Source organism: Petaurus breviceps, unplaced genomic scaffold, assembly GCF_028583685.1.
Source record: "Petaurus breviceps papuanus isolate PSGF00001 unplaced genomic scaffold, PetGlider_PUasm1.0 90775, whole genome shotgun sequence".
In the NCBI taxonomy this organism is placed as follows: domain Eukaryota; kingdom Metazoa; phylum Chordata; class Mammalia; order Diprotodontia; family Petauridae; genus Petaurus; species Petaurus breviceps.
The window spans coordinates 8,614,720-8,758,898 of record NW_027187342.1 but is presented as its reverse complement, the minus strand read 5'-3'; the positions used below and the strand labels follow the sequence as shown (position 1 = coordinate 8,758,898).

Sequence of the window (144,179 nt, the reverse complement as noted above, 5' to 3'; positions counted from 1 at the left end):
ACTCTAATGAGGTAATGTATGTAAATGCACTTCAAAAAACTCCAAACATTTTTATACATGTAACATATAGTTGTAAAATAATGAGAAAAAAGGAAGATTCTTTGTAACTCATTACAAATTAATGAAATAGATTTCTGTAAGTTTCCATGAAAGCAACAGCCTTTGCAAATGCACCAGGGGAATTCAGATCATAGAGATGAGTTGAATCTCTTAGGGCTGGCAGAAAAATTCATTCAGTCACCCAACATACAGTTCATTTAACATACATTTATGGAGGACCTTCTCTATTTCCCAGGCACAATGCTAGGTTCTGAGGGAATCAAGTGAAAAAGGCAGTTCTCTGCCCTTAGCGAGCTTACTCAGTTAGTGGGCTTCCAAACCTCAAGCTCTATTATAAAGCAGCAGTCATCAAAACTATCTGAATTTGGTTAAAAACTAGAGAGGTAGGGGCAGCTAGGTGGCGCAGTGAGTAAAGCACCACCCCGAAGTCAGCAGAACCTGAGTTTGGTTCTGGCTTCAGACACTTAACACACACACACAAAAAATAGCCGTGTAACCCTGGGCAAGTTACTTAACCCAATTGCTCTCCAAAAGGAAAAAAAAAAAACTAGAGGTAGATCAATGGAACTAGCCAAGGGAGAATCAGAAACAATGGAACTCAATACGCAGCATTTGATAAACTGGAAAGCATAAATTACTTAGGAAAGAAGTCCCTATCTAATAAAAACTACTAGGAAAACTGGAAAGCAATCTGGCAGAAAATAGGCTTAGACCAGTATATTATATAATATTCCAAAATATATCACCCTAAGATTAAAAAATCATACTGCAAAAAACTTCTAATAGAGGCATATCATATACTTCTCACAGGTATGGTAGGAGATATATTCTTAACTAAACAAGGGATAGAGGCAATTACAGGAAATGAATTAGATTATTTTGATTATATGAAACTGAAAAGCTGTGCAAACAAAATTAATACACCTAGGATAAAAATGGAAATGGTCAAATGAGAAAAAAAATCTCTGTATCAAATTTCTCTAATAAGGATTTAATATCTAAGATACATAAACAATTAACAATCCTATATACATGAACTGTTAGTATGGATCTGGAGACAAATTTGAACACAAGTCTTCCTGACTTCAGGCCCAGAACTCTATCCCCTGTAATACCACTTAGATGCTACTAATACATATTATCTCATTTCATCCTCACAATATTTCTGTGTGGTTAGAAACCATGTTATTCTTACCCCAATGTTCCAGATGAGGAAAGTAATGCTTAGAGAACATTAGTTAGGCAATCTACACATTGTCATACAACTAGAATATGTCAGAGGTAGAATTTGATATAAAGTTTCTCCTGATTCGAAATGTAGCCTAAACACAGTAACTATAACAACATAAATGGAAAGAACACACACACACACACACACACACACCCCTAAAACCAAGAGTGAATGTAACAAAATTACAAAGTTCAAGTAGGACTTAAATAAAAATGAGAAGATCCTCCCAAGCCACCTCTCTGTGAAGGTGGGAGGGACACAGATGTTATACATTGCATACGTTTTCCAACTTCTTCAAGGTATCGATCAGTTATGCTGATTTATTTTCCTCTCCAAAAAATTCTCTTTATAATGGTTCTCTGGGAGAGGGATGAACTATGATGATGTAAGAAACAAAAAACGTTAATAAAAATTTATTTAAAAAAAATAAATCTAATTTAAACATTCAAAGTAATGAATAAAACCTTAAATACGCCTTACATTTTAATAAAGTTGAACAAAAGAAATTTTTTAAAACATGCAAACTTTAAAAATATGAATAGCAAGAAGATGAACCAGAAATCCTAGTGTGAGGAGGCAAATTTGACTTCCCAGGTATCTCCAGACTCAAGACTGGAGAACAGCTTTTAAAGGGTATGTTGTATTTAGAGAAAAAAGAACAGAATGGGTCAAAGGGGACACAGAGTAGTCTTACCTATTAAAAGTTGCTATAGCCATTGCAGAAATTGTTTTGCATGAGTTTACATATTTGGAATAGGTTTTGTTTTTCTTGCTTTCTCATTGGGTATGGGAGGGGGAGAATTTGGAACTTAAAAAAAAAGAATAAAAACCTGTGCTTAAAAAAAATTAATTAAAATTTTTTTAAGAGGTTATGCTCATTTTTTGAGGAAATCCAAGAGTCAGAAGGGGTTGTAGGGTGGGGACCATATGTACGAAGATCAAAAGAGACAGAGACAGAAGCAATCTTGTCAGCAGAATGTACTACAGACCATATGGACAGAAAGAGGAAATGGATGAAAAAAGAAGGAAACAGATCATAAGTCTTGCACTAACGCATGATACAACAGTAATGGGGTATTTTGAGTATCCAGACAGCAGCCAAAATTCTTGCAATGTCAAAACAAATGCCGCTCATGGGTTCTCAACTTGTTTTAATGATCATTCCATCCTCCAAAATGTGGAGAAACCAATCAAGGGAGATCCTGTTTGGAGGCATGACCTATACTTGATGGAACCATGCTGGTTCTTTGTGATCACTGCTTCTTCTTCTAGAAAGTAACAAAAAAGTTTGCTGTTGTTAGGAGTAAAAGTCAAACTTGCTACCCTATAATTTATAGGTTCTATCGTCTTCTCTCTTTGAAAGTCAGCATGAGGCTTGGCTCCTCTTTAATCCTGTAGCCCCTCTATCATTCTCAACCATCTTTCAATGATCCCTGACTGGTTCAGCAATCCCATCAGTTGGCTCATCCCAAGGTGGGAAATCTGGAATTCATCAAAGGGAGCTAGGTGGTTTTTAAAAATTATCTTTATTTGCTCTCTTCTTATGATTAGTTTCACCTTCCTATTGGTCAATATTGTCTTTTCCTTTCAAGTCCAAAGATTATTCTTCTTAATGAGGAGAATAGCAATAAAGTGAGTTAAGAAGTTCTGCCTTCTACTCTTGGGTCATTATTATCCATTATCGCATTCAGAAATGGTTCTATTACTCCTTTGGTCCTCCTAATTTTTCCAACAGAGCTTTTTTTTTTTTAAAATACCCTATCTGTTGCTTGTCAGTCAGCAAGTGTTTATTACATTTATACTGTGTGCCAAGCGTTGTGCTGGGTGTACAAAGAAAGGTAAAAACTCTGTCCCTCAAAGAGCTTACAGTCTATCAAGAGTGAAAATATAAATAACTTAATACCTACAAGAAAACATGCTGAATAGATAGAAGGTGATCCCAGAAGGGAGAAACTAGCAGAGGAGAGTGATGAGACCAAGAAAGGCTTCTTGTAGAAGGTAGGATTTGGATCCTGGACTTCCTCACATGGGACTTGGTTGAGGTTTTAATGACTTAAAATTCAACATGAGTCAATGGTGCAATGTCAAACAATCAATTGACAAGCATTGATTAAGCACCTACTATTTGTCAGTCATTGTGATAGGCACTAAGGCTACAAAAAGAAGTAATTTCTACCCACAAGGCACTTAACTTTATTTCGGTGACAGTGATAACAGGTGAGTCCATTTCACCAAAATAAAATTAATGCGACCCTAGGCTTCATTAAAAGAGGCATAATACCCTGGATGAAGGTGCTAATGATCCGTTAAGGCAAGAACCAAGCCTTCAAGCCAAATCACTCTGGCTCTCACTGATTGGTCAACAAAAAGTACAAAGACAAGCCCCACTTGGTCATTGTTTGGACCCTGACTGGCTTAGAATGAATGTAAATAGCAATTGTTTCTGTTTTGGATAGAAACTCTGAGGGTCTTCCCCTCCCAGACTGATTTTTTTTTAACTAAGTAAAAGAGGTCATCCTCTGCCAAATTTCTTACCTAGCCTTAATCACTGAATGGGCATTGCCTTAGACAAACTGAAACCTGTTAAAGACTTTAGCTTAAAAAAGACCAAGGTCTCCTACTGCATCTGGGGCCATCTCCAGTCATCCTGACCTATGTCATGCCTCTTAACTCTCTGAAGGAGAGAGTGAGGCTGGTGACTTTGCACAACCCTCCCTCACTTAAATCCTATTCACCTACAAGTCATGGTATCAGCCTCCCTGATGTCCTGATCCTCTTTGAGAAGGAAGGATGAACCACAACAACAGCTAGTGGATGGACTATGCTGGACTCTGCTCTGTTCAGACTTCCCAGACAGTTATATTCAGTTCTAGGCACCCCATTTTATAAACACAGCCAAGCTAAAGAGCATCTAGAGGAGCAGGAACTGGATGATGAAGGCCCCAGAATTGGGGGTGTATAGCCCAGAAGAGACTCAAAGGGGACCGTTACAAGGAAGGAACATTATCCCTCTTCTGTGTGACTCCCAAAGGCCAAACTAGGAAGATAGAAGCTGCAAAAAGGCTTATTGTTTCCAGAGAGCTTCCATATGCAAAGCAATGGGCCACTCAGAGCCTGAGAGCTTAGATAATAAATGTACTAAAAACACACTTTTTGACCCCCCCAGGTAAAAGCCCACTGGGATGTTCTGAGGGGCCCTATGAGCTTCCAGCTCAAAGCACAGTTGCCCTTTATATAATTTCTTGACCAATTGCAAAGTTAACACAGAATGTGACCTAAGTCTCTTTCCCAGTGCTCCCATTCTGTCTCAGTGTCCTGGCTCATAACAGCCCTGAGGGTGGGGTATTAACTCAAACTGTCCTGGGATCTGTATCCGCATCCTGGCCCAACAGTTTGATATAAAGAAAAGCTTCCTAAAAATTATAGTTATTTAAAGTTGGACTGTATTGCTTTGGAATATAGCAAGCTCCCCCTTACTTTGGTCTTCTGACCAAAATTGGGAGGATCTCTTGTTAGATATGCTATAGAGGGGATTCCTTTTCAGGTATAAGTAAGAATAGGCAGCATCTGAGATACTTTCAAAACCCTGAGATTCTAGTCTAGTAAGTGTCTGAGGCCAGATTTGAACTCATGAAGATAAGTCTTCCTGATTCCCAATTGCCCTGGGTGAAGTTTACCCTTCTGGATACTAGTCACACAGTCACCATTTTACAAAGTTTCAATGATACCTGTGAAATCAAATTTCCTTCTGCACTAGGATATCTAGTTTATCTTGCTTGATACCTGTGCTTTGTACATTTGTCTAAAGATTGTAGGATTTAGATTTTATTGCCAGTTCCTTTTTTGGATATTGTGTCCTGTGAATTTCTGGGCATCTCTGCTGCTAGGAGAGGCAACACGGAGTGCAGAAACACTTGGGTTCAAATCATATCTTAGGCACTTACTAGCTGTGTGACCCTAGTCAAATCATTTAACCCCACTGTGCCTCAGTTTCCTCTTCTGAAAAATGAGCAGGTTGGATCTGACAGCTTCTAAGGTCCCTTCCAGCACTAATTCTATGATACTAATTTTCTTCTGATATTAAAACTACTATCTGTAGTATCTAGGTTAATAGAAACACCTAGGCAATTTTCTCCTTTCCCCTTCTTTTTCAGTTTAAAGCCCTTTCAATTAGATTTAAAAGACTAGAGGAAAATATATTGTTACCAGCTCTATTGTTAAGTATACTCTATTGCTATCCAATAGCTTGTCATTCCTGTATTTTAGAATGTGGTCCAAAAATCCAGATGTTCCCTTCTTAACCATCAGTTCACTTACCAAATCTGAAGTCCTTGCTTTCAACAAGCAGAAGTACTAAAAAAAAAAAAACACCACCTGTGTTTTCCAGGCCTTCAGTTTCTTGTTTAAGACATCAAAATTCTTGACAATGCTTTTATATTCCTTCTGGCAGTGTTATTTGTGCCTCTGAGACTCACCAGAAGCCAGCAGTAACCATCAAGTTGGATAGGTCTGGGGACGTTCTCCAACATGGCCTGAATACTTATTAATCTCACCAACATTGGTGTGACTCAGCAAGAAGTCACCAATGACCATCATTCAGCTCTTCTTCTTACCTTTGCTCAATAATCTCTCACTTAATGGCATTTGTGGGACCTACATCATCATTCTTGGTGCATAAGCAGTTTTGTATGAGTAGATCTCTGTGGATCCAACCCCCCACTCTGTGAGAAAAGCTTCATATCTATAACTTAGTCCCAAGTGTTCAATGGTCCTCTTTCCCTTTCTCCTCAGTCACTTTCTTTCATCCTCCAATCTCCTGGTTCAGGACAAAGACTCTTTGAGTCTTTTTTTTCCCCCTACATCTTTGTGTACCAACTAACTGCCACCCAAAGAACAGGCAAGACAGTCTGGCTGAAGCAGCTGGGCACCTCTTCTGCATGTGCCAGACAAGTCAAACCACTACCATTTTCACCACCATTTCACTCAGGACCCCAGTGCAGTCAGTCTAAGACTCTGAACCTAAGAATCTTTGGAAATATCGATGTTTCCAGCTCAGTGCTCACAGCCATCATTCCAGGAAACAACACCTATGAAGAAGCAACCTGCCCCTGTAGGTTCTACAGACACTGGAAACCAGAAAATTCTTGTCACTTGGTACTGATTCAAAATTTAAAAACTGATATGGTTTTATCAATGGAGATGACATGAAAGAAGAGTCATCATCAACTGCTTTGTTTCCATACCCTGAGGACCAAGGGACCTTTCCATTTGACTTGTACCTGAAACCTTCCATAGGGGTTACCTCCACCATTAGAAGGGGAGCTCCCTGAGAGCTTTTTTTTTTTGTATTCCCAGCATTCAGTACAGGGGTTTGCACATAGTAAGCACTTAAAAGCTTCATTCATTCATTCACTCATTTATGTAGCAAATGACCATTTTCTGCTACTGTTCCCTGGAGTTAACCCTCAGCTCATGATGAAAATCCAGCTAAATCCACTTAAGTTCCTCTTCTGCCATAATTTAAACCCATTTCCTCTTACTGGGTCCACAGTGAAGAGAGAACACAGCTGGTTGCCCTCTTTGCTGTAATAATCTTTCATTTACATGACAATTATTATTAATGCTTATCAAAGTCATAATGTTGTTCTGATTTGAGGAAACTAAAGCTGTACTTCTAATGGACTGAAATAGAAATTCCTTGTCTAACCAGCACCAGATTTCCTTTTTCCTTGAAGGGTAGAGTAAGAGAATTCATCGTGCTGGACTAATAGTGATTGAGATACCTGTTTCCAGGAAATGTATTTTCTATCCAAATACCGGAAAAATGGAATCACTTGAGTTATTGCCCATGATGTAAGATTTCAAGCATATATTTATTCCTTAAGAAAAAAGTGAATTCACGCAGCCAGCAAAAGTGCCAATTTGAGCAATAAACACTTTGTCGCATTAATTGTAGCTCATCTCATTAGCAGTTTTACTCATTGTAGAGAAGAAATATATGTGAACTAAAAATACTCTGTAGTGAAAGCCTATGCTTTCATTTCTTTTTTTTTAAAGCAATCAGGGTTAAGTAACTTGCTCAAGGTTACACGGCCAGGTGTTTCTGGGTGGGTGCTAAGTGTCTGAGCCCGGGATTCGATCTCCAGGTCATCCTGACACTGGAGCCGGTGCTCTTACTCACTGTGCTACCTGGCTGCCCCTTTTTTTATGCTTTCATTTCTAAAGTAATAAAATTTACATTTTCAAAAGACATCATCCTTTTCTCTTAAAAGGTTTTATCACAAGCATTTCTTGACAAATGCCAGTCCCTACCATTGAGCCTTCCCTTATAACAAAAACAACTAAGCAAAGCCAACAGAGTACCCACATATTCAACTTGCAGTACCTGTAGCTCCCCAAAAGGAGGGATGTGCCTTTTATTACATGTTCTTCAGGGCTAAGATTTACCTTACTGTAGTCATAGTATTTAGTGTCATCTTGGTTCAGCTTACTTTCCTCTGTATTAGTTCACACAATTTTTTCCATGTTTCTCTGAATTCTTTGTGTTTATCATTTCTTGTTGTTATTTAGTCATTTTCAGTCATGTCTGACTTTTTATGATGCCTTTTGGGGTTTTCTTGGCAAAGATACTAGAATATCTTCCATTTCCTTCTCTAACCTATTTTACAGATGAGGAAACTGAGGCAAATAGGGTTAAATGACTTACCTAGGGTCACACAGCTAGTAAGTGCCTGGTGCCAGATTTGAATCCAGGTCTTCCTGACCCCAGGCCCAGCCTGTTGTCCACTGCACCACCTAGCTGCTCCAGTAACACATATAGCTGTCAATAAATGGTTCAATGGCTTGCTTCAGTTTATGCCAAAGACCCAGAACTGAAGATGCAGAATTGAAGTAGTTCAAAAGAAATATGAAAGTTTAGGGACATTTCCACCCCATATGTTCATATGAACTATTTGTGCCCAACCCATGTATAGGTTTCTGAGCTTGTATTGGTCTGATCTGCCACAGTTGGACACACTGTATATTGACCTCCTCTCGCTGCACTTTGAACTGAAAAGGAGGTTTGGAATGCCATTAAGCTCCTGTCTTGTGGCAAAGCTCCTGGTGCTGAGTCCATTCTAGCAGAAATCTACAAGGCAGAGGATACACTGATCATACAAAAGATGACAAATCTTCTGGAGTATATGACAAGAAGAGGCTATCCCCCAAAAGATCAAGGATGCCTCCATTGTCCATCTCTATAAAGGAAAAGGAAATAGATTGTCCTGTGATAATCACCGTGAGAATTCTTTCTTAGTCAATGCCAGCAAGATTCTTGCCAGAGACCTACTAAATAAGCTTATCTTTCACCTGGAAGATGGCAAGAGCTGGTGTGACTTCAGAAAGGGTCAAGGAACAGTCAAGATCGTGTTTGTTGCATGTCAGTTCTTTTCTTTTTTTGGAGGGGGGGCGTAGTTCAACCATGAACTCCATTTATTGACTCTTAGTACAAGGTTTATAGAGCAAATGAGACAAAGGAATAGGACTCAAGTATTCTTATCATTACCTTAGTCTGTTATATCCTGAAAGTAGCACAGAATAGATAATTTGATAAAGCTTTGATATCTAGATGCCAAAAAGTCTTAGGAAAAGTCAGTTAACTCCTTTCATATGCAGTCACATTACAAAGGATGCTCTCGAGAGCAAGCTTCAAGGCCAAAGCCAAAGCCAAGATCATCATGGACATTTGCATAGGAGCCAACCACCAAAGAAACAAATATTTTGGCTAAAGTCTTGGGGTAGCGCCTATTGGTCTCAGAACTCAAACAACATCCTTTTAAGTGTAACCCATATCAAAAGACCCAAGGAACCAGAAAAAAGCCACATCGTGAAGGGCCTTCTAGAGAGTACATTGTGAGATTTTTGTCTAAGTCCTGGATCAGGCTTCCTTGGCTCCCCATTTAGGACCTGGCTCTAGCCTCATTACACTTTACTCCCCTTTATGCCCTCTACCAAGTTAGTCTGCCTGCTGTTCCACTGAACACACTGCATGTTCTCATCTTGCTGCTTCTACACAGACTATCCCCTACTCCCCCCAACCCTGCCATGCTTAGAATTCTCTCTCTTCACCTCCACATCCTAGAATCTCTAGCTTCCTTCAAAGAGCTTAAACACCACCTCCCATGGGAGGCCTGCCTGTTCCCTCTAATGACAGGTGCCTCTCCTCAAAAATGACCTCCACTTCATTTTGCATATATAGAGTGTCTCAAAAGTCTTAGTGTGTTAAAAAAAAAAAGTATTAAAGCTAAGACTTTTGGGGGCACGTTGTGTTTTATATATAATATATAGCAGCTAGGTGATGCAGTGGATAGAGAGCACTGGAATCAGGAATAAGGTCTTCCTGAGTTCAAATCTGGCCCCAGACACTCAATAAATAGCTGTGTGACCCTGGGCAAGTCACTTCAACCTGTTTGCTTCGGTTTCCTCATCTGTAAAATGGGGTGGAGAAGCAAATGGCAAACCATTCCAGTATCTTTGCCAAGAAAACCCCACATTGGGTCCAGAAGAGTAGGACATGACTGAAATGATAGAACAACCACAAAATGTCCCTGTCTCCCCCTATAGAATGTAAGGTTTTTTGTTTTGTTTTTTTGGCAGGGGGGAAGGCAGGGCAATTGGGGTTAAGTGACTTGTCCAAGGTCACATGGCTAGTAAATGTTAAGCATCTGAGGCTGGACCTGAACCCAGGTCCTCCTGATTCCAGGGTCAGTGCTCCATTCACTTCACCACCTAGTGCCCCCAGAATGTAAGATCTTTGAGAACAGGGACTTTTGTCTTTGTTTCCCTAGAACCTGGTATATGCTATACACTTAATAAATGCTTATTCCTTGAGTTCAATTCAATTCAGTAAGTTTTTTTTAAGTACCTACAATGTACCAAGTCTTATGCTAAGGGTCGGGGATACAAAGCAAAAAAAGAGAAAGAGCCCCTGCCCTCAAAGAGCTTACATTCTGCTGAAGAGAGACATGTGCATAGAGAAATAAATACAATCTGCAAAAAGAGTACAGGGTCATTTCAAGAGGGAGAAATAGGTTACAGGTGGGCCAGAGGATCAAAACACATTAATTAAGCACCTACTGTGTTCCAGGCACTGTGTTCATTGCTGAGGATATGAAAAGAGGAAAAAGACAGTCCCTGCCCCTGATAAGCTCGGGAGCTAAAGGCAAAGCATTCCAGGAATGAGAGCCTATCTACTGTGTGCCAGGCCTTGTGAAGAAGGAAGAAGGAAGAGGGATTGGGGAGGGGGGAGGGAAGAGGAGAGGATGTGGCAAAAGAGGTAATAAGGACCTGTTTGTCCTTCATTCTGGAAGAGGACCATGACATCAGGAAGGCAACACCATGACTTGCAAGTAAACTGGATTTAAGTGAGTCAGGGCTGTGCAAGATCACCAGCCTCACTTTCTCCTCCGGAGGCATCTGAGTCCAGTGGCCAGATATCAATCAAGAGCTCATAGTCCAGCTGGGGAGGAGACAAGGCCACAGAGTGACCTTACAGGCTGAATCTCTGACTCCTTCTGAATCTTCTGTGAAGTTTGGACTGGAAATCCTTCTCCAGGTCCCTGATGCAGTTGTCACTCGTCTCATAGACATCAGTTGGACAAAATACGTGTCTGCATAATTTGGGGTCTGTTAGCCCTGTGTCTACAGAAAGATGAGACTTTAATGGCATGGGGGCAAAGGGGAAACAAGCATTTATTAAGCCAGGCACTGTACTAAGAACTTTATAAATACTGTTTTGTTTCATCCTCACAATAGCCCTGTGAGGTAGGTGACATTATCCTCATTTTTGGTTGAGAAAAGTAAGGCAGAGGTTAATTAACTTGCCCAAAGTCACATAGCTAGTAAGTATCTGAGGGCTGGATTTGAACTCATGCTGAACTCATGGTGCCTGGTCCAGCATTCTTTCTGCATTTGACAACCTATTTATCTCTAGATGGAAGGAAATAGTCCAGATACCCAGAGGCTTAGAATTTCCTATTAGGGTGTCTGGGGCTCAGCAGAAGGTGCTGGTCTTTTGTCTGCTTTTTGCTTCCATTTTTCCTTTATGCACATATATGGGATCAGACAAGAGAATGAGAGTCTGAATGCTTTAAGGCATCGGAGTGAGGAATCATCGTGGCTAGGGACAGGGACAGGCAGGAAAGGCTCCCTCTTGAAGCACGACTTGAAAGACTGGCAGTGTTTAGCTAGACAGAGGGGCAGAGAAGAGGGACCTCTGGCCCTCCCTGCTGAGTCTTTATGGAGAGAGTTGGCGGGATTTGTGAGATAAGGGGTCCTCCCTGATTCGTGTGTCAGGAATAACAGTCGATACAACACCTCTGTCTCCCTTTGTGTACCCACGATGGGATAGTGGTGTGCATGCTCTGCTTCCCTAAGCACAGCTGGTACTGGGACAGCGTGACCAAGATCTGTGTGTGCATCATTGCATTTGTGGTGCCCATCCTGGTCACCACCGTGTGCTATGGCCTGATGATTCTGCACCTGCGGACCGTGCGCCTGCTCTCCAGATCCAAGGAGAAGGACCAAAACCTGCGGCGCATCACCCGCATGGTGCTGGTGGTGGTGGCCGCCTTCATCGTCTGCTGGGCCCCCATCCACGTCTTAGTCATCATCTGGACCCTCATGGACATTGACAAGTGGAACCCACTGGTGGTGGCCTGCCTGCACCTGTGCATTGCCCTGGACTACACCAACAGCAGCCTCAACCCCATGCTTTACGCCTTCTTGGATGAGAACTTCAAGCGCTTCTTCCAAGCGTTCTGCCTGCCCTTCCACAGGGGCCCAAACTGGCGAGCCCAGCAGCTTCAGTCGGGCCCAGGAGGCCACCATCCACAAGCGTGTTTCCACCTGCTCTCCCTCAGACAGCCTGAGTAGGCCAGCCTGACTGGAGCTGGGCTCGGCCTCCCGGACAGCCCCAGGGACCGAGCTCCACTCCGTGCATGTCAGTTCTAAAAGAAATGCCAGGAGCAGGACAGAGGTCCATTTATAATTCATTCTTCAATCTGACCACTGGTGATGGTCGGGGATGCAGAGGCTGACCTTGGATGTCTGACCAATCTCTAAGTACTCCACAGCACCTGCTTTTGTCAATGGCCCATTGAAACAAATTATTCACATCAGCCTATTCTACCCCATAAGTCTTCACATGCTTGGGGTAGAACTCACCAGTGGGTCCCATTGGTTAATCTCAAGCTTGTTTAGCCTATCTGCTGAACCAGTTTTTTACTAGGGTGTGACCACTATGCATACTACTGTTTCTTAGGGTGAGAGTTGGGTGGCGGACACCAAAGGTGGATGATCAGTCCTGAAAAGGGCTTGACAGCCCTAACACCAGAGATACTAGCTCTCCCTGAACACCCCATACATCCTTATGATATATGATATGGATCTCAGTGATAAATATATAGCATACTCCATTATATAACATGTAATACGTATCCTATTATGTAATATATCCTTATGTATATCATATGTCCCTGTGATATAACATAACATATATCCATACATAAAACATATAATACATAATATATATCCTATTATGCAGGATATATAATAATCATTATTTATTTATAATTAATAAACAAATTATTTATAATAATTAATTATTATTAGATATAATAATATCCTATTATTCCAAATATAAAGGATGTTCCAAAAGTCAATGCAGTTTAAACTATTAAAGCATAAAACTACACTAAGACTTTTGTGACTGTAATAGTAATAGAATTTAAAGATCCACTTGTATTGGCTTGGTTTTCAGGTTGAGTATTAAAACCCAGAGCTTGTGAATCCCACTTGTGGGATGGACTTGTTGATGTGAAAAGAGAGGGCTGAACTGGGAGGAGCTGGTGCCATGGATTTACAGAGGTACAAGCAGAGGAAGAGAGGCAGAAGAATTTTTGGAAGCAGTATCTTGGAGGCAGAGAGAGAGAGAGGATTGCTGAGGGCTAGTTCGAGCTGCCCAGGACTTTTGAGAGCTGCCACCCAGAGCTGCCAAGGACTGAGGAGGCATGGCTGGGATGCCAGTATTTTGTGTGTCTGCTTTGATGTTGTTTTGCCAGATTTGTCCTCTGGTGAAGGACAGTGCTGTTGTTGCAGAGGTTCTGGAACCTTGCTGTTGGTTCAGAAGCCCAGAAGAAGGATTTTCTTGTATGTTTACAGAAATCCTGGAAGAGGGTCTTGCTGATGTTTTCAGGGGTCCTAGGACTGTTCTGCAGACAGAGAATGAATTAATGAGGATACTGGCAATGTATCTTGTGGCCTTGTTAAGCTTTGTCTCCCCAGGAACAGAGATTGCTGAGAACTTGCCTTGGGTCAAGATGAAGAAAAGACCTCTCTTTGGGTATTAAATGCTGTGATGATATCTTAACCTTGCTGTAACTCAGGGGTAGATGGCCTTTGTGCTCTCTACTGCCCCTTTTGAGAAGGTGCTTGGCATTAACTGATGATAATTGTCATTCAGTTGTGATCCAGGGGTAGGAAACTTTTGACATTTTCGTGCTCTGTGACTGACCAAATGAATGTACTTTGTTTATGATTGGAAACTAATCTCCATTTGGAAGAGGGACTTTGTGATTGACTAAATGAATGTACTTTCCAGGGGTGGAGTAGTACTTGGAAATTATTGAATTACACTTGGTGAATGCTGAATTTTGAATTATGCTGTATTTTGATTTTCTCTGTTCTTAATTTATCACTGAATAAAATGGAGAGTTGCTATGCTGGTATTTTGAATCTTGGAAGTTGCCTTTGCTTGGCATTACAGTGACATCCTCTATATCAGGGCTTCTTACACTTTTTCCATTCAACCCCTTTTTGTATTTCGGCAGCATCGGCTGGCATAGCACTGACATGATGGCATATGCAGTGCAAAGTGTGCATGCTTTGTGTTCAGAACCAAGGTCAGTGAAGTTGTGCAATGCAACACAGACTAATGCTGCCAGAAACACCTCAGATTCATTACACATTTTATTTTTAATTAATTTTTGGTCATTACACGTTCAGAAACCTTTTACTGTTGTAAAATTTTTCACAGGTTGAAACCCACTGTTTAAGAAGCACTACTATACCATGCTTTAAAATTTACAGTTTTTTACATAAATATCAGCATCTCACTTGCAATATAGCTCTATAAGGCAGACACTATGCAATTCTTATCCTGATTTTATAGTCAAGGGACCTGAAGCTCAGAGAGGTCAGGTCACTTGCTCCTAGTATAACAAACAAACAAACAAACCCTGAAATGCATTGCGTGCCAGTCCACTGTCAGAGCATTCCTCCTAAGAGGAGATGCTTCTCAAAAAGCATTTGCCAGACTTGAGCTCCCACATCCATCTTCTGTAGCCTAACTTATGGCTAAACTTATGACTAAAGTCATTGAGGTCTAGCTATTCAATGACTATTATGCTAAGAAAACTTAATTGCCTAGAATAAAAAGAACATTTGATTGGAATGAAAATGGAAACAAAGAAATAACACCTCAATGAAAATGCTGCATAATCTGGGGAAGAATCCTCTATCCTTCTACAGTTCCTGTCTCTAAATGAGGAAAGCAGGACAAATTGCCATAGGTCTAGAGTACTTCTAAATAAAGGGTTTTTTTCTGTATGAGTCATGATCGAGTCAATCTACTCTTCCCACTTGTTCCTACCCAGTATTGACAGCTTTCCTCCACTGCACAGGTCCAGAGCTCCTGGGTATTACTTTGTTCCCAACTATGGTGGTTCTCTGCAGTTTCTACACAGGCATATCATGGTAGCTTCCCCACTTCTACTCACCCACATTCTCCTTGTAACTCAGCCAGCAGCCTGCTCATCTTGACCCATTGGGTTTCTCCTGCTGTCTAGGACTGTGACTTAAGACTTGCTACCACCTCCAGGATGTGACTTGTCATCTTCCTTCTTCCTTTGCCTCCAGGAATCCATGAAAATCCCCTCTACTGAAGAAACATAGTCACATGGAGACCAAAGGGTAACTTTGTTTTGTTTGACTATATATTCTTTTTTTCTTTTTTTGGAGGACAGTTGGGGTTAAGTGACTTGCCCAAGGTCACATGTCTAGTAAGTGTTAAGTATCTGAGGTCAGATTTGAATTCAGGTCCTCCTGACTTCAGGGCCGGTGCTCTGTTCACTGTGCCACCTAACCACCCCGTTTGACTATGTATTCTTGTTACAAGGATTTTATATTTTTTTTTTCCTTATTTGGGGTCAAGAGAACTGAGAGGGAGAAGGAAACTGGGGATAGAATTGACTCAAAAAAGGAGGAGGAGGAGGAAGGAAAAGAAGAAGAAGAAGAAGAAGAAGAAGAAGAAGAAGAAGAAGAAGAAGAAGAAGAAGAAGAAGAAGAAGAAGAAGAAGAGAAGAAGAAGAAGAAGAGGAAGGGAGGGAGGAAGGAAGGAAGGAATGGAGGAAGGAAGGGAGGGAGGGAAGAAGGGAGGGAGGGAGAGAGAGAAAGAAAGAAAGAAAGAAAGAAAGAAAGGAAGAAAGAAAGAAAGAAAGAAAGAAAGAAAGAAAGAAAGAAAGAAAGAAAGAAAGAAAGAAAGAAAGGAAGGAAGGAAGGAAGGAAGGAAGGAAGGAAGGAAGGAAGGAAGGAAGGAAGGAAGGAAGGAAGGAAGGAAGAAAGGAAGAAAGAAAAAAGAGAAGAAAGGAAAGAAAGAAAGGAAAGTCATTGAAGTATTTTTTAACACGCAAAGGAGAACAGAAGGAATCACAAACAGGATAGCTTTAAAAGTTGCATGTTGAATATATTAGACATGAAAAAGAAAAACAAGTTCTAGATAATAGACATTAATAGTCATATGTTCTAGATAATAGACATTAATAGAGTCATAAGTTCTAGATAATAGACATTAATAGAGTCAATCCTTTTATATTCTACTAAATATATAGAAATACTCACTTTGGCATTTGTTAAGTTTGGAATAAAAATTAAATATCTACATAGATATAGAAGATATAGATGTTTCAACCTACCTACAAGTTTGCCCCTTTCTTCAGTTCTGAGGGTTTGTGGGAAATGTGCAGTACACAGTGTGAGCTTCCCCTCATTCAGCCCCTGCTACCTCCTTCTCCTGGTAATAAGTAAATAATACTAAGTATTATAATCAACTTCTATCAGTTTACATATAGTAAAGTCACATGCAAATTACTTCTGATACATAAGTCATGCAAGTCATCTAAGAATATATGCAGCATTATGTAGCAGTTGGATATAGAAAAATCAAATAGAGATCATACACAAACGTATAGCTCATAGTAGCACACATTACCTTTACGTGCAAAGTATCACATGCAACACAGACTGGCTAAACTCAGTTCTTATGAGCATGCATGGCTGATGCTATCCTCATGTGAACATCACAGAATGCTCAGATCTCTAATGTAGTTAAAGAAAAGGACTCCTTAATCAGATATTGAGTTGGAAATGAGGTTCATTCAAAAGGCACAGACTGGCCCAAATGAGCCTCTTTCTCTTTCCTGCCTGGCTGTGTTTGAGGGAGGAGGCAAGGGCTACTATAAGTCTTCAGTGGGGAGGGGGCCTTGGACCTTTATCTCCTCCCTGGAACTGCTACCCTGAAGGTGTAGAGGTTGACTGTTGCTTTCATCGCTGTTGGATCTATTCTTCTAACTGTTACATAACAGAGCAATGGAGATGGCTATGACCTTGTGAATTATAAAAGAGAAGTATAGTGAGCCCCAGAAATCTGGGAGTTGAAGTCCATGCCAGGATCTGTGGAAGGCAGAACACTGCTTAGGTGGCAGCTGAGGGCCTGCAGAGAGACCTGCTAGGTGGCGCAGTGGATTGAGCACTGGGCTTGGAATCGTCCTCATTTCAAATATGGCCTCAGACACTTACTAACTGTGACTTCGGCCAAGTTACTTCACCCTGTTTGCCTGTTTCCTCATCTGCAAAGAGATGGAGAAGGAAATGGCAAACCGCTCTAGTATCTTTGCCAAGAAAACCCCAAATGGGGTCACAAAGAGTTGGACATGACTGAACAACAAGCAACCAGCAGTAGCAAAGATGAGGATTCATCCTTCAATTATGTGACATTTGCAAATGAACTCAGTGGGACAAATGCTTTTTAGAAATTGCTTTTATGTTTAAGCCCACTTTCCCCATGGACCAAGATAGTATAGATAGGGGAGAGTTTGCCCTTAGGTGAGGAAAATGATTCCATTTCTCTCCTTGTTACATCTTCTCAGTAAATATCCCTCTGAAAGAGCTAATTGGGCAGAGTCAAGATGGCGGAGTAGAAACAGGACTTCCATGCGGCTCCTGCTTCTACCTCCTCCAATGTATGTAAAAAATTACTCTAGGGGCGGCCAGGTAGCACAGCAAGTAAGAGCACCGGCTCCAGTGTTGAGAAAACCTGGAGATCGAATCCCAGGCTCAGACACTTAGCACCCACCCAGAAACACCTGGCCGTGTAACCTTGAGCAAGTTACTTAACCCCAATTGCTTAGGGGCGGCCAGGTGGCTCAGCGAGTAAGAGTACCGGCTCCAGTGTTGGGACGACCTGGAGATCGAATCCCGGGCTCAGACACTCAGCACCACACCCAGAAATAACTGGCCGTGTAACCTTGAGCAAGTTACTTAACCCCAATTGCTTAAAAAAAAAAAAATTACTCTAAACAAACTTTGGAGCTACAGAACCCACAAAATGACAGAGAGAAGCTAACTTCCCGCTGAAGACAGCCCAGCAGTCCAGCAGGAAGGGTCCATCACAGCATGCTGGGAGTCAAGCCCAGCCCCCAGTGAGTCTGTGGTTTTAGCTCCAGGGCCGCCCAACCAGCCTCAGCTAGAGGAACATTGGGAGAGTGGATCACGAGTAGCTGTGGCAGTTTCCAGAATTATCAACCCATAGACGCTAAGGACAAAGTGAGAGGTCAGTGGACTTTGGGAACAGGGAGTCCGGGAGTGTGGTCTGGCCTCTGCTCCCCTGAGGGAGAAGCGCCTGAGGTGCCGCAGCTGTGCAGCTACCACCACGTGGCTGCTTCAGAGCTCCTTGCCTGCAGATTGTGGAGGGATGAAGCGACCAGTCTGAGGGGTAATTGCTCTTGCTTTAATCTGCTTGTATCTAGATTGCTGTCTAGGGTGGAGGTCCTGGGGTGCGTGACCAGTGAGCCAGAGCCAGTGGAGGCTTCAGAGAGGACAGCCAGCTAATAGCTCCTGCAGCTGAGAAAACCCCAGCGATTTGGGACAAAGCTCTTCTCTCTGGTAGCAGAGTTCTACTGAGGCAAAATGCTCAAAAGTTAAGTAATTGAGTGGCAACATGAGCAAGCAAAGGAAACAAAACAAGCACAGCAATCCGACTTTGGACTCCTATTTGGGGGACAAACAGTATCAAAGTATGGAACAGAAGAAAGACAATAAAGTCAGAACTCCTGCACCAAAAGCTTCCAAGAAAAATATGAGCTGGTTATAGGCCATAGAGGAGCTTAAGAAGGATTTTGAAAACCAAATAAGAGAAGTGGAGAAAAAATTGGGAAGAGAAATGAAAATGATGCAAGAAAATTATAAAAAGAGAGTCAACAACCAGACTGAAGAAAATAACACCTTAAAAAATAGACTAACTCAAATGGCAAAAGAGGCTCAAAAAGCCAATGAGGAGAAGAATGCCTTAAAAAGCCAAATTTGTCAGAAGGAAAAAGAATCTCAAAGGTTCATTGAAGAGAATCATTCCTTCAGAATTAGATTGGAGCAAATGGAAGCTAGTAACTTTATGAGAAATAAAGATGCTATTAAACAGATCTAAACAAATGAAAAAATAGAAGGCAATGTGAAATATCTCATTGGAAAAACCACTCACCTGGGAAGTAGATCCAGGAGAGAGAATTTTAAAATTATTGTACTACCTGAAAGCCATGATCAAAAGAAGAACCTAGAAATCATCCTCCAAGAAATTCTCAAGGAAAATTGCTCTCATGTTTTAGAACCAGAGGGCATAATAGAGGTTGAAAGAATCCACTGATCACCTCTTGAAAAAGATCCCAAAAAGAAAACTCCTAGGAATATTATAGCTAGGTTCTGGAGTTCCCAAATCAAGGAGAAAATATTACAAGCAGCCAGGAAGAAACAATTTGAATACTGTGGAAACATAATCAGGATAACACAGAATCTGGCAGCTTCTACAATGAGGGATCAAAGGGCTGGGAATATGATATTCTAGAGATCAAAGGAGCTGGGATTAAAACCAAGAATCACCTACTCAGCAAAACTGAATATCATGTTTCAGGAGAAAATATGGTCATTCAATGGAATAAAGGACTTTCAAGCATTCATGATGAAAAAACTAGAGTTGAATAGAAAATTTGACATTCAGATACAAGAAGCAAGAGAAGCATGAGAAGGTAAACAGGGAAAAGAAATCATAAGGAACTTATCAAAGTTGAACTATTTACATTCCTACATGGAAAAATTATAATTGTAACTTATGGAACTTTTCTCAGTATGAGAATAGTTGAAGGGAATAGAAATGTGTGTATACATATATATATGTATGTGTGTGTATAATGTATATATGTATAAATATATATCCATATGTATACATACATATATGTCTATATAGGAGGGTATAGGGACATATGAATACATATGTGAGTGTGTGTGTAGATATGTGCACAGGTATACATAGACAGAGGGCACAGGACCAATTTAATAGGAAGGGAAGATACTTAAAAGGTGAAATTGAGAGGTGAGAGAGGAATATAATGAGATAAGATGGGGGGAGACAGAATGGAGTAAATTATCTCCTATAAAAGAGACAAGGGAAAACTGTTACAATGGAGGGGAAGAACAAGAAGGCAAAAGGGAATGAGTCAACCTTACTCTTATTGAATTTGGCTTAGGGAGGGAATGACATACACACTAAATAGGGTATCTCACCCTACAGGAGAGTTGGGGGAAAGGGGATGAGAGGAGGGATAATGGAAGGGAGGGCAGGTTGGGGGGAGGAGGAAAGCTGGAAGCACACACTTCTGAAAAGGGACAAGGTCAAAGTAGAGAACAGTGGGGGTGGGATAGGATGGAGGGAAATATAGTCAGTCTTTCATAATATATCCACTATGGAAAAGTTTTGCATAGCTACACATGTACAACCTATATTTAATTGCTTATCTTCCCAGTAAGGGTGGATGGTGATGGAGGAAGGGAAAGAATCTGGAATTCAAAGTTTTAAAATCAAATGTTTAAATATATTATTATTATTTTATATGCAACTGGGAAATAAGATATACAGGCACTGGGGCATAGAGATCCATCTTGCCCTACTGGAAAGTTGGAGGGGGGATGGGGGAAGATATAGGAGAGAGCAGATTGGGGGAGGGGGTACTCAGTGGGATCACTCTTTGGGGTGATGGGTAGGGGAAAGATGGGGAGAAAATTTGTAACTTAAAATCTTGTGGAAATGAATGATATAAACTAAAAACAAACAAAATTCAATTCAAAATAATTAATAATTAATTTAAAAAAGAAAGAGCTAATTGATATAAATTGGTTAAATGTTAATGGGGTGATAATTGCTGTAGATTTATATTGGGGAAAAGACACCAGAATGGGGGCTCAAGCCAATAATATTAGAGAAAACACCTCCAATCCTTCAGGGGGTACCCTAGAACTCTGAGAAGAGAGATGTAGGAGAGTGAGTTTCCTACACATACATTCAGAGTCTTACTACATATACATTCAGTTGGTACATTTGCAGTTTTTTTGATCATCATCTTGCAAGCATCCTATGCCTGACCACCAGCTAGTCTGTAAACCCTGTGAGAGCAGGGGGTTTCTTGCTTGTTGGTTTGCTTGCTTTTGTATTTCCAATTCCTGGCACACAGTAGACACTTAATAAACGCTTGTTGATTGATTGATTTTAGCAATCTTGTTCTATATCCTTGGCAACCTCAGATCAATCCTGGACTGCAGTTCCATTCCTTGACCTGTAGATGTTGCAGGATGACTGGTACTGTCTCTAATTCCTAGTGAGCCAAATTCTATAAATAGCCCTAATTCCTTTGGGATTCCACAGCTAGATTATTAGGCAGGAAGGGGGTAGCCCCTGAATCAGCCCTTCTGCATTGTCTCAATAGAGCTTACTCTTAGCCCAGGACAGTCTCTATAGGCTTACCTATACTCCCTGAGAGAGTACCAACATGCATCTTCATCTTCTAGATCTAGACTGAGATTCTTCATCTGCTGTCATCTGTTCATTGGCAATAAGTAGATGGTCCCTCTAAGAGAGTGTCTTCTCATTTTTCAATCATTTCTGTCCTGTTTTATTTGCCAGAAAGCAAGACTAACTTTCCTATGGGGAATAAGTTGTTGTGGCATATCATCTCCATAGATTGTCCAAGGCTATTTCATTGACTGGCACATCACCCAAGCTGCCAATTAGTTTACTGTTCATTGTTCACTTAAGGTTTTTCTTAGACACCAAATTTACATAGCAGAATTTTGCCCAGTGTTTCTGACAGTGAACTTCAATTTTTTTTCCTTTCCACGTTCTCCTAACGTGATAACATTGCTAAGTAGTGAAGCTCCCTCAATAAAACCTTTCAGATAAGTGATTGCCATCTGTGAGTCTCTACATTTTGTCTGTTGTCTGAGATCCCAAGGCATATTATAGAGATCAACAGGTTGACTTAGCTCCTGTCCAAAGATCAGGAGATATTGAATATAATTAAAACACGCTGGTAGAGTGGTTCTCTATAAGAATGGGATAGAGTATGAACAGGTTATGTTTGTAAATGAACATGAGGGAATACTATTGTGTTATAAGAAATGGTGAAGGGGGAGATAGTTTCAGAGAGACCTGGGAAGACCTGTTTGAGTAAACTAAACAGAATCAAAACAACTTATACAACAACAACATTGTAAAGACAAACAACTTTTAAATACTTAGGAACTCTGATCAATGCAATGACTAACCACAAATCCAGAGGTTTCCTAATGAAATATGCTACCCCCACCTCAAAATAGAGGTGATCAGTTCAGAGTGTGTATGGAGGTATATTTTTAAGACAACATGGCCTGTGAAGGAATTTGTTTTACTTCACTATACACATTCATAATGGATTTTTACCCCTTTCTAAGTGGGGGGAGGGGAGATGGGTAAGAGAGAATTCAGAATAGAAAATGAAATAAAATTAAATTTTAAAAAAGACAATAAGGAGTAGTTCTAAACTTTCTGATTCCTGACAAGTCTATCTTCTTCTTAAGAATGCTGCTCTCACAATCATAACCTTAATCAGAATAGATACTGTTAGGAAAGCCATACACTAAAAATATTTCTTCTAAAACACACATAGAAGCCTTCAAGCTCCTGGTTGAACAGGTGTAGGTATACAGGTTGAGGTAGTCAGTCTGTCAGCGAGGCTATTAACACCTACTATGTTCTAGGCATTGTGCTAAGTGCTAAGGATATATTGTTTGTTGTTCAGTCATTTCAGATGTGGACAACTCTTTAGGACACCTTTTGGCATTTTCTTGGCAAAGATACTAAAGTGGTTTGCTATTTCCTTCTCCAGCTTATTTTACAAATGAGGAATTAAAGCAAAAAGGGTGTAGTGACTTGCCCAGGGTCACACAGTAAGTATTTGAGGCCAGATGAGTTTTCCTGACTCTAGGCACAGAACTCTAACCACTTTGTTACCTATTTGGGCAGCTGAGGCTATAAAGAAAGGCAAAAACAATCTCTACTCTCAAGGAACTCACAGCCTAATGGGGAAGACAACATGTAAACAACTATATACAAACAAAATATACACAAGTTAAATTTGCCTATGTTCTTCCTATCCCTTCCAGTGCTAGGAAGCCTCTTCACAGCAACTCCAAAGACTTTTGGCTTATACTTCCCAGGAAAGCTACTCATTTGGGCCCAATATTCCTCTGAGCATAGTGAGCAGCAGGACTTGCATTTCTTTCACATATCTGCTGCCATCTTAGATCAGTAGAAGCCGTTTTACTCCGGTTCTGGAATCTTTTATTGGCCCAAGGAGCCAAAATCATGACAGGGCACTTCCTTATATGGGTAGACCTTGGATAGTACCAGCTGCCTTTTGGTAACTTATATAGCTTAGATTATTGCCCAGTACAGTATCATATAATATAGTTCTAACATCTGCTGCTTCCAAACCAGTAGGATGCTCTCTGGGACACTAAGCTTGACTCCTTCAGGGTCAAACCTCTTTATCTTGTTCTATATCACTTCTCCTTGACAATCATCCTGCAGCTGCAGCTGTTTCCAGTCATCCATGGACAGTTAAGGCAGAGAGGAATGATTCAGTGCTAAAGAATTTGATTTTTACCAGGGCCATACTCTCTGGAGGACATTCCAGCCTCCCAGCTTTCTTGTGTGAGCAACTCAGTTCCCTAGGTATCATTGATGTGGGTTGTTGGTTAAATCAGGCCCCTTTTTAAATTCCACCTTCTGCAGGGGACCTTTCCAGGTTTTCTCCCTGCCTTAGCACTCTACTCTAGCCCTCTTGTTGCCTTCCGTTAGGGTTGACCTCTCACACTGCATATTTTTTATGTGTACACAGTTGTTTGCATGCTGTCTCCCCCAGTCAAATATCAATTCCTTGTGGGCAGGGTTTGTGGTTTTGTGTTTCTTTGTATCCCTAGTACTCCTTAGCATAATGTCTGGCCTATAATAAGTGCTTACTAAATGATTATTGACTATCTGAGTTTCACCAACAGAAGGACAGATGTGCAGCTAGAGATAGCTAAAATGACTCATGAAATGTCATTGGTTACAACTCCTAACTCCAAAGGAACTATGTCATCATTCAAATTTAGTTCTTTCTGACTTACTCAATACAGACACGTGGAAGAAGTTCTATTCCTGTCTGTTTATAAAAATCAATAAGTATTTATTAAGAGTCTACTATGTGCCAGGTCCTGTACAACTCCTAGGCCTGTGGGTCTTCCAGTAGTTGGGCTTTTATTGTTGGATGGAACAGAACTCAAAGAGGTTGTATGCAGCAACCTCCTATGAGCTGGACCAAAGACATTCATACCTTATTATGTGAGTCAGTGTATCTATCCACATGGTTGCTGGATTATTCACTAAAACCTAAAGTCAAAGATCACTTTTACCTCTTCCATGGTGACCAACAAAGTTTCTGATACATATAGCCTACAGGACAGGGGGCATGCATCTATGTTGGTTTTTTTTCAAGAGTACTTGAAAGTGCTCCATTTCACTGAATGACCATATTTTCCCCTGAAGCGTTATACTCAGTTTTGCTGGGTAGGTGATTCTTGGTTTTAATCCTAGCTCCTTTGACCTCTGGAATATCATAGTCCAAGCCCTTTGATCCCTTAGTGTAGAAGCTGCTAGGTCTTGTGTTATCCTGATTGTGTTTCCACAATACTCAAATTGTTTCTTACTGACAGCTTATAATATTTTCTCCTTGATCTGGGAACTCTGGAATTTGACTATGACATTCCTAGGAGTTTTCATTTTGGAATCTTCTTCAAAAGGTGATCAGCGAATTCTTTCAATTTCTATTTTGCCCTCCTGTTCTAGAATATCAGGGTAATTTTCCTTGAGAAATTCTTGAATGATTTCTAGGCTCTTTTTTTGATCGTGGCTTTCAGGTAGTCCAATCATTTTTAAATTATCTCTCCTGGATCTATTTCCTTGGTCAGTGGTTTTTCCAATGAGATATTTCACATTGCCTTCTATTTTTTCTTTTGTTTGGATCTGTTTCCTAGCATCTTGATTTCTCATAAAGTCATTAGCTTCCATTTGCTCTAATCTAATTTTGAAGGAATTATTCTCTTCAGTGAGTTTTTGAAATTCCCTTTCCATCCAGGCAATTTGACTTTTAGGGTAGCCTTCTCTTCATTGGCTTTTTGGGTCTCTTTTGCCATTTGAGCTAGTCTATTTTTTAAGGTGTTATTTTCTTCAGTATTTTTTGGGTCCCCTTTAGCAGGCTGTTGACTTGCTTTTCACAATTTTCTTGCATCACTCTAATTTCTCTTTCCAATTTTTCCTCTACTTCTCTTACTTGATTTTCAAAATCCTTCTTGAGCTCCTCCATGGCCTGTAACCAGATCACATTTTTCTTGGAAGCTTTTTTTTTGCCTTTTGGAAGGCAGTTGGGGTTAAGTGACTCAGCCAAGGTCACACTGCTAGTTTTTGTGTCAAGTGTCTGAGGCCAGATTTGAACTCAGGTCCTCCTGGTTCCAGGACCAGTGCTCTATTCACTTCGCCACCTAGTCACCCCTCTTGGAAGCTTTTGATGCAGGAGTTTTGACTTCATTGACTACTGGTTCCATGCTTTGATCCTTTTTATACCCAAAAAAAGGATTCTATGATCTGATTGTGCTTCCTCTGCTTGCTCATCTTGCCAGCCCATTACTTGACTTCTGAGCTCTTTGCCACAGTGGAACTCTGTTTCCAGATTGCAGAGAGCTATGTCCCAAATCGCTGGAGTTTTTGCAGATGTTATCAGAACTATAAGGAAGGTACTCTCTCTACAGACACCCCAAGCCCTGGCACACTGGCCACACACCCTAGGACCGCTACCCAACACCACAATCCAGATCCAATAGCGATTACATTCATGCTGAATGATCTCTTGGTCCCCTATGATCTGCAGGCCAAGAGCTCTGGAGGCAGCCACATGGCAGCCGCTGCAGCCACTGTGCCTCCTCCACCTCTCACCCCTGGGTGAGGGGCTGGACAATGCTCTTCTATCACCCAGTTCTGACAGAGTTCCCCACTGATCTTTTACTTTCTCTTTTGTGTTTATGGGTTGAGAAGTCTGGAAACTGCCACAGCTGCTAACAATTCACTCTCCTAAAGTCTGCTACAGCCAGTGTGGGCCACTGGCTGGGACTATCCCAGGGCCAGAGCCCACAAACTCATGCCGGACTGTGCTCTGCTCCCAGTCTGGTGCAATAGATCCTTCCTGTTGGCCTTCCAGTCTGCCTTCAGTGGGAGATTTGTTTCTCTCTGTCATTTTGTGAGTTCCATAGCTCTAAAATTTGTTTAGAGCCATATTTTACAGGTATTGGAGGTGTTTGGAGCAGGAGCCATGGGGTGTTCCTGTTTTCACTCTGCCATCTTGGCTCTGCCCCCAAAGAGTCTATATTGGTTTTCTTTAGACAATAACACATGCTGAGTTTATAGTTGACCAGTGCCATTCCTTATCTTTACTTGTCAGCATATAATGCAGCATTTCACAGGATATGTTAGTGGACATTCTTGAAATTGTGCTCTGATTGCAGATTCTCAGAACTTATCAATGGCAGTCTACTTTAGTACCAAGTTTGTAGTAGGGATAATGAAACTCAATGTCAGTGAGTCCTCTATGGGCAAATGCAGTGGGCTTCAGATGGCCATTACTCTCCTACTCTAAATCTGCTCCCAAGTTTTCCTGTGTAGTCTGGTGTCAGAATGTAACACAAAGGGTTGGCTTGGCTCTAAAAAAAGGCAATGTGTGTGCTCTTGCACACACACATGTGTGTGTAAGAAGAAGCTAAACAAGTTCTTAAATCTCTAAACAATCCTGGGGACAACCAGATTGTTTCTTTTCCCCCTCTTCTGCCTTTGGTTCTTCTTATCCATGTACCCATAAGTAAGATTGTTGTGAAGCTTTGCAATAGTTAGTAAAGATTTCTGATAGTAGCTATCAAACCCTTGAAACAAAGAATCATAGCATCACAAAATTTGAGAGTTGGAAGGTGATGGTCATTTTGTCCGACCCATATGCAAAAGAAAGTCTAGCTGTCGAGTTTTAACATAACTGACAAGTAGTCCTCTAACTTCTACTTGAAGACCCTCAATAATGGTGAGCCCACCACCTCTTAAAACAAATCCATCCCACTTTTGGACAGTTCCAATAGTTAGGAAGCCTACATTTACCTCTGGAGTTTCTATCCACTGGCCTTAGTTTTGCCCTCTGAGGTCAAACAGATCAAAGATAATTGTTCCTCTACATGACAGTACTTCAAATATTTTAATGGTAGAGAGGAATTTTACAGAGATGTATGGGATGCTCCTTGCAATATCAAACTGGCCAACCACCATCTGCAAGCATTCGAGTACTGTAATTACTGTAATTCGAGTACTGTAATACCTTCTGTTCCCTCCCTCCTGTTAGAGAGTAGAATAGTGGACTCTTTCCCAGCATCTCCTCTCTCCCCTTTGGGAGGTAGTTTAGAATATGATCTTTTACTTATATGAACTGATGCAAAACAAAGTAAGTAGAACCAGATGAATATTGCATACAGTAACAGCAATATTGTAAAGATGATCAACTATGAAAGACTTAGCTACTCTGATCAAAACAATGGTCCAAAACAATTCCAAAGGATACATGATGAAAAACCGCTAACCATCTTTAAAGACACAACTGATGAATTCTGAGTGCAGATTGAAGCATACTTTTTTCACTTTCTTTGTTTTTCTTCCTTTTTTCCCAACATGACTAATTATAAAAATATTTTTGCATGACTTTGCATGTAAAATTGATGTCATGTTATATCTCAATGGGTGGGGGAGGGTAGGAGGGAGAGAGAATTTGGAACTCAAAATTCTAAAAAATAAATGTTAAAAATTTAAAAAGAAAAAAATAGAATTTAATTAAATAATTTAGAAAAAGAATGTGATCTTTTTTTCAGGTCACTGTCCTTGCCTTCCTACCTTCTTTATTTCAGGAGATTTAATCAGTCACAACCAATTACAACTGTTTTTCATCTAGGGATAGTTACAATGGCCCACAGGCAGGTCCAGGTCCACTTTCTCCTTTTTATGGAGTTTATGTAGCAAGCCAGGCTGGCTACACCTTTCTTAGGTGTACTCTGAGAGATTTGGGGAAATCTTTTCTCTAATGCCATTGGCTTGAGCCCCTGTTGGTTATAGATCCTACCCTCCACCCCCACCCCAGACACCTAGCTAATAGTGACAACACTCCAGTTCCATTTAAACTGTTAACATCAATCTATTTTTACAAAGGTATATTTGCTTCAAAGATACAGCAAGAACAAAACTAAAAATATTTCCTCCAAATGCCTCAGAGGCATACTTTCCCTTCTTCCACCTTATTCTCTGGGGAGAATAGGCACAGGCTTAGCTCATTTCTTATATAGCATTGGTCACTAAGTTCATGTTCAAAATTTGATATTGCTGCTAGATGATTCCTCATCTCAGCTATGAATGGGCATGGTTTGGAATGTCACTTCTGAAGGTCACTCTTTGGTCCTTGGGGTATTGATAGTAGGCACCACCTAGCCTCCCCAAGACCAAAGCCTTTGGAAGGCATCTCCAGTTCTGCAACCTGGAACCAGTTACAGACTGTCTATATACACTTCAACATTTCTCTAAAGCATTATAATGCCAAGCAAAGGCAACTTCCAAGGTTCAAAATACCAGCACAGCAGCTCTTCATTTTATTCAGTGACAAATTAAGAACAGAGAAAAACAAAATATAGCATAATTCAAAATACAGCATTCACCAAGTGTAATTCAATAATTTCCAAGTACTACTCCACCCCTGGAAAGTATATTCATTTAATCAATCACAAAGTCCATATTCTCAAATGGAGATTAGTTTCCAATCATAAACAAAGTACATTCATTTGGTCAGTCACAGAGCACAAAAATGTCAAAAGTTTCCCACCCCTGGATCACAGCATTTAATACCCAAAGAGAGGTCTTTTCTTCATCTTGACCCAAGGCAAGTTCTCAGCAATCTCTGTTCCTGGAGAGACAATAAGACACATTGCCAGTGTCCTCATTAATTCATTCTCTGTCTGCAGAACAGTCCTAGGACCCCTGAAAACATTAGCAAGACCCTCTTCCAGGATTTCTGTAAACATACAACAAGAAAATCCTTCAGGGCTTCTGAACCAACAGCAAAGTTCCAAGACCTCTGCAACAACAGCACTGTCCTTCACCAGTGGATGCAATTCACTGTCTGCAGAATAGTCTCAGGACCCCTGAACCAACAGCAAGGTTCCAGGACCTCTGCAACAACAGCACTGTCCTTCACCAGCAGATAAATCTGGCAAAACAACATCAAAACAGACAGACAAAATACTGGCATCACAGCCATGTCTCCTCAGTCCTTGGCAGCTCTGGGTGGTAGCTCTCAAAAGTCCTGGGCAGCTCGAACTAGCCCTCAGCAATCCTCTCTCTCTCTCTGCCTCCAAGATGCTGCTTCCAAAAATTCTTCTGCCTCTCTTCCTCTGCTTGTGCCTCTCTAAATCCATGGCACCACCTCCTCCCAGTTCAGCCTTCTCTTTTCATGTCAACAAGTGCATCCCACAAGTGGGATTCACAAGCTCTGGGTTTTAACACTCAACCTGAAAACCAAGCCAATACAGGGGGATCTTTAAATTCCATTACTATTACAAGCATCTACATTATCCCTTGTTATGATTCTCCTAGAAGCTGGGGAAGAGACACCATCAGAGACACCTGAGAAACTTTCTAGTTCCCATTACACTTATACCTGATAAAAAGTTTACTACAATCACAAGAGCTTAGAGACCCCAGTAAAGAAAATTCCTAACATTTATATAGAGATTCGGTTCCTCTGTCCTTATGAACACTTTTTCTTTTTTTGTTTTTGTTTTTGTTTTTTGCTTTTTGGAGGGGGGGAGGCAAGGCAGTTGGGGCTAAGTAACTTGCCCAAGGTCACATGGCTAGTTTTGAGCTAAGTGTTTGAGGCCGAATTTGAACTCAGGTCCTCCTGACTCCAGGACCAGTGCTCTATTCACTGTGCCACCTAGCTGCCCCTTGAACACTTTTTCTTTATCTCTGGCTAATAGTTGCCAGCCTCTTTATGTTTGAGGCAAAAATTAAGATACAGGAAATGTTTAGGTACATGAAAAACAGTAAGTAGAGTATATCACACACTGTCTGTTATTGGACAAGCCCAGGGATGGGAAGTTGGAAAAGTGATGGCTTTTTTTTTGGGGGGGGGGAGGAGAATTTTCCTTTACTCCTTGAAGAGATGGATACAATCAGTAGCTTCACCATGAGTCTGCTCTTCAAAATCTTTTCCTCAATGTTTTTTTGCTTTGCTGCAACTCAGCCCTCCTCTTACTTTCTCCTTCTGGCTTTTCCTTTTGCTTAGTGCTCCTATGTCAGGGGTAGGGACCCTGTGACCTTGAGGCCACATGTGGCTCTCTAGGTCCTCAAACATGGCCTGGCCACCTAGAGGGCCACATGTGGCCTCGAGGCCACAAGTTTCCCCCCCAACCCCGTCCTCTGCCATTGATTCTTTCTGACTCAGACACCATGCCCACATCTCTGCTGCTGATTCTGCTCCCCACTTCTTCCTCTCAGTTCATAAATCCAAGGCTGTGTGTACCTTTAAGAACTCCTGGGTGTGACTCCAGCCTTCTGGCTCAAAGATGGGAATAGTGCCAAGACATTCTCAGGGCTAAGAAAGAATGCTTGTTCCTCCAAATTATGAGTCCCAGGATACCTATGAGTTCTCATATGCCTAACACATAAAATCTTAGAACATCAGAGATATCGACAGCTGACAGGAACCTGGAGGTGAATGTGACTTGCCCAAAGTCATTTAGCTAGTTAATAGCAGAACTAGTATCACAACCTCCCTGTCCAATTCATTGCTAGGTACATGAGTATTTATCTGGGTATTATCTGTGTGTATTTATGTGAATCTGCATCTGGGTGTATGTGTATATATGTTGCTCTTAGGGATCACCCTTTCTGACTCCACTGCCCCAGGACTGGACACACTTAGAAATTTGGAGGACCTCTGTTCAGTAGCTATCTTCTATCCATTCACAAGCAGGGTCCAAGGAAGTGCCTCTCATCATTATATTCCTAAGTGCTTTTTTCCTAGTAAGCCCCTCCTCAGACATAAAAAATATTTTCCTATTTCTCTGTGTCTACATTCCAAGTCTTCGGTTTGAAAATGAGAGCTGAAAATAAGAGGTAGTGATATATAGTGGAAAGAACACTTAAACTAAGTAAAGATATTACTTTTGGTACTTATTACCTGTAGTTTAACCACAACCAAGTTGCTTAAACTCTCTGAACCTTGATTTCCTCATCTGTAAAATGAGGCTGATGAGCTAGATCAGAGGTTCCCAAACTTATTTGACCTACAGCCCCCCTTTAAAAAAATTACTCAGCACTCCTCTGGAAATTTACTTTCCTTAACCCTTTAACTTTTTTTAAAAAATTTGCATCATTTCAAAAAATATTAAGTTTTTTTTAATGACATCTTAAATTTAATAATTTATTGTAAATTTGTGGGTTTTCCTGCATTGAAATACTAGCAATGCAATAATACATCATGTAACTGTATAGTATCATATTATAAATAAGTCATTACATGTACATATTCCTGCTGATGCATGCTGGACTCCCCAACAATGCCTTATAGGCTCACCTGCCAACACTTGTTTGTTAAGTGTTTGTCAGTGGACTTGACCACTGATTGGTTATAGCATGCATTTTATGTGTTTGTTTGGAAAATAATGTAATCACTATAACTTTAACTCTGTTTACACCATAGATGAAACATGTATGAATGGTTTTTCAAAATTTTCTTCTCTTCTCTTCTTTCCTTATGCTTCTACTACCCTCTTATTTTTATTCAATGCCCCTCAACTGTACCCAAGGCTACTTCTGCCTCCCCAGTCATTCCAGCAGACCCAGGGGCAGTATTGTTCACTCTGGGAACCTATGAAATCCAGTTTTACTTCCTTTGATCCTATAAATAGAGTCTCTTCATCCCCACTCCAATGTTTAGTTTGCTGAGGGGGTGTCTATGATGCATTTCTTTTTTAAAATTTGTTTATTTTTAGTATTTAGCATTCACTTTCATAAGATTTTGAGTTCCATATTCTTCCCCCTCCCCAAGACAGCATGCAATCTGATATAGACTATATATGTGCAATCATATTAAACACATTTCCACAATAGTCATGTTGTGGAAGAAGAATCAGAACAAAAGGGAAAAATCATGAGAAAGAAAGAAAAAAGAGAGAAAAATAGTATGTTTCAATCTGTATTCAGACTCCATAGTTCTTTCTCTGGATGTGGACAGCATTTTCTATGATGTGTTCTTGCATGCCCCACATATTACCTTGCAAAAGACAGGCTGAGAATGAAGGCTTTGAAAGACGATTCCTTAAACTAAAGGATCCTGGGATAACAGATTTAGAGGGGACAGGGACCCTAAGGGAGTTCATTGAATCTAACCTCCTCATTCTATAGATGAAGAAATTAAAATCCATATAAGTTAAGTGACTTATTTAAAGTCATAGGAGTAGAGTCAGAATTTGAACCTAAGTCCTTTGCTTTCAAATCTAGCACCCTTTTCATTTTATTATCCAAGAAAGCAATTCCTATGGAGAAGGGACCAGCCATCCCTACCAACTGCCAACCAATGGCCATACACAGGTCAAGCAAGCCAGTCTACCAGGGTATCTTGAGGAAGAGACAAGAGGCAGCATGGGCTGGTCAAATCACCACCATCACCTTGATGACCACTTTCCTTACAATCCTGAGGTAGATAGTCCAGGGCCCTGATTCCATTAGTGCTGGAAATAAAGCACCTCTAAAACTACCAGACCTATGTCCAGCCCAACCCCACAGCCATCTCCCATGAGGAAAGAAAGCATTGTAGAGAGGGGGCTCCTCATCACCACCACCACCGCCACTGCTGACCAAACATTACCGATCAATAAGTCCAGGAGCTCTTGGGAGTTTCTGGGAGGAGTCTTTTCCCATCTGACCTCCCAGACCATCAGACCTGCTTCCATCCCAACCCTCACAACCATCATCCAGGGAAGCAACTCCTGAAGAAAAGGGATCAACCATTCCCACTAAATACCAACCAATGACCACACACCAGAGGTCAGGCAAGTTAAAGCAGCAACCCTGAGGTAGAGACAGGAGGCAGCATGGGGCAGATAAGTCGAATCACCATCACCATTGAGACACATTTTCCCTCTGACAGAGACAGCCCAGGACCCTTCAGAATAGCTATGCTTACAGCCCAGTAACCTCAGCCATCATTCTAGGAAGCACCCCGTGATACCTGCTGCTACAGGTTCTACAGCCACAGCTACTGGAGACCCAGAAAATAAAATTCTTGCTACCAAAGCCTGTGGTATCATCAAATGGTTCAACATAAGAAACTCAAATCACTTTATCAGTGGGAATGACATTAAAGAAGAGGACTTTGCTTTGTTGCTGCATCCTTTGGAATCATAGAACTTTTCTATTTGACTGACAGCTGAAAACTTCCCTGTGTATTGTCCTGCCCACCTGAGCTCATTGAAAGCAAGGACTATTTTACTCATCTTTTTGTATCTCCAGCATTTAATGCAGTGGTTTGCACATAGAAAAATGCTTAATAAATGCTTTATTCATTTAAATTTTGGACATACAATGTGGGTATGAGTTCTAAATGATCATCAAACATCACCACCACCATCACCACCCCCACTTAACTGCCTCAATCCATTCTGGTCACATAGTTACTCTCCTCTGGGGACTATGTTATTGAATCAACTTTGAACTCTGATGCATATTTCTCCCACACTCTACATAGGAGCTGGAAAACCCTTAGTTTCCAATTCTGTGCCACCATAAAAAAAAAAACTGCTATGAATGTTTTTTGTTCATATGGGTCCTTTCCATTTTTCCTTTGATCTCTCTGGGATATAAACCTAGGGGTGGCTGCTGTTTGTCCTTTGCTCTGAAAGAGGACCATGACATCGGGAACATGACTCCATGACATGCAAGTGAATTGGATTTAAGTGAGTGTGGGCTGTGCAAAGTCACCAGCCTCACTTTCACTTCCTGAGTCATCTGGGTCCAGTGGCCAGATAATGGATCAGGATGACTGGAGATGCAGTGGGGGACCTTGGTCTTTTCAAGTCAAGGTCTTTAACAGGACTCGGTTTGACTAAGGCAGAGCCCATTTAGTGATAAAGGCTTAATAAGAAATGGGGAAAAGAATGGCCTCTTAAAAAAAAAAAAGATCTGGGAAGGATAGACCCTCAGGGTTTCTGGCCAAAACAGAAACAATTATGGTAGTATTGCTGGGTCAAAGGATATGCACAGTTTTATAGCTTTTTGGACATTATTCCAAATTGTTCTCCAAAACGTTTGGACTAGTTCACAGCTCCATCAATAGTACATTAGTGTACCTATTTTCCCACTCCCCTTCCCGAATTTGTTATTTTCCTTTTCTACCATGTTAGTCAAGTTGATGGGTGTGAGGTGCCCTCCTCCTTCTCGATCTCTTTGCAGACTTTGACATTCTTGATTACTCTCTTCTCACTCTCTTCCATCTAGGTTTCCATGACACTGCTCTCTCCTGGTTCTCTTCCTGTCAGATTGTTCCTTTTCAGTTTCCTTTGCTAGACCTTCATCCAGGTCACACCCACCAACCACAAGTGTCCCCTAGGGTTCTGTCATGGTCCCCGATCTTCTGCTTCTATATCATCTCACTTAGTGATTTCATCAACTCTCAAGGATTCAGTTGTTATTTCTACATAGATGATTCTCAGGTCTATTTATACAGTCCTAACCTCTCTCTCAACCTCCAGTCTTGCATCTCCAACTGCCTCTTGGACATCTTATCCTGTAAACATATCTTAAATTTAGCATAGCTAAAACTGAACTCATTGTCTTTCTTCCTAAAGTCTCCCCTCTTCCTAATTTCCCTGTTATTGTCAAGAGTACTCCCATCATTCCCTGGACTGGCAATTTAAGTGTTAATCCTTGACTTCTACATTTCTCACTCCCTATTCAATCGTTTGTCAAGTCCTAGCCCTACTAACTTCATAACATCTCTTGTATATACCCCCTTCTCTCCTGTAACACTGCTACCATCCTGGCGAAGTCCCTCCTAACCTCACTCCCAGACTACTAAAACCCTGCTTGTTGGTCTCTCTGGCCCATCTTTCCCCACTCCATCAGAATGAAGTAAGAAGAACCAAGAAAACAATATATATAATGACTACAACAATGTAAACGAGGGGCAGCTAGGTGGTGCAGTGAATAGAGCACCAGCCCTGGAGTCAAGAGGATCTGAGTTCAAATCCAGCCTCAGACACTTAACACAAACACTAGCCCTGTGACCTTGGGCAATTGCCCTCTAAAAAGCAAAAAAAAAAAAAACTATGCAAATGAAGAAAGCAATAAAATTAAAATATACAATTAATACTTATAAGTAGTTATGATTAAAATGTTTTTAAATGTGGAAAAGAATAGCATTATAAGGTGAGAGAGAGCTCTCATATCCTGGCTGATGGCATCTTTTTTTAAAGGTTCTTGACTGAGGGTTTCTGCATAGCAAGTATAGACTCCAGTTTACCTACTTCTTTTTTTTTTTTTTCAGTTTACCTACTTCTAATGCTGCAGTCAGCTTCAGACCAGTCAGAATTCAAAGTCAGGCATTATACACAGCAATGATTGCTGGCCCAAAGATTTCATTGGGTTACAGTGGAGCTGAGGTCTCTTGGATGCTATGGTAACACCCATCTTGGCTTTTCAAACACTGTGGATTTTGCCTATTTGTTAACAATTCAACTTGTCCTTGTAGAACATGCTTATAAGGACAAATCTGTTAAAACAAGAGGCAGTATGGCCTATGGCTAGTGTCAGATTTAGGGTTTGGGTTCAAATCCTGCCTCTGACACTAATTAACTGTGCAGCCATGGGCATGGCATTATTATGTATAACAACCTAAATGAAACTGTCTCCTCATCTGTGAAATGGGCATAATAATTAACCTCTAGTACTGACCTTACAGAATTGTTGCAAGGTTGAAATGAGATAAAATGTATAAACCACTATATATTGATCAGGAATTGTGATGGAGGCTTTGGTCAATCATGTTGGAAAACATGATAAAATGCTGGCCCTGGATTTCCCATTGGTCAAATGGAATATTTGAATGTTACAAGCATTGCAACAATAAATTGACACAACTGAAATAACTGAACACATGAAGACAGGAGGTAGACATGAGGAGAGAGAGCATTCCAAAGGGGGAAAAAGTACTGGAGCCTTGAGAGATGAGGCTGTTTTGTTCCAGGAATAACATGGAGGTCAGTGTCACTGGATCAGAGCATGAGGGCGAGATGAAGGTTTTGAAAGGTAGTAGGGAGTAGATTTTGGAGGATTTTGAATGTGAAACCAAGGATATACCTCAGTGGAGATAGGTAGTCCCTGTAGTTTATTTAGTAGAGGAATGATATGGACCGACATACATTTTTTAAAAATATCACTTTGCCAGTGAATGGAGCAGAAGCAGAACATTGTACACAGTAACTGTGATATTGCAAGAATGATCAACTTTGAAAGACTAAGCTATTCTGAGACAATGATCCAGGACAGTTCCAAAGAACTCATGAAAAATGCTATCCACCTCCAGAGTGAGGGCTAATGGACTCTGCGTGCAGACTGAAGCATATATTTTTATTCTTTACTTTTCTAGCTTTTTTTCCACAACATGGCTAACATGGAAATGTTTTGCATGACTTCATATGTATAGTGGGCATTCTATTTCTTGCCTTCTGGATGGGAAAAGGAAGGTAAAGAGAGGGAGAAATTTTGGAACTGAAAATAAATTTTTAAAAAAAGTCTTGTATAGCATGCCGTCTTTGGGAGAAAGCAGGGAGGGAGAGAAAATTTAAAACTTATGGAAGTGAATTTTCAAACTAAAAATTAATTAACTGAAATATAAATTAATAAAAATTTTTAAAAGTCTTGTGTTTCACTTGAGTAGAGAACCGAGACTTATCTCCATACCGAGATGAGGCATTATATATAATTTTTGTAACGGTGTCTTTAACAATTATTTAAAATTCTGCCCACCCCTTCCCCCAAAAAAGAAAGATTTAGCAGCTTAAAACTGCACAAAGACCTTTGAAACACTTGGCACTTTTTTTTTAAATGAATATGGGACACATCCCAAAGTACCAAGAAAAATAATTGCATTTAAGTAGTGCTTTGATTTGCAAAGCACTTTACAAATACTACCTCATTAGTTCCCCCACAATGACCCTGGGAGGAGGCTACTATCAATATTATCATTACCCCATTTTGCAGATGAAGAAACTGAGGCAGACACCGGTTAAGTGACTCAGTCCTGGGGAAAGATATGTGTCTGAAACCGGATTTGAATTCAGGTCTGTTCTGACGGCAAGGCTCACGCTCTATCCTAGGCAGCTTGGTAAGTAACTAGCGATGGATGAATGATTCAGGGAGAACTGCAGTCTTTAACCTTCTTTCAGGTCGTTTCCTCTCCCTTTCGCCTTTCCTTCTTCCCTCCTTCCCCTTCTCTCCTTCCCCGTCCCCTCCCCACGATAAAGGCACAAACGGCAGCAGACCTCAAACCTCACGACTCAAACTGGGAAACGACTTCCAGAGAGCAGCAAGCGGAGAAAGAGGCGGGGCGGAAAGGCGAGGCTCCCCATTGGCCGAGGCCTCTTGTCGGAGAGCGGATTGGCTAAGGAAGGTCCGTCCTGGCGCCAGATCCGGGGTTTTCTGCTGGGGGCGGGGCACTGGGAGGTGGGGAGGAGCCTTTGCCTCGGGGGCGGAGGAGAGGAGGGGAGGAGCGGGCTGGGGCGGCCGTGCTCGGGGCCCTCGGGACAGCGTGCTGCTATCCTCCTCCTACTCCCCCGGCTGCCCTGGGAGGTGTCGGGACCCCGGGTCGTTTGGGGTCGGTGCCGACGCGGGACAGCGGATTCCTGGACACTGCCGGTAGGAGCCGTGAGGGTGTGTGTGTGTTGCGGAGCTGGGGGCGGGCGCGGCGAACGCCGAGCCCTGGCCGGGCCACCCCGCCCTCCTCGAGGCGGGCCGAGGCCGAGCCCGCTGCCTGCCCCCCCCTCCCCTGGCACGGCGGCCGCCCTCTGCGCGGCCTTTCTGGAGCCGAGCCATGCGCGCATGGGCATGTGCGGCCAACTTTGGGGGTGCCCCCCATTTTTCAGGTGGTTGTTCTGATCCCTTGGGGAGGGCGCGCATGTATGGATTGTGCACTTGGGGGTCGCAGGCCAGAGTGGGGGGGCTGGACCCTGAAGAGTAAAACACGCAGAGGGTGGAAAATGCCGGGCGTTTGCGTGTGTGTATCAACAGGCTTTGTGCATCTGTGTGTGCATGCGCGCTGCGGGGAGGGGGCGAGCGAGTTCAGGGTCTGGGTAGCGTGAAATAGCGAGCGCTTAATACGCGCTCTGTCACCACCTCCGTCTGCCTTTCTATTTTTCACCTGTCTTTATTATCTGTGCATATCTACTTACCTATCTAACTATTCATTTCAGTGTCTTGATCTTTTTATTTTTATCACCTATTTTTTCTTGTCTCTACCTATTTATTTCTGTATCTATCCATCTGTCTCTGTCCTTCTATCACCCGTTTCTGACATGCCTCCCTTCCTATATCTTTACCCACCCATCTCTACGTATATCTTGTCTCTATCCATCATATCCATCCATCCATCGCATCCATCGATCCTTTCATCCCTCCATCCTTCCATCTTTCCATTCATCCATCCATCTACATCTGTCTATGTATGCATCCATCTATCCATCCATCTGTCCATCTGCATCTGTCCATTCAGGAATGGAAGGAATAATGCAGAATCATTACTGAAGGCAGTTGAGTCCATTGCCTGGGAGAGGGTGAGAGTTCCTAAAATGTGCGCGGTCTCCGGTGAGAGGCGGTAGCACATCTGCTGGACTGTTCTGAACAGCTGCTTGCCTACGCAGTGGTTGTTATTGGAACTCTGTTTCCTTTTGGGATGTCCTGGGGCCCCAGGCTGTTTTTTCCGGGTTTTGTTCGTTAGGGGCGGGGTATCCCGTATGGGAGTGGGTCAGTTTTTCCTGCTTGCTGCAGTTTCAGACAGTTATTCTGAAGACCTGTTTCTCTTCCAGTGGAAGAGACCTGTCAAGCAATTGAAAAAAAATGAATTTTTTAATTGTGATAGCGGATTCTTCAGGGCTTGACTGCAACAGGCGTATCTTTTAGAGCTCTCACTACCAGGCCGGTTAGGGAAAAGGAAAATGCAGAACCTTTATAAAAAAAAATGAATAAGACTGGGTTCAGTTTAACAACAATTGTGTTGTACGTGATAAAAAAAAAAAAAGGGAAATGGGCCAGTGTCAGTTAGTGGTGAGGTAATAATTTACAAAAGTTTAGATAGTAACTTGGTGTTGGGTGGAACTCCAAAAGCCCCTCCAACACATTCTTATACTGCAGACTACAGTTTTGGAGCATGGAAGGAAATTTGTTGCTGAACAGATTGATGAGGAGCTAAGAGACTTAGGTTACAAATTTTGTATGGTCACAGACCACAAGTAGGTAGTTTCTTAGAGCTGAGGACTTCAGGTATTTGGTGGTGATTTGGGTTCTGAATAAGTGTAATGATAAAATGCTGAAAATAAGAGGCCAACTTGCCTTTGTAAATAAATTAGAGGAAACAGTGAAGTCATGTTTTTTGTTTCCTGCTGTTCTCCTTAGTTATTCCCTCATCCTCATCTAGCTCTCTACCTCCAGCCCCTTCAGACTACCTGAATCAATTCTGGACATCTGAGTTATGGGGGGGTGGGGAGGTGGAATAATAATAGGTTGAAATAATAGAATTTTAAAGTTGGAAGAGAGATCATTATCTAGCTTTTTCATATTACAGCTAAGAAACTGAGGCACACAGATTCTGGTTTTAAATCTTTAACTCTTATCACTATAACTTAACACTAAACCTGTTGTCTCACTCATTAAAATGGGAGTGAGAAAAATCTCTCCAGCTAAGTTAACTGAACATTTTTTAAAAATAAGTTTTTATTGATTTTTTTTTACATCAGCATAGTTTTCTCCAATATCTCTCCCCTCCTACTCCCAGAGAGCCATCCCATATAACAAATAGTATTTTTAAAGACCCTCCTCCCCCACAAAAAAGAGGGAAAAATCAGCAATACATTGAAAAAGCCCCCCAAAAAATGTGACATGTGCATCAATGGACCTCCCACCTCCACAGAGGGGTGAGTTCAGTGCCCTCTTACCTCCTCAGGTCATGCCTGATCTTTATAATTTTGTAAAATTCACTTTTGATTTTTTGATGTGTGGGTCTTTCCATTTACATTGTGGTAGTCATATATATTATTTTCTTGGCTCTGCTTACTTCATTCACTCAGCAACAGTTCATATTTTTCTTTCAGTTTTCTGTATCCACATATTTCTTACAGCACCATGATACTCCATTACATTCATGTGCCACAGTTTACTTATTAATTAATTCCTTAATAGTAGGCATCTACTGTGTTTCTGATTCTTTGCTGTCACAAAAAGTGCTACTTATAAATATTTTGGTGTGTATAGTAGGGATTTTCTTAGTAATGACTTCTCGGAGTATAAGCCCCAGGAATGCAATCTGGGTCAAAAGGTATGGACATTTTAGTCACTTTATTTGCATAATTCCAACTTGCTTCCCAAAATGGTTATATGAATTTGCAGCTCTACCACATGTATTAAATTAGTGTGCCAATCATCCTACAACCCCTCCACAATCAACTATTGCTATTTTTTGTCATTTTTGCCAATTTGCTGGGTGTGAGATAAAATGTCAGGGTTGTTTTAATTTACATTTCTCTTATTATTAGTGATGTGGTTCATTTTTTCATGTGGTTGTTAATACTATACAATTCTTTTTTGAATACTTTGTTCATATCTTTTGACCACTTTGGGGAATTAACTGAGCAATATTGTATAATCTCATTATTTCCTTTTTATAGGTATCCAATTTTTTTAAAACTCTTTCATTCCTTTTCCTTTACATGATGAAGTTATTTCCCAGAAGTAATCTCATGTGTGTAAGGCCTCACATACTATTATTATTGCAGCATGGTATTTGATATATTCTTAATCTAGGGCTTCAAAATGAAATATCAGGTTACAGAAAAAGCAACTGGGTAGGTGTATTGAGGTATTTCTCATTGAAAAATTAGCACTCTGCTGAGGTTTGGGACTATGGATGTGGAACATTGTATATATTGTTAGACACAGTTAATTGGTTTTGCTGAACTGCACTCGGCCCCCCTCTTTTTCTACTCTTTTTTTGAGAAGGGAAGGGGGAAGACTACAGAGACAGTTCTTGCTTTGCATAAGTGGACCATTCCTCAGACCTGTGCACAAAGTTGTAAGGTGCTTTTTATGTAATACACATTTGCCCCATCTATCACTTCACTTAGCCAAAGGCAAACACAAAATGTACCTTCATGCAAGTCACAAAAAATACTAAAATGCAGACATTAAATACTGTGCCATGATAATAAATAGAATTATAAAATGAAAGGTAAAGTTAGGGCGGCTAGGAGCACCAGCGCTGGAGTGAGGAGGACCTGAGTTCAAAGTTGGCCTCAGACACTTACTAGCCATGTGACCTTGGGCAAGTCACTTAACTCCAATTGCCCAGCCTCCCCCCCCCCAAAATAAAAAAAAATTTAAAAATTAAAAAGGTAAAATTAATGGTAAAGTATGTACGGTGCTGTAAAGCTGACATAGGTGTGCTGCACTTTGCCCCTTCACCAACCACTGCACCTAGCCTTTGTCTCTGGTGTTTGGCTGTACTGCTTTTTTAAATGAAACTATTGAGAGATGTTTGGACAGTGGCTTTCCCCCCCCGCCTTGTATGTCTGATGATAGAAAGCAAAATCATCCTCACCTAGTTTTTTAATAGGAATCTTAAAGTATTTGGATCCATCTTTTCAATACAAGAAAAAAATTTGCTCAAGTGATGAAATGCTTCTGTCAAATGTTTCATTGTAAACCTTTTTAGTTTGACCTCAGGTTCCAAAGCTTCCCTTTCTTCTTCTGTACTTTTTGCAGTTCAATTAGATCCTCATTCAGCAGTTTTTCTCCCTGAGACTCAAATCAACTCTTCTGCATCATTTTCATCCACTTCTAGCTTCAACTCGTGCTAATTTTACAATCTTGGTCTTTGAACATATCATCTTTGTCAAAATCAAACTGCGGGCACGCTTTTTTTCTACTCTCTTCATACATATTTCTGTTAAATCTTCCCATGCGTTAGCAATATTCCGGATTGCATGGTAAATATTATAGGACTTCAAGAAATCTCTCAATGTTAAGTCATTATCTACATCCAAAACTGCAACTGCCTGGGCACATATAGTGTTACCTTGAAACTATCACTTCCTGATAGTTGTAATTATGAAGTAGTATTAGGGGGAAGGTAGACCACTTTTACATTTTCTTTAAAACCATCCAAATTGGGAGGGTGACCTGGGGATTATCCAAAATAAGTTAAATCTTGAAAAGAATGCCTTTGTCATTAAAAATTTATCAACTTCAGGAATAAAGCAGCAGGAAATAGTGCCCAGGTTGATCACTTCAGTCCTACTTAAGGAAATTAATTCAGACTACTCATTGGAAAGACAAATATTGAAACTGAAGCTTAAATACTTTGTCCACATAATGAGAAGACTCACTGGAAAAGACCCTGATGTTGGGAAAGAATAAAGGCAAAAGGTGAAGGAGAGAGCAGAAGATGAGATGGATTGATAGTGTCATGGAAGCAGCAAACATGAGCTTGGACAAACTTCAGGAGATAGTGGAGGAAAGAAGGGTCTGGTGGGTGATGTGGGCCATGGGGTCAGGAAGAGTCAGCCACGACTGTACGAATGAACAACCAAAATGTTGCCTTGCTGATTTCTTCCAATACTCTGGGATTTTCTGAGGGATGTACAAGAACAGGTTTTAATTTGCAAGTCCCAGATGTGCTGCCTCCTAGTAGAAGAGTAACTCTATTTTTCCAAGTTTTGTGCCCCGGCAGAGTTGTTTCCTCCACCAAGATGTAGGTTTGAGATGGCATTCTTTGGTAAAGTCAGCCAGTTTGGTCTACATTAGAGATTTGCTTTAGCAATTTGCTCTGCTTCAGTATTTGCACTAGTGGCCTCTTCTGATACTTGCACATTCTGAAAGACTATGTGATTTTTGAATCAGAACTGGAGTGTGGATTTCTTTTAGAATTCTTTAGGTAAAGTCAAATTTGCATAACATGAATTTAGGTAAAGTGAGAACTGTGTGTATTTTGAAATAAAGATGGTATGAAAATAAGGTATCAATAAAAATTTAAATTTATGAACTTCTTCTCCTTGGTAGGTAGGAAATATTTTGGCATCTTAGCAGGAAGAAAGCATTGGACAATGCTTATGATGATCAGAATACATGAATTTTTTTTTAAGTGTGACACTCACTAGCAGCTGTGGGACTTTGGGAAGGCTTTTTCTCCTTTCTAGAAGATTAGTTCTGTCATCTATAAATTGAGGGGGTTGGGCTCTTTCAGTTCTAACATTCTGTGTATGGTACAGAGTGATGGTTTCTTCAGAAATGGGCCTTTAATTTTCTCCTCTTCTAGTATCTTAAACCAGTCTTCACGGAGGAAAAATTTCAGATCACTTAAAAGCAACAAGCCAACAGAAACACGAAGTTCTTTGCTATTCTAGAGAAATGGTATCTAAGTAGCAAAATCGACTGCCTGAGATGGCAGGATACAAGAGAGGACATTACTTCACTGCCAGTTTCTTGTTTTGACTAAATAAGCTTCTCCAAGGGCTAGATTTGAAGTTTCAGAAGGAATCAGCTGAAGAAGTCGTTCAGGGGAGTTACCCCAGAGGCTACAATCTACTACAAATCATTTTGTTACCTCAGATGGGGTAAATCCCACAGACTCACGCCCTTGTCTTCCGATTTCAACTGTAAGTGACAAAACTTAAGCAGTTTTGCTTCAGACTATGTTCTTATGGAGCAGGGATGGCAGTTTGCCACAGAGCTGTTAGAAGGCGACACTCCCTTGCCAAACAAAACCTCTTTGGCAACTTGGCATCTGATTTTGCACCAGGCACACTAACTCTTCAGTGGGTGTGGTCTCTTAGTAGCAGCAGGGGTCAGGTTTGACTTACCTGTGGGATTAGGAGAAAATATTAAGTTTGAGAAGATGTTTCTGATTTGTTAAGATTTTTATAATTGCAGGTAACATATTCTTCCCCTCCCTCTATGCTGAAAACAAATTAGATCAACTTGCATTCTCTATTGCATCAGTGTTTTGAGCTTTGTTACTATACTCATTAGCATGCAGCTGAAGTGGCCCAAGAAGCTGGAGAATTGGGGGAGTATTCACCAGAGTTCCTTTGTCCATGTGGCAGCTGTGTATCCTTCACGGGCTTTTGAAAGCCTTGCATTGACTAGTCAGCAGACCAGGCTTCTCTTCCTCCCCCCTTAAGAGTGAAAGCCATTCATCTCTGGTGCTCTTGTAGTTGGAATCAACAGAATGGAAAAGTGGGCTGAATATAGGTAGTTAGGCAGTAAATACTCTGTTCCTGTGCATGCCTGAGACCCTCATTCTAGCCCCACACCTCTGACCCAGTGGGGTCCAGACTAGGGTCATGTGACCCTAGGAAAATAATAATGATTTGTGTTTCTAGAATTCTTTAAGATTTACAAAATATATTCCTTACAACTCTTCAATGTATTATGTACAAAAACCACTATCCCCATTTTAAAGGTAAGAGAACTGAGGTTGAGATTTGCTTAATGCCTCACTGGTACCTAGAAAGCTGGAATTTCAACCCAAGTCTTCTGATTTCCAGGTCCACAGATCTCTACTGCACATTGCCTTCCAGCATGGGGAAACACTTTTGACTGAGCAAAAATGTCAGAAGGCAGCTCTAGGTAGGAGGTATGACTACTGGTGTTTAAAAAAAAAAAAAAGACAAGACCTGAACTTTAAAAAAAACAAACCAGACCAGCCATACATAACAAGCTTCAATGATTTTTATTACATTCCTCCTCCTCTCCCCAAAAATTCGAGGGATTATTTTTTCCATTTTTCTGGTTTCTGAAGAATTTTTGGAATTTTCTTCCAGGTGACAGTTCCCAGGATGTTTACTGATAACAGAATACACCCATAAGAGGGTAGAACCAAAATTCCACACCTCCTCCCTAACCTGTCCTTAATGTAGTTACTTTATGTCTTTCATTTTTCCTTTTAGCATTTCTCTCAGAATGCTTTTTAACTTTACGTGTTCTGTAAGAGCCAATGTAACCCTTTTCTTTCTCTTTTCTTGGAATGAGACTTGGTTGTGGTATGACTTCCTGATAAGCAGGGCACAAGGATTCTTTGATTCCCTTCCATATCCTTCTAAGACAGTCCTGTTGTGGGTTATTCTTCCCTTCAGAGCTGCCCTCGATGGCCACTTTAACCTGACTTCACGTACATGAGAAGTTCTGGGAAGTTGTGTACACACTGACTTTACCCGTGTCTGGGGATCCGACCTAGGGGTCATCCTGCAGCCTGCAGCCTGCACCCTGGGGGTGCCCAAGATAACTGCTGATCTTGGTGTGTTGGGCTGCCATTCTAGCTCTCCAGTTGTGGCTCCTTCGTTATCCCCTCCTCCTCTCATGGCTGCCTTCCGCTCCTTATAACCCTCCCTCCTGCTCCCACATCCAGCCTCCATCTTTAAGTTCTCCATTAGTCTCCTTCTTCCAAAAGCTTTCAGGCGACCTAACAGTGCCTGGCCTTCTTTTTCTTTTTCCACTCCTGCCAAAATGTGTGCTTACCTAGACTAGGGTGATCTTTGTGGTTAAGTACTTAGCATTTTCATAGCCCTTGGTACTTCAGCCAATTGGCTACCATTGTGTAACTGAGCACTGGATTTGAATCCTGACCTTAAAGGTTGCCAGCTGTGTGACCACTGGTAGCTACAGTTGCATTTTCTGTAAAAAGGAGATAATAATACTTGCATTGCTTAGTTCATGGGGTCTCTGTGAGGAATGGTCCTCTGTAAGCCTTAAAGCAGCTACATGGCACAATGAATAGAGCACTGGGCCTGACAGCAGGAAGACCTGAGTTCAAATCCATCCTCAAATACTTACTAGCTGTCTGACTCTGGGCAAGTTACTTAACTCCTAGTTGCCTTAATCCCCAGGAGAAGGAGATAACAAATCACTCTAGGATCTTTGCCAAAAAAACCTCCACAGACAGTATTGGCAGGCTGTGGTCTGTGGGGTCACAAAGAATAGGAAACAACCGAACAATGGCAGCTTTATAAATGTGAGTCTTTATTACTCTCAGTGATGAGGTGAGGTGGACAGGAGTGCTCGAGGCAGGTGGAGCAAGCAGGACACAGGATATGAGATACAGGATAAGATACAGAGTGTGTCCAGCCACAAATACCATCAAAAAAGACTATGCATTGAAGCCCCGCAGCAAGGACTTACCTGTGTGCTTTCACAAAGCACACCCAATTCCAGAACAACTCTTCCTCTCCCCTCTCCTATTCTCTTTACTTATCTGTATGATAAAGGCACCTCTGGACTACCAGATATTCCAGGCATCTCAGAACCATGCTTGTTCTTCCCATTCTGTCATCCCTCTTCCCCCTGTTCCATAAAATTGTATTTAAACCAGACACTGAACCCCAATAAATGCTTTTGCCTCCTATGGGAATTTAGGGGAGCAGGGCCTATGTATGTCTCTCCCATGCGTGGAAGCAGGCCCACTTGGGTGTGTCACCTCAATAAATGCCTTTCTTTAACTTGAAGAACTGTCCGAATGAAATTCTTTCAGGACAATAGAATCTGCATGTCTATTCCTCATCATTTCAGGTGGCACCCCAGCTTTCTTGTAGTACATCCTGAACTCATCAAGAATAACAGAATTAATCTAATTTGGCTTCTGAATCATAGCATCATGGAACTAGAGCTGAATAAGACCTTAAATCTAGTCATCTAGTCTAAGTCCCTCATTTTACAGATGAGGAAACTGAGGCCCAGAGAGTTGGAGTGCCCAAGGTTACAAGGCAGCAAAAGGCAGAGCTGTGATTCTTCTGTTAAGCTGAATTCTGGATGTTCTAGTTCTCGTAAGCATGTATGTAAAGCCCCCTTCATTTCATATAATTAACACATTTGTCCAGAATAGTTCTAAATGAAGTCATTTTAAATGCAGCCAGAATGTTCATTGGAATCCTGAAATGAATCTCTTTTATAGAAGGGAGCTGTCCCCTGACTTTATAGGCATACCAGGTTTATTTAAATCAAGGTCTTCCCCATGTACAGTCCCTCCTTTCAGCTCTGTATGGAGGTGTAGTGATATAATCTTTTAGACACCAGAGAGCCCTGCTACCTCAGACACCAGATAGCGAGCCACGCCTCGCCAAGTTAGAATTACCAGACAGGCGTGTGATGTGTGTGTACATATTTTTACTGTGCAGTAAGAACAGGCATTCTCGGCTGAGGACAGAGCTCCTCTGAGCTGCTGCAGATTTGGATTATTACAAGAAAGGTAGTAACAAAGTCCAGTTTACTAGGATATCCTGAAAAATCTCTCTGGTTTTTATATCTGGTTTTAGACTGGAGAGGGGAGGCAGATTTGGTTTTGTAAGGATTCCTGATAAGTTAATAGTGGGGCTGAATTCATTTTTCATATTGTGGAATCTAATATCCTCTCCTGTTACTGTTGTTGTGAGGGTTAACTGAGACCATGTCTGGGAAAATACTTTTTGTCAGGCACTTGTATCATTTAGGTACCTAGCCTAGAGCTTTGCTTTAGTAAGCTAGAAACTGCTATAACTTGGTGGTCTGGATACTTGGGTTGTTGTCCAGGCCTTGGCCTTAATTCTCTCTGTGACCTTGGCAAATTATGTTAGCTCTGTGGCCTGAATCTCTGATGGCCCTGACAGCCCTGATCTCACTCTGACCCCATGGGTTTGAAGCAATTGTATGTATCTGAAAGTGGTGATACCACCCTCCTTTAAAAATAGGACAGAGTCTCTGTTTTAGATTGTCAGACTCAATCCAAAGAAAAGAGCTTTTATTATACAATAAATGCTACTCTTGTGGAAGGAAGGGAGGATAGGAGAAAATGACAAGTTTAGACTAGATAGTCATAGGTTCACAGATTTAGGACTGGAAGACCCTTAGAGGTCATGTATTCCAATTCCTTCATTTCACGTGTGCGGAAAGCCCTGGGAGTTCAGGTGACTTGCTCAAGGTCACAAACAGGTAGCAGGCCAGACTCTCTAAGGTCCTGCTAGTTAGTGACTAGAAAAATTTTATTTGGCCTCAGAATGCAGACAGGAATGTGCATAGATACTCACATTTAACCTGTATACCCAGCCCTGGCTATGACCCTTTTGTCTTTACAACAAGCAAGGGAAGAAGAACATAGGATCATAAATCTAGAGTTGGAAGATATCTTAGAGGTAATCTAATCCATCCTTTTATTTTACTAATGAGGAACCTGAAGCCCAGAGAAGTTAGTTATTGGTCCAAGGTCACACAGGCAAGGGGCAGACACAGGATTTGAATTCAAGTCCCATGACTCCCAAGTTCAGGTATCTTCTGCTGTATAATTCTACCTGTCAGGAGTCAGGAAGGTTAAAGGTTACTTCTCTCTGCCCAATGAGAGATTTTGTAGGGGTGAAAAAAGATAGGCTTATTCTTCTAAAACAAAAGTAGGGAATAATCCTGCCTTAAAACCCTCAGTTTAATTTCATCTAGTTCAGGTGAGTTCTTAATCTTTTGAATGTATCATGGATCCCTTTGGCAATCTAGTGAAGCTTATGGGCCCTTTCAAAGAAAGATGTTTTTAAATGCATAAAATAAAAGGAAGCCAATTTTATTGAAATACAGTTTTCAGGGGTGGCTAGGTGGCGCAGTAAGAGCACCGGCCCCAGAGTCGAGAGGATCTGGGATAGGTTCTGGCCTCAGATACTTAACACCCACACAAAATAACTGGCCGTGTAACCTTGGGCAAGCTACTTAACCCCAATTGCTTTAAAAAAAAAAAAAAGAAAGAAAGAAATACAGTTTTCAAATCAAGTTTACAGGTCCCAGGGTAAGAATCCATACTGGTAGTTAATGAGAGGCTACAAAAAAAATCTTCTCTCTTCATCTGCATAGTTGTGGAACTGGAATGTGGAATTATCTTTTGCTGTAATATCCTAAAATGCCATGTGATTAGAATGTTGCTTCATGAAATTTTGTCTACTTTTGTCTCCTATACTTGTCTGCTTTGTCATATCACTTTTGTGATTGTCATCTGTGTCTTTTGTCTGACATTTTCCCCCTTACCCTTCTATGTTGATTCTAAATAAACTTAGCTTTGATATAGAAATTGACTTTTGAAATACTTATTTATATTTTCTGATTGCCTAGAAAAATGTGTATCTCTAATCTCATTTTGTAAAACAGTTTGTTCTTCGTCCTAAGAGGCAGCTGGGGGAATAGAGTGCTCTGTCTGGAATCTGGAAAACTTGAATTCAAATCCAGCCTGAGACACTTCCTTGGCTGTGTGACCCTAAGCAAGGCACACTCTCTTTTTACCTCAATCTCCTCAGTTGCAGAATGGGGAAAATAAAAGCATCTACCTCACAGGGTTGTTGTAAGAATCAAATGAGATAATATTTGTAATGTGCTTAGCACAGTGCTTGGCATATAGCAGGAGCTTAATAAATGCTTATTCCCTCTCTTCCTTCCCTTTTTCCCATACCACTCTTATCCCATTATTCCCCTTTTGCCCCTAATCTTGAAATATTAATATATCTAAAACCCACATTTATATTTTGTAGTTTTTGGCTGTGGGGAAGCTGGTTAGCATATAATCAACAGTAAACTAATGGGGAATGATTTTTTTTCCACCATTGAGTCATTGGTTTCATAGAAAATACTATTACTGCCCTAGCAGCAGGGGAAGGTTGGCCTTTCCTGCCCAGGTGGCTTCAGGAGTGTTCTAGGAACCATCAGACTAGGCATGCCCCAACTTGTCGTCCTCTGAAAGTTCGGCTCCTGATAGAAAACGAGGGCAGGAACATGCCAACAGTAGCTTGGTAGTCACAACAGAAGAGCAGCAGATGCTTGGCATAGAAGGACCTGACATCTCTTTCTCAGAGTAGGGTGAGGGAGTGTGGATAAAGGTGATGTAGTGATATAGTCGAAGATCAAAATCCTGACTGATCAGGATAGGTCTTAAGGTCTGTTTAATTTAGGTTCCACTTCTGGGGTACCCGGGTACCCACCTGATGCTGGGGCCGGTACTAACTACTCTGAATTCAGGTAACAGAATGCTATGTTTTCACAAGCTACATTGGAAGGATTTGGCACTGGGGGAAGTTATGACTTCAGACTTCCTCAAAAAGTTGCTTTTTGCACACAGTGCTTATGGCTTTGGAGTTCTTTTCTTCTTTAGCCAAATTCTGTGATAGGTGGGAAGAAAAGGTACATTGAATTGTAAGAAAAATAATTACTTTTTTCCTGTTCCTTTCCAATTTCCTTTAGGGAGCTGACAGCTAATGGGCCCTGAACTAGGGAGAGTAAGAAGTCTCTCCTCAATGGCACTCAGTGAAGAAAAGACTTTGGCAGAGACTGAGAGTGAAGCAGAGACGGTGCTGGATGGTAATGTGAAGCACCATGGAGGGTGCAACAGCCAGGAGCTAGAGACAGACTGCTCAATGGCTCTGGGCAGCGTGCAGCACTTTCTAGATGCTGGTGGAGGAAAATGTGTCTCACTGGGGGAGGAAGAAGAGCTGACCAACAGGAAGGCCATGCCTGACCACATTCCTGTAGCTAGAGGGTGGAAGAAACACCATACAGACAAAGAAGGCGAAACAACCCAGACCTCAGAGAAGGGCTCCTCCATCAAGAGATCTGAACCTGCTTATAGCCATTTGCTTCCTGAAGACAGGACTGGAACAGGAACAGGAGACCTTTTTCTTGAAGTAGGAGCCCAGGTAGGAAATGTTGCTTATGGTATGTTGGATTTATAGATTACCTTTTTCAGGTGGCTTTTTGTCAGATACTGTTTTATTTGTTCACTTCAACCACTATACAAGATGAGATAAGAGCTTAGATACCTATTTTATGGATGTAAAAACTGAGACATGATGAAGTCAAGTTATCCTTAAGTTGGCTCCCAGAGGTCAGTAGCAAGGAAAGATCAAAGTTAAATGTCATCTCTAAGATAGAACCCTGTGCACTGGATTACCTGCCCTGCCCTGGCTGCGGCCATGTAGAGCACTGCATCACTCCCTTAATTGTCTCATTCTTCCACCCTCAAAAAACTACATTGTACTTCTGTATGTACTTTTTATTTACTTTTTGTATAAATGTTGTCCCCTGCCACCACCTCAGGGAGAATGTGAACTCCTTAAAGGGCAGGAGCTGACTTGCTCTTGTATCTGTTTCTCCTGTACTTGAACCATGCCTGGCACTTAGTAAGCACCTAATAAATGTTTATTGATTGATTGTTTTGACATCCAGGGACCCAGAGCAAAAGTGGAGGTCATCTGTAAAATGGGGGTAATAATGATACTTGTACTACCTGTACTACTAATGATACAAGTTCTACCTTACAGGTGATTGTGAAGCTTAAATAAGAGAGAGTCAATGTATGTAAAATGGGCTTTCAGAATCTAAAGTGCTGTGTCAATATTAGCTGTCATTAGCTAAACCCTGGGAGAGACTGGTCCTGGGACATTAGGCCTTCAGTTATCCCACTTCCACCCCTTCAAATATGAAGCTAGGGTACCAGCATCCCAACTAGAAGAGAATCTTGTGCCGTCACCCTTGGAAGCTTCTGTGGGTGGGATGTGTACTCTTTCTTACTCATGAAGAGAAAGTGGCACTTGATCAGAATCTTGAGGGAAACCAGGGATTTCAAAAGATGAAGAGGAGGGAGAACATTCTAGACTTGGAGGACAAAGCGTGCAAAGGCCTAGACACAAGGGATACAATGTCCCATGTGACTAATAGCAATAAAGCCTTTTTGGATGGATTGTAGAATGTGTGAAAGGGACTAATCTGTTGAAAGCTTGGAAAGGTAGTTTGGGGCCAAGTTGGAAAGGGCTTTAAAAGTCAGATAAAGGAATTTTTTGTTTCATCCTAGATGAATAAGGAGCCACTCTAGTTTGTTGAACAGAGAGGTGATATGGATAGACCTATGCATTAGGAAAATAACTTTGGCAGTTATGTGGAGGATGAAGGGGAGTGGAGAAAAACTTGGCTCAGAGGCTCATTATAAGGCAGTAGTCTTGATGAGAGGTGATGAGAGTTAAAAGGACTAAGGTGGTGGCTCTATTCCAGATGCAAAAGATGTAGAGGGAGGTATAAGATAAGATTGGGCAACTTGTTGGCTGTATGGAGTGAGGGAGAGAAGGGAGAAGAGGATGACACCAGGCTTATACAACCAGGTGACTAGAGGGGAAAAGATAATAGGTTCTGTTTTGGACAGGTTGCATTTGAGATGCCTTTGGGATATCCATTTTGAAATGCCAAGTAGGTGATACAGGACTGGAGCTCAGGAGATTGTTTAGGGCTGAAGATCTCGATGTTGGTGTCACCTTGGTAATTAAGCCCAGGTAGGCTCATGAGATCACTAAGTGACAGAGTATAGAGAAAGAAGAAGCCTTGGACAGAACCTTAGGATACCTTCTCTGGGTCTTTATTCATCCAGATGTTTATCTTCCTTTTGAAATCAATTGACACTGTCCTATGAAGAAGTCCTGACTTCAAATATCAGAAAGAAGATAAAGGATCCATGCTAGGATCTATCTGTATTATCCAAGAACTGAACAGTCCAGAGTGGCCTGGGCAAAGTTGAAACATAGTAAATAGATTTTGTGGGCCCTGGGGCTCACAAGTATCAGAGATGTGGTATTGGAATGTAGTTAGTTCTAAGAGCATGAGTTTAGCATTGTTTCTGCCATTGGAGTGCTTGAAAATGCTAAAGGAAAATTGAGATTCGCCTAATTTTCCCCTCCTTTTTATTTTATTCTTTTTTTTAAGCAATTGGGGTTAAATAACTTGCTCAAGGTTACATGGCCAGTTATTTCTGGGTGTGGTCCTAAGTATCTGAGCCTGGAATTGATCCCAGGTCTTCCTGACTCTGGGGCCGGTGCTCTTACTGTGCTACCTGGCTGCCCCCTTTTTATTTTATTCTTAAGGATTTGGGTTGTTTTTTTTTTTTTGTAAACTTATATATGATATGTATATCAACAGTAACTTACAAGTAACTTCATAACCCCTTTATGTCTTTCTGAATTATTTATTCACATCTATGCATATGCATACTTAATAATACTTCATGGAGCTTTCATTTCGGCTAAGACTTATTCTTCCATTGACAGACTTTACTATAGTATTCTTGAGCTGCCGTAGCTGAAAAATTCATCACTCTGCACATGATGATTAACTTCCTTCCTTCTGAAGTTAGCTAGACTTGTCCTTGGATGACACAGATTTGAAGTCTTTTCTAATTTGTGTGGTACCATTGGCAGTAGGCTCCAGGAACCCAGGATCAGTAATCCACAAGGAGGTATTAAGGGAGAACTTAACCAAAAAATGGCATCAGCTAAGAGAAAGCAGCAAGGCCTAGTGAATCAAGTGCTGTTGGATTTTCAGAAACTTCAGAATCCAAATCCTCCCTCTAACACTGAATAGCTACATGATCCTGGCAAGTTCACCTAAACTCCGCTGTGCCTCAAGCACTTCCTGATGATTTGGGTTGCAATTTAACCCACCTCACAGATCCTGCTTTATCCTTTAAACAAAGCTATTGTTAGTGGTGCTCCTTATTCTGATTTTCCTCAGTTGGAGCTATTCAGTATTACCACAATCACCACTCCTTGAAGTAAGGAGCCGAGTTATACACTGGTATTTGAACATGCAGTCAAAATAAAAGGATAGTGAAGCTCTGAAGGATGCCTTCTCCTAGTCCTGGGGTCACTATGAAGAAGATTCACAGGTAGAATGAGGTCATTTCTATTTGAGACATTTCTCAAAGGTTTTCTACCCAAAAAAAGGAGAATGTTTTCCATTTCAGAAGGGATATAAATTTGGTACCAGTCATCACTGGCCTATTTGGCTAACCCCCATCCTAAATGGGAAGACTTTGGTATTTTGCTGTTTTATCTGTTGAGAAAGAAATCCTATGAAAGCTGTTTTCTCTATTCCAAGACAATAGTATTATACTAGTGTCATTCATCAGCTTCTTTGAGTCTTACAGTTTGAGAATTCCCTGAATTTTCCATTCTAAAGGGTTCTTTTCCTAAGTGAGGCCTTTTGGTTGTCATCCAGGTGCCAAATGAAAGTCCTCAGCCCTGTTATTGTCTTAGCAAATTGCTTCAATCCATCACCTCCATGGTCATATTTTTTCTTTGTCTTCCTTCCCTCTCTTGCTTCTTTACTACAGATGGAGGAGGAATTGTGTCTTGACTCTCCAGGGCTAGCTCAAAGTGTTGCTGATCCTCTAGCCAGGACTCTCAGCTCAGGAGAGGTTGCTGATGATGAAGATGACCACTCCAGCTTTGAATCTCCCCGAGTCCATGGTCCTGGGCAGCAGCCTTACAACTCCAGTTCTTCTTTCTCACTGAGGTGGAAATCTTTGCTGAACCTAGATTTGTCTAACCTTTCTCTTTCCAGTCACAGCTTTCCCACCTCACCTACACCAAATAGTTTCCTAAGGCAGAGAGAGAAGACAGGATCCCAAAACCTGTGGCCTCCTAAAAGCTCTTCACTTGAACCCACAGCTTCATGTTTGCCATCTGGTTTATTGAGCTCTGCTTTGAGCCCCATGCCTGCAGCACATGGAATGCCATGTTTGGCATCCTGCAGTGGGGGAGCTGTAACTGAGGCAAGTAGGAGACGGTCTTCCTTTCAGACTGATTACTGGGCCTGTGTGCTGCCTAATTCCCTGCCTCCATCTCCTGATCGTCACTCCCCTCTCTGGAATCCAAATAAAGAGTATGAAGACTTGCTTGATTATACTTACCCTTTAAAGCCCAAGGCCCAGCTTCCAAAGCACGTTGACAGCCATGTGCTCACCGACACCTTCCTGCATGACTCAGGTGTTGACCTGGACAGCTTTTCCCTTTCACCTGAGAACACCCTGAAGTCCCCTGCTACTCTGTCCCATGACTGCCTACCAACAGAACCAGATGTTCAGCTCCCTCCAGAACCCAGAAACTGTGATGACAGGTTTTCTGCTGTAGTGTCTGAGACCCAGGGTAGCTTCAGATTGGCAGCTTCTGGTCAGTTTACATCTACTCCCAAAGCCAGTAGTAGACATGCTCTTCAGAATGAAAAGGAACAACATCTAATAAACTTCAGGAAATCTCGACCTATGGAAAGATGCCTTGAGGCGCACTTGCCATCGCCTGGAGAATGGTCCAGAGGGAGTTCCTTTTCAACACTTACAGGCCAGAATGGTGGAAGTAGTGATCTCCAGTGTCTTTCCCATGATGTTCCAATGGAATCAGGGTGGAAAACACAAGAAGATATTGAAATCGAAGAAGAGTATCTTGCTCTGCCCCCTCGACTGACCCAGGTTTCCAGTCTGTCTCCATATCTGTCCACCGTTCAAATACCTGGTTCTCAGCCTTCTGTAGCCACTGAAGGGCAAGGTTTACCAGCTGCCTCTGGTGATAAAGAGCCAGCTCCCCTTCTGCACCATAGCAAAAGGCATTCTACTTGGGAAGACTCCAGAGGGAAGCGGGGTACTGCAGATAGGGATTGCTGTACCCAGATCCCCCACTTTCAGTTTCAAAAACTTGATAGGGAAGGTGATGCTAACATATTGATCAGTCAGGACCCAGGAGGCCCAGCCAACAGACTGAAGACAATTTCTTCCTTTAGGAAAATGCTCGCTGGGCTGGCTTATCCTGACTTGAAACCAGAAGGGCAACATCTAAAGAAAGAGAAGGACCAAGAAAGAGAGTCCCTTCTACAGTGTGTGAAGGTAAGGAAAAGAAAACTTAAAGAGATTTACATGAAGATATCTCTTACCACCACTCCCTAGCCTCCAAATTAAATTATTGACTGGGTCAGAGCTAAGCTTTACTTTGTAGTGTATCATATAGTAGATGGTCTTAACTCTCACTGTAAGAGAGTCCATTGTGATCCAACACTTTGGTGTTGGTAATAAAACTGGGGTTCTATATCCAAGGACTTCATCATTTCAGTGCAAACTCACATGTTCCAAAAGTGAGACTGATCCTTCTTGGTAGAGTGGGAGAGAGAGTATGTGAGCTACCCTACTGGGTTTCAAATATAGAAGTATGGTTTCATCTGCTGCATTATTACTTTGGACAGCAGACACACATGCAGGATTTTCTTCTTTCTTCCTATGTTCTGTCACTTATAGAAACAGTGTCTCATAGAGAACATTATACTTCACATAAACAAAACTCATCTGCTCAAAGAGGATAATGCTGGGCAGATAATATCTTTATTTTACAGTGAGGACACTGAGACACAAGAAAGTTGAAGTTAGGTGGCTGAACCAAGACTATACCCAGGGACAGAGCCAGGATTCGAATCCAGGTCTCTTGAATTGTAGTGTAATAGAAAAAGCAGTGAACTGGGACTCAGGAAACCCAAGTTGTAGCCTCAGTTCTGCTGAGGGGGAAGTCACTGCACCTCTGGTGAATGACAACCCATAGAGACAGAGTATTTGTGACTCTGGTGAGTCACTGTAATGCAGTTCTTAGGGCTTTGGTTGCCTCATCTATAGAATGAAGCATCTGAAACAGATAATTTTCCAGTTCTCTTCTAGTTCTGAGATTCTGTGACTTTTTAGTGTTCTGGTCCTTAGGTTTGTGAAGAAAGATAGAGGATGCAATTTTTTATTGTTATTTTCAGCCATGTTTTAAGGCCAGGGATGTTTGTAGCCATTTGTTTTAGGCTAACCTTTTTCAGCAGAAGTAAGTTAACATGCTAAAACAACCATACCAGCTGACATTTATGTAGCCCTATTATAAACATGGCTGCCCTTTACCCCAGATTTTTCACAGGCAATGTTGCATTTTCTCAGTCTAGGTTAGCACCTCTTTTTCTAGGTATTAACTCAGATGGTAGCGATATTGAACTAAAAGATTAAATGTTTTAAAATGTCAGTATTATAGAGGCCTTTTGCAGGGCTTTAGTTGCATTACTCTTCAGAAGAATTGAATTCTAATCCTGGCCCTTCCCCCAGTGCAACCTTAGACAAGTTACTCTTGGGCATGTTTCCTTATTTGTAAATGAAGGGGTTAGTCTAGATGACCTCAGAGGTCCTTCCCAGCTCTAAATCCAAGATCTTACTAAGTCCAGATATGAGCTAGTAGTTAGAAAAACCTCCAGGGGAAACCCCATGGATAACTTTTGTCTTACCTTGGTCAGCTAAACATGAAGGCATCAGGGAGAAATGAGGTCCAAGAGTCATTATTTATACATTAAGTAACTTTTGGAAAAAACCCTGTGTCTGCAGTAAAAGGATATTTGTCTTTATATTGGTATCCCTGGAACACAGATAAATAAGTTATATTTGGCCTCAGTAGATATTTTGCTGTTATCTGGAAGAGCTGATTTGCTGGCTGTATAAAGTAGCTGAAGTTACGGACAACTTGATTCCACCCAAGTCTAACCTTGCCAGTCTCAAGTCTTCCCTACAGCTTTATCGGGTAAGTATAAAACCCATGTGTTCCCTGTACCCATCTGTCCTCTGCGGGGGTTAGCTAAATTATTTGGCATTTACATTATAAACCTTTGTCTCATCCTGTGAACTGAGTCCCCCTGACTATTGGGAGGGGGCAGTTATTTTTCTCTTCCTGCCAAAAGCAGTACAAAGAAAGCTAATAAATCTACTTCATGTGGGGCTCCTGGTTTTCTTGGATTAGTAGTTCACATTTACATAGTACTTTAAGGGTTACAGAGCACTTTCCTTACAACAACTTTGTGAAAAAGGCAGGGCAAGTATTATTAGTCCATTTTCAAATGAGGCTTAAACAAGGTAAAGTGATGCCCTTGACTGGTAAGCCTGAGAGCCAGGGGCTGTGCTAAGCCTGTATACTGTCCAGTGCTGCCATCTTTGTTAATCATCTTTAGTTGGATACTTGATTCATTTCTCTAGTGCTTTGTATTGATAAATTACTTCCTATCTTGTGAGGGCAGAGTATTTGTTTTCTAGGAAATAAGGTAGCTCAGCAAGGATTGTTTCTGTAGGATTCTTTCTGCATATTGTTAGAGGCTTTGAAGTGTAGAACGCCTAACGGAGAGCTGTTCCACAGAGCTATTGCCTTATTTTGTCTGAACCTGGACTCTGTCTAGTTGACTAAACCTAGTTTCCTGCTCCACCCTGTTCCTAGGGGTTTCCCCCCTTTATTAGAGTTGAATGAAATGCAGTTAGTTGCATATCATACAAGGGAAAGGCATGGCGGGGAGTCTAAGCTAGTCTAGTCCTTTTGGAATGGCCTACTCTTGATGAGACTTGAGACTTACTCTGGGGCTATAGGTGTGAGGCAGATTTGTCATGGAGGGTCAACTTAGACTAAGATGAGATTGTGGCAGAAATAATTAGAGGCTACCTTCTATCTAAGCCTCCAAAAGCCCACACAGAGACAACATGGTATAATAAAAAGATTCTTAGATCTGGAGTCAGAGAACTGGGTTCTAATCCTGGCCCTTGCCCCAGTGCAACTTTAGACAAGTTACTCTTGGGCATGTTTCCTCATCTGTAAATGAAGGGGTTAGTCTGGATGATCTCAGAGGTCCTTCCCAGCTCTAAATCGAAAATCTTACTAAGTCTAGATATGAGCTAGTAGTTAGAAAAACCTCCAGGGGAAACCCCATGGATAACTTTTGTCTTACCTTGGTCAGCTAGGTGTCACAATGGTTTGAGTGCTGGCCTAGAGTCAGGAAGACTTGAGTTCAAATCTGTCCTCAGATAACTTAATAGCTTGTAACTCCAGATTAGTTATTTAACCTCTGTTTTTCTCAGTTTTCTCAAGTATAAAATGGGGACAGCACCAAAATAACTCCTTAGGCCCCACAGGATTTTTATGAGGATCAAATGAGATAATATTCTTAGAGCACTTGGCATAGTGCCTGGTACATAGCAGGTGCCATATAAATGCTTATTCCCTTCCCCTTCTCTCTCTCTCTCATACCCCAAGGCCAAAATCACCTCCAGACTAGGTGAGGCTGTCCAGGTGACCTTCACCTGGTGAAGGAGAATGCCATGATTCTTCTCCTCTGTAGAGGTCCTTGGGTTTGGTGCCCTACTATGAGGCCCTCAGATATTTTCTCTTACACTCCCCCAGTGGGCAGATGATCTTCAATTTATTTTTATTACAATTTGGAGTAGTCTGTGAGGAAGGGCATCCTTCTCTGTCTCAAATAGAACTGTCTAAACCCCAGCACACACAAAAAAGTGTTGCCTTGTACTCCCTGGTATTTGGGTATTTTTTTTCCAAAGCCAAGTTAATTAGAATTAGTTTTGCTTTGAGAAGTTCATGAAAAATCTTTGAGACAATTTGTGATGCCCTGGGTTATGGAGAGGGGAGGGTGAGGGGAAAAGGAGTGGGAGTTTCTTCCCAAGACATCTGAAAGAGAGCAGAGATGGTAACAGAGATGACTATGGTGGATTCGGCATCAGAGGACCTGGGTCCAAATCCTATCTCTCTTGCTTATTACTCAACTTCTCCTCTGTAAAATGAGGAGGTTGGACTAGATGAACTTTAAGATACTTCCTAGCTCTAAATCTGTGGTCTTCTGAAAGACTACCTCAAACTGCCTTTGAGCTGTGCTCTGCCATTGAGACAGACATCAAGCAGGCATTTTCTAGCAGATAAGAGTAAAATCTGTCTCGTATTTTTCTTAGTTTCAAAGATCTGTGATGTTAAGGAAAGACATCAGAAGCTCTTAGGATGGGGGTTTTATTTATTCTTCATCTTAGAGCTTAATATGGTGGCTTTGTGTTATTTTAAGTTGGGGGAACTTTTTCTTATAAAACTTAATAAATTATGTTCATAAGATGTTCGTTTTTCTTTATCCTGATATCCTTTTTAAGCAATTTAAAAAAGACATAGCTGAACACCAATCCCTGACTGAGAGTGTCTTACAGAAAGGGGAAATTCTGCTCCAGTGCTTGTTGGAGAACGCATCAGGTGAGTTGTTTGACATTTTGCTTCATGCAGGCTATAACCAATGTCCCTCTTCTCTCAAGAAAGCAGTATCTAGAACTGATATTTACTCTGCACAGAGATAAGAAACCTGTATTGTATAAACCCTAAGTTATATGCTATTAGATTCCCATTCACTCCCCTTGTGGTAACTAAACATCTGTACTACTCATCTTTCCCTTGCACTTCCTGGCTATTGCCTAGTCCTTCCACTTAAAAGTATAAAAATGTATCTTTGCTTTGGCCCTGAACATAGGAAATTGAATCTACTTTTGACAGTATTTCATGTTCTTTTATTTTTGTGTCCATTGGAAGCTTGGTTTTTAGAGGAACAAGTATGATTACATAAGGGCAAATAATTTCTCTTCAGTGTAGAAGTGTACAAGTATGTCATAGAAGGTAGGAGAATGAAGAGTGGGTACATGGTTACTGGATAATATGGGACCAACTGATAGGACCAACTGATGCCAATTTTATGGGCCAAGTAGAATGTTTACTTTTTAAAGGGAATCAGGCTCTGTGAAGGAATTTAAAATGGACCTAGAGGTTTAAAAGTACTTTTGACCAATAAAAAAGGATGTTTGTACTCAACATTGTGCTAGACTCTGGGAGTTCATGGAAGTATGAACCCCAATCCCAGCCTCTAAGAAGCTTACAACCTATTTGGGGCTATAAATACATCCAATGCAAGGGAACCTTCTGTCTCCTGAGGCAGCGCATTCTATATATGAATAGCTCTAATTTTTAGAAAGTTCTTTCTAACATCAAGCCTGCACTTTGCCTATGATTTCCACCCAGTACTACTAGTTCTGCCCAGTTTGCTAGTGGTAAAGCTGAGAATCAAACCCTTGTCTTTAGACTCCAAGTCTAGTGCTGCTCTTTCCATCTCACATAATGCCTCCCCAATAGATCAATAAGGCACAATTACATAGTTGCTCAACAGGCATTTCTTGGGCACCTATTATATGCCTATGTACTGTGCTAATCACTAGGGATACAAGAAAGGGCAAAAAGACAGTCCCTGCTCTCAGGGAGCTCACAGTCTGACAGGAAGACATATAAACAAGTGTATACATACAAGATGTGGGATAAATTAAAGTTGATCAACAGAAAAAAGCCACTGGCATTAAGGGAGATTAGGAAAGGCTTCTTATAGAAGTTAGTATTTTATCTGGGACTTGAAAAAACCCAGAGTAGCCAGGAGGCAGAGATGAGGAGAGAATTTCAGGTAAGGAGGGAAGCCTGTGAAAATACCCATAGCCTAGAAAAAATGTATCTTGTTTGAGGGACAGCAAGGAGGCCAGTGTCAGTAGATTTCAGAGTACATGGGAGTTTGTATGGTGCAAGAATATTGGAAAGGTAGGAGGGGGCCAGGATAGGAAGGGCATTCAACATCAAGCATAGGATTTTATAGTTGATCTTGAAGGTAATAGTGAACCATTGGATTTGACTGAGTTCAGAGTGGGGGTTGTGACATGGTTAGACATGAACTTCTGTAAGATCAGTTTGACAGCTGACTAGAAGATGAATTAGGGCAGGGAGACCAACCAGCAGGCTATTGCAATAATCTAGGTGTGAGGTGATGAGGGCCTGCGCTAGAGACATGACAGCTTCAGAAGAGAGAAGGGGTACTTATGAGAGATGTTAAGTAAAATCAACAGCATTTGGCAACAGATTGGATAAGAGGAGTGTGAGAGAGGGTGAGGAGTCGAAGATTACACATAGATTGCTAACCTGAATGATTGGGATGATAGGGGAACCCTGAACATTATTAGGTAAGTTAGGAAAAATTCTTTCTGGAGGGAGAGACAGGGAGAGTTCTTGACTTGTTGAGTTTAAGATGTTTACAGAACATCCAGTTAGAGATTTCCAGTAGGCACTTGGGGTTGTGAAATTCAAAGTTAGGAGAGGGGTTAGGGCTGGATAAGTATGTTGGAGAATCTTCTACATAGAGATGAGAATTGAATCTGTTAGACCTATTTGTAATGGTAATGTAATTTGAATTTTGAAGATCCCTTTGTATTGGCAAAGGTAACAGGTACTTTGCATCTTGTAAGTAATCAAGCCTCTGTTAAAGAAACAGAAGGTATGAACCCCTGTTGGTGACTTAACAGGAAGGGCTCAGCTGAAACAGGAAGGAGCTAATGCTGTGTGTGTGTGTGTGTGTGTGTGTGTGTGTGTGAGTGTGAGTGTGTATGTGACAGAGAGAGAGGAGAAGTCCCTGCTGGGTCAGACAGATCTTGGAGCAGGCTTTGTGGACACAGAAGCTGCTGTTGCCAGGGAGTCTGAAGAGGAAAGGCCCCACTCCCCGCAGAATGATTTTGATTTTGGGAACCTGGGTGAAGTGATTTTAATTCTGGCAACCTTCTGAAACTTCTGCTGAGTCCAAGGGCCAGACAGAGCTGCTGAGGATTTCAGAGGGCCAGCCCAAGCTGCTGAGGCTGGTGAGGATTTCCAAGGGCCAGCCAGAGGACGCATGACTGTGAGGCTGGTGCTTTGTATGAACCTGTTTGTGGCTTTGTTGAGCCTTGACTTCCCAGGAACAGAGACTATGAAGGATTTAAGGTGGACTGGACGCTGTGAGCTTCAGTGTGGAACAGTAATTGCTCAGAGAGCTGGACAAGGACCTGGGAGCTATCTGCCTTTGAACCCTGGTGACAGTTTGGTGAATCCAGGTAGGATCTGGGACCATGGAAAGGGATCCAGGAAATCTGAGAGACCACCCTGAGTCAAGCTGAAAGAAGACTTTACTTGGATACTGTGTACTGACTGAGAAATTATAATTTACTAGTGATCTAGGTAGATCTAGATGGAAGGCTTGTGTATTTTCTGATGATTGAATAGTGAATAAGTGACTGACTGAGTTAACTTAGTGTGCCCCATGAGTGGAGAACTTTGACTATTGTACTTTGTGTCCCTTAAGGAGGCAAATCTCCTTAAGGATGATTGAATGATTGAGTTATTAAATGACTGTTCTTTGTTCAAAACTTTGTGACCACTGTGGTGAAAACTATGTGGCCATTTTCTGTGATAAGTTGTTGTGAATGCTATATTTTGATTTTCTGTGAGAAGTTGTAACATTGTGAATGCTGTACCTTGATTTACTGTGAATGTTTTGCTCTGATTTGTTATGGAATAAATAGTGTAATTACACAGTGTAATCAGAATCTTAAAAGCTGTTCACAGTAGCATTCTTCTGGAAAGCTGCTCATGTTTGGTGTTGCCAAACAAAATAATATATGGAGAGAAGAGAACCCAGGACAGAGGCCTAGGGGACATGTAGAATTAATGAGCATGACTTAGAAGAAGACTCAGTAAAGGAGACTGAAAGGAGTGGTCAGCTAGGTAGGAGGAGAACCGGGAGGAAACCATGAAAACCTAGAGAGAAAAGAGTATCAAGAAGCAGAAGAAGCTGTTAAGTGGTGTCAGAGGATGCAGGAAGGTTACGAATAAGGATTGAGAAAAAGCCATTCGATTTGGCAATTAAGAGATCATTGGTAACTTTGGAGAGAACAGTTTCAGTTGAATAATTAGGGTCAGAAGCCAAACTGTAGAGAAGAAAGAAGAGAATGAGAGAAAAGGAAGTGGAGGCAGCTTTTGTAAATGGTCTTCTCAAAAAGTCTTAGCTATAAGAGGGGAGGACATAGTTTAATAACTAGTGGGGATTGGAGGTGGAGGGAGACAGCATATTTGTAGGAAATAGAGAAGCAGCCTGTAAACAGAGAAAGAAGATGAATGAGAAAGAAAGCATGATTGAGAGAAGCAGTGTTCTAGAGATGAAATGGGATCACTCGTGTGTGAAGATGACTTTGTTGTAGCAAAAGAAAGGGCCACCTTTTCACGTGTGAAAGAAGTAAGGAGGAGGTAGTTGCAGAAGGCCTCTGGTTGATTTAAGATGAGGAGGAGGGGGGAAGGGAGCTCTCTGAGAATGGCCTCAATTTTATTTTAAACATGAGGCAGTGTTCTCAGCTGAGAGGGAAGGTGCTATGGGAGGTTTGAGGAGGAATAAAAAGACTTGGAAGGTTGCTATTGTGGTTGAGAGAGTAAATCAACTAGGGAGATAAAGTGAGAGCTCAGTTGAGATTATTTAATATAAATTTGTAGTGAATCCAGTTGATAGTTTCATGATTTTCTCCAGCTTCATTCAATTGTAAATGAATAGAAATAAAGACAGCAGAAAATAATCCAAGGTTGAAGGTTGGCAGGGCAAGATCACTGATAAAAATAAGAGGGCAAGGAATTCAGGAGGATGGTATAGAGTTGAATTGGTTCACCAAGGAGTCAAGATGTGAAAGGGAGGTGAGTATGGCCAGTGCAGAGTTAATGACCTGGGAAAAAACTGAATCATTGGGGGGAGATTACAGTGTACACTAAAATTAGGGATTAGGGTTGCAAGGCAGAGGGAGAGGTAAGAATGTCAATAGACTGCAGTCAGATAAGGGAATTTCAGAGTTCATGAACATGGAAGTGGAGCACATGTTTGATGACAAGATCAAAATTTTGACCATCTCTGTGACTGCAGTGGGGTAGTAGATTAGTTCATGAGAAATGAGGAACTTTAAGATTATGGTGTGTGAGGGAATGTCATTATGAATGTTGAAGTCCCTTAGTATGAGGGCAAGAGTTGGGGAGGAAAAGTCTGTGAATAGGTTAGTGAACTCATTGAGGAAAGAAGGAGAATGCCCTGAAGTCTGATAGACAACAGCTACCAGAATTTTGATTTGGTATCAAAATATGCATTTAGTGAATCTCAAAAGAGGAGAGGTTACTGAGTGATGGGATTAGGAGGAGAACATGGAAGTGGCAGTGAGGAGTAAGGATTGTTCCAACTTGGGTTGAATGAATGAAAGTGCAACTGGTCCTAGAAAGAGTAGCCAGGGAGTCTGTCTTAGTGAGATCCAGAAGGTGGAAAGAGCAGAAAAGGAACAAAAAGATTTAAGATAAAAGTAAAGGACTCTAGAAGCTTAGAGGAGGAAATACAAGTAGGTAAGTATTGGCCTTGTCAGGGAAGACTTTATGGAAGAAGAGGTGGGGTTTGAATTAAAACTTGGTAAATTGGTAGTTTGGATAGACAGAAGGTTGGGCATTCCAGGTGAGATTAACATAATGAATGAAGTCATAAATAAGGAGGAAGTGTATGAGGAACAGTGAAAAGTTGAACCTGACTAAACTGGGCATGTATTTGGAGAGGAAGACGGTTAACTAGGTAGGTTGAATCCTGATTATGGAACAGCCACATAAAGGAACTTAGATTTGATATGGTAGGAAATGGGGGAATCTCAAAAGGTACCTAAACAGGGGAGTAACATGAAAAGACTGGTTTGTGCCCCAAATTTTTGTGTCAGTATCTAACTCTTTGAATGTGAATTCTTCAAATACATATTCTTTCCCCTACAACTTTCCATTTGACTATTCTTCTCTGTCCATCTACCATAGTGGTTGTGGGTGAGGATAGAGGAAGTTAAATGAGGTGAATCTCTATGCTGTTTTTGGTAGCATTCTTAAAGGGTATAGGTAGGAGGGAAGAGCCATAGGAGGGGAAAAAATAGATGTAACTGTAGGGAAATTTTTTTAGTTAAGGAGATTATATATTATGTTCAGAAGGAAAGTAGATTTCTTTATTAAAAGTTCTTGGTCATAGTACAAAAATTATTATTAAGTTCATCTTTCATATGTTCTGCCAATAAAAGTTGTCTAGATAAGTGTTTACCAATCCAGATTCCAACTATAGGTCAGTAAAATGCCTATGTGGTCCACCCTGGCTCTCAGTCTATAGTCTCGAAGTTCTGTAGCTTTAGCACTACAGTTCTACTCCCTTGGAAGAAGGAGGGAACTGGAGGTGGTAGGAGCAGAATGAAAAAAGTAATAGAAATACTTTTAAGGAATAAGGAGGATATTTGATAAAACTTGAACTAGGGCCAGATCATCAACTATAGTGGGGATACACTGATTTGGACAAGTTTGATTGTATTGGCTATATTCCAGTCTGGGAGAAGACCATGTAGAAAGGTAAGAACAGTAGCTAAAAATGAGGAGGAATTATGAGTAAGAATTGCCTATTTGGAGCATTTGGGTTTATGTAAAATGCTAGAGATCTGAATTTAGGGAGGGGAAATTTAGAAGAGTTTTAGGAAAATTGAAGGTGGCAAAGAACTAGAGCTGAAGGAGGAAGAGAAAAAGTATTTAAGGAGAGGAATTTGAGACGAGTTGGTAAGACGAAGGAAAGGAAATTAGTGACTGTCAAGGTAGGAGGAAAGTGATGACTCAGGAGTTCAAGACCCCTACAAACAGTTTACTGTTTTAGTTCTCTAGGGGAGCGACTAATAAAGTGAAAAGGACTGTGGATCTTCATTTCCAGGAAGTAAGAGAGCAGGAGGAATTTTACAGTGACTTGCATAGTGTCTGTTATTTACATTTCTGCCATGACCAAGCGACTGCTATCTATTCTCAGAGTGCAGACTAATCTCCTGTCTAAAAGAGAGGATGAAAGGACAATAAATACTTCTCTGCTCTCCTGGTTATCAGAGAGAATGAAGTGATGCTTTAAAAACAGAAGGGGGGGGGGGGTGAGGCTTCAATATGAAAACAGAAGAAACAGGACCTTAAGGGGCATAGGGGAATTCTAACCTGTGAAGAAGGTAATGGAGGGTGAGAAAATGTGAGAGAGAAAAAAGGAAAGTGGGATCATTGAACACTTGGAGCTGAGAAAAATCTATAAAGTTTTTCCGAAGGGGAGAGAGGTAAACCCTCTCTATGAAGAAGAAGCAGTAGCCTGTCCTTAAAGGAATGAGGAGATGGATGCTAGATTACTGAAAGAACTGGTAGCTAGGAAGATAGCTGTCTGGCGTAGCACATAGAGTGCTGTATTTGGAGTCAAAAACCTGGGTTCATATTCTACCCCTGCCAGTTACTTGCTGTTTGGCCTTGGTAAGCTTCATTTTCCTTCTCTAAAATTTGGATCCTTACTTCAGGGATTTGATGAGGTTTTCAATTAGATAAGTCATTAAAATATATTTAGAACTTTAAAGCACCATGCAGTTGTCATCTGTTAACCTGATTGCTAAGTGACATAGGTAGAGAAGGGGGTGGGTCATAGGATCAGAGAAAGGCAGATATATCAATTAGGACATGAACTAGAAGTTGATTCCTCTTGAAATTCTAGAAAATTATATTAAAGGGGAGATGAAGCCAAGATGGAGGAGAAAAGGCAGGAACTTTCTGAGCTCCCCCAAATTCCTCTCCAAACAACTTTAAATCATGTATCAAAATGAATTCTGGAGCAGCAGAACCCACAAAAGGATGGGGTGAAACGATTTTCTCGCCCAAGATAACTTAGAGGGACTGCAGGAAACGTCTGTCTCACTAGGGCAAAAGAGGAGTACAGCCCAGCAAAAGCGGTGCCCAGGCAAGCTAGTGGGAGGTCCCTATCCCCAGAACAGACCAGCAGTCAAGGCCCCTGTGGTCTAGGCACAACAGGCCACTTCTGAGACCTCCAGCTCCAGGCCTGATGACCCCAGTGTAGTAGGTGAGCTGTTGGACCTGAAGCCACAAGCACAGCAGGTGATCTGCCAACCCTGAAAGGCCCAGTGCAGCAGGTAAGCATCAGGGCCAGAGACCCTGGCGCAAGAAGCCTGAGACAATACCCCTTTTGCCCTAGGAGCAGAACTCAACTTTAGAAGTCATGAAATAGGCTGAAAAATGTGCAAAAAACAAACAGAAAAACCCCTGATTGTAGAAAGCTACCATTATGACAGGGAAGATCAAAGCACAAACTTAGTTTATGTGATTGCACATATAAAACCTTTATCAAATTGCTTACCATCTTAGGGAAAAGAAAGAGGGGAGGGAGGAGGGAGAAAATTTGTACTCAAAATTTTATTTAAAAATTATTGTTAATAATTGTCTTTACATGTAATTGGAAAAATTAAAATACTATTTAAAAGAAAAAACCCACAAACTCAGAAGAGGACAACAGTGTCAAAACATCTACATATGACACCTCAGAGAGAAATATGGATTGATCTCAGGTCCAAAAAGAACTCCTGGAAGAGCTCAGAAAGGATTTTAAAAATATATTAGGTAGAAGAAAAATTGGGGAAAGAAACGAGAGTTATAAAAGAAAGTCATGAAAAAAGTCAACAACTTGATAAAGGAATCACAAAAAAAAAAAGAAAAGAAAAAGATGTAGAAAAATGCAGTGAAGAAAACAACTCCTCAAAGAATAAAATTGGCCATGTGGAAAGGAAATACCAAAGCTAACTTTAGAAAATAATTCCTTGCCCTTTACCCTCCGGAGCCAACATGGGTCACCTTCAGACCAAGATCGTGAAGAAGGAGGTGCGAGTCATCATTGAGAAGTACTACACCCGCCTGGGCAATGACTTCCACACCAACAAGCAAGTGTGTGAGGAGATCGCCATCATCCCCAGCAAGAAGTTCCGCAACAAGATCTCGGGATATGTTACTTATCTGATGAAGCAGATCCAGAGAGGCCCTGCAAGAGGTATCTCCATCAAACTGCAGGAAGAAGAAAGAGAAAGGAGGGATAACTATGTCCCTGAGGTCTCTACTTTGGATCAGGAAATCATTGAAGTGGACCCTGATACCAAAGAAATGTTGAAACTCCTGGACTTTGGTAGTTTGTCCAACCTGCAAGTTACCCAGCCCACAGGTGGGATGAAATTCAAAACACCAAGAGGAGCTATTTAATATTTACTTTTGCCTTCTTTCCAATAAACTTGGGAACTCCCAAAAAAAATTCCTTAAAAATTAGAATTGGGCAAGTGGAAGCTGACTCCATGACACATCAAGAATCAATCAAACTGGGGCGGCCAGGTAGCACAGCGAGTAAGAGCACTGGCTCCAGTGTTGGGAAGACCTGGAGATCAAATCCCGGGCTCAGACACTTAGCACCCACCCACAAACACCTGGCCGTGTAACCTTGAGCAAGTTACTTAACCCCAGTTGCTTTAAAAAAAAAAAACCAATCAAACAAAATCAAAAGAATGAAAAAATAGAAGAAAATGTGAAATATCTCATTGGAAAAACAGATGACTGGAAAAGTAGATCTAGGAGAGGTACTTTAAGAATTATTGGACTACCTCAAAGCCATGATCAAAAAAAGAGCCTGGACAGCATCTTTCAAGAAATTATCATGGAAAGTTGCCCTGATACCCTTGAACCAGAAGATAAAAAAGTCATCCAAAAAATCTACCAGTGATCTGAAAGAAATCCAAGATGAAAACTCCCAGGGATAATATCACCAAATTCCAGCATTCTCGAGTCAAGGAGAAAATACTGCAAACAATCAGAAAGAAACAGTTCAAATGTCAAGGGGCCAGTCAGGATCACACAGGATTTAGCAGCCTCTACAGTAAAAGATTGGAGGCCTTGCAATGATATTCCAGAAGGCCAAGGAGCTCAAATTACAAACAAGAATCGCCTCTCGAGCAAAAGTGAGCATAATCTTTCAAGGTTTAAAAAAAAAAAGGATAGGGGCAGCCAGGTAGCACAGCAAGTAAGAGCACTGGCTCCAGTGTTGAGAAGACCTGGAGATCGAATCCCGGGCTCAGACACTTAGCACCCACCCAGAAACACCTGGCCGTGTAACCTTGAGCAAGTTACTTAACCCCAATTGCTTAGGGATGGCCAGGTGGCTCAGCGAGTAAGAGCATCGGCTCCAGTGTCGGGATGACCTGGATCAAATCCGGGCTCAGATACTCAGCACCACACCCAGAAATAATAACTGGTCATGTAACCTTGAGCAAGTTACTTAACCCCGATTGCTTTTAAAAAAAAAAAAAAAAGGATATTCAGTAAAATAGAGGATTTTCAGACATTCCTGGGAGGAAAAAAAAAAACAGCTAAACAGAAAATACAATTTTCAAATACAAGACTCAGGAGAAGCATAAAAGGGTAAACAGGAAAGAAAAAAATATAAGTTATTCAGTAAGGTTAAACTGTTTACATCCCTGCGTGGCAAGGCAACACTTGTAACTCTTGAGAATTGTATCACTGTTAGGACAAGTAAAAGGAGTATACATAGACAGAGGGTGTGGGTATAAGTCGACTTTGATGGGATGGTTTTAGAAAGATTTAAGGGATGAGAAAGAGGATTGCATTGGGAGAAAGAGGGAAAGTAAGTAAAATGGGGTAAATTATTTCACATGAAGAGACAAAAGACTTATTACAGTGGAGGGAAAGGGGGGCATTGCATGAACAGTGCTCTCATGGGATTTGGCTCAAAGGGGGAAGGACGTATACTCAGTTGGGTATAGAAATCTATTTTACTCTATAGTGAAGTAGGAGGGGAAGAAGACAAGAAAGGGGAGTGCTGATGGATGGGAGAACAGATTGAGACAGGCAGTGGTCAGAAGCAGAACATTAATGAGGAGGGACAGGATGAAAAGAGGGAGAGAGGAGAGAGAATTATAAACAAGGGAAATACTTAGTAATTATAACCATGAGTGTGAATGGGATGAACTTACCCATAAAATGGAAGCAAATAGCAGAATGGATTAAAAACCAGAATCCTACAATATGTTGTTTACAAGAAACAGAGAGCAGAGAGAGACACACAGAGCAAAGGTAAAAAGACTGGAGCAGAATATATTATGTGTCAACTAAAGTAAAAAAAAGCAGGGGTAGCAAGCATGACTCAGACAGAGCAAAAGCAAAAATAGACCTAATTAGAACAGATAAGGAAGGAAACTATTTCTTGCTGAAAGTTAACATGGACAATGAAGTAATATCAATTCTAAAAATATATGCCCCAAAAGGTATAGCATCTAAACTTCTAAAGAAGTTAAATGAGGAGGAAATAGACAAACTACTAGTGGGGGACCTCAACTTTCCCCTCTCAAAACCAGATAAACCTAACCACAAAATAAACAAGAAAGGAGTTAAGGTAAATAGAATTTTAGAATAGTGAGATATGATAGACCTTTAGAGAAAATTGAATGGCAACAGGAAGGAATATACCTTTTTCTCATCAATTACATGGCGCCTAAACAAAAATTGGCCATATATAAACACCTCACAATCAAATGCAGAAAGGCTGAAATCTTAAGTGTATCCTTCTTAGATTATGATACAGTAAAAATTAATAAAGGGCCATGGAAAAATAGATTAAAAATTAATTGGAAATTAAATAATCTAATCCTTAAGATTGAGTGGGTCAAAGAATAATAAATCATAGAAACAGCAGTTTCATTAAAGAGAATGACAACAATGAAACAACGTACCAAAATTTATGGGATGCAGCCAAAGCAGTACTTAGTGGAAAATTTATTTCTCTGAATGTTTACATCAGTAGAGAAAGAGCAGGTCGGTGATTTGGGCATGCAGCTAAAAAACTAGAAAAAGAACAAATGAAAATTCCCAATTAAATATCAAATTGGAAATTCTGAAAAATCAAAGGAAAGAGTAATAAAATTGAATAAGAAAACCATTGAATAAATACAACTAAAACCTTGTTTTATTTTTAAAAATACATAAACCATTGTTTAATTTGATTGAAGAAAACCAAATTATCAGCATCAAAAATTAAAAGGGTGAAACTCACCACCAATGAACAGGCAATTAAAGCAATAATGAGGAGCTATTTTGCCCAGTTATAGGCCAGTAAATCTGACAATCTAAATGAAATGGATGAATATTTACTAAGAATATAAATTGCCCAGATTAGCAGAAGAGGAACTAGAATACTTAATTAAACCAATCTTAGGGGGCAGCTAGGTGGTACAGTGAATAGAGAGCACCAACCCTGGAGTCAGGAGGATCTGAGTCCAAATCTGGCCTCAGACACTTAACACTGACTAGCCAGTGTTAGTTTGGCTAACAAACAGTGACTAATTTGGCAAGTCACTTAACCCCAATTGCCCTGCCTTCTCCCCCCTTCCCTCCAAAATAAACTAATCTTAGAAAAAAGAACTTGAACAAGCTGTCAACAAACTTCCTGAGAAAATATCTCCAGAGTCATATGGATTCACAAGCAAAGTCTACCAAACATTTAAAGAACAATTAGTCCCAATACTATATAAACTATTTGGAAAAATTGGCAAAGATGGAGTCCTACCAAATTCTTTTTATGACACAAATATGATGCTGATACTTAAACCAAGAAGAGCCAAAACAGAAAAAAACTGTTGACCAATTTTCCTAATGAATATTAATGCAAAAAAATTAATATACTAGCAAGGAGATTGTAATAATATATCACAAGGATTATGTACTATGACCAGGTGGAACTTATACCAGGAATTCAGGGCTGGTTCAGTAATAGGAAAACTATCAGCATAATTGACCATATCAATAACAAAACCAACAGAAATCATATGATTACCTCAATAGATGCACAAAAGAGCTTTTGACAAAATACAGCACCCATTTCTATTAAAAACACTAGAAGGCATAAGAATCAATGCAGTTTTCCTTAAAATGATAAGTAATATCTGTCTAAAACCATCAGCATGTATTATCTGTAAGAGAATAAACTAAAAACCTTCCCAGTAAGATCAGGTGTGAAGGATGTCCATTATTGCCACTATTATTCAGTATTGTCTAGAAATGTTAGCTGTAGCAATAAGAAGAAAAAGAAATTGAAGGAATTAGAATAGGCAATGAGGAGACCAAAACTACCACTTTTTGCAGATGATATAGTTAAGAGAATACTAGAGAATCGACTAAAAAATAGTTGAAATAATTTAGCAAAGTTGCAGCATATAAAATATACCAACATAAGTCATTAGCATTTCTATATATTACCAGCAAAGCCCAACAGCAGGAGATAGAGAAATTTAAAATAATTGTTGACAATATAAAATACTTGGGGATCCGCTGTCACAACAATGCAATATTCACAACACCCACAGTGACTGTAAATATGCTGATGTAGTTGTGAATCACAAAATGTAATAGGCTCTCCACATGGAGGACAGAGCTAAAGCATTTATTCAAATACCAGAAAGCTGAGTCCCAAAACCAGAAAGTCAAAGTCATTGCAGTAGCCACAATGTTGGTACATATAGTTGATGCAGTGAACACCTACATTCCCAACCCTTCAAAACAAAACAGGCTCCCTCAGGCAAAGATCCTCCTTTCCTCACTCATGGTAGCTGCTCAGCCTCCACGCTGCTTACTCCCAGCAGTTCTCATTCTCCGCAGTTCTAAGCAGAAGTTCTGTCTGGCTCTCAAAAGAAGTTCTGCCACCATAAGTTCTGTTCTCAAAATCACTTCCCTCTCTGGCCTGGACCTCTTATTAGCTTCTCCCTGCCCCACCCCTTCCTGCTATGTAAGCAAGTTCATCCCACTGTGAGATTCACAAGTTCTGGGTCTTAATACTTGACACAATTATGAACTTGAAACTAAGTGCTAATAAGTACCTGTTAGCTTGCCAATACAAGGGGCATGGAAGATCTTTAAATCCCATTACCGTTACATCCACCTGTCAAGACAAACCCAGTAACTATTTGAACACAGTTGCAAAACACTTTTCACATGAAGTCAGATCTAAATAATTGGAAAAATATTAATTGTTCAAGGATAGACTGAACCAGTATAATAAAGGTGACAGTTCTACCTAAATCTACTTATTCAGTGCCACACCAATCATACTACCAAAAAATTATCTTATAGAACTAAAAGAAAATCATAACAGAATTTATATGGAAGAACAAAAAGGTCACTATCTCTGAGAGGATCCCAGCTGGATGCTTGTCCTGTCCTGGATTCTCATGTTCCCGTAGCCCCTCTGATTCAGGAATATCAAGGAAATTAGTGAAAACAAATGTGAGAGAATGCGGTCTAGTCATACCAGATCTCAAATTGCATTATAAAGTAATAATCAGTAAAACAGTCTGGTACTGGCTAAGAAATTAAATTCAGAGACTAGATTTGGAGACAAGAACTCACTATTTGACAAAAATTGCTGAGAAAATTTTAAAACGGTATGGTAGAAACTGGGTATAGACCAACATCTTACACTGTATACCAAGATGATATCAAAATGGGTACATGATTTAAATATGAAGGGTGATACCATAAGCAGATTAGGAGAGCAAGGAATAGTTTACCTGTCATATCTATCAAGAAGGGAAGAATTTATGACCAAGCAAGAGATAGAGAGCACCAGTAGATGTAAAATGGGTAATTTTGTTTATATTAAAAAGGGTTTATACAAACAAAACCAGTGAAACCAGTATTAGAAGGAAAGCAAAAAGCTGGGAAACAATTTTTACAGCAAGTGTGTCTGATAATTTCTTAGATTAAAAATTTCAGAGAATTTATTCAAATGTATAAGAAAAGCCATTCTCCAATTGATAAATGATCAAAGGATATGAATAGCTAGTTTTCAGATGAAGCGAGTTATCTATAGGCATATGAAAAAATGCTCTAAACCACTATTAGAGAAATGCAGATTAAAACTAAACTCTGAGATATCACCTCATACTTATCAGATTACTAATATAACGGAAAATAATAAATGTTGGAGGGAATGTGGGGAAGTTGGGATATTAATGGACTGTTAGAGTTGTGAACTGATCCATCCATTCTGGAGAACAATTTGGAACTATGGGCAAAGGGCTATCACACTGGACATACCCTTTGATCCAGCAATACTAGGTCTGTAACTCCAAGAAATAAGAGAGAGAAAGAGAGAAAGGATCTAGCTATACAAAAATATTTATAGCAGCTTTTTTTGTAGTGGCAAAGATTTGGAAATTGAGAGGATGCTCATCAATTGGGGAATGGCTGAACAGGTTGTGCTATATGGTTGTAATGGAATATTACTGTGCTGTAAGAAATGATGAGCAGGCAGATTTCAGAGAAACCCAGACTTACATGAACTGATGCAAAGTAAAGTGAATAGAACCAATAGAATGTTGTATACATTAACAACAGTACTGTATGATGATCAATTGTGGATGACTTAGCTATTCTCAGAAATGCACTGATCCAGGCAGTTCCAAAGGACTCATGATGAAAAATCCCATTTACCTCCAGAGAAAGATGAGATCTGAATATAGATCAAAGCATACTGTTTTTCAGTTTCTGTATTTTTTCATGATTTTCTTTCCTTTGGGTCTGTGTCTCTTTTCACAACATGACTAATATGGTAATATGTTTTGCATGATTGAGCATGTATAACTTATATCAGCTGCTTACTGTCTGAGGAAGAGGATTGGTAGGGGAGAGAAAAAATTTGGAACTCAAAATTTTTAAAAAATGAATGTTAAAATTGTCTTTACAAGTAACTGGGGAAGAAATAATTTTTTTAAAAAAAGAAAATTATGTTAAATGGGTAGTTAATTAACATCTAGAAAGAAAAGTGGTGATTACAGAGAGCCAGCATCGCTTCATCCAAATCATTTCAGACTAATCTAATTTTTTTCTTTTTGGACAAGATTATTAGACATTTAGCTCAGAATAATTCTGTAGATGTAGTTTACCTAATTTTAGTAAGGCATTTGATAAAGTATCTCATGATAGAAAAGATGGAGAGATGGAGGTAGGGTTAAAACATCTAGTTAGGTAGATTCAAACTGGGTGGATGCCTGTACTGAAAATAGTCGTTTAGTGATTCCAGATCACATTGGAAGGTAGTCTGATATAGATGCCACTTATTTATACAGGTCATTGCTGAAAATTTCATGCTAAATAGATGAGAGCCAAGAACAGACTGCAGGCTCTCTCCACCACAGACCTCCTTCCAAGATGACCCAAGATCACCTAATGACTGTTTTCAGTCCAAGTATCCAAACAGTTTGAGTCTACCTAATTACATGAAAGGCCATGCCTTCTGTTCTTGGTCCTGTGCTCTTTAAAATAACCTTTTCATTGATGTCCTAGAATAGATAGATGAATGGCATCCTTATCAACAGGACAAGGCAAGACAGCAGACATTTATTAAAGGTTTATTGTATGTCAGGCACTGTGCTAAGAGCTGAGGATACAAATACAAGTGAAAATCAGCAAACATTTATTAAGGGCCTGCTGGTCCTTGCCCTCAAGGAGGTTATCATTAATGAGAAAAGTCAATACACAAAAGAGAACTAGAAAGCTAGGGGTGAAGGTACCCAGTATGGGGATGTGGTGTCAAAGTTACAGGTACAGCCAGGAGGCAAATGAAAGTTTGACCAACCTGGGCCCCTCCCCAAAATAAAGACCCAAGAAGGAATTTACCTATGGAAGAAAGGGGCTGCCGTAGCAGAGCAGTGGTTTAGGGTGAGAAGACCACGAGGCCTGATGCTTGTTCCATGGTGAAAGCATAGATGAGGCATGCATGGTGTGAAAACCTAGCAAGTCAGAAGCAGGCACAGCAAATGAGATCTGCATGTGCTACACAACTGGGAGGATTTTGAGAGCTAATACAACGAATGGTAAAGTCAAGGTCCGAAAAGATTTTGACTGCCAAGGATGGTGGGCCGAATTCACTGAGATAGAATTCAGTAGCCTTACGTAAGTGCAAGATGGGGAAGCCTAGCTAGATTGCAATTCATCTGAAGAAAGATCTGGGTATTTTATTGAACTGATTTCAAGCTCAGGGGGAATCATCAGGTGATATCATAAACTAAAAAAAAGGCTAATGTGATCATAGCTTCCGTTAAGAAAAGATTAATGTCCAGGAATAGGAAGGGCATGTATGGGTGAGAGTAGATTCCCTCTGAGGTCCCGTCTAGCTGATTATGTGATTTTGGTTTAGCTATAAAAGTGGTTTTCATTTTCTGACCTCACTCTGAGTTTCATAGTGCTTGAAACCACTAAAATATACGTTATTTTCACATGGTACTTGGACAACTTGACTGCCTCCAAATCTTTTTTATTTACCTTTTTATATCAAGATTTGGATGCTGCTACTTACCAAAGCCAAGACTAAGATTTTTTTCAAGTTATTCCCTGAATTTACACTGGGAAATGGAATTCTGTTCTCCTCTACATTCTTTTGATTCCCAGCCCTTCTCTGCTCCTCCCCCTAAATATTTTCACAAGAATTTAAAGTGCTTAGAAGGAGAGCATAACCTCATAGTGAACTTAAAATTCAGAAAAAGAAAATAATAAAATTTCAGAGAAATAGTGTGAGAAGGGAGGGAGAGTTGTCTTTGTTGGAATCAGGAAGACCTGGGTCTGAATCCTGTGAACTTAGGCAGATCTCCCCGCTTCTCTCCATCATCTCATCTGCTGACCCCAAGGTTTCTTCTTACTGTAAATCTGCTCTGTTTAGAACCATAGATCTGCTACACACACATAAGGGGAAAATCTGCTTTAATTACATTTCAGATTACTTTCCTCCTCTTCTGGCTACTCTTGTTGAACCACAGTGCCTTGCCAGCTCTCTTGTAAGACTTGCCTTTGCCCTGATGACGCTGCATTGGTGTGGCTTCCTCCAGAAGCTGAGCTCCAGCCTCTGGCCCGCCTTCCTTTCATCATATCAGCATTGTCAGCAGATGAGTGGTTTCCTCATCCTCTCCTGGCAGATGTTGGAACTGTGGCAGGAAGCTTGAGGACTAGCGAGACCGATAAAGGCCAGGGAAGGAGATGATCTTTGTGTTCCAGCAATGGCTGCAAATATTACAAAGGAAAGGAGGGTATTATCTATTACCAAAATCAAGACCACATGCACCCCGCTCTTCTGTGCCTCAAGTGCAGGGTGAGGAGGGAATGCCTACTGCTCTGAAATTAAAGGTGGTGACCTGAGAATATTGAGAATACTGAGAATACAAGTGTAGAGGGTCACTTTCCCCATCTTTCCACATCCCCACAAGCTGGGTTTTTTGTCTGCTTTGAGAACTAAATAAAAAGCATATAGTTTCTTTGAATGGGGGACATAAGGGCTTTTGACTTTGCTTTAAAATAAAATTAAAGAATGTAGCCAGAACACATTCGAGATTGGTAATCCTCCCTTACCAGGGGCCCCACAGAACCTGAATGACCTGGTGATTGAAATGAGAGCCCACAAATCAGGGTCCCATCCCACCTGTTTCCCAGGGCAGCACTCCCTCAGCCTCCAGGACCAAGGCCAAGAGTCATAAAGGAGGAAATTAAGCTCCAAGAGATTAAGTGATTTACGCTGCGTCCCTATTGGTAAATATTTGGGTTTAGGAGCCTGATCCCAGTTCCCTGTCCGGTGTTGTGTACTTTGTCTAAACCCCATGGTTCGTGGGTTCATTCATATGCTACTTTTCTCCAGAATTCCATGTCAGTGTTGCTACTTGTTAGATTATAGAGCCATTGATTTAGAGTTGGAATAGACTTCAGAAGTCAGCCTCTTCATTTTGTAGATGAAGAAACGGGCCCTGAGAGGCTGATTTTTTTTTTTCAATGACTTGCCCTAGACCTCATCACCATCAGCTGCTTTCTCCCACTGCTAACCCCTTCTCCAGTTCGTACAGTGAGTTTTTTCTGCAACCTCCTTTTTGGGGAAAGTCCTAGACCAGCCATTCCTCATTCTTTATACTTTGTTACCATGTTGCCCAGTTAGTTAAACCCAGAGACTGAGCTAACTTGGGTAAAAACATGGATTTTCACTGTTGATTAGAGAAATGCAAATCAAGACAACTCTTAGGTACCACATCACACTGGTCAGATTGGCTAACATGACAAAACAGGAAAATTATAAATGCTGGAGAAGATGTGGGAAAATTGGAACACTAAAGCATTGTTGGTGGAATTGTGAACTGATCTAACCATTTTGGAGAGCAATTTGGAACTGTGCCCAAAGAGCTATAAAAATGTGCATACCCTTTGACCCCGCAATACCACTTCTAGGTCTGTAACCCAAAGAGATCATACAAATAGGAAAAAAAACCCACATGTACAAAAATATTTATAGGCATTCTTTTTGTGGTAGCCAAAGAACTGGAAATTGAGGGGATACCCATCAGTTGGGGAATGGCTGAACAAGTTGTAGCATATGATTGTGATGGAATATTATTGTGCTGTAAGAAATGATGAGCAGGCAGCCTTCATAAAAAAAAATATGGAAAGACTTCTATGAACTGATGCTGAGTAAAGGCAGCAAAACCAGGAAAACATTGTACACAGTTAGAGCCACATTGTGTGATGACTTTGACAGACATGGTTCTTCTTAGCAATGCAAGGTTCTAAGACAACTCCAAAAGGCTCATGATGGAAAATGCGGTCCATATCCAGAGAATTACATAATCTAAATGCAGATCGAAGCATACTTATTTGCTCTCTTTTTTGTTTTGTTCTTTCTTGTGGTTCATTCCATTGGTTCTGATTCTTCTTGCAACATGACTAATGTGACAATATGTTGAATGTGAATATTTATGTAGAGCCTATATCAGATTGCAGGTTGTCTTAGGGAGTGGGGTGGGAAGGGGAGAAAATTTAGAACTCAAAAGCTCATGGAACTGAATGTTGTAAACAAAAAATAAATTAATTTAATTTTTTAAAAAAAACAACATAAATTTCATGATGTGAACCAAAAAGTTTGGAAAAATCACCTGATATCCGTTTCTGGGCATTAGTACACTGGGCTTTTAATAGTAAAGTAGTAAGACTGTCTTTGTACCAAGGATTGTTATCTTGATGGGGAAAAATATTTCTGTAGGATCCAGTGGTATGGTTTTTTTTTTTTTCTTATTTCTTGGATAGCACTTGCACATTCTGGATGCTAATTACTTTGATCCTTCATTAGTTTTAAAGGATGCTCTTGGGTTGATTGCAAGGCAATCCAGTGAGCTAGAGGACCATGCAGAACACCTATATGACTCAGTCTTAGCAGCTCTGGACATGATGGCTGGGAACACTTCTGGCCCAGACAGCAAGCCAGCTACATGTGAAAGGATATAACCAGGTAAGCCAAGGTGGGGGCGGGGCACAGGACAGGGAGGGTTTCTCAGTTTCTCTTCAGAAACTCTTGTGCTTAATAGATATTTGTACAATGAATACATGTCTGCCATGGTCCTTAAAACTGAGCTCAGAGTTGTTTGTGATAGGTTAAAAATGATAGAAAACCGAGAGAAGATAAACAGTATAAAGGTTGACAATTGGAGAATAACAGGGGCAGGGAGGAGGGGAGTCAGGCAGAGCGTTTTTAGAAGGCAGGGTGGTGCCTGCCTTGTTATAGTGGGCAGAGGGCAGGGCTTGAAGTTAGAAAGACTTGAGTTCAAACTTCTCCAAGCATATTTCAGTTCCAGTGAAATGATGGAGTGCTTTGTAAACCTTAAAGCATTATTTAAACATGAACTATTACTAATATTAGGACTTTGATTTCATCAGTGGAGAGATTGATATTACCAATGTATATTGAATCGATTAAATAAACATTTATTAATGTTCCTTCTATGTGCCAGGCCTAGGGATACAACCCTCAAGTTGCTTACATTCTCTTGGAAAAAACATATATTAAGTATATGTGTATGTTACACTTGTCATATTTTCATGATATATATTATGTAATTATAATTGTATTTACTACATGTGTTGTGTTATATAAGTATATTCTTTATATGCACATGTATTATATGCATACAAAATAAATACAAGGTAGTCTGGGGAGAGGGCTTCTATGAAGACTTCATGTAGGTGACCAATGAGGAAGGAAACAAGGAAGGGATTCTGAGGCAGAGGGGAGGACAATGTGCATACCATGTATGGGGGACAACTATTGCAAAGAAATGGAGATGGAAGGTGGAGTGTTGTGTGAGGAACAGCAAGAAGGCCAGTTTGACAGGTCTGTAATGTGCAAGAGGATTTGTATACATAATATGGTTGGAAAGGTAGATTGAAGCTGGGTTCTGACCGTCTTTAAAATCTGGATGGGTTTATTTATGAGCCTAGCGGAGGGACATGCACATATGGAAAACCATCTATAACTTAATCTTCCTTGCCTGGGACAGCAAGAGCCTAAGTGACTTGTCCACATGGTCCTAGGGCCAGCAGGTTGGCCCTGTGTCCTCTCTCATTATAATCATGGACAGACTCAGCTCACTAGTGATTCATTTTCTTGAAATGGAATAATTTCTTTTAGCTTAGAGAAAGGATAGCCTAATGGTGTATCTCTGCAGCAATACTGATTGAGAAGCAATGTCTCTCTCTCTCTGTCTCCCCTAACCCACAAAAAGGTGCCAGTCTCTGTCTTCTGAAACCTCCAGTTTACTCCATTAGCATTTTAAGAAACTTAAAACAGATTTAACACCAGTATCTTTTCTATGCCATAGCTAACCCCTCATAACCAACAGGGGCTCAGTGTCTCGTTTTATTCTCTCCTGCCTCCCACTCAGGCTCTGATCAACCTGTTTTTCATCCCAATCCTCCTACTCTGACTTTCAAAAAGGAAGTAAGGGAGTTATTTTTCCATGCTTTTTGAGAACAATTCCATCTTTTAATCTGTGCAGAAAGGTAAGGAGGCTGTTAAGGAATGGCAGGGCAGGGACTGTGGCAGGGGCACATGCCAGCCAAGTGCTCACCACCATTCAGAAGCTGTTTGCCATCACTGCTCGTCCCCACTCTCGCAGGAATGGTTTAGGAAATGGACTAGGCTGGTGATTCAGCATGGAATTTTCTTCCAGAATGGTCCCTCTGGTGAACAGGATTTTTCTTATACCCATATCAAAAGAGCAATCTGTGTAAGAGGTCATGTATTCATAGAATGACATAAGAAACAAGAATTAGGAATCCCCAAATCCCAGTTCCACTACCAGCTTTGTCTCTTGGTGTGTGACTTTGGGCAAGGCACTTAAATCTCTTGTATCCTTAATTCCCTCATTGGTTAAAAAAAAAAAACCCAAAAGGTAGGATGGTCCTTTAAGGTTGTTTCTTATTCTAAAATAAAAGGTCTCCTATGCCTAATTCAAACTACTGAAGTCACCCTGGCCTGGCTAAGGATACACTTAATTCTTGAATTCTGTTTTTCTTTGCTGGCTCATTTCTACTTGTAACACATGGCCTTCTTTCTATTTCAGGTAACATCCCAAGCAGTATTGGAATCTGCCAGCCGAGACCTGGTAGTTTGGAAAAACAAGAACTTGCTGGAAGCCCAGCAAAAGTAATGATTTTTTTGCCAGATCACACTGATGCAGCAGAGAGAACCACAGCACTGACCTACTGGCTCTACATTAATTTCTCATGTGTGAAGTGGAAAGCTACTTGAATTATTGAAAAAATGAATCTTCTGAAGAGAACCTGTAAAAGGGAAAAGCAGATGCCTTCCAGACCAAGGCTTTTTTTTCAAATGGTGCTTCCAGCAACTCTGGAGATTGCCAAACCACTCAGCTTTTTACTTGTTACTAGAAAATAGCCTAAGTGACAATTCTGTCCCCTTGAAAAGGGAATGGCAACAGTTCTCACAGCCAGACAGTTGTCTCAGGAACCAGTTTGCGTCACCTGTTTTATTTAAGAGGGCCAGGAAATATGACTTTGAAAATACTTGGCCTCCCAATGGGGACTAAAAGAGGTATCATTGGTCAGAGGCTTTTGATCTTTCCACAGAGAAACCTCATTTGGGAAAACCAAACCTTGTGTGGGAAACCTAATTTTGCATGTTTACAGCAAGGACATTTTAACACGACCTCCTGATGAAAGTGAATACAGCCCATTGAAATGTTGGGGATATATTAACACTAGTTTTCTTGCTGAGGACAGTTGTCTCTTTTGAATTGAAAGATCGCACCTCAGGGGCAGTTAGGTAGCACAGTCAATAGAGCCCCTGCCCTGGAGTCAGGAGGACCTGAGTTCAAATCCAGCCTCAGACACATGGCCACTTACTAGCTGTGACTTTAGACAAGTCACTTGACCCCAATTGTCTTGCCTTCCCCCCTCCAAAAAAAGGGGGAGGCACCTCAGTAAACATTACTCAGTAAACATTCAAGTAACATACCTGTTACTTGAAGGCACTTTTGATTCTTATCAAATGGATGATTTGATGTGATTTTTATGCCCAATCTCTTGGGTAATTTACAATGTTCGGCCTCACTTAATTCCTCAAAGTTTGGGTTGTAAGTGTACCTCTATCCTTAGCAAAAGCACTAGAAAAAGATGGAGTCTCCTTACCATATTAAAGTGGAAGTGTAATTTAACCAATTAAAATAATTCTGTTCCTTTTTAGAACACTGACACTAACTATAGACCTGCAGAACAGAAAACTCAGTTTTCACAAACTGAATTCTCTAAGGTCATGAATGAATGAAGATAGAAGAGGAAAGCAGGTTGAATATAAAAACTAAGAATTGAGAAAAGGTGTTTGGTAGTGGAGTATTAGAAAAAAACACTTAGAGCTTATGGGAAATTTTTTTCAGATTTGAATATGTTGCTTTAGAAAGAAAAGTCTGTTTGTTACATTTATGAAGGATGGAAGAGGTCAGCTGATTTAATTATTTTCTGAGGTAAACCATGAGGTACACATTTCTAAATATTCAAATCTAGCTTCTTTGAAGCTAGATTATGATAATGTTCTGGGACATACAAAATGTAAATTGTTTACCTATATGACCTGGCCAACTCCAGACACTTCAAATAACTGGTCATGCATTACAAAAAGGTAATTCCTACCTAGTCTGTTTTAGGGAATTCTCAATTAGATGATAAAATGTCTATGGCAAGGAAATAATCCTCTGAGACTTGAGGCCAGTTAAAACACAAAATGAAATCTTTCTAAATATATTGTTAATTAAGTTAATACTATACACTATGGAGTGACAGAAGGCTAGAATAAAGAACACATGGGTTCAAGTTCTTCTCCTGAAGTGACTGTGATCTTAGGCAGGTGCGACCTAAACTTTGTATTGCCCTGCGCCCTCTCTCCTTCCCTTCAGGCAGCTCTCTAAGACTGGAGGAGTTGCTAGTCTAAAGCATTGATGGAGGGAGTCAACATATTGGAAGTTCTTTACACAAATGAAACTATAATCCTGGAAACACTTCCCTTCCCCATCAAAAAACAAACCTTTGCCCTATAGACAGTTTTGTATAGGAGAGAAAGAGTACTACTGGGCATGGAATTAGAAAAACAAGGCGTAGATACTGCCACTGCCACTAGTGATGTGACCATGGATCTATCATTTCATCTATTTCCTCTATGATAATGTATGACTACCCATAGTATGCATTTCATGGATTATACTGTTGATATTCAGATTAAAAAGTCCACAGCTTTCTCAAAGTGTGATCAGGGAATAATTAGGTTCCAGAAAGTTAAAAAAAAATTTGTAATAATACAGTTTAATTTCTAAATTAAAAATCTGAGGGTCCTCAGTTTTTTAAATATAAAAGGGTCTTGAGACAAGAAAGTTGGAGAACCACTGACCTGAATCATAGATTGGCTGTGATCAATATTAGTGGAAGGAGATACTAATGAAATCACAGATTTTTAGTATTTTGCCCCTAAATACAAGGTAATACTTAAGAGAAGTACTAGTTTGCCACATTTGGACCAATTTTAAAATTAGGAATTTGTATACGAGTCACCTGCGTGAATAGAGCATCCTGTAGAAGGAGACTACTTCGTACTGTATAACAAGCGATAACAGAGAATGAAATTCTACACTCATGGTGCGTCCTGAAATCTAGTGCTAGATGTACACAGCTTCTGAAGGAAGTTCCACAGACCATTCTTAGGAGAGGCCCTTTTTCCAGTGAGTAGCATAACCACAGTATCTGTGGAAGGTAACTTTATAGCTGGCTGAGAATGCCAGTAAGCCAGGCAATAGCCACTATTTTTTAGGCACTGTTATAAGGAAAATAAAATCATTCTGGCCTACCAGTTGTTCATCAGTAATGCTAAAAGGTAGGCCAATCTAAGAGCCTTGGGGGGAAAAAACAGATTTTATCACTGAAATTGAATCTACCTAGCAAAAGTTCTGAAATCAAGACAGATTGGAAATGTCATGCATTACAAACTCCTGAAAACAAGTTTTATTAAATCCCAGGTTACATTGGAAATATTTTAATGTTCCTCTAAACAACAGGCATAATCTAGAATGGTAGAATGAACACTGGACTAAGTCAGGAGAGAGTCCCAGTTCTACAAATGACTAGCTGTGACCATGTGTCTGAGCCTCTCAACTGTAAATTGAAGATGTCAATGTACACTTACTATGAGCATGTTTCAAAAAGCACATGCCAAGCATAAAACAGTACAGAAATGTTAAAAGGTAGTCTTTTAGCAAATAAAGTCATTATTATTGCTAATAAATGAAATTTTAACACAAGGTCAGGGAGGTCAGAGTATACAATGGCCCCTACCTCACAAAGGTCCCCATTTTCTTCAAAAAAAAAAAAAACTTTCTGAACTGTACTTTATTATCCCCAACATCTAGCCACAACAAAGCCCACAGTCCCACATTAAATAACTTGTTTCTAAAGATAAGGGCAGAGCCGTGTGACCTTAGGCATGTCACTTAACAAAAACAAAAGAAAGATAAAGGCAGAAAGCAATCTTTTTTCCCCCACACAACTAAAGATTCATCCCCTAAAACAAGCATAATGAAGGGCCTCATGATTTTCCTGTCTTGAATGTCTTGGGGAATCATTGAGATTTTCCAGATCATTCTATGAGCATGTAAATCTCATGGAAACTTTGCTAGTACACCAAGAATAATGACTTGAGCAACCTAATTACTGTATGTAATCAAATTCTGCTTCAGAATCCAAAGTTTGTGTTTTATTCAATTATTTTTCAAGTGTTTCTGAAAGTTGTGTTTTATACTGTTTTAAGGCAAATTAGCTATTTGAAGGTGTTTTTAAAAATTACCCAAGTACTGTCTGTGACTTTTCAGGAACTGATCAGTTGCCTTATGTAGTATGAATAGATTCTCAATAAGCACATCTAAAATACAAAGTAAACTATGATTTTATTGTGAAATTCTCATAGATGGAAAATTCAATTGTATATTTATTCTGTTCATTCATTTTACAATAATCTTACCCACTTATTTTTGTACCATGTATTACGATTGCCTGTTTAGTGAAAATAAAATAAAAAATATTTTAAGGGTTGCTTTTACTTGTATTTTTACCCCTGAATTATAAATTCAAAGACTTCACCATAGGATGTGTTTGTGTACAGTGTTTTGGCTATTGTAGCATATATTTAAACAAACAATAAGGGGAAAATCTTAAATGAAAGTGTTTAGAGGAAAACAAAGATTCAGAACCCAACTCAAAAAAAATCTTCTTGAGACTTACATTTCCATGTGGGTGCAAAAATTCACCCAGGCAAATAACTTCCTTTTATCATTTCCACCCAACCACAAAATGGTTTTAACTCATTTTTAGGGGTGTCATTTTTCAGGTAAGGGTTATCAACTAATGAGAGAAAGCCTACTCCCAAGCTTCTTCAGTGTTTTAACTTTTCCCCCAACACAAGTTATATAGCTACAGTTTATGGAGGGTAGAATAATTATTGAAGATAGTATGCTAAACTTATTTAATAAAGTTGAAACGGTATTGATTCAGAATATGGAAGTAACAGTATATAAAAAAAGCACATACTGGCTAAATTACATCAGCTTGAATTGTTAGTCTGATCATTCACAAGTTAGGAAAAAGATACAATTTTCCATCTCTACTACAGATGAATTTAACAAAAGCATTTCTAAATAAAGCCGTTTAAAAATGGTTTTAAATTTCAGAGATAATAGACTAAATATTGTACATTCAAAATGTACTTGATTTCCATAAATACCACTTTAATCTCCCTCCAAACCAAATCTGCTAAATCCCTGTACAGTATACATGCCTGCACTGTTGCATCATTTATCAGGTATATTAGCTGGGAAGCATTGTTGTTGCTATTCTAAAATAGGTCTAAAGTGCCCTGGTTGAACATAAATGGCTACGTTTTGAGCACAATGCAAGCCTATTATTTCCCCTTAACCATAAGAATTAAGACAATACTTATCACCATACAGTTTGATATTACTTCCAATAAGTACAATATTTATTAAACATTTCTTCAGTTGTTTGTTACATATTGTGCAACAAATTACAATATTCTGCAGCCACAAATTATATGCAGAGTATGAAGAAACTAGTAATCAGATAGTGTAATCTTTCCATTTATAACTCTACAAGAAAGAACTAGCAAATCAGATCTTACATATAACATCTCACTAAACTTTTATGCATGGAAAGTGACAGACACTGTTGTGCTGTTTGATACAAAATGGCTGAACTTCATCTTCAGAAGACTAAACCCGACATCTAAACATGCCAATATAAACATCAAAACAAAATATATTCTAACCAACCACGGGAAACAGTCTGGTATCAGGAAAGCAACAAGGATTACACACATTATTTTATAAACCAGCACACAAAGGTTTAAAACAGTTCTGAAAATGAAGTTAGCTGTCTTGAGTCAAGGGAATAAAAAAAAAGTCAGTATTGACCATTTACAATCTCTGACCTTTGTGGAGACGGTAAGAATCTGTTGTAGTGCAGCTACATACAGTACAATTCAGGCAATTTTGTTTTTTTGTTTTTTTTTTGTTTTTTTTTTCACTTGGGTTCAGATTGCAAATTCATTGTTGTGAGAAAAGAAGGGAGGCAGATTTTAGCAGCAACCTCCACTAGACTGCTTGACTGGAGTGCTCTGGATTTTAACATTGGATTTCTCTGCACCCCCAGCTGTTGCTCCAGGGCCCATTCGCTTTTTAATCTCAGCCGCCATTGTCATGAAAGACTGTTCTACGTTTGTTGCATTCTTTGCACTGGTTTCCAAAAATGGAATTCCAAGAGAATCTGCAAATTCCTAAGAAATATAAAACATGACATGAAGAATAAAGTTAGACCCATTCTCCATATGCATTTGCATCTTTAAAGCAAAAACTTAATAAAGTTTATTGGAAATACATTTATTAAGCCTCCCCCCCCATAATGGTGTCAAGGAATGAATTGTTCTCCCTCTCCCCTTTGCCTGAATTCTTCCCATTTCAAATCTCGACTCAAATACTAACTCTTCCAGTAAGTCTTTCCTGATTCTACAGAGCAATTTGTTTTGTACATGCATCATTCTGTATTTTAATTGTTAGGTTAAATTCTCCAAGTTTACTTTTATTCAAATGAACATTCCTCTAACAATACTCAGTTTTTTGATTCAGAAATATAAAACTACTTAAATAAGGAACGACAGTAGATTTTTAAGTGAGAACAGCTGTTCTACTTTTTCAAGCCTAAACTTGAAATAAAAGTATAACAATAAAATCTAAAGAATAAAATTCACATACCTTTGCTGTTGTGTAGTCTACTACTTTCTTTGTGGTCAGATCACATTTGTTCCCTACCAATAACTTGTTGACGTTTTCACTGGCATAACGATCTATTTCCTGCAGCCACTGTTTTACATTATTGAAGGACTCCTATAAAAATAGGCATGAATATAGTCAAAATCAACTTCTGGACATCAAATATTCAGTTTCCCATACTAGAAACCTTAGCATTATCTTTTGTTTCTTCTCCTTCACCTCTCAATTCTACCCTTGTTACCAAGTCTTACTGATTTTAAAGTCTTTCTTAAATATATTCCCTACTCTACTCCTCCTTCCACCCTAAGTACAAGCTTCACTGCTTTCCACCAATGCATCTCTTTCATGACACTATTAGAATAATCTTCCTTATTAGTACCTAGTCACTGGTTATGTCACCTCTTTCCACAAAAATCTTCAATGGCTCCCTACTGCCTGCCTACCACAAACTCTTTGTCTGACATATTAAGGCCCTCTAAAATCTGACATAACTGGACCTTTCCAACCTAACCTCAAATTACCCCACCATATAAACTATACCAACTCAGCTGGAATACTGTTTCCCAAACTCTGTACTTTTCACAGTCTCCAAGTCTTTTTTCCTATAATGGTTTCTAGAAATGAATTGATCTTTCTTCCATCTTTGCCTGAATTCTTCAAAATTTTAACTCTCAACTCAAATGCTAACTCCTCCAAGACATCTTCCCTGATTATACCATTTGGGAACAATCCTCTTTAGACTAGACTTTACAAAACAATAATTTTGTACATGTATATTTTGCATTTCAGCTTTAGAGCTATATATCCCCTTCCAGGACAGAATAAGCTCCATGAGGCAGGTGACAAGGTTATCTAAACACTATCTCCTCTGGAATCTAGTACAATGCTCTGCCAACAGAAGGTACTTAATGTTTGCTGAGTAATAGCAAACTGAATACATCAAGATGGAAGAATCCTCCCTCTTGTCCACCAGAAAAGAGGGGGTAGGTGAATGGGGGAAGAAAAAAAAGCAAGCAGAACCAGAAAAATGTGTGTAAGTTGTAAAGAAGATAATTTAGGTTTTATGTAAAGTAAAATTTCCTAAGTAAATGAAAGCTATCTCTCTATAAGAGGAATGTGATGCCAGGGACAGCCAAGCATCTGTAGTCAAGATTGATCCTGCAAGCAATCAATAGCTAGAGGACCCTTGACAATGAAGTGAAGCCAAAGAGAAGAGTTTCTTGTCTACATCATAGTTTTGTACAAGGAAGTCCCCAAGGCTACCCCCCCCAACCCCGCACCCAACTCTGAAGTTTCAGGAAACAGACAAACAAGAAAATACTCCTAAATCTACACACCTCAACTGATAAAACATAAGTATTAGGACTATCACGGGCGAATACTCTATTTGGAAAAAGAACTTAGAAAGAATGTGGTATAGAACATAGAAAACTGGCGGTAGAGTCAGAAAGATTTATGTTCATTCTATGCTGCTCACAAATCCTAGGCTCTCCCTTCTTCTGGACATGTCACATAATCTCAGTGCCCAAGGCCAAGTCACTAAAACTAAGTTACAAAGAAGTTGTTGGCCTGTATCAGTGGGATGTGTTTCAACACTTAAGAAATTACCAAAACAGATCCCATGTCCCTCCCTAGCTTAACATTAAACCACAGCTAATGTAAATCTAATATAAAGCAAAGGATAAACTACAACTAATGTAAATATAATCCAAAGCAAAAGATTTTCTACAAGACAAGAGTATGGTACAATATTTATTATTCACCTAGCATATGCAGATCCAGGGCCATCTCCAGTCATCCTGAGCTATATCTTGCCACTGGACCCAGATGGCTCTGGAGGAGAGAGTGAGGCTGGTGACTTTGCATAGCCCTGCCTCACTTAAATCTAATTCACTTGCATGTCATGGCATCACCTTCCTAATGTCATGGTCCTCTTCAAGAAAGAAGGACAACAGCATAAGCAGAGCACTGGGTTATGTATTACAGACAATTCCCAGTTCCTGTTCTTATAAAGCTTTAGTATCACAACAAAGTATTAAGCCTGTAAGAGATATAAGTTGCTATGTGAGATTTGGATGGTGAGGGGAGGTCCTAACATGTGATACTAATGGGGTGCTATTTGATATCTTCACAAAAGGTACTACAGAAGAATAAACAGAGGATTTCATATTCCTTAATTTTCTGGATCTCCATAATAAAAAATTTGCTGAAATAGGAAGACAATTTATGTTCCCCATTACACTAAATCTTAAGAGATTAAAGGACAACATTTTAAGACTAGTGGTAACTTTTGGCCAGAGTCTAAAGGAAGACCTTTTCCACTCCTTTTGTTCACGCCAGCAAGATTTTTGCTAGTCTCTACTCCAAATGAATTTCACTGTTCCAGAAAGTCATGCACAATGATCAGGCTGAAGGACAGAAATGATGATGGTAACAAAAATAACAGCAAGCATTTTTATAATACCTAGTATTTGCCAGGTACTACTCTTAAGTGCTTTACAAATATTATCACTTGATTCTTACAATGACTCTGTGGGAGAGAGACCCCAAATTATCCCCATTTTACAGGTGAAGAAATTGAGACAAACAACTTTTAAATGACTTATCTAAGATCATACAGTTAATAAGTCTTTAGGGACCACATATGAACTCAAGACTTTTGATTTTAGGTCCAGAATTCTATCCACTACATCACCTATATGCATGACCACAGCAGGAGGGAACAGGGAGAGCTGTCAGGGAGGGAAGGGCCAATCATGTGGATGAGGGCAAAGAATTACCAATGGACAGTTTATGGTGCTCTACTGGAATATACACAGTATCGAAAGCACCAGAAGAGTCTCCAAGGAAGATTTATTGGGGGGCAAAGAGAGGTAGAATGAATATACATGGAACACACACACACACACACATGATAATACATCTATAATAAATAAAATAGCTAACATTTAAATAGTACTTACTATGTGCCAGCAACTATGCTACACACTTTACAATTATTAATTCATTTGATCCTCACAACAATTTTGGGAAGTAGGTATTATTATTACTATACCCATTTTTTTTTTGGCCTTTTGGAGGGCAATTGGGGTTAAATAACTTGCCCAAGGTTACACGGCTAGTATTTTTGTGTGGGTGTTAAGTGTCTCAGGCCGGAACCGAACTCGGGTCCTCCCAACTCCAGTGCCGGCGCTTTACTCACTGCGCCACTTAGCCGCCCCCTATTATACCCATTTTGCAGATGAGGAGACTGAGGCAGACAGGTTAAGTGAGTTGGAAAGGACCTCAAAAACCACCTACTCTAGACAGTTATTTTATAAGAAAAGGCTGTGATTTTTGTCACTTAAAGTACACACATCAATGTGATCACAACCCACCAAAATACCAATGTTATTTTTAATTACATCCTTACTTGCAACTTCAGAAAATAATTCATTTCAATTTTACAGAGCAAAAAATTTTTAAACTGAAAAAAATAATTTAAATGTATCTTACTCTTGTTTTTTCAACAACAACCAAAAAAAACCCCTTAACTGTAGGTTCTAGAAACAACTGGCTCTTTTTAATCAATCAATAAACATTTATTAAGCATAATATAAAATCACTTAGAAGGGAAGCTTTATCAACCCCCTTTTTTTTTTAACAAGTGCCTCTTTTTGTCTGAATTCTGTATGTTCATAAATTTCCACTCCCAAACAAAACAGCTTCTTGTTATCTGATTGTTGTCCTAAACTTTGTCTTTAACCTAAATCACTTTTGCAAGTAGGAACCTATCAAATGTTTACCAAATTACTTACGTGCTACTTTTCTTCCCCTCCAAATATTCTTCAGTTTCTCATATTCTTATCCCTTTTTCCCATACATACCAACTGCAATGCCTTAACTAGAAGAGACTTCAAATCTCACTTTTAACAACTTTATAGATCTGATTTTAGGTATGAAACATAGTAAAAAAAAAATTTAATTCGTTTATTCTCCTAAACCTTATCAGTGAAAGTAAAGTACAACAAATCCCCGGGTTTACTGGATATTAAATGCTATCAAGGTATCAGCAGGTATCAATCTCATTGTGAAACATAGCACTGCCCTCTAGAGATCTGCAGGATAAAAAGCAATCTGAAGACACTATTAGTAAAAACCAATTAAAACTAAGACTGGTCAAGAAGCAGTTTCAAAATCAAAACTAATGCTGGCACACAAGGGATTCAAAAGAGAAGTGAAGTCTTTAAAGGAAAGATCTTTACTATGCTGATTATGCCTTTTTAAAACTCAACAGTAAACTCCCAACCCTTTAACCAAGGAATCTTGTCCTTTGAAGGTGAACAGTCAAGCTCACTGTTGATGTGCTTAAGATATGAGTGGGATATAGTGAAAACCTGGACTGTAAGAAGATGTGATAACCTGGTTTAGAAATGTGAAATTCAAAAACAAAATGACCACAAATGAATTATCCCTAAGTTGATCAATTTAGGACATCCTGCTACAAATCTTCCTTTAACAATTATAAAAATTAAATTCTCAAAATACTAACCTGAAAACAACGATATTGATTATAGTCTATTATTTGAAAAATGGCCTTTCAAACTCAAACTAGAAAAAAATTATTTGTTCTCTTGTAACAGGACAAAATTAGCTTTTCTTTCAGGTCTTAGGATATTTTCTATATTTAAAAATACAGAATATTATTTAAATATTTTGTTTTGTTACATATAATACCAGTTTGACAAGTTACATTTTAAAGTAAAATGTCTAAATATGACCATTCTCACACAATCTCATGCAATTAAGCAACAATTTTGAAGGGCTCACCTGGTCTGTCACATCATACACTACTATGATGCCATGGGCTCCTCTGTAATAACTGGAAGTGATTGTTCGAAATCTCTCTTGGCCTGCTGTGTCCCACTGTTATTTAAAAACAAAAAAACACAAATTGTTGGATTAGAGTGACCGTTAAAAACTCCTCAAATATATTAAGCAGATATTTGCTTCAGACAATTGATGGTAATTCAACTGCTGAAATACCTTAATGTTAAGATGAGAATGAATACAAATAGAATGCACACAGATGTAATATGTAAAATCTTTATATGAGTATTAGTACTATTTGTCACTAAAAAGGTCACAGCTATAATTCAGCCATAAATTATGTACCAAATTTTTCTACTTATCAGTTAACTCCAAGGTAGGGACCCATGTCAGGTTTTTAGGGGAAAAAAAAAGTTACCACACTACCTAGAAATGCATTGAGCATATTAAAAACAAATGCCTGATGAAAGTATTTTCGTCTCAAAACTTCCTTTAAGCAGCATACCTTATATATGAGAAACATCATAACATTTTAAAATATTTCTCAAGATGATTTTATTTTCCATGTAAAACTACCTAAGAAGAAAGAACCCATGAGATATTATCATATTCCCTCCATGAGGAAAAAAAAGTTGCCTTTTTTGATGGTCTTACTCAGAATTAGGGCAGACTTTGTAACCTAACTAACACTGAATGCTTCTTGAGGGCAGGGATAAGATCACATATATCTATGTGCTGTTCTCTGTACCTAGCAAGCTACACTATACACAATTGGCCCTTAATTGAAATTTGTCATTCAATACTTTTTATTAGAGGGAGCAAGGGAGAGGACAATGGGTCTATCTTGCTAAGCCCCTAGGCCAGGACCCTCTATCATCAGCATAAACTTTAACTGACTTGCTATTTCTGACTGGGGCCAGTTCAATCCTCTTTAACAAAGCTTGCTGGCTCCCTATTCCTGGAATTCACAATACTGGTAGACTTAGCAATAGATTCTAGTCCCTCATAGCTCAGAACTGAGCTCCAAGTGACCCAGCAAAAACTGCAGCTATGTACTACCATGGTCAGCTCAATACACACTTAACACCTATGTTAAGGGAGTAAGGCACTGTATATTTCTTCTTGCTTTAATGGAAGATTCTGAGAAAGCAATGTAAAACACAAGTCAATTCTTAATCCCAATCATTTGACTTTGCTGCTTGCTTTGGCTATGGATTTCCAAAAGTTAATTTATAATTACTTGATTTTATTAAAATATATATTACGCAGTAACAAAACCTAGACCATTCATCTTGGATTTATAGTCTTAACATTAAGATAATATTACAAATCTTAAACAAACACTTACTATTTGAAGTTTAATTGTTTTTCCATCTAACTCTATGGTTCTTATTTTAAAATCCACACCGATTGTGCTGATGTAGCTTTCTGTATATGTATCATCCTGTGAGAGCAAAAGAAAAAAGAATCAGCAAAATTCAGCACATTCAATATGGTAAAGAAAAGATGGCATATACAATCTTATAGTTTCAGGTTTTAGGGGAAGCTCCATGGCACACTGGATAGAGTGCTGGCCTTAGAGTTAGGAAAACCTGAATTCAAATCCTACCTCAGACCTTTATTAGCTGTAGGCAAGTTACTTAAACCTGCCTGCCTCAGCTTCCTCATCTGCAAGATGGGATTAACTGAGCCTACCTCCCAGGTTGTGAATATAAAATATCCGCAAACAAACTATTATATAAATGCTAGTTATTATTTAGAATGCACATAATTAAGAGGCTAGCTTCTTTTGAGTCCTGTTCTAGTATTCACCTCATTGTGCTAGTTAAAAAAACACTAAAAAAAATGTTTTTTAAGAATTATCTAGAAATCTTTCTATATGAACTTTTTATTCTTTTCATTAGCAAGAAATATGTTCTTGGGGCGGCCAGGTAGCACCTTGAGTAAGAGCACCGGCCCCAGAGTCGGGATGACCTGGGATCGAATCTGGGCTCAGATACTTAGCACCACACCCAGAAATAACTGGCCGTGTAACCTTGAGCAAGTTACTTAACCCCAATTGCTTTAAAATATATATATATATATGTTCTCACTATTTACCCCTCACTTGATGTTGAACTTTTAAAAATTAAACTGGTTTTGGAAATCACTTTTATAAAGGAAGTCATTTCTTGATAAAAATTACACTAATGTAAAAAAGGAACTACATAATATCCAACATATTTTTCCATGTGCCTTTAAAAACTAATATTCAGCCTTCAAGAGGAATGCCAACTTTTGTTAAGTAACTGATAAAATGCAAACTGAAGTTTAACATTTTTGTTCCTTTTAGTCAACTGCCTTAACTATTTAGATGAAAGGACTGGTTACATGGTCTCAGTCAGTGCACAACTTCTGTGTGAGTAATATTTAAAACACTCACTACATATTTCAATGTACTTTACTCTATACTTCATTAATCTGATTTCATTACTGTGAGTACACTATGAAAGCATACCAACCTCTTGACAACAAATCCTTTTAAAGGAGTTATTCTGGACAAAAAAGTTTGCCCTGCAGTCATCCTGGTAATGAGCCCCTCCAGACTTAGGCAAGAACACAGATGACAGACAAACCACCATGGAATCTATATTATTTGGTGGGACCTGCCAGAGCATGGACTTCCTGGTACAGCCTTCAAGAATCCAGAATCACTGCTATGTCATAAAAATGAAGAGAATTTTAGTGGAAGATCTATTGCATATAAGAGTTTTTGGTTTTGGGTTTGCTTTGTTTTGTTTTGTTTGCTTTTAGGAGGGGGGAAAGGTAGGGCAATTGGGGTTAAGTGACTTGCCCAAGGTCACAAGGCTAGTTTTGTGTTAAGTGTCTGAGGCCGAATTTGAACTCAGGTCCTCCTGATTCCAGGGCTGGTGTATTCACTGCGCCACCTAGCCGCCCCATATAAGAGTTTTAAAGCAATTCCTTCTCATAAGAACAAATTTAATCTCAATCTTTTTGTTCTTTTATCTTATACTAATTCATCCAGATGAGGTACCCAAGCAAAAGCAAACAGAGAACTGCTATCCTGGCAAATTTTAGGAAAGACATAATAACTAAGGTAAAGTGTAGACATACATACACCTTGACTAATTTCACTGATAAGCAAAAAAACCAAAAACAAACTAACATGACAACATTGGGCAAAACAATGTTACCTGAATAGTAAGTGATATAGGAACACAGTCTACTGAAGCAGAACTGGAGACCCATTGACCCTGACAGGAAAAGGGGCTAAGGGGTGGGAGGGACAGGAGATGGTGAGAGACTAGAGGTTTGAATGCGCTGGCTTTAGTCAGATGGCCTAAAATTATTACATGGCAATATGGGACACTATTGGTATTTGTTAAAATGTCTTAATGATGCTACTATAAAATAACTGGGGCAAGATTATAGGGCATAACCCCAGAGATTAGACTGCAAACAGAAGTTAAACTATATAATAAGATGGTAAATTACAGTAGCTATATCAACAAGCTCTAAACTTTAGCCATAACAAACACTCATGTTATTGTAGAAAAGAGCTGATTAATCTGTATTAAACAGCTTGGGTAGCTAAAGAAATGCTAGTCGAGGAGACAGAAAGATGAGTTTCTAATATAAAAACATAAATAAAAAAGAAGGTAAGGACCCTAAAATTCTGCCACAACCACAATTTGGGAGTATTGGTACATACAGAGAAACAGATCTTTATATTTTTTACTTCAAATAGTGAAAAAGCAAGCAGCTAGCTAAGTAAGCAATAGAATGAACTACTTCTAAAGGAACAAATATGATCTACTCATAATATAAAGGGTACAGAGTTGAAAGCTAAGGATCAAGCTTCGACTGGGTCCAACATATGGAAGGGGTATTATAGTTACTTTCCTTGGTTGGGTGGATGACTAATAATGCCTCATTGCATCAGAGGAGCATTGACCTGTCCCAAGAAGACAAAATGAAGATGTTTGCAACTACTGTGGCCACTGAAATTTGGCTACAATTCAGGCTTTGCCCATAAGAGATCTGTATAGAACTTGTTTCATTATTTTAGGCACTATTAATTAAAGAATTACTTATTTAAGCATGAGTATTTTGCTTGGCCTAATGCATATTTTTAAAATTAAATCTGATTTTTTCAATTAGCAAAAATCCATCTCCACCCCCTCAAGAACTAAAGAAAAACAAAACCTCTGTTACAGACATGTGTAATCAAGCAAGACAAATTTGACACTGACCATGTCCAAGAGACAATGTTATGCTTCATTCTAGTTTTGTTAATCATGTTCAAAATCACTCTTGGAATCTTTTGCCTCTATCAGGAAGTAGGTAGCTTATTTCATCATTAGTCCCCTGGTATCATTGTTGGTCATTATGTTGATTCATCATTATGTTGATAATGATGATTTCCAAGTCTTTTAAAGTTTGCCTCGACAATATTGTTACTGTATAAAACACTGGTTTTGCTTGTCACTCCATATCAGTTTATACAAGTCTTCCCAGATTTCTCTGAACTGCTCCCTCCCCACACACTTCATTATTTCTTACAGCACAACAGCATTTCATCATATTTATATTCTGTACCCTGTTCAGCCAGTCCTCAACTGATGGGACCACCTTAAAATTTCCACTCTTTGCCACCTAAAAAAGAGCTACAAATGCTCCTACAAGGCTTAATTGTGTTTATTTTTTTTAAAAATGAGCTGGGGATCGAATCCGGGCTCTGACACTTAGCACCCACCCAGAAACACCTGGCCGTGTAACCTTGAGCAAGTTACTTAACTCCAATTGCTTAGGGGAGGCCAGGTGGCTCAGCAAGTAAGAGCACCGGCTCCAGTGTCGGGATGACCTGGGGATCAAATCTGGGCTCAGATACTTAGCACCACACCCAGAAATAACTGGCCATGTAAACTTGAGCAAGTTATAACTGTAATGTTAAGGGGCGGCTAGGTGGCGCAGTGAGTAAAAGCGCTGGCCCTGGAGTCGGGAGGACCCGGGATCGGTTCCTGCCTCAGATACTTAACACCCACACAAAATAACTGGCCGTAACCTTGGGCAAGTTACTTAACTCCAATTGCTTTAAAAAAAAATTGAAAAAATGTTAGACTTATGTGCATGGATATAATTAAGGCACATTATTATTGTAGGTTAAAACTTGTATGTGGCAAGACATTTTGCTTTTACTGTATGTTTCTACTGACTGATCTATTCCCCATTCCAAAGAAAGCATGAATAAAATTAGGTTAAATGTTTAAAAAAAAAAAAGAACTATAAATATTTTTGTACATCGTTAGTTTGTTCTGCTTATGACTAATTCCTCCCTTATTCTATATCTTTCATCTTTCCCCACTATTTCCCAGTCATGTGAAATGTATGTGTGTGTGTGTGTGTGTGTGTGTGTGTAGTCTTCCCACCTAGAGGCAACAAAAGGTACAGTAAATGAAACAGTGGGACTGGACTCAGGAAGTCCCGAGTTTAAATCTGGCCTCAGATACTTATTAGTTACATGGCCTAGGAAAGTCAATTAACCTCTGTCTACCTCAGGTTCCTCAAATATAAAATGGGGTTAATAACAGCACCAACCCTGCAGGGTTATTTTGAGGATCAAATGAGATAACAAATATAAACTGCTTGGGCACACAGTAGGCACTGAATGATTCTTGCCTTCCTTCCATCAGTTCAAATGAATATTTCAAGTGTCAGTCACTCTGCCCATCCCTTCTTTCTTGTTTCTAATGTTTTCTACATGTGCACCCTGATTATATGAGATAATTTAGGTTAGGAAACCTTTCTCTGCTGCCCACTCCCCTAGAGTATTTCTTTTCTTCTATCTTTTATATTCTTGTAAGAGCAACAAGACATAAGAGAACCCCTCCAGGCCTTCAATCTACCTAGATTTCCTCTATGACTATTTATGACAAGGTTTAGAGGGGACACATGTATCATTTCCCCATATATGAATGTAAGCAGTTTATACTAGTTTAATCTATCATTCTTCATTCATGTTGGTCTTTTTATAGTTTTTCTTAATTCCTATGTTTGAAATTCAAAGTTTTGATACAACTCTGGTATTTTCATCAAGAATGCCTGGAAATGGGGCGGCCAGGTAGCACAGCGATTAAGAGCACCGGCCCCAGTGTCAGGATGACCTGGGGATAGAATCCGGGCTCAGACACTTAGCACCCACCCAGAAACACCTGGCCATGTAACCTTGAACAAGTTACTTAACCCCAATTGCTTAGGGGCAGCCAGGTGGTTCAGCAACTAAGAGACTAGTCCCAGTGTGGGGATGACCTGGGGATCAAATCCGGGCTCAGATACTTAGCACCACACCCAGAAATAACTGGCCATGTAACCTTGAGCAAAGTCACTTAACCCCAATTGCTTTAAAAAAAAAAAGAATGCCTGGAAATCCTTTATTGTATCATTAAAAGTGTATTTTTCCCCTGTAGGGTAATACTCAGCTTTGCTGGTTATGTTATTCACGGCTGTTAGGTCAGGAATTTATGCTACCTTTGTTTTCTGAAATAACGAATTCCAAAAGCTCTGCTCCTATTTTATAGTGCTAAATCTGCTAAATCATTTGCGATCCTTACTGGAGTTTCTTGGTACTGGAATTCTTTCATTCTGGCTGCTTGCAGTATTTTTTTCCTTTGGTCTGAAAACTCTGGATCTTGGTTATGATGATCCCAGAAGTTCTCTTTTTGGAGTTTCTTTAATATTTCTTGATCATGGTGCTCAGGTAATCCAATGATTCTTAAGTTTTTCTCCTTGATCTGTTTTCTAGACCAGTTGTTTTTGCTATTGGATATCTTATATTTTCTTCTTTTTGTTCCCTAGTCTTTTGACTTTTAAAATTTCTTACTGTCTCATGGAGTCATTTGTTTTTATTAGACCCATTCTAATTTTCAGGCAGTTTGTTGCTTGAGCAAGATTTTTAAATATTGCACCAACCCGTTAATTCCCTAATTCTTTTTTTCTTCCACATCTCTCATTTCTTTTCCAACTTTTCCTTTCATTGTGTTTTCTTTCATTGTTTAAAAATATGTTTAGTGTTTTTTTTTTTAAATTCTTGCTTCAAAACTCTTCCAGGAATTCTAATTGAATTTGTGTTCATACTTGATTTTGCTTGTAGAGGAGTCATTTTCTTTTTTTTTTTGATTGCTTATTTTTCTAGTCTACTTCCTGACTTCAGACTTAATGTTTAGGGCTAGGTTTCATATAATTCTGGAGGGAAGATCTGGGCTGGTCCTCTTGCTGTGTTCTTAGGGGTACTGAATGAACACTGTTATTTCAGGCTCTCAGAGACAGCTCAAGCAGGGACACGTGAAAATTAAATGTGCTCCCAAGGTGGTCTGATCAGGGCAAAGTACGATCAGTATTCCTCTAATCTGAGCTCTGCATGATTCTCACACATGTGGGCTGGATCAGAGCAATAGTAGACTGCTGCTGAATACAATCACTATCACCTAGCTGGGGAGTTGTACTGGTTCAGAATGAGAGAAGTGTAGACGCATCTTTGATCTGGGATTCCTTGTCCCAGTTACTCCCTCTTCAGGTTTCAGAGTAGGCAAGAAGCTGGAATTGAAACTACCCTTTACTCCTGAGGTCAATCACACTGCTGCTCCTTGCTTCTAAACTTGTTTCTTGATCATACGGAGTTTAAGGCCCACAAGGACTCCAAACCCTGAAACACCAGCCCTAGGCAAAGGTCTCCTTAGCCCTCCCGGGATCTGTGACCTGGAACTGGGTAGTGACTGACAAAGCTGCCAGCACTGCTCCCCATTCCCACATTCTGCACAAGATTACTGAGCCCTATTACAGGTCTAAGACCTCCTCTTGCCCTGGTGTACAGTCTTTCCCTGCACTGGAATGCATATTCCAAGGCCAGACCCCCATTCCTAGTGTCCCCTGTTAGCTCCCTGTGCCAACCTGGGCTAGAAGAAAGGCTCCTTGTGACATTTTCTTGGATTTCCCCGTTAGGATTTGGTCTGGTGAGTTTTTCAAATCTGTTTGAAGGAGTTTTAGGGAAAAGTATTCTGTAATTCCTGCTCTATTCCGATCCTTCCCTCCTATCATATATGATATCTAACTGAACCTGTTTCTTAAGTTAAATTTTCTCTGAACTGGCTACTGTAATATTTTACCTTTTTAATAGCCTACTGCTTTAGCCACTAATCTGAAATGTCACTTGAATTTTTAAAACATTATTTTTTTCCAATTTCACTTTACTACACAAGACCACCACATACAGATTGTTTGCGATTTGAACTCCATAACCAATGGTACAAGTTTGAGATTTTCTTTAGGTTAAGTTTTGACTAATCAAGCTAAACCTTAACTTCATATCAGTACTGAAGTACTATGACATAACAATTATCCATATGGTTGTTCTATACAGAAATAAAAGTTTTGTCTTTTATGACTATAATATACATAACTCTAAAATCTAATTTTATAAAAAGAATTCTGAATTTTTAATGTAGCAAATTCACTTAAGTATTAAGCTTTATCTGAACAAAGATCTATATTGTAAGAATGGAAGTATTTTTTTTTAACTAAGGTTTCACTGAAACTGAACATATAAGCTTAACTTCCCAAATACTGTTTATAACATAGTTTTTTCCTTTGAAATCAGTTGATCAACAACTATAAAGGGATTTGTTTTTTAAAGTAATTCGTTGATCATTATGTTATCTTAAGGAGGAGTTGTTTTCTAAATACTTAAAATTATTTGTCAAAGGTCAGTAATACCGGGAAGATTCTCAATATTTTCTATCCACATAAGCCATTATCTTCATGTCCAGTTCAGCAGTTAGAACATGATGCCATTATCAGGCTGAGATGGTACCAGCCCCTACTCTTTCTTTCACTCCAATAGTAATGAGTTAAATATGATATTCTTTATAAAATCCAGTTAATAAAATAATTTCCTTTTATCTATCACTAATGGAACAAGCCAGTCCTCCACCAAAGTGATGAGACACCAGAAATGTACAACACATATTTACTGAAATTCACAAACTCAGATAGTTTAATTTCATCAAGAAAATAAAGTTTCTGATTGCACATACACCAACATTATTTATAGCAGCATTTCTGTGCTCATTACAAATGAGGTAGTATTTTTAAAAAGTACTTAGCACAGTGCCTGGTACACAGGAGGTGCTATATAAATGCTTATTCCCTCTCCCCTTTGTGTGGTAGCAAAGAATCAGAAACAAAGTAGATGTTCATTCAATTGGAGAATGGCTAAACAAACTGTGGTACACGAATGTAATGGAGTTATTACTGTGCTTGCTATAATAAACAACAAACATGACAAAATACAGAGAAGCATGGAAAGACATGAACTGATCACTGATGCAGAGTAAAGTAAGCAGAACTAGGAAAACAATATCCAGCAATGGAAACAGAAACAGCAACTACAAAACAGCCAAAACTAAATACTACAAAGTTATAAAGTTGCTTGACCCCAAACAAGAGATATGAGAAGAAATCTCCCCTCCCCCTTGCTCCTTTACAAAGATCAGGGTTCATGGGTATAGAATACTGCATATAATGTCATTGTTTAAATGTGTTGTTTTGCTCAAATTTTTTTATCTTCTTTTTTCCCCAAAAAAATGTTTTGCAGAATGGCTTTCTGTGATAAGGAAGGGGAAAGAATACAAGGGAAAACGTAAGCAATGAGAAAACAAAAATTAGCATTATTAATATCAATAAAAAACCTTTGTTAAAAAAAAAAACAAGCACCACTTCTGTTTGGCAATAAAGAAAATAAAAACCTTTACATGAAAATTTCACAAAAGAATCTGTTCCAAATAAAAACCATCTAAGCAGCTATCTATGTAGACATCATTGCCAAGAAAAATATCTAAGTTATTACTTAAAAAGCAATCTTGTTTCAGACTTTACTTACTGCAAACCTAAGGAGAAGGCAAGATTTCCCAACACCGGAATCTCCAATCAGCAGTAACTTGAATAAATAATCACTGCAAGAGACGAAGAGGAAATATATTAAACATACTTCATAAGTTCAGAAAAGGCTGTCCAAGAACATAATTTTCAAGTGTTGAAAGGGGTCTTAAAATGCTTTCTATGCATGGTTTAGCAGCAATAAGCATTACACAATGAAGCAGGAACTCTATTGATACAGAAATCTCTATCTGTGATAAGCAACCATATTCCTAATTCTGGAGTTCAGTAACCACCTATTTCCAGGCAAAAATTTAAAAGATCTACAAGTAATTCTTGCCAGTAAATTAATTTTGTTCATTCCCCTTGAAGGTCCATAAATTAGTTATTTCACTCTAATATTCACAGGGAGTTTTCTAGAGGTTTTTTACATGTGTGTTAATCCTACTGACATGGCAAATGTTTAATTTCTGAAAGCCTGTACTATAAACATTCGTCTAAAATTGTGTTGATGTCAAAAGCTACTACTATACATACAAACATCTTAACCAATAATACTGAAAATGATACCAAGAACACAGCAGATCAGTTTTATCTATACTTATTCTCATTAATGCTTAGGCTAGTCCAAACAATCCTTCTATCTCACAAATAAAAATAATCTCTGGGGTTTTAGGAATAAGGTATATTGAACAGGAAGGCAAAGGTGCTGTTCAGAGTCAATAAGCAACTACTAAACTGAATTTTTCAGTTTCCACCAATGGATCTAAACCAAGTCTGTTTCCCAGTTACCCTTTCCAATTCTAAATACATTTTATAAATATCCAACGTTAAAAAGGCAACAACAATTTGGACTCACAGTTCTATGAAAACAAAATCCTTATTTTTCAGAATATTTTTATTTTACCATATATTGGTCATTCAAGTTCAAAGCTTTCACTTCCGATTAAGTTTTAAGGAGACACATTTCAAGTGTTTTTTATTTCAGCTAAAACATTATACCTTAAATCAATATATAAATGTCATCATTATGTACAGCAAGTCATACCATTTATTCAGCATTTTTTTAACAGTTACCAAGGCTCATTTGTCAGTTAAGACTTAATTTTAACCTTAAAATTACCCGAACTCAGTTTAATTTGTCCCCAATGGGTATTCTCTCCAATTACATATCACAACCTACATATGCCTTCTTTTTTTTTTTTTTTTTTAAGCAATTGGGGTTAAGTAACTTGCTCAAGGTTACACGGCCAGTTATTATTTCTGGGTGTGGTGCTGAGTATCTGAGCCCGGATTTGATCCAGGTCATCCCGACACTGGAGCCAGTGCTCTTACTCGCTGAGCCACCTGGCCATCCCTAAGCAATTGGGGTTAAGTAACCTGCTCAAGGTTACACGGCCAGGTGTTTCTGGGTGGGTGCTAAGTGTCTGAGCCCGGGATTCGATTTCCAGGTCTTCTCAACACTGGAGCCGGTGCTCTTACTTGCTGTGCTACCTGGCCGCCCCCTACATATGCCTTCTTGCATGGGATTCTTGTTCATCAATTCACTGGAAGTCCTCTATATATGCCTCTTCCTAACCACACTCATCCTTAATCACGTATCCTTGACATTGCTAGCCAGCAGACTGCTAAAAAATGTCATTCACCAAAAAAAAAAAAAAAAATGTCATTCACATCTTGCAATTCCTTCACTGACTGGCTAGATCGTCCTAGAGCTTCCCTTTAAATTGAGTGTCCAGCCCAGCCATGCCTTTACTCCTCTCCAATGGCTCCATTCCTCAACCACTAGATTCTCTCCACCATGACCCTAATGAGTGCCTTCTCTCATCACCTTTTTCAGCTTCCTTTTGCATGCTTCTTCCCCACTAAAATGTAAGACCCATGAAGACTAATAATATGCTTGTGTTCTCAGGGCTTAAATATAGGTCTTGACACAAACCAAGTACTCAAAAAATGCTTACTTTATTCTGAAAGAAACAAACACAATTAAATCTGTCTTAATTTGTCATTTTGCTTATATCCTTATCCTCTCAGAAATCTTTTAATTTTGTGGTCACATCTGTCACAGATTATTAGGACCATAATATAATCATGGGAAACATGCTTTAGAGTTGTTAAAACTAAATTTTATTCTACTGCAACGGTAATGGGAATTTGAAGATCTTTCCTGTCCCTTAATAGATTGAAAGTAATCACACAGAGCCTGTGGTGGGAGGAGTTTGCTGAACAGGTGGAGCAGGAAGGGTGGAAGAGAGCTGAGAAGAAGCCAGGAGTCAGAGCAGTTAGTACTGAGGAAGAGAAAGGACACAGGCAAGAAGACAGCTAGGCTTGTGAGTGCTTGTTTGTGGGAAGGCCTAATCAGGCAGGGGGAAGGCTTCAGGACAGTGTTGCTCTCTGCAGTATTAGTGTGTATAGATTTATTTATTGCTATGATGGATCTCGCTATCTGGTGTTGGGATTCAGCTTTCTAGTGTCTGAATAAATGTTTAGCTTCTGTCTTCTATATGGAGAATCTGTTGTATTTGCAATTCAGAACTATGCAGCTCTCCCTTCTATTCGCTATACTATAACCAATTCTGTGCACCATCATATAGTTTTCTCCAGGGTTTTTCTCCAGAAAGCCCACCCTTCATATATTCTCATCAAGTATACCCTTAAGAAGTAAACAGAACCTTATCAGAAATATTTTATAGGGATGAGAAATTAGGCATATGGAGTCATTTGTCAGGTGTAGCAATTCTTCCTGACCACACCATTGCTACTTATTCATACGGTACACTAGATACTGAGGTAGTAAAAGTGCAAATGCAAATTTTACAGCCTCTAGTGCAGAAACACTGGTGATGTTTATGATCTTCCCAGTTTCATCTCTTTTTTGGATATTTAAGTAAAAAGCAAAATATGAAAGACCGAATATAAGCAGAGACTTTATATTATTAATGAAAATAGAATCTTTTGTCATCTATCAATAGATTCTACTTGAGTAGAAAACTGTATTTGAGCTGTAAATCTTGCCTAGGTAATTTCATTACCTTAAAGATTAACCTATAGAATAAGAAAAAGAACACTGGATTTGAAGTTACCATTTGGGATTCTGAGTCTTACTACTACTACACCACCACCTCTGTGATTTTAGACAAATTACCTAATACTACACACTGGATCAGTTTCCTCCAAATCTTTTCTAAGATCTCTTCCAGCTTTCAATGACCATACTTTGCTTACAAATAATTATAAATTGAAAGAGTCTATCATTTGAACATCAGCATTCCAACTATCTCACAATCTATTCAGAACCAAGAAAACATCTTTAATTACTAAATTATCTTTAGATGCCAAACATATAATTCCACATATCTAAGTTTCAGTTTAAGAAGCAATTTTAATTCCCTGAACGCAATCATTCCAGAAAAGAGGTGTAAGGGTGAGGTAAAGAATCTGCAGAAATAAGCTATGCACCATAATAAGCTTCAGTAGTATTCTATTCTCTTCTAAACTCAATAATAGTTATAGTCACAAGACAATAGTAATGAGAGGGGGGCAGAGCCAAGATGGCGGAGTAGAAGCACGACCTTCCCGCGGCTCTGGCTTCCACCCTCCCCAATCCATGTAAAAAGGGGACTCTAAACAAACTTTGGAGCTGCAGAACCCACAAAATGACACAGAGAAGCTAACCTCCCTCTGAGGACAGCCCAGCAGGCTGGCAGGAATTGGCCAGCGCAGCACGTTGGGAGCCGAGCCCAGCCCCACACTGAGGCTAGCCCCACGCCAAGGCTTTAGCCCCAGGGCGGGCTGGGCCTGACCAGCCACCAGCCAGACGGCTCCAGGTCAGCAGCAGCTGTGGCTGTTTCCATATTTATCAATACAGAGATGCGAAGGACAAGGTGAGAGGCCAGTGCAGTCTGGACTTTGGGACCCAGGAAGTGGGAGTGCGTGGCTTTTACCCCCCGAGGGGAGAAACCGCTGAGACGCCAGCACGGCCTGACAGCGCCACGTGGCGGCTTCAGCTTCTGGCCTGCAGAGTGTAGGGGGACCAAGCACCAGTCTGAGGGGTAATCGCTCTTGCTTTAACCTGCTTGGATCTGGATTGCACTCTAGGGTGGAGGTCCTGGGGTGTGTTTCCAGCTTGCCAGAGCGTGTGGAGACCTCAGAGAGGGCACCCATCTAATACCTCCAGCAGCCAAGAAAACCCCAGCGTTTGGGACGAAAACTCCCCTGTCTGGTGGCAGAGTCCTACTGTGGCAAAAAGCCCAAAAGTCAAATCATTGAGTGGCAAAATGAGCAGGCAAAGGAAACAAAGCAGACAGAAGATTCCAACATTACACTCCTATTATGGGGATAAGAAGGAGCAAGGCATGGGACAGGAGGAAAACAGTGAAGTCAGAACTCCTGCACCAAAAGCTTCAAAGGAAAATACAAGCTGGTTACAGGCCATAGAGGACCTTAAGAAGCAGATAAGAGAAGTGGAGGAAAAACTGGGAAGAGAAATGAGAACAATGCAAGAAAATTATGAAATGAGAGTCAACAGCCTGACTGAAGAAAATAATACCTTAAAAAACAGACTGACTCAAATGGCAAAGGAGGCTCAAAAACGCAATGAGGAGAAGAATGCCTTAAAAAGTCGAATTTGCCAGATGGAAAAAGAATCTCAAAAGCTCAATGAGGAGAATCATTGCTTCAGAATTAGATTGGAGCAAATGGAAGCTAATGACTTTATGAGAAATCAAGATGCTGTTAAACAGATCCAAACAAATGAAAGAATAGAAGGCAATGTGAAATATCTCATGGGAAAAACCAATGACCTGGAAAATAGATCCAGGAGAGATAATTTAAAAATTATTGGACTGCCTGAGAGCCATGACCAAAGTAAGAGCCTGGAAAGCATCCTCCAGGAAGTTCTCAAAGAAAACTGTCCTGATGTTTTAGAACCAGAGGGCAAAATAGAAGTTGAAAGAATCCACTGATCACCTCCTGCAAAAGATCCCAAAAAGAAAACTCCTAGGAATATTATAGCCAGGTTCCAGAATTCCCAGATTAAGGAGAGAATGTTACAAGCAGCCAGGAAGAAACAATTTGAATATTGTGGAAACACAATCAGGATAACCCAGGATCTGGCAGCTTCTACACTGAGGGATCGAAGGGCCTGGAATATGATATTCCGGAGGTCAAGGGAGCTGGGATTAAAACCAAGAGTCACCTACCCAGCAAAACTGAGTATCATGTTTCAGGGGAAAATATGGTCATTCAGTGGAATAGAGGACTTTCAAGAATTCTTGCTGAAAAAACCAGAGTTGAATAGAAAATCTGACATTCAGATACAAGAAGAGTAGCATGAGAAGGTAAACAGAGAAAAGAAATCATAAGGAACTTATCAAAGTTGAACTATGTTTTTTTAAGCAATCGGGTTTGAGTGGCTTGTTCGGGGTTGCATGGCCAGTTGTTGTTTCTAGGTGTGGTGCTGAGTGTCTGGGCCCGGATTTGGTCTGGGTCGTCCCAGCACTGGAGCCGGTGCTCTTGCTCGCTGAGCCACCTGGCCAAAATTGAACTATTAACATTCCTACATGGAAAAACAATAATTGTAACCTATGAAACTTTTCTCAATAGTTGAAGGGATTAGAAATATATATATATGTCTTTATATGAGGGTATGCGGGCATATGAATACATGTGAATGTGTGTATATACGTTTACAGGTATACTAGATAGAGGGCATGGGACCAATTTAACAGGAAGGGATGATACTTAAAAGGTGAAATTAAGAGGTGAGAGGAATATAATGAGAGAAGATGGGGAGAGACAGAGTGGGGCAAACTATCTCATACAGAAGAGGCAAGGGAAAATGGTTACAATGGAGGGGAAGAATAGGAAGGCAAAAGGGAATAGGTCAACCTTATTCCTATTGAATCTGGCTTGAGAAGGGAGGGAAATACACACTAAATAGGGGATCTCACCCTCCAGGAGAATAGGGGGGGAAGGGGATGTGAGGGGGGATGATGGAAGGGAGGGCAGGCTGGGGTGAGGGAAGTTGGAAGCACCCACTTTTGAAAAGGGACAGGATCAAATTAGAGAATAGAACAAGTGTGAGGTGTGGGATAGGAGGGAGGGAAATATAGTCAGTCTTTTACAATACATCTACTATGTTATTGTTTTGCATTAGCCACACATGTACAACCTATACTGAACTGCTTGTCCCCCCAGTGGGGGTGGGTGGCAGGGGGGGAAGGGAATGAATCTGGAATTGAAAGTTTAAATCAAATATATATATATATATGTGTGTGTGTGTGTGTGTGTGTGTGTATACACTATTATTAATACCATCTTACATGTAATTAAGAAAAAAGATATACAGGCACTGAGGCATAGAGATCCACTGGAAAAGTTGAAACGGGTATGGGAGAAAATATGGGAGAGAGCAGATTGGAGGTGGGGATATCATGTGGGACTACTGTTTTGGGGGGATGGGTGGGGGAAAAACGGGGAGAAAATTTGTAACTCAAAATCTGGCAGAAATGAATGATGTAAATCAGCAGTTAATAAAGCATTTAAATTTAAAAAAAAAGACAATAGTAATGAAGGTAATGAAAAACTGAATCTGGCCTACAAACTTCCAGTTCTATAATAAGCTACATAATCTGGCATAAATCTACCATCCTTTATTAGAATTATTTAATTTTGGATAAAATACAGTACCAAAGATGCCCATGGAGTTGGACAATGCCTTAAAAAATTATGATGTGAATGTAATGTCAATATTACTGCACCATAAGAAACAATCATTGAAGAATTTGGTGAAGTAAAGTAAGAATCACAAACTTTGAAGAGATGAAAGAACCAAGAAAACAAAACACACAATGACTGCGATGTAAATGGAAGGACCGAAGGAAGGAAGGAAGGAAGGAAGGAAGGAAGGTATATGGAAAAATAAGAAAGACAATTCTGTGTTCATGAAGAAGAAATGAAAAAATTCACCTCTGTCCTTTGCGTAAATAGGTGCACATCTTGGAACACTGGATATTACTGTCAGAGTTGTGAATGAGTTAACTGATTTTGCTTATCTGCTCCCTCCCTCCCCCTTTTTTTTGTTGTTGTTTAAAGGGAAGGTTCACAAGGTAGAGGAGGAAAAGGAAATGAAGTTAATGTAAAAGCAAAAAGTTATTTTTAAAGTTTAATCTAAAATGAATTATGAGCCTCATAAAGATCATCACAGTAGAAAATAGAATACTAATAAAATAAAAATATATAAATAACTAGCAAAAAGAATATCCCAAGTCAGGAATTCCAGTTTTTCCAGTAATTTTTTAATAAATCTGAATTCACTTTTTCCCCTAAATTTAATTTTTTTGAATATATCTTTATTCTTTTTTTAAAAAAAATATTTTATTTCTCTTTAATTACATGTAAAAACAACTTTTAACATTTGTTGTTGTGTTTATAGTTTTGAGTTCAAAATTCTATTCTTCCCCTCTCCCTGAGGTTGTAAGCAACCTGACATAAGTTATCCACGTGCAATCATGGGAGAGAGGGAGGGAAAAAGAGAGGGAAGAAAAAATAGTATGTTTCCATCTATATTTAGATGCCATCAGTTCTTTTTCTGGAGGTGGACAGCATTTTCATCATGGTTCCTTCAGGATTGTCTTGGATCATTGTATTGCTGAGAATATTTAAGTCATTTATTGCATAATACTGCTGTTACTATGTACAAATATTCTTCTGGTTCTGCTCACTTCACTTTGTATCATATCAGTTCATATAAGTCCAGATTTTTCTGAAATTATCCTGCTCATCATTTCTTATAGCACAATAATATTCCATTCTAATCATATACCACAACTTGGACAGCCATTTGGATGAATGGGCATCCCCTCAATTTCCAATTCTTTGCCACCACAAAAAGAGCTGCTATAAATATTTTTGTACATATAGGACCTGAGAAAAAGACCTGGTAGAGGTATTGTTGGATCAAGGGGTATGCACAGTTTGATAGCCCTTTGGGCATAGTTCCAAATTGTTCTCCAGAACAGTTGGATTAGTTCACAACTCCACCAGGAGTGCATTAGTGAGCCAGTTTTCCCACAGTCTCTCCAATGTTACCATTTTACTTTTTTTTTTTACATTAGCCAATCTAATGGGTGTGAGGTGGAACCTCAGAATGATTTTAATTTTCATTTCTCTAATCAACAGTGATTTAGAGCATTTTTTCATATGATTATAGACAGTTTTTATTTCTTTAACTGAAAACTACTTGTTCACATCCTTTGACCATTTAAAAACTGGGGAATGATTTGCTGAATTCACTTTCAATTGATTGACTCAAGTAGAAATATAGCAAACTGATTTGTATTTTCATATAACAAAATGCTGACTAAAGGCCAAATAAATGCACAACCGTAACTTTAATTTCTGAGTTATGACCATTTCCAATTATCAATAAAAAGTTAAAAGACTGCATAAACTTTCCTGCCTGCTGATTCACTATATATCATAAAGTGTACAACCTGTCTTTTTTATCAGATTATATCAGTAAAAACATGAAGATTTTACTGTTATGGTATCTTCACATGTATTTTTTTTTTAAGTCAACTAATTTCTGTGTTAAGTACAAGAATAAACCATCCTATGATCCTATGATGCTATTTTAAGGAATGAACAACAAAAAGCTGGCCTTATATTAGCATCTGACTTCCAACAGCTCTCTCTAGAAACTTAGATACAAGTTGCTGCCAACCAGAAAAGGTAAAATAACAAAACAGCATGATTAGGAGGCATGATTTTTTAAAATACAAAGCTCTGTCCACCAGTACATATTTTAGTGTCAGCTCTACCATATACGTCTTAGAAAAATGAAAGCAAAATGCAGAAAGTTGAACATAAGTTACTTTTGTTTGCTTTGTCTAGAAAGTTCAAATTAACAGATTTAGAGAGTTTTTAATTAATTTACCTCACCTAATAGTAATCTTATTTTTTTTTTTTTGGTCAAGACCAGTAAAGCAGTGTAGGGACACCCTCTAATCATGCAAGTTGGCAATTGGTCAGAAGATTAACGTTTTAGTGCCCAAGGAACTGAGACTAAATAATTTGTCATGATGACTGCTATTATGTGTCAGAAGCAGATCTTGAAACCAGGTCCTCCCTAATTCTAAGGCCAGCCTTATACTACACAATATTGTCTACCAATTTTCTACTAAAGTAAATAAATCATGGTTTCCAGGTGATTCTAGATCTTCAAAAGCTATGTAGTGTACAAGGAGTTATAAGCTATAGCTTCAAGCATAGACCCAGCAGTGTACTATTTCTGTTTTATGTACCCATCTAGCTACCTTTGAAGAGATTTACTACTAGAATGTTTACCAAATAGGAAATGAATTTTTCCAGTGATAATTCATGAAGAATGTCTCCAGAGGCATAAAGATTACAAAATCACAGATCATAAATTTACTTAAAAGCCTAAGACCAAGGTTACTTCAAACCAAATTCTAGAGCAGCAAATTTCATCAGTTGTTCTTTTTAAAATTTAAATATACATTTAATAATTTCCTAATATAGGTAGATTCTTATTAGAGGAGGCTTATATGACATACACAAATAATTATAATGCAAGAGAGAGGTAAGAAAATACAATGTAACAACTAAAGAGGGAAAACGAAAATAATTAGATCAGAACTTAGAATTCAAATCCTATATGACTAAAAATATGCTTCTTTGAAGGCTCATCAAATTATGTTGCTTAGCATTTCATTCAAAATAAAGACCTTTAGTTGCTAACAAAGGGTCAGTATTTCCTCATGCATGGCTAAAACCAAGTATCTAGTCTGGCAAAGAAAATAAGAGCTAAGGAAACAAACCAGTTCTCTACCAGTTACAAAATTCTTTCTACCAAAGGTAAGCAAACACTTAGGTAGAGTGCTGTCTTTTTTCAAATCTACCCACAAATGCTAAAAGCTATAAATGCTTCTTTGATATTCAGACAGCATTACTTATTTTCAAGAACCCAATTTAACTTAAATTTACTTTTTTCAGATGAATGTTTGATAAACTTAGAATTAGTCATTTCAAGGGTACTCTGGCATTAGTTGACAAAGCAGGGTAGGATGAGGGGAGGTAGTATATTTCCCTGATCTCATGCTTTCCCCCAAACACTCCTTGCAGCAGCTATCAAAAGGGAATCTAGAGCAGGAAACTAAAAGTCATTTGTCCAACTCTATAAATTTGGAAGACCATTGTGAGTCCTCCCCTCCAACTCTTTCTTATACATATAACAATAGCTAGATGGCAGATTGGCAGCCAAGTGGGGCAGCATCTAGACAAATGCCAGACCTGCAGTCAGGAAGATCTGAGTTCAATTCTCACCTCAGATACTTATTAGCTATGTGACCCATCTATTTATCTCAGTTTCTTCAACCACGAAATGGGAATAGTAACAGCACTTACCTCTCCTAGGGTAATTATGAGGATCAAATGAGAAAATATTTGTAAAGCACTTGGCATAGGGTCCAGCATATAATAGGTGCTAAATGAATATTATTATATTGCCAACCTCATCAATATTTAGTATAATTAATATGAACTTATAGGAGGGAGACAATATTGCACAACAGAAAAAGCCAGGAGCTGCTCTAGGGTTCAAATCTCACCTTTTGACACTTGCTACTACCTATGTGTGGGCACAACTAGGTGACACAGAGGAAGGAGTGCTGGGCCTGAAGTCAAGAAGGTTATCTTTCTGAGTTAAAATCTGGCCTCAGACACGCAATAGCTGTGTGACCCTGGGCAAGTCATTTAACTCTGCCTCCATTTCCTCATCTGTAAAATGAGCAGGAGAAGAAAACAGCAAACCACACCAGTATCTTTGCCAAGAAAATTTCAAATGGGGTCATGAAGAATTAAACATGACTGAAAACGACCAAACAACAAAAAAAACCAATGTGTGACCTTTAGCCAGTCCCTTAATCTTCTGGCACCTCAGTCCTCTCACCTATAAAATGAGAGCTGGTTGGCATGACAACCCTTCCTGTTCTAGATCTAGGTCTATGATCCAAAATATTCAGCACGGCACTGCCTTTAAAAGCTCTTTGCTTAACAACATTCAATTAAGCTCAACAAATATGAAGGGCTTTGAACACAAGGTCCTGTGGATGAGATATAAAGACAAAAATAAAACAGTCTCTGTCAAGAAGAGTAATCTTTTGGGGGGTGGGGAAGAGATACACATAAACAAATGAGCACACAACAACTATAGAGGAGGGAGTAATCAAGGAAGACTATTAAGAGGTGTTAAATTGAAGCTAGAAGACTAAAGATTCTGGGAGGCTGCAATGATGAATCAACATATTACAGGTATGGGGGATCACTTTGGGGAAATGCAAGGAAGGAGAGGGCATTAAGAGTAATTACTAATAGTCTAGGTAGATTAGAATGCAAAGTTTTTGAAGGGAATTACTATGAAACAAGACTGAAAAGTTAGTCAAGAGTTCAACTGCAGAGGGCCTTAAAATTCAATGCTAAGGAATTCATATTTAATCCTATAAGCAATGGGTGGGGCATGGGTCTGAAAGTTTTTAAGCTAGGGGTTGACATAGTTAACCAGTGCCTTTTGAAGATTCAGGGAATCTAAGGAAGATGGAATGGGAAAATAAGAGGCAAGAAACAAGGAGAACAATTAATAGATCAGTGGAAAGACAATGAGGATAACACAAGATATCTAGCAGCTTCTACATTAAGGGATCCAAGGTCTTAGAGTATGATATTCCAGAGGTCAAAGGAGCTAGGATTAAAACCAAAAATCACCTACCCAGCAAAACTGAGTATCATGTTTCAGGGGAAAATATAGTCATTCAGTGGAATAGAGGACTTTCAAGCATTCTTTTTTTTTTTAATGCTTTATTAACTTCTGATTTACATCATTCATTTCCGCCAGATTTTGAGTTACAAATTTTCTCCCCATTTTTCCCCTACCCACTGCCCCAAAACAGCAGTCCCACAGGATATCCCCTCCTCCAGTCTGTTCTCTCCCATATTTTCTCCCATACCCCTTTCGACTTTTCCAGTGGATCTCTATGCCCCAGTGCCTGCATATCTTATTTCCCAATTACATGTAAGATGGTATTAATAATAGTATATATATATAAACATACATATATATATAATTGGATATTTGATTTTAAAACTTTCAATTCCAGATTCATTCCCTTCCCTCCTTGTCACCCACCATTACTGGGAAGATACGCAGTTTAGTATAGGTTGTACATGTGTGGCTAATGCAAAACAATAACATAGTAGATATATTGTAAAAGACTGACTATATTCCCCTCCCTCCTATCCCACCTCCCACTTGTTCTATTCTCTACTTTGATCCCATCTATTTTCAAAAGTGAGTGCTTCCAACTTCCCTCCCCCCCAGCCTACCCTCCCTTCTATCATTCCCCCTTTCATTCCCTTCCCCCGCTATTCCCCTGGAGGGTGAGATACCCTATTTAGTGTGTATTTCACTCCCTCCTCAAGCCAAATTCAATGGGAATAAGGTTGACCCATTCCCTTTTGCTCTCCTATTCTTCCCCTCCATTGTAACCATTTTCCCTTGCCTCTTCTGTATGAGATAGTTTACCCCAAGACCTTCAAGCATTCTTGATGAAAACACCAGAGCTGAATAGAAAATTTGACATTCAGATACAAGAAGAGAAGCATGAGAAGGTAAACGGAAAAGAAATCATAAGGAACTTATCAAAGTTGAACTATTTACATTCCTACATGGAAAAAAGACAATTGTAACTTATGAAAACTTTTCTCAGTATGAGGATAGTTGAAGGGAATATAAATTATATATATATATGTATACAGACATGTCTACATAAAAGGGTATATGTGCATATGAATACATATGTGAGTGTGTATATATATGCATACAGGTATACAGACAGAGGGCAAAGGATCAATTGAATAGGAAGGGATATTTTCAAAATTAAGAGGTAAGAGGAATATAATGAGAGGAGATAGGGAGAGACAGAATAGGGTAAATTATCTCATATAAAAGACGCAAGGGAAAACTGTTATAATGGAGGGGGAAGAACAAGAAGGCAAAAGGGAATGGGTCAACCTTACTCTCACTGAATATGGCTTAAGGAGGGAATAACATGCACACTAAATTGGGTATCTTACCCTATGGGAGAGTAGAGGGGAAGGGGATAAGAAGGGGAATGATAGAAGGGAGGGCAGATTGGGGGGAGGATAGTTAGAAACACACACTTTTGAAAAGAGACACATACAAAGCAGAAAATAGATCAAGTGGGGGCGGGATAGAATGGAGAGAAATATAGTCAGTCTTTCACAATATATCCACTATGGAAATGTTTTGCATAACTACACATATACAACCTATATTGAATTGCTTATCTTCCTAGTAAGGGTGGGTGATGATGGAAGAAGGGAAAGAATCTGGAATTCAAAGTTTTAAAATCAAATATTTAAAAATTATTATTATTTTTATTATTTTTACATGCAACTGGGAAATAAAATATACAGGCACTGGGGTATGGAGATCCACCTTGCGCTACCAGAAAGTCAGAGAGCGGATGGGGAAGGATATAGAAGAGAGTAGATTGGGGGAGGGGGTATTCAATGGGATCACTGTTTTGGGGTGGTGCCAAAATCTTGTGGAAATGAATGTTGTAAACTAAAAATAAACATAAAATTTAAAAAAAAAAAGACAATGAGGACCTAAATTAGGGTGATGCTGTGTAAGCTGAGCAAAGGAAACCAATTTATTTGCAGTTTCCCAAAGGTGGCATTCTATATCTAGCCTTCAGAGCCTCCAAGCTATCTAGGGGTCATCTCATAAGGGAAAGTTTCTCTGATCCCACAAGCAACAATGCTCTTCTGTTCCTCAAATTATTGGGTATCTATCTTTTAATATGCTGTTTCCTCCCCAAGAGAACATGGAAATATTACAGATAAAGAATAAATAAAAATTAATGACTGATCAGAGAAAGGGAGGAGTGTGGAAGATGATGTTGAGGTTACACCTGTACAACTGGGAAGTTGTTAGTGCCCTCAACAAAAACAAGTAAATTTGGAGAAAGTGTAATGTGGGGGGAGAAAATTATGAAATGTCATACATTAGAAAGCACTGGCTCTGGAACCAGAGGACCTGGATTCAAATACCAATTCTAAGGCTTATTACCAAGGTGACCTCCTCCTAGAGTTCAATTTCCTCATGTGTAAATGAGGGACTAGATGACCTCTGAGGTTCCTTCTTGCTCTAAATCTAGAATCCTGTGAGTTTGGTTTGGGTTATGCTAAGCTTGAGAATGAAGGCGTAATTCTTCCTGGATAGTTTGTTTGCAGATAGATGAAAATGTATGGCTAAAGGTCAAGAGCAATTAGGGTTGAACAGATAAGATTCAGGAGTCATATGTACATAGCTAATATTTGAAAGCCTAGTAACTGAAATTATAAAGTGAGCGATGAGAAAAGAGGATTCAGTGGAAGCTGACACTAATGGACAGGATACAATCTAGCCAAAAACAGGGAGGAATAGTCAGACAAGAAGAACCAGCAAACATATGGTTTGGAAGCCAGAGTAAGTTAGAGAGAGGGAGGTCATCAGTATCAAAAGTTCCAGAGGTCAAACAAATGAAGACAGAAGAGTTCATCAAACAATATCGCTACTAATAAGTCTTAAAAAGGGCAGTTTCATTTGAGAAGTGGAACTTAAATTAGACTTCAAGGCATTAAGTAAGTCATTGTTGGTAAAGCTGGAGCAGGAAATGTGAGTATTCTCCAAGTTTGGTAGTAAAAGGAAGCCAGAGTTAAATGACATTGGCTTGAAAAGATGTCAGTGCCAAGTGACATTGTTTTAAAAGCAAATTTTATTGATACCTCTTGTTTTTACATCATAGTAACTTTCAGATATTTATTCCCTTCTCTTTCCCACAACCACAAAGCCCTCCCTTATCCTCATAAAACTGAAAAAAATTACACAAAACCAACTTACCAAATCTGATAGCGTATGCATACAATATTCTATATCATTCCTCAACTCTCCACAAAAGGGGAGGGGCTTCACTTCCTCTCCTGGCCTAAGATTAGTTGTTATTATTCAGTATACAGTTTTGTTCTAATGTTCTTTTCATTTACATTATTCTCTGGCTTTTGCTATTCATCTAAATCTTCCCATGTTTTTTCTGAATTCCTCCTATTTGTTGGACTTAATTGGATTTTTGTTTTGTTTATCACAAGGCAATGACATTCCATTACTTTTATGTACTTCAATTTGTTCAGTCACCCCCCCCTCCAATCAATGGGCACATATACTTTGTTGGCATTTTTTTTGCTACCACGAAAGTGCTATTATTAATTTGTGATTTACAGAATGTTTTTCCATCTACATTGACCTCCTTGGTCAAGTACAGGGTTTTTTGCTTTTTTTTTTTAGGAAAGAGTAGAACTGATGATGTTTATAGGCAGTAGGGTTAAGAATGAGTAGATTACTATTGTGCTATAAGAAATGAGCAGATGGACTTCATATTTACCTGGAGAGGCTTATACGAACTGATGCTGAGTGAGAAGAGTAGAACCAGGAGAAATTTGTACATAATTACAGACACAATGTATGTGTGATGACCAACTTTGATAGACTGGACTCTTCTCAGCAATGCAGTGATATAATCCCAATTATATCCCAAAAGTCAATCCCAAAAGACTCATGATGGAGAGAAATGTGTACATCCAGAGAAAGAACTAGAAAGAACTTAGTTTACATCCATATTGAAGCAAACTACCTGATCTTTTTCCTTTTCTTGTTTGGTTTTATGTCCTCTTTACCATTTTTCATTCCATCTGATACAATCTGTCTTTATAATCTGACTAATGTATAATATGAGAGTATTTAAAGATCCTATACTTGACTGTATGCCGCCATGGGGGGAGGGAGGGGGGGGACAAAATGTGAAAATCGAGGAATTGTGGATTTGAATCTTGTAAACTAAAAGTAAACAAATTAATAAAAAAAAATGAGTAGATTAAAAAAAAGACTGAGGTAAAGAGGGATGGGATAAATGATGAGTATCAAAGGAATACATTAGAAGAAGTTTGCTATGGCAAGAAGGACTACCTCCCTCAGAAAAAAGTAGAGGATGAAAGAAGTAAAGGTAACATCATGAGAGGTTTCACAGAAAAGACACACAACTAAAAATGCCACAAGAAATTTTTTTTTAAGTTAAATGTGCAAAAGAGTAAGGGGTAATGATACAATTTTTAAAACAATTATAACTGAATCAGCTAAAATACCAAAAGTAATACAGATGTGAAGTCATGCAAAATACCATAAAAGATATCCTTAGATGATTAAGTTTCAAAGACATAAAAAGTAAGCATTAATACTGGTAAGAAATCAAGCTGGAATTATAGTTAAAAAGAGATACTGAAGGTTGCCAGTATGAAGACCATAATAAAAAAAAAACCAGAAAGAATCAGACCTACTACAGTAAAAAAAGAAATTACAACTAACACTGAATCAACTGGAAAAAAGTATAGGTACAGAAAACTAACTACTGAAACTGGAAAATGTGCATAATTGAATGGCAGACCTGGAAGATGTATCACAATCCACAGAAAGAACGGAAGGAAGGAAATCCCAAAGATAATTTTTTTAAGCAATCGGGGTTAAGTAACTTGCTCAAGGTAACACTGCCAGTTATTTCTGGGTGTGGTGCTAAGTACCTGAGCCAGGATTTGATCCCCAGGTCATCCCGACACTGGGGCCGGTGCTCTTACTCGCTGAGCCACCTGGCCACCCCTAAATACCATCTTTTAATAAAAGGGAAGTACAAGTGAAAGATCCCTAAACATGTAATATAAAAGGAAAAGAACTTATAAAAAATGATTGCTAAATTTATATTAATAACAGAAATAACAAAAAAAATGTATATATTCTCTTCTTCGAAAATGACTAAAAGCAATCTTAACAATCAGAAAGCAAAATTAGAAGAACAAAGAATGTATTTTCCCAACTATGAAGAGAATTGTTTTATGTCTGTCAATCAACAAACATTTATTAATCACCTACTTTGTGTTAGGCACTGCACTAAGCGATAGGGATACCAAAAAAAAAAGAGAAAAATCAAAGATTTTATTACAAACTAAAAGGATTCTATGCATCAAAAAGTAATATCTCTAAAATCAAAGGAAAATATTTATTAGCAGTGAATATATCAGGTAAGAGTTCAATACCCAGGATTTATAAAGAATATACATACATATAATGTATTAAATAATACACATTCCACAATAGAGCAACAAAGGATTTGAACCAATTTTTTAATATGAAAATAAAAATGATTACATTATATGAAAAAGTACTTAAATTCTCTAATAAGAGAAGCATAAACCAAAAGAAGCTCAAGATACCAACATAAACTAAAATAACAAAAGTGAGAAAAAATAATTGAATTTAATGTTTATAGAGATTCAATAGGGAAAGAGAAAGGATTATGATTCATTGTTAGTGAAACTCTTTATTGACACAAAAGATTCAATAGGGAAAGAGAAAGGATTATGATTCATTGTTAGTGAAACTCTTTATTGACACAAACATTTGAGAATAGCCTAAAATTGTGTGTGTGTGTATATATATAAAAAGAAAAAAAGATTTTGTTTAAAACTATAACAAGGAAAAATGGAACCTGGCTATATAAAAACATTCACTTGATATATTTATGCATAGCAAAAAACATTCCCACAACCATTATTAATCAGCTTCTGAGAATGGCTGATTAAATTATAATACATTCACATAAGGAATGTGTAATGCAAAGAAAAATGAGAATACCTATATGAAATACTAGGCAAGATTAGCTGAATCAGAACTGTACGCACATGAAATTATAATATATTTAAAGTCCGAAATTATAGAAGCCCTACCAGACTTTTAGAAAGAGGAAACACATTTGTTTGTTTTCCATTAATTTGCTTAGGTCTATTCTATTAAATAAAGGATTTATATAGAACTCTGTTCCTTACTTGGTATGTTAGCTGATTATTAACTTATAAAAAATGTTTAAAGATAGAGAAAGGCTAGGATATACAATGGAGACACAAGGAAGATCACAACAGGTGGCTTTCATTTTCCTCAATAAAGTATATGACAAGGGTATCTGCTGAGAAGAAAGGAGGCACATAAGGGGACAGATTGTGAATTTTAGAAGAAACAGCCAAACTTAAGTAGAAAGGAGAAAATGGAGGAAGAGGTCAAAAGTTTTGCTGTACAGCAGAGAATGAGTAATTGAATTTGTATTACATAAAGCCTGGTTGAAGAAAAGCACTTGACTTCCTTAAGCCAAAAAATGGTCCTGTGGGGGGAGTACAGGTCAAGTATAGTAGTAAGACAATGAGGAGGTGGGGTGAAGAATACTGTGGAGGTGAATTAGTTAATTGTAGGGTCATGATTCTTAAGGGTTAGAAAAGAAGGACCAGATTCAGTATCTCTCTGTGGGTAGCATTTGTAGAAAAATACCAACATATATAACAAAAGTCACAAGCATAAGGAGTGGGGCTGAGTTGCAGACAAGAAACTTGAGTTACATACTTCTTAAAAAAAGAAGGCAATGACCCAGAGGTCAGATTATACCAACAAGAATCAGGGCTGACTGTATAGACTGAAGGAGGGAACCTCCAATGAAGAGAAGTTCCAGAGGGTTTGGGAAGCAACAGTGGGAAGAGCTGGAAGCAAGGAAGGTGACAACTCCTCTTTCTGGCCCACGGGATCAAGATGTATATGGAAAAGGAAGCCAGGTTTCTCTTAGCATGAAAGGAAAGAGCATGAAATTTAAGCATCAACCGAGGATTTCTGAGAACACAATGTTCCTAAGAACAGTCAGAATGGCACTGTTTTTTTGCCTGATGTTCCAAGTCTTTCCTGCTCCAAGTGTAATGTTAACATAATATGATCCTATGTAATCCCCAGAGGTTATTTCTGTGAACCCACGTGGAATACTATTGTTCCATAAGAAATGATGAGCAGGCAGACTTCAGAAAAACCTGGAAAGACTTACATGAACGGATGCTGAGTGAAGTGAGCTGAACCAGGAGAGCACTGTACACAGTAATAGCAACATTGTGTGAGGGTTAACTTTGATAGACTAAGCTCTTCTCAGCAAAGCAAGGATCTAAGACATATCCAAAAGACACATGATGGAAAATGTAAACATCCAAAACAAGAACTATGGAGTCTGAATGCAGATCAAAGCACATTATTTTTTTTGTTGTTGTTTTTTCTTGTGGTTTCTCCCATTGTTTCTAGTTCTTCTTTATAACATGACTAATGTGAAAATATATTTAATATGAAAAAATATATATATATTTAATGTGAATGTATATATACAGCCTATATCAGATTGCATGCTGTCTTGGGGAGGGGGAAGGGAAAATTCAAAATTCAAAATCTTATGGAAGTTAATGTTGAAAACTAAAAATAAATTATTTTATTAAGAGGAAGAAAAAGAGGGGAGGGAGAAAAATTTGGAACTCAAAAATCTTGTAAAAATGTATGCTAAAAATTTTGACATGTAATGGGGGAAAAATAAAATGTTATTTAAAAAGGGAAGCATTATAGGGGAGAAAAAAGTAAACCCATAATCCCTTATGTGGTGGGCCTGCGTCTATTGCAGGTTAATCTCTGGAATAGCTATCTCCTCCTAAGAGGTCTTCTAACACAGAGTTTAAGCAACTACAATGTAGAAGATACTATACTAGATAATGTCTCAAATTGAGTGATAGCCATGTCCCTAAGGAGCTTATGATCTAACAGTTCGAAATAGGACCCCTACACAAATAAACATTCCTCCCCACAAAGTAACTTTATATTATAACCAAACCTATCTGTAACATTATGAAATCCCATTGTAATTTTCCTCAACCAATTTATAAGAACTTACAACCAACCTAAACTTTTCCGTACTCCAACTACACCCTAACCTTGTTTGTTAGCCTCAATACTGATGTAGGTTATAGAATGTGAGTTCTATCTCTTCTTCCCTTCACCTCAAATATCTTTTGATATCATCCCCCATTCTCTCTTTTCCCCAGTTTCTCTCAATAAGGTGGCCCTTCTTATCAAGGTAAATCTCCTCTACCTGTCCTTAATCCCATTACCCTCCAATCTTCTCTAGCTAACTGCAACCTTAATTAGGCCTCTCTACCAATAGGTTCCTTCCTGCTGCCTTCAAACATGCCAAGTCTTCCTCAACCTAAGAAACAAAACACTAAATTAGACCCTCTCATTCCTTCAAACTATTGCCCTATTCCCATGGGCCCCTCCATCTTCCTCAGCAAAAGTCCAATAAAAAAGTCTGAAATTACTCTCCTTCAAAGTTACCAATGAAACAGTTATTTAATCTCCAAATTTCAATTCTCACCCTTCTTAACCTCTCTGCAGCTTCTGATGCTTTCAATCGCGTTTTTTTGACAGGCTCTTTTCTTCAGATTTTCATCTAAACTAGAACTCCTTGGTTCTCCTTTTACTTGGCCATTCCTCAGTCTCTTTTCACTCTTCCAGCCTTCATTCAAGTCAAGCCCAGTAACTACTGGTATCCCCCATAAAGGTTCTGCCCTGGGTTCCAGGTTCTTTTCCTTTTATACTATTTTGCTTAGTCATCGTAACAGTTCCCAAAAATTCAATTATCAATTCTTTCTCATATCTACTTATCCAGTCCCAACTTCTCTGCTGCCTTCTAGTTGCACATCTACAATGGCCTATTTGACATCTTGAACTAGATGTCTCACAGACATCTTAAACACTTCTAAAATTAAACTCATTATCTGCCCCCCCCAATATAACTTCCTAATTTCCCTAATATTGTTCAGACTACCACCATCCTCCCAGTCACTCATGCTCACAAAACCTACGTGACTCCTCATCACTCTCTTATCCCCCATATATAAGCTCCTGCCAAATCTCCTCTGACAGTGCTACCACTACCACACAAGTCAGTATCACCTCATTTCAAAAGCCTTCTAGATGGTCTCCCTGCCAAGTCTCTTTCCTCCAGTCCATCCTGTTGTCAAACTGATCTTCCTAAAGTACAGACCATTCCACTCCACCCCCTTCAATAAACTCCAGTGCTTCTTTACAGCTTCCAAGATGCCAGCACAGTCCCGCTCCCCATCTTTTGTATGGCTTCTTAAAGCCCTTCATAACCAGGCTCATTCCAAGTTTTTCTTATATGTTATTCCCATCTATATAACTCTACAATCCAGTAACTCTAGCCTACTTGCTGTTCTTCTCATATGGCACTCCATCTCCCAACTCCAGATATTCTCACTAGCCATGTTCTGAATTCCTGGTTCCTGGAATTCTATCCCTCCTTAATTGCCCCCTGGTTTCCCTGGCTTCCTTCATGTCTCAGTTAAAAATCCTACCTTCTGAAAAAAGCCTTTCTCAACTTCACTCTGACCATAATTATGTCCAAATTATCTTTATATTGTCAGCTCCTGGAGGACAAGTACTGTTTTTGCTTTTATACTCCCAGTGATTACCAGAGTGCCTGGCACATAGTAAGCACTTAATAAACATGTGCTGATTTGCTGATCTGACTTGTTTGCCCTTGCAGGCTCCATTTTTTTTCCTCTCACTTCTCAACCTTTTGCAATTTGGTTCTGACTTCAGTCAACTGAAACTGTCTGCAAAGTTACCAATGACCTCTTACTTGCCAAATTTCATCTTTGTGAAGTCTTCTTCCTTTGTGAACTATCTGCTGCAATGACTCAAACTCATAAAAAAATGGGGACCATTAATCCATACATAAGAATCCCTGTAGGCCACATACCAATAGTTTTAAAATGTAATATCTTTATTGTATTTTATTTTGTTAAATATTTCCCAATTACATTTTAATCTGGCCACTCTCTCTTCCTGGATATTCTCTCCTCTCTAGGTTTTCATGACACTTCCCTTTTTGAGTTATACCTAATCCTATGTTGGCAGGTTATTTCTATTTGGGAGGATGTTTTTTGTTTTAACATCACATGCATTTCTCTCCCCTTTACCCAAGAGTCATTCCTTTAAAAAAAAACATTTTAAAAGGGGGGGTGGGGGAGGAAGCAGTGAAGCAAAACCCCATCAACTGTATCTGACACAATGCTTTCTGCTTTACTAAGAAAAATTTAGGTTATACCTTGTAGGCTGTCACCTCCATTACTACACACCTCAAACTCTAGCATTTTTAATATTTCTTCTTTTCCTCTGATCCAGCCTGAAGAGGTGGACGTTCACCCTATTGTAGTTAGCCATTCCATACTTTAACTTTTGATCTTACCTTTTCCAAAAGGCTTGTCCTTTTCACCGTTCCTTCTCTCACAATCTCCTCTATCTACTAGCTTTGATTTTCTCTGCTGCCTAAAAACATGCCTCATTGGGGGCGGAGTCAAGATGGCAGAGTAGAAGCAGGACCTCCCGGATACTGCGGCTTCCACTTTCCCCAATCCATGTAAAAAGGGGACTCTGAACAAACTTTGGAGCTGCAGAACCCACAAAATGACACAGAGAAGCTAACTTCCCACTAAGGACAGCCTGGCAGGCCGGTAGGAATCAGCCAGCACAGCGCTCTGGGAGATGAGCCCAGCCCCACACCAACGCTTTAGCCCCAGGGTGGGCCTGACCAGCCTCCTGCCAGAGTGACTCCAGATCAGTAGCAGCTGTGGCCGTTTCCAGATTTGCCAACACATAGATGAGAAGGACAAAGTGAGAGGTCAGTGCAGTCTGGACTTTGGGACCCAGTAAGTGGGAGTGTGTGGCTTTTGCCCCTGGGGCGAGAAGCCACTGAGTCCCCGGCACAGCCAGCCAGCGCCACATGGCAACTTCAGCTCCTGGCCTGCAGAGTGTAGGGGGACCAAGCAGCAGTCTAAGGGGTAATTGCTCTTGCTTTAACCTGCTTGGATCTGGATTGCACTCTAGGGTGGAGGTCCTGGTGTGTGTGTCCAGCTTGGCAGAGCATGGGGAGACCTCAGGGAGGGCACCCATCTAATACCTCTGGCAGCTGAGAAAACCCCAGTGTTTGGGACAAAAGCTCCCCTGTCTGGTGGCACAGTCCTATTATGGCAAAAAGCCCAGGGGTCAAGTGACTAAGGGACGACATGACCAGGCAAAGGAAACAAAGCAGACAGAAGATTCCAACATTACACTCCTATTTTGGGGACAAAAAGAAGCAAAGCATGGAACAGCAGGAGGAAGACAGTGAAGTCAGAACTCCTGCACCAAAAGATTCAAAGGAAAATACAAGCTGGTTACAGGCTATAGAGGACCTTAAGAAGCAGATAAGAGAAATGGAGGAAAAATTGGGAAGAAAAATGAGAACAATGCAAGAAAATTATGAAATGAGAATCAACAGCCTGACTGAGGAAAATAACACCTTAAAAAATAGACTAACTTAAATGGCAAAAGAGGCTCAAAAAGGCAATGAGAAGAAGAATGCCTTAAAAAGCCGAATTTATCACATGGAAAAAGAATCTCAAAAGCTCACTGAGGAGAATCATTGCTTCATAATTAGACTGGAGCAAATGGAAGCTAATGACTTTATGAGAAATCAAGATGCTATTACCAGATCCAAACAAATGAAAGAATAGAAGGCAATGTGAAATATCTCATGGGAAAAACCACTGACCTGGAAAATAGATCCAGGAGAGATAATCTAAAAATTATTGGACTACCTGAAAGCCATGATCAAAGTAAGAACCTAGAAATCATCCTCCAGAAAGTTCTCAAAGAAAACTGCCCTGATGTTTTAGAACCAGAGGGCAAAATAGAGGTTGAAAGAATCCACCGATCACCTCCTGAAAAAGATCCCAAAAAGAAAACTCCTAGGAATATTATAGCCAGGTTCCGGAATTCCCAGATTAAGGAGAGAATATTACAAGCAGCCAGGAAGAAACAATTTGAATAATGTGTAAACACAATCAGGATAACCCAGGATCTGGCTGGCAGCTTCTACACTGAGGGATCGAAGGGCTTGGAATGTGATATTCTGGAGGTCAAAGGAGCTGGCATTAAAACCAAGAGTCACCTACCCAGCAAAACTGAGTATCATGTTTCAGGGGAAAATATGGTCATTCAGTGGAATAGAGGACTTTCAAGAATTCTTGCTGAAAAAACCAGAGTTGAATAGAAAATCTGACATTCAGATACGAGAAGCATGACAAGGTAAACAGGGAAAAGAAATCATAAGGAACTTATCAAAGTTGAACTATTAACATTCCTACATGGAAAAACAATAATTGTAACTTATTAAACTTTTCTCAGTAGTTGAAGGGAATAGAAATCTATATATGTCTATATATGAGGGTATATGGGCATATGAATACATATGTGAATGTGTGTACATATATTTACAGGTATACATGGAGGGCACAGGACCAATTTAAACAGGAAGGGATGATACTTAAAAGGTGAAATTAAGAGGTGAGAGAGGAATATAATGAGAGGAGATGGGGAGAGGCAGATTGGGGTAAACTATCTCATACAGAAGAGGCAAGGGAAAATGGTTACAATGGAGGGGAAGAATAGGAAGGCAAAAGGGAATGGGTCAACCTTATTCCCATTGAATTTGGCTTGAGGAGGGAATGAAATACACTAAATAGGGTGTCTTATCCTCCAGGGGGAAGGGGATGAGAGGGGGGATGATGGAAGGAAGAGCAGGTTGGGGGGGAGGGAAGTTGGGAGCATCCACTTTTGAAAAGGGACGGGATCAGAGTAGAGAATAGAACAAGTGGGAGGTGGGATAGGAGGGAGGGAAATAGTCTTTTACAATATATCTACTATGTTATTGTTATGCATTCGCCACACATGTACAACATATACTGAACTGCTTATCTTCCCAGTAAGGGTGGGTGACAAGGGAGGAAGTGAATGAATCTGGAATTCAAAGTTTTAAAATCAAATGTTTAAAATTATATATATACACATATATACTATTATTAATACTATTTTACATGTAATTGGGAAATAAGATATGCAGGCACTGGGGCATAGAGATCCACTGGAAAAGTCAAAAGGGGTATGGGAGAAAATATGGGAGAGAGCAGACTGGAGGAGGGGATAGCCTGTGGGACTGCTATTTTGGGGTGGTGGGTAGGGGAAAAACGGGGAGAAAATTTGTAACTCAAAATCTGTCAGAAATGATGTAAATCAGAAGTTAATGGAGCATTTGAAAAAAAAAACATGCCTCATCTACCCTTCAAAATCTTCATTTTACCAAGATAATTCCTAACACTGATCACACCTCTCTCCTCACTTTCACTGACAAAAACCCTAGGATCATATGCATTCACTTCTTTTTCCTCACTCAACCCCATGCAAGTTGGTGTCTAACACTACCATTTGTCTGAAACTGCTCCATGACTTTTTAAATATTAAATCAGATGGGTCTTTTTTCTGGCACCTCCCTTTGACCTCTTGGAGCTTTTGAATATGGACTGACCACATTGTCTTCTGAGTGCTTTTTCTTCCCTTAGCTTCCACAAACTGCTCTCTCCTCTCTTATCTCAACAGCTTCATCTCAGTACCCCTGCTAGACCATCATTTCTCACTCTTGTGAATGGGAGTCAACTAAGTCCACTGTAGGCATTCTCTCTCTCTAATTTTGCATTCAGTGATTTCATGAGTTTCCAAATGTATGTTATCTAGGTCCAATTTCTTACCAGAGTTCTAGTCCATCTCCAACTGCCTGTTAAACAATTAAATCTTCAAGTACTATCAGTATCTGAGATTCAATATGTTCCTTAAGAGAACTGATAGCTTCCCCCTAAATCTAACCATCTTCCCAAACACCCAGGTTCATATCAAGAGAATGTAGTTTTGAAAAACTACTGAATTTGTCACGAGATCTGGATTCAAATCTTGTTTCTGATGCTTATTAGCTGTACATCCATAGAGAAGTTAATCTCTCTCTACATCAGTTTCTTCATCTGCAAAATGGGGACAGATGATGTATAATATGTAGTCCAGTGTGATAGTAATGGCAATTAAAGATTCCCCTGTATTGGCTTGGTTTTCAAATTGATTGTGTTAAAACCCAGAGTTTGTTAATCCCACCTGTGGGATGGGCTTGTTGATGTGAAAAGAAAGTCCTGAACTGGGAGGAGCTGGTGATGTAGATTTGTAGAGACACTAGAGAGAGGCGGAAGATCTTTTTGGAAGCAGCACCTCGAGGAGAGAGAGAGACTAAGAGAATTGCTGGTGGTCGCTTTGAATTGCCCTGGACTTTTGAGACCTGCTCCCTGAGCTGCCAAGGACTGAGGAGACATGGCTGTTTTGCTGGTACTTTGTCTGTCTGTTTTGATGTTATTTTGCCAGATTTGTCCACCGGTGAAAGACTGTCCTTTTGTTGAAGAAGTCCTGGAACCTGGCTGTTCGCTAAGAAGCCCTGAGACTGTCCTGCAGACAGAGAGTGAATACTGTCCACTGGTGAGGGACAGTACTGTTGTTGCAGGGGTCTGGAGACTGTCCTGCAGACAGAGTGAATACTGTCCACTGGTGAAGGACAGTGCTGTTGTTGCAGGGGTCTGGGAGCCTTTCTGTTGGTACAGAAGCCCTGAAGAAGGATTTTCTTGTTGTATGTTTACAGAAATCCTGGGAGAGGGCTTTGCTAATGTGTTCAGGGGTTCTAGGACTGTTCTACAGACAGAGGATGAATTCATGAAGGGACTGGCAATGTATCTTGTGGCCTTGCTAAGCCTTGTCTCCCCAGGAACTAAGATTGCTGAGAACTTGCCTCGTGTCAAGATGAAGAAAAGACCTCCATTTGGGTATTAAGTGCTGTGTTTAAACTTGATGTAACTCTGGGGTAGATTCAATTGTGATCCAGGGGTGGGGAACTTTTGACCTTATGTTTGGAAACTAATCTACATTTGAGAAGAGGGGCTTTGTGGTGGACTTAATTAAGGTATAGCCTAGGGGTGGAGAAGTATTTAGAACAGAGACTTTGTAATTGATTGAATGATTGGAAGGTCCTGGGGTGGGGTAGTACTTGGAGATTATTTAATCACACTTAGTAAATGCTGTATTTTGAATGATGTCATGTTTTAATCTTCTCTGTTCTTGGTTTGTCACTGAATAAAATAGAGAGCACCTATGCTGGTATTTTGAACCTGGGAAGTTGCCTTTCCTTGGCATTACATTACATCCAGGTAGCTGGGGCACAGAATGCAAGGCAGGGAATATGAAATAAGGCAGGTAAGACTGCAACAGAGAATAGAGCACTTCTAAATACCTGAATAACACAAAACTGATTTATAGACACTAACCCTACAGTGTGAACCACTAAAAATCAAAGCAGATGTAACAGCCAGATCTACATACAGATAGCTTGGAGACAGCAGAAAGTAGAAAAAGGCACAACTGTTAGGATTCTATTGCAATAGTCCAGAAAAGTTGGCAACAAGGACTTATCTTTTTATGTATTATTGCCTCCCTGGAAAGAATATAAGCTCCTAGAGAGGATGAATTGTTTCACGTTTTTGTCTTTGTATCCCCAGTGCCTTAGCACAGTTCTTGGCACACAATAAGCACTTAATAAATGCTGACTGAGTGATGGACTGGTGGCAGTGAGAGTGGCAAGAAAGAACAGACAGCACAGATGTGGAATGAATATACAGTTATCCTTTCTACATCTTGGGGTTTGGGTGCAGCACTCCTATGATCTGGAAAATCCACATAAAAATCTTTAGCCCTCCCTTCATACCACAGAAGTCTGAATTTTTTCTTTTTCTTTTATGGAATGTTTACAGTACCTTATTGTAAAATTCGGGTTAAATATTTGGTCACAGGCTATATGTAGGTCCATGTGTTATCTCTACATTTCCAGCCTTTGTGTGTGCCACATTCTTTTTGCAAACTTTAACTTTTTACTTATTTTAACTTTCAAAAAGAAATTGTGTATATTTATGGTATTAGAAGATAAAATAAGTTGATATATAATACTATACATATATTTTATGCATTTCTGAGTTTCTAAACTTTTTCTGGGTAGACTGTTGGCTTTCATGTATTGTCTGTGGCTTCCACAAAACTCTAAAAACTTCCCATTTAATTTCTTTTTTAAGCAATCGGGGTTAAAAGTAACTTGCTCAAGGTTACACCGCCAGTTATTTCTGGGTGTGGTGCTAAGTATCTGAGCCCGGATTTGATCCCCAGATCATCCTCACACTGGAGCCAGTGCTCTTACTCGCTGAGCCACCTGGCCGCCCCTAAGCAATTGGGGGTAAGTAACTTGCTCAAGGTTATGCGGCCAGGTGTTTCTGGGTGGCTGCTAAGTGTCTGAGCCCGGGATTCGATCTCCAGGTCTTCTCAACACTGGAGCCGGTGCTCTTACTTGCTGTGCTACCTGGCCGCCCCCATTTAATTTCTTATGCCAATCTGTGATATAGTGAAACTTTGATGGAGAAAGTCCTGATGTGGAACAGATAACTGTAGGTAACTGGATATGAAATGTGAAGGAGAGGAGAGTAAAAAGGTAACAATATACTGAGGCTCCAGACATGGTTGGTTAAGTGAAAAATAAGGAAGTTTAAGAAGTTTTGAAGAAAGGATAAGTCCTACCGAATTCACTGATTCCTACAGCTTTATTTCACACCTAATGCACTGTATTAAATAGATTATAAACAAACTGGAGAAGAGTACACAAATGAACATGAGATACATAAAAGATAAATCTTCACATACTCCTAAATATTGCCTCAAACCAGCTTCTGAAATGCTTCTACTCCTTTCTCCACTTTACTTATAACAACAATATAAGGTACACAATAGCTACTAAATAAATATTTGAAGAAAATGTTTCCCCCTCAAATCAAAACATGGAAGAACTTTGTCCTGGAAGGACTTTTACGTAAGACAAAATTGGCACATATATGAATATTAGTCATCAACAATTAATTTGTTGTTGGAGCTAAACAATGATTTTTGGACTTTTCATTCCTTCAGAAGGCAAGAAATTTGTTAAATTACAAAAAGGCAACTATTTACTATATCAATATTCACATAAAAATTCCAACAATCCAAAAATAAGGAAGTAGCTAAAACAAACAGACAAAACTTAAACTTACTTTCTGAAATGTCTTCTAGGACTTAATGTAAAAATCATAATACTTTATATGGTCATATGATAAAAACTTTGGTGAATAACTTGTACTCTATATTTAGGAAGTGGCCCTTTTGCTGCTCATGGTTTGATAACAAACAGGATCTGCCAAAAGGCAAGGAAGATCCTGGATAGCTTTAGAAAAAGTTCATTAAAGCAAAAAAGATGATGGCAAGTATGTAGAGGAAAAAAAAGTACACTTGTTCATAACATTGTAAAGTGGTTCATTCTTTCTGGAAAGGAGTCAGGTAATATATACTCCAACAAACTATAAAACTTCATGTACACTGACCCAATAATTGTACTATGTCCCAAGATAATTGTACTATATCCCAAGATAATACCCAAAAAGGGGGAAAAAAATCTGTATGTTTATAAAAACATTTTTATAATAAAAGAAAGCCTGGAACTAATCCAAATGCCCAATAGTAGAGGAGAAGAATTAAGGAAGCGATGCTATCTTAATAGATGGAATTGTTTTTAAGAAACTAAGTGGAAAACCCCCAAAACTGTGTCTCTCTGTGTGTATATACATATATGTATATATATATTTACAGTTGTGATGCATATATAAATTTAAAATATATACTGTATAAATACAAATATAATATAAAAGTCTCAAATGATATACAGTTTGGTAATAAATTATTCTTAGTAAGTTCATAATTTTTAAAGTAAACTAAACACTTTGGTAGAAAATTTTCATTCACAATTTTTAGGCAAGTATTAACTTGAATGTTTAAGAAGTAAAAATCAAAATTCTTTAGATGCTAGCTGCTGATTGTGGTATTTTGATCTCACCTTCTTTACTAACAAGCTGTAAATTGGAACTCTAGCTTCAAATGTCTTTTTTTCCCCATATTTTATCCATTTAAATGCAAATAACATCTAAGATATTGAGAGCCTCAAGGCAGCACTTTACATATACTATCTCAACATATATTTAAAATAAATTTAAAATGCCTCCAGAGAGATAAGAACCCATTTTAGAGATCAGGTTTAGAGAAGTTAAGAGACTAGTCCATGGCTAACACATCTATTAAGTGCCAAAGGCAAGATCTGAAGTCAGGTCACTGACAAAAAACACCCATGTTCTCCACACTGCAACTGTAAATGTAGTTAAAACAGAAATTTGTCTTAATGTTATTGATCCCATACTCTCTGGGATATTATTCCAATCTTGCCAATTCTTTCATTTTGCCTCTTCTTCAGTCTAGAAAATGCCCAGATATCTCCTAGCTTTAAAAAGCAAAACCAAGAGAGCATTCCCCCAATACTTTTGACCCTGCTTCCTTATCCTGTAATTTCCTCTCATTCCCTGTCAAATTTTTAGAAAAAGTACGCTATTTGATGCCTGACTTTCCATATTACTGACAAGTCCTCATAAATTACATACAAAGCATTAAGGCTACAGAGAGCCTTAGATATCATCTAATCCAGTCCTCTCACTTTACAAATAAGGAAACTGAGGTACAGTGGTCTAATGACTTCCCAAGGTCACACAAGCAAGGCGAAAGCTGCTACTTTAGACAGGTGCAGTGGATAGAGAATTGGGCCTAGAGTCAGGAAGATCTAAGTTCAAAATCAGCTTCAATTACCTTAAGAAGCTGTGTAATATTGGGCAAGTGACTTAATCTGTTTGCTTCAGTTTCCTGAACTGTAAGATAATAATAGCATCTATCTCCTTACTATGGGCCTAAAAATGAGATAATATTTGTGAAATGCTTGGCACAGCCTGGCACATAGTAGGTGCTACATAAATGCTACTTATTATTATCACCCCAATGATACAGCTGGAACCAGAACCCAGATTGTATGTATCTTCTCATTTTACAGATGAGGAAATTAAGAGCTGGATGGTTGTGACTTGTCAAGGACACGTGGATAAGTAGTAGAGATGGGATTCAAACCCATGTCCTCCACTTTTCACTACTCCAAATGCTTTCCCTTATATAGATTTTTTTCATTATCAGTACCGAGTTTTAATTATATACCAAGATGTTAGAACAAAGGTGGTACTGTAAAATACAAAAAACTGGCATAAGGATTGTGGAATTAACAGCACATTTTCTTTATTCCGTTAAGTTAGCAAAGTTCCCCTAAGAATTTCTGAATCAATGAAACTTGAGGGAAATAATTTCTATAATAATACATCCTTTAGCCCAGAATTTTAGAATCCTGTTGTGTCAACTAACATTTATAGTTTGCTTTACAATTCATAAAGCACTTCCATTTGATCCTCATAAAGATCCAGTAAGGCAAGTACTATTATCCCCTATTTTGCAGATGTAGAAACTGAGGCTCAGAGGGTGATTTCCCCAGACTCACAAGTATAAGTGTCTGAAGCAAGAATAGAACCAAGACCATCCTGATTCCAAGTCTAGAAAGACTAAAAATTACAAAATCAAGGTTTAAAGAAAAAGTCTTTTAGAAACTAACTTGAATTTATCCTTATATTAGTTCTGTGATCAATCTGTAGTAATAAAATCAGAAGAAATATGGTTAAGTACAAATCCACAAAGTGTTCTGTAGAATATAATCAGTGAAATGAAACTACTCAAAAGAAGTCCAGGTTAGGTAAGCAGTCTCCTCATCTGAATAATTATGGGGGCTAGACTACATGACCTCTTGAGTTGCAACAGAGCTCTAGATCTATACCATCCCCATCCCCTTTTGATAAGGCATCTATCTGCAGGACAGTTGGTCAAGGATAGTGGTTGTGAAACAAAGCAAAGCTAGGTAGTACACAAGGGAGGCTATAATCATGATCTTGGCTTTTGTTAGGAGTGTGCTCCAAATCAAAACAAAACCCCAAAACATGAAATTCCAGCAACATTCTCCATAGCCTACCTGTTCAAATGCTTAAAACACAGCGGTCTCAACTACCCTAAATTTGTATTTTTCTTGGCTCCTTGGGGGACCCTTCAAAAATCAAAAATATCTACTCTATCCTCCCACATGCTTCTTTGGAGCATCTTCTCTCAAACAATATTTGACAAATCAAAGACTGAAGTCATTTTCCCCTTCTGCATGCTACTAGGCTCCAGTTCAGACATTAAAGCAAAAATCTCAGCCCCACCTTCAACTGGAAAGCAGTGAAAAAGCCTGACTACACCTCTCTCCACCCCCAGGAGGAGGTTAGGGGCAAAAAAATCTGGGCATCTCACCTACATCTTACTAAAATGGTGGGATCAAGGTACACACAGACACACACAGACACAGACACATACATTATGGCTTTTCTTCCAGCTTGGCAACTGGCATTTAGAAGTTCAGCAAAAAAATATTTCTACATCCTAACACTTAAAAAGCTTTTAAGTAATGAAGTACATTTTCATGCTATCAATTAAACTGGAAGAAGGCAAGAGAAGTAGATTATAACAAAGGCAAGGGAAAAAAAATCCTAATATTTGCCCTCAGAAGTTAGAAATACAATAGTAAAAGAATAAAGGCAATTAAAAAAATTGTTTATAGATGTGTAGTCAGAAAAAAATATGTAAGAACCCCAAGGTAAGGTTAAATATTAGAAAAAAGCTGTAATAAATTAAAAGATTTCTGAGATGATATAAACAAAATGACAAATTAAGATACAGATTTAGGGTCATTTCTTTCAGAATGAAGACTGTTATTGAAGGAACAAAATGTCTCAAAGAAAAGTAGCTTTCAAAAGCTTTAACTACCCAGGGTTGTCCTGTGTCCACTTGAGAAATCTGACAAAATTTTTAAATAGTTAACTAATTAAATTTAAATACTTGGACTCTGAAGATCTCTTGTTCACAAAACATACTAAAAGACTCAATGAAACAGAAAGATTTCAGCATGTCATTCTGTATAACTAGATCATTAGATGAATTATTTTAAAAGTACAACGAAACCAAACAGACCTCTAAGGTCGTTTACAGCTCCAACATTCTACAATTTAACCTGTCTTTAAAATGAGTTAACAAATAAATGAATGAATAAAATAAAATGAGTTAATCATAAATGTTTTCTGTAATAGATACAAATTTTTCTTTAATTTCTGGCAATCAGTTGATATCAAGTATTTCAATCTTAACAATAAGGTAGACCATACACGTAAAGAGAGTTTAAGTTTCCCTAATCTCATATAATTTAAAGAAAATTCATGGCTCAGAAGCATATCCAGTAAGCCTACAGTCAAAGTAGTCATGGGGACAAACTAAAATTCAATGTCAAACTACTTTGAGCTGTTTTTGCTTCTTTTGTTTATAGCTTTGTTTAAAGTAAAAACTCTAGACATACTACATGACTATAACTGCTAAGGTTCTTCACTAAGTCAGGTTTTTGGAAGAACTGGTTAACATTTTTATTCTCATAAATTAAATGGCAGAGATTTACTATGAAGTCTGGAGATTATTAAAAAGGTCAAATGCCCTTCAAAGTCTGCTATGGCTGAGAGAGCAAAGTCCAAAAGTTGGTTTTAAGACTTCAAAATACAACAATTTGGAGACATGGCATTTTAAAAGGTCAACAAATATTGCTAAAAAAGACTCAAGCTGATGACTTAAGTTTTATGAGCTCTTTTATGAAAAACACTATACTTTAATCAACTATAATTCTCATGGTAAAAAAACAATAGCAAATTCCTAAGACAGTGTTTAAAATATCCTAAGAGGGGCAGTTATGTGGCACAGTGAGTAGAGCACTGGTCCTGGAGTCAGGAGGACCTGGGTTCAGATCCAGCCTCAGACACTTGACACGCACACAAAAAAAACTAGCTGTGTGACCTTGGGCAAGTCACTTAACCCCAACTGCCCTACCCTCCCCCCTCCAAAAAAAAACAAACAAAAAAATCATATCATAAGAAAGTTGATACCTAATCCTTTGATTTTCAACAACTCTATCGGGGCTACTTTGTAAAGCTTTAAGGTTTGACTTTGTTAAATACTCCTTAACCAGAATAGCTTGTCCCCAACCTGACAAGAAAGCCAGAAAATTGCTGTTTTAAACTCTTGAATTGCTCATTTCCCTATATTTTGAAATTTAATTAACTCAGTACCTATTCCCAGTTTGTAGCACACCATTTTAGTGCCACACACTTATCTCAAACAAGTTCAAGTCAGATTATTGAGGAGTAAAAATACTTTAACCTTATTAATTATTATAATTACCTTACAATAATTATAATAGCTAACATTTATATAGCACCTACTGTGTACCAGGAACCATGCTAAGCACTTTACAAATATTATCTCATTCAATATTATCTCATTTGATCCTCACAACAACCCTGGGAGGTTGGTGTAATTATTGTTCGCATTTTAAAGATGAGAAAACTGAGGTAAACAGAGGTGTAAGTGACTTGCCCAAGGTCACCCAACTACAGCATGTCTGAAGCTAGGTTGAAAATAACATTACTAATATTATTTCAAGTTCTACAACTTATAAAGTAAAAAATAATGGCAAAGCAGCTATAGGTCATCCTTTTTATATTAACCAATATGAAAGCAAAAAACTGTACATAACTTTCCATTCTAATTATAGGCCTAGTCTCCTACCAAAGGATCATTTTTTATTAAACTCAGCAGCAGCAATGAAAACGGGGAAAAAAGTGTTCAGAAAGGATAACTAGTTTTTGGATTAAAACGAATTTATCAAGAAAACTCATTTTGGAGTTACTATGGTATTAAGAAGTATGAAGCACATCTCTAATTTTTGAGCCTGACTAAGGGGGGAGATTCCTATACTACTCCACAGAATATCACTTTTACCAATGACAAGGTTATGAACATTTGACTGGACAGACTACAATCTAAAACCAGCCTAGTATACAAAGCCCAATTTTACCTCCCCCCCCCCCCATATTGGTTTTGTTGTTTTTTAACAGATGAGGGCAATCAGAAATCCAGGAAGGTAACATGACTTGAACTAAGCTACACAGTAGCATACCTGGGAGTAGAAAGCAGACCTGACTAAGCTCAGTGCTCAGGTCTTTCTATCTTACTTTCAACAGGAGTTTGCTTTTAAAAAAAAAAGTGACATTTTAAATTCTTTCAAATTTTCCCTACATTTTAATATTAGTAATATGGATGACAATTATTTATCAACTTGGAGCAAACATTTCTAAGTATATAAAAATATTTGACTATGAATTTCCAGGACATTGTTATGAAGGATATTTATTTATCCACAAAAATGGTGTCAATTTAAATTAGAAAAAGCAATCTCAAAATTCAAGAAAGGTTGGGGCAGCTAGGTGGCACAGTAGATAGAGCACTGGCCCTGGAGTCAGGAGAATCTGATCTCAAATCTGGCCTCAGACACTTGACACTTACTAGCTTGTGTGACCCTGGGCAAGTCACTTTACACTGATTGCCTCACAAAAAAAATTTCAAGAAAGGTGTTTTTCGAAGTCTGACTTTTCTAATCTGGTTGCTGACAAGTTACTGATCTTTTCCACTAAATGCTATGTCATGTCATAAGTAATTTTCACCATCTGTTCTAAAGATTTACGAAAACTTCCTCTTTCCAAACTCCCCTCTTCAACTGGACCCAGCATTAGACAGCAAAAGTGTGATCATCAGTCAGTTTTCTGTGCTAGGATGCAATTATTAAAATAGTTATCATACAGAGAAGGTATTCTTTTTCTGCTCAAGCTTTAACTTCATTAAAAAGCCAATGTACAGGTAAATACATTTCACACCACATTTATTAACTTTAGTCACAAAATCTGAACTCACTTTAGAAAATCCAAAACTCATTTTAAAAATATTTTTCCTCCTCTTCATCTTTGCCCAACAATGTTCCACTTGCCTTGCACGTCCCCTCCTTTTCCTTCTGTTTATCTGTCCTACCATTCCATCAAGAAGGGCCAGTTCAAGTGGCTCTTCCTACACAAGCCTTCTCAAGACCCTCAAGACTTCCTTCCTATGCAGCACTCATATAGCAGTTATAATAAATTACAATGTAAGATACTAAGTTTATATCTAGTTTCCAACTAAAATTGTAAAATCCCTAATAGCTGAGTCTATGCCTTATTTCTGTTCATAACTCAAGCATCTTATAAGCACTAATCAAATTTGGCATGGTAACTCTCCATGATAAAGTGCTTTCCTAAGCAACCTATTGAAACTTTTATTTCAAATAATAATCATAATAAACAGCAATAATCTTACAGTTTTCAAAGTACTTCACCATACATTATCTCATTTGACCCTCAAACCTGCAAGATGGGTTAGGAAGGTATTATTACCCCCTTTTTTACAATGAGGAAATAAATTTTAAAAATTAAGTGACTTGCCCTAGTCTATTTAATGTCTGTTTATGATGATAGAGTAGTTTTCTATAACTATTTTTAAATAAACTGAGTGTGTAAGAAGCTTCCTGAGCAGCAGGACCACCAACTTCTAAATAGCAAATCAGTGTTTTTGACTGTTGCCAAGAAACTGTTAAGGAGTGGTTACGGGCACTAGTCAACTCTGCAACTTTGTTTTCTTGGGGCCCTTTTTCCTAGAACTTTGTAAGGAAAGGTGAAACTGCAAGACTGCAAATAAATCATAGTAACATCAGCTACATCTTTAAATATGCAGAATTCTAATCAAATATGATGACTTGTCTGCAATTTAACACAAACCAAAGGAAACATTTCAGTACCAAACCACAGTGTTACAAAACCTGCAGTTAGAATGCATTTTGCAAGAGCCATGTGACACACACATGACTGTCAGCTAAACTGATGGGTGGACCAGAGGGGAAGGGGGTAGGGGCTCAGGGAATTGAGCAGAAATGAACTTCAAATTTTAAGAAAACACTGACATTACTTAATATTTCCTTCTAACATACTGGTTTATTTTAAAGGCATCCCTTTCAATCACATCATTACTATCTGAGTAATTTTACATGTATTGGGGGAGGAAATTGGGAGGTGAGGGGAAGGAAGCCAGAATTTTCCTAAGAAAAGTGAATTCCAGTTACTAGGCAAGGTGCCAAGTGTGTCACATCTGCTGTCGCTGCTTCTCGATTAAGCAAGAAAAAGAAATGCATTAACTTTTCATGACACGTCATGAAACCTCATTCCTTATCTGCATGCATTCACGTAAGGTAATCCAAAACTTGCAGATCTACCAAAGATCCCACCAGTTTCTCTTTCTACTATGACTTTAAGGATAAGGATAGGAACAAGACCTGTGATTTCAGTAGTATCTGCAACTCTTAGGTGAAGAAACTCCCTCTACCCACACAGGTTAGCACCTCCTCGGCAACTTCAGAGTCTCAGAGGGTGGCCTAGAAGCCCTGACCGAGGCTAAGGCACACAAAGGTCAGTTTCTGGTCGGGCTTCGAGGTCTGCTCTCCATCACACACAGAGTGACCGGCTACCTGACTACTGGTTTTAAGAGGGGAGATAAGGGGGGGGGGGGGGGGAAGTAGGTATACTTGTGCCTGAGATTTTCCTTCTGACCTAAGTGTTTCAGAGGGCGATGGAAGTCATTCTGCCCCAAACGACCAGGTTCTTAGGACAAGAAGCTTGGCTCCCCAGGCTCTCGCAGAATTCCTCTAGGTAACAGGACTCGGGGAAATAAGTCCATTTTAAAAGTCGCTCCTCTTCCCACGGTCCCAGAAGAGCGTCCATGTTCACCTGCAGCCCGGAGGGGCCCCGAGGAAGGAGGGGAGCCGTTCCCCTCTCCCTGTGACCCTGCTCCGCCCGCAGGAGGACTAGGGCCAGGGGCCGGCTCTGACAGTACCCCATCCTGGCCCCACCGAAGCAACCCGCCCGCTTCGCGGAAGTCACTGCTCTCAGGTAAAGGAACCCCTCGTCGGGCCCTCTGAGGCAGCCTCTCACACCCCCCCCTCCTTCCCGGGGCTGCTTCGGGGAGCCTCCATTTCACCGGACCCCGCCCCCCACCTGGGTCCTGCGGCTCCCTCTCAGCCGCACCCCCTCCGCCGTCAGACAATGGGGCCCGCCGGGCCCGGCCCGACCCGGCTCGGAGTGGCGGGCCTCCCTCGGCTGCGCGCCGGCCGCCTCCGGCTCGGCCCGGCCCGGCCCGGCTCCGCATCTCCTGGCCCGGGCCCCACGCTCCTCATCTTCTTGCCCGGTGCCCGCCCCTCACCACCCGGGCCCGGCCTCGGCCTCAGTCCTGCTCCCGGCCCCTCACTCACTATTCGGGATTCATGCTGGACATGTCACTGCAGCTGCCGCCGCCGCCGCCACCTCCGCCCTTGGTACTGCTGCTACTACCGCCGCTACTGCCTTGATTCTCCGCGCCCGGAACCGACGAAAAGGAATGAGAAAGTCCGTTCCGGGAGAGCAAACGTCTTCCCCCCTCCGCACCCAGTGAACACAATCAGCTGCCACTGCCGCCGCCGCTCCTGCCGCTCGGCTCTCGCTTCCACCCAAAATGGCCGCCGCCGAACCAGGAAATAAGGAAGCCTCAGACCGAAGGGCCTTTACACAGCCTAGAGGGCGGCCGCACCGCACTGCATGCCGGGCAAGATAGTCCAGGCGCTCGCCTGGGGGCCCCGCAGCCAGATGGTTTTGCAAAACGGCTGGGACTCGCTTTCCCGACGAGCCCGGCTCCTTTGGCGCATGCGCATTGAGGGAGCTGTTGACCACCCCACTTTACCCCACTTCCCCCCCCCTTTCCTCTCCCCTCCCGACTGTCTCTCGGGAGAAGGCTCCGCTCTGACTCCCCCTAGCGGATTGGCTAAAACTGAGCGGCCTCGGTGATGTCATCAGTGAAACGTGGCAGCTGGGCGAGTCAGCGACCTAAAGGGGAGGGGGAGGTGTCAAGGGAGGGGCTGAACTGCGGGAGAGGTGGGGCGAGAAGTGAGGGGCGGGGAAGAGGAAGAGAGAAAGGACCCGAGAGGAAGGAAAAAAAGGGAAGGGTCAGGTTGGAGAGGAAATTCAAGAGGGAGGAAGCTTAGAAAGCCTACTGGGTGGGAAGCCGCCCTGAGCCGGCTCGCTTTGGGGCCTTAATTCTACGAATGTAAGATCCCTAAGGAAAAGACTTTGGAAGGGGTTGGGAGCAAAGGAGATATCTCCGATGCCTCTGTTGCACCTGGGTGAACTCTGGAATTGTGTTCATGTCCAACGCATCAATCCTGACTCCTCCCTCTCCCTCCCCCCACCTCTAATCAGACTGGCACGCAGACACACACACACACACACACACACACACACACAATTTCAAAAGTCTCCTAATTAGTCCTCCTGCCTCTGCCTGGTCCGGTTCATCCTGTTGGTACCTGGCTGTCAGAGCAATCTAACAAGAAGGTGGTTTCCTTATGTCACTGCTATGAGTGGGGTGACCTTGGATCAGTCACTGAACCTCAGTTTCCTTATCTGTAAAATGAGGAATATTTGCCCATCTGGGTCGATGTGTGGTCCCTCTTTGTAAACCTTAAGAACCTATGAGGTATGGCCTTTAAAGATCAAGCCCAATTTTTTAAAAAGTATATATATATATATATATATATATATATATATATGTTATACATATATATTTTTTTCAATCATCAATATTCTGCCTTCTCACCTTTCTATTCCAACCCCCCCATAAACACACACACATTTGTGAACTAAAGAACAAATCCTGTTATATATAGTCAATAAAAACAAATTCCCACATTGACCGTGTCTTTTAAAAAGTTGTCTCATTTTGTACTCAATCTTTTTTTTTTTTTTCTGACATCTCTATCAGGATGTGGGTAGCATGTTTCATCATTAGTCCTCTGGAATTGTGGTTATTATGCTGATGAGAGTTTCTTTCTCCACCTTCATTTAGCAACACATGAGGCAAGCTGCTTGTATCATGGTACAAATTGTTCTGTTTCTGCTCACTTCGCTTGGCATCAGTTCATAGGAGTCTTTCTAGGTTTCTCTGAAACCATTCCCTTCAACACTTCTTACAAATACTTACAATACTTCAACAGTATTCCAAAATATACCATATTCCCCAATTTATGAATGCCCCCTCTGATTCCCATTGTCACTTCAAAAGAACTTTAAATATTTTTGTACAAGCTTAGAGTTTGTCTTGTTTAGGACTAATCCCTCGCTTAATCTAACCTTCTTCCAATTTTCACTCTCTACTTCTCCCCTTTCCCTCCTACATTGAATGAAATATATTTCTGGGGGCAGCTAGGTGGTACGGTGAATAGAGCACCAGCCCTGGAGTAAGGAAGACCTGAGTTCAAATCCGACCTCAGACACAATACAAAAACTAGCTGTGTGAGCTTGGGCAAGTCACTTAACCCCAATTGCCCTACCTTCCCCCCTCCAAAAGTAAAATATATATATTTCTGTACCCAAGTGTATGTGTGTGTATCTTCTTCCTTTTCTCAACCCAGGCAGATGAAAGTGATGTTGAAGTATGAGATGTTCCCCCCACCCCTCTTCCTTGTTTGCATAGATGTCTATTTGTACATCCTAATTATGTCTTAATTTTCCCTAATCTTCCTTCCGCTTCTCTATTCCTCTTGCCTTCTCTTTCCATTCTTCTCTTAAGATCAAGAGGTAACAGAACTGTTCCTTGGTTTCATCTAATTAGACTCCCTTTATGAACCTGATGATAATAAGGTTCAGAGGGCATACATATATCATCTCTATAATAGAATACAAGCAGTTAAGTCTAATCTTTGTTTAGGTGATTATCATTGTTTGTTCATATTTACCTTTTTATGTTTCTCTTACCTCCTGCGTTTGAACTTCAAAGTTTCTATACTACTCCGACCTTTTCATCAGGAATGCTTAGAAATGCTTTATTTCATTAAAAACCCATTTCCCCCTTTTGTTGTATTATATGCATTTTGCTGGGTAAGATATTCTTAACCTGTAAGCCCATATCCTTTGCCTTCTGGAGTATATTACAA

At 39.5% G+C, this 144,179-nt stretch overlaps 4 protein-coding genes across 5 annotated transcripts; 3 read left to right on the top strand and 1 right to left on the bottom strand.

Annotated features, from left to right (window-relative positions):
• The first annotated feature begins 11,689 nt into the window (after positions 1 to 11,689).
• Positions 11,690 to 12,205, top strand: LOC138146909 (delta-type opioid receptor-like). The gene has a single exon (XM_069069077.1). The coding sequence runs from the start codon at positions 11,690 to 11,692 to the stop codon at positions 12,203 to 12,205; it is 516 nt and encodes a 171-aa protein (XP_068925178.1).
• A 25,658-nt stretch (positions 12,206 to 37,863) lies between these two features.
• Positions 37,864 to 84,764, top strand: CEP68 (centrosomal protein 68). The gene is made up of 7 exons (XM_069068957.1): positions 37,864 to 38,048; positions 50,631 to 51,082; positions 54,541 to 56,085; positions 57,665 to 57,787; positions 60,175 to 60,271; positions 79,947 to 80,105; positions 82,216 to 84,764. The coding sequence occupies exons 2-6, from the start codon at positions 50,645 to 50,647 to the stop codon at positions 80,099 to 80,101; spliced, it is 2,358 nt and encodes a 785-aa protein (XP_068925058.1). The 5' UTR covers positions 37,864 to 38,048; positions 50,631 to 50,644; the 3' UTR covers positions 80,102 to 80,105; positions 82,216 to 84,764.
• LOC138146847 (small ribosomal subunit protein eS17-like) lies at positions 66,667 to 69,044 on the top strand. Its single transcript, XM_069068961.1, has one exon. The coding sequence runs from the start codon at positions 68,588 to 68,590 to the stop codon at positions 68,993 to 68,995; it is 408 nt and encodes a 135-aa protein (XP_068925062.1). The 5' UTR covers positions 66,667 to 68,587; the 3' UTR covers positions 68,996 to 69,044.
• A 368-nt stretch (positions 84,765 to 85,132) lies between the features above and the next one.
• RAB1A (RAB1A, member RAS oncogene family) lies at positions 85,133 to 141,745 on the bottom strand. 2 transcript variants are annotated; one of them, XM_069068959.1, is made up of 6 exons: positions 141,468 to 141,745; positions 103,235 to 103,307; positions 94,649 to 94,744; positions 93,301 to 93,396; positions 88,474 to 88,605; positions 85,133 to 87,998 (listed from the first exon to the last, which is right to left on the bottom strand). In XM_069068959.1, the coding sequence occupies exons 1-6, from the start codon at positions 141,488 to 141,490 to the stop codon at positions 87,801 to 87,803; spliced, it is 618 nt and encodes a 205-aa protein (XP_068925060.1). In that variant the 5' UTR covers positions 141,491 to 141,745; the 3' UTR covers positions 85,133 to 87,800. The 2 variants fall into 2 exon arrangements, with proteins under 2 accessions (XP_068925060.1, XP_068925059.1); XM_069068958.1 differs by lacking the exons at positions 103,235 to 103,307; positions 141,468 to 141,745 and adding an exon at positions 95,802 to 95,936.
• Between the last annotated feature and the right edge of the window lie 2,434 nt (positions 141,746 to 144,179).

Coding starts and splice junctions, on each gene's coding strand:
- LOC138146909 (XM_069069077.1), top strand. CDS start 11,690: ATGCTCTGCTTCCCTAAGCACAGCTGGTACTGGGACAGCGTGACCAAG.
- CEP68 (XM_069068957.1), top strand. CDS start 50,645: ATGGGCCCTGAACTAGGGAGAGTAAGAAGTCTCTCCTCAATGGCACTC. Junction 51,083..54,540: donor TTCTTGAAGTAGGAGCCCAG/GTAGGAAATGTT, acceptor TCTTTACTACAG/ATGGAGGAGGAATTGTGTCT. Junction 57,788..60,174: donor CTTCCCTACAGCTTTATCGG/GTAAGTATAAAA, acceptor ATCCTTTTTAAG/CAATTTAAAAAAGACATAGC.
- LOC138146847 (XM_069068961.1), top strand. CDS start 68,588: ATGGGTCACCTTCAGACCAAGATCGTGAAGAAGGAGGTGCGAGTCATC.
- RAB1A (XM_069068958.1), bottom strand. CDS start 95,921: ATGGTGGTTTGTCTGTCATCTGTGTTCTTGCCTAAGTCTGGAGGGGCT. Junction 94,745..95,801: donor AAAGGATTTGTTGTCAAGAG/GTTGGTATGCTT, acceptor TTGCTCTCACAG/GATGATACATATACAGAAAG. Junction 88,606..93,300: donor TGTATGATGTGACAGACCAG/GTGAGCCCTTCA, acceptor CTATTTTTATAG/GAGTCCTTCAATAATGTAAA.